At 37.3% G+C, this 106,733-nt stretch overlaps 8 protein-coding genes and 2 pseudogenes across 8 annotated transcripts; 3 read left to right on the top strand and 7 right to left on the bottom strand.

The window, feature by feature from the left end:
* The first annotated feature begins 1,197 nt into the window (after positions 1–1,197).
* On the top strand, positions 1,198–4,063 carry LOC110684215. The gene is made up of 4 exons (XM_021860631.1): positions 1,198–1,697; positions 1,791–1,929; positions 2,395–2,528; positions 2,671–4,063. Exons 1-4 carry the CDS (start codon positions 1,504–1,506, stop codon positions 3,692–3,694), a joined length of 1,491 nt encoding a protein of 496 aa, XP_021716323.1. The 5' UTR covers positions 1,198–1,503; the 3' UTR covers positions 3,695–4,063.
* A 1,768-nt stretch (positions 4,064–5,831) lies between these two features.
* LOC110684216 (CBL-interacting serine/threonine-protein kinase 11-like) lies at positions 5,832–8,206 on the bottom strand. Its single transcript, XM_021860632.1, has one exon. The coding sequence runs from the start codon at positions 7,862–7,864 to the stop codon at positions 6,416–6,418; it is 1,449 nt and encodes a 482-aa protein (XP_021716324.1). The 5' UTR covers positions 7,865–8,206; the 3' UTR covers positions 5,832–6,415.
* Positions 8,207–17,089: 8,883 nt separating this feature from the next.
* LOC110684217 (EPIDERMAL PATTERNING FACTOR-like protein 2) lies at positions 17,090–19,465 on the bottom strand. Its single transcript, XM_021860633.1, has 3 exons — positions 18,943–19,465; positions 18,653–18,711; positions 17,090–17,696 (listed from the first exon to the last, which is right to left on the bottom strand). The coding sequence occupies exons 1-3, from the start codon at positions 19,031–19,033 to the stop codon at positions 17,469–17,471; spliced, it is 378 nt and encodes a 125-aa protein (XP_021716325.1). The 5' UTR covers positions 19,034–19,465; the 3' UTR covers positions 17,090–17,468.
* Positions 19,466–27,548: 8,083 nt separating this feature from the next.
* Positions 27,549–29,320, top strand: LOC110684218 (transcription repressor OFP1-like). Its single transcript, XM_021860634.1, has one exon. It carries the CDS (start codon positions 27,988–27,990, stop codon positions 29,062–29,064), a length of 1,077 nt encoding a protein of 358 aa, XP_021716326.1. The 5' UTR covers positions 27,549–27,987; the 3' UTR covers positions 29,065–29,320.
* A 7,065-nt stretch (positions 29,321–36,385) lies between these two features.
* Positions 36,386–37,003, top strand: LOC110684476. The gene has a single exon (XM_021860933.1). It carries the CDS (start codon positions 36,386–36,388, stop codon positions 37,001–37,003), a length of 618 nt encoding a protein of 205 aa, XP_021716625.1.
* Positions 37,004–44,464: 7,461 nt separating this feature from the next.
* Positions 44,465–47,817, bottom strand: LOC110684219 (annotated as a pseudogene).
* Positions 47,818–48,576: 759 nt separating this feature from the next.
* Positions 48,577–53,506, bottom strand: LOC110684221 (UDP-xylose transporter 3-like). The gene is made up of 8 exons (XM_021860635.1): positions 53,369–53,506; positions 52,974–53,259; positions 51,405–51,589; positions 51,053–51,120; positions 50,201–50,333; positions 49,910–50,071; positions 49,548–49,820; positions 48,577–49,001 (listed from the first exon to the last, which is right to left on the bottom strand). Exons 2-8 carry the CDS (start codon positions 53,101–53,103, stop codon positions 48,885–48,887), a joined length of 1,068 nt encoding a protein of 355 aa, XP_021716327.1. The 5' UTR covers positions 53,104–53,259; positions 53,369–53,506; the 3' UTR covers positions 48,577–48,884.
* A 12,062-nt stretch (positions 53,507–65,568) lies between these two features.
* Positions 65,569–83,038, bottom strand: LOC110684222 (nardilysin-like). Its single transcript, XM_021860636.1, has 19 exons — positions 82,548–83,038; positions 82,348–82,423; positions 82,198–82,244; positions 81,038–81,150; positions 78,695–78,768; positions 78,488–78,583; positions 78,265–78,384; positions 76,618–76,851; positions 76,094–76,242; positions 75,815–75,971; positions 74,933–75,085; positions 74,373–74,752; positions 71,560–71,709; positions 71,222–71,404; positions 69,537–69,740; positions 69,347–69,453; positions 69,031–69,184; positions 66,461–66,582; positions 65,569–66,257 (listed from the first exon to the last, which is right to left on the bottom strand). The coding sequence occupies exons 1-19, from the start codon at positions 82,869–82,871 to the stop codon at positions 66,014–66,016; spliced, it is 3,087 nt and encodes a 1,028-aa protein (XP_021716328.1). The 5' UTR covers positions 82,872–83,038; the 3' UTR covers positions 65,569–66,013.
* Positions 83,039–86,033: 2,995 nt separating this feature from the next.
* Positions 86,034–89,035, bottom strand: LOC110684224 (transcription factor RF2b-like). Its single transcript, XM_021860637.1, has 4 exons — positions 88,404–89,035; positions 87,305–87,437; positions 87,038–87,122; positions 86,034–86,784 (listed from the first exon to the last, which is right to left on the bottom strand). The coding sequence occupies exons 1-4, from the start codon at positions 88,913–88,915 to the stop codon at positions 86,414–86,416; spliced, it is 1,101 nt and encodes a 366-aa protein (XP_021716329.1). The 5' UTR covers positions 88,916–89,035; the 3' UTR covers positions 86,034–86,413.
* A 960-nt stretch (positions 89,036–89,995) lies between these two features.
* On the bottom strand, positions 89,996–100,286 carry LOC110684223 (annotated as a pseudogene).
* Positions 100,287–106,733: the final 6,447 nt, after the last annotated feature.

Genomic DNA, 106,733 nt, shown 5'->3' on the forward strand with positions numbered 1-106,733 from the left:
GAGCTTTAGCTGTCCTAAGCTGTGATGAACTGGTGCTTATTTAGTTGCATTTGCGTTCTTAACTTGTTTGTTCAAGGAACCGATTTTACCCATAGATTCACATCAGATAGGTATAAAATGTTGTTTGAACTGTTTAATGGAAAATGTATACTTGAGAATCCTTTTGCAGGTTGATTGCTTATGACCTTATTACATGTATTTGGTGCTTGAAATGGGCATTGAAGATAGTCAAAGAGCAGAGAAACATTAATTGATGAATATTAGCAAAAGCCATGCGCATGGAAATTGAAGTTTGCTTAATTGCTTCAAATCAATTGTTAGAATATTTATGATTGAAATTGAAGTTTGCTTCAAATCAATTGTTAGTATATGAATGTCTTATCTCCAAATCTCGATATTTTGGATGTGAAAGAAGAAATTCAAAACAGAAATATTGTGTAGTTTCACAAGCTGTTACAAATTGCAAATGAATACCAAGTATTTCAAAATTGCACATATAAAATCCTAGTCTCTTATCTATTTTGACTACTTCTAGTACAGTATTTATTATTTATACTGTCCTCCTTACATTTTTAGTGATATTTAACAAAATAGTAAATCACATTTCATACTTTGTACTCGTATTATAGAGTGAAGTTTCATATTACTTGGGGGAAAATTACAGTGAGTCCGAAATTGGTTGAGTCCAAAATTACAGTGTAGAACATAACAATATTCGACTCACTACTCATGTATCCAAATTCACCCTAAACCTTCAAAATAAGGGTGCTTATTATTGAGATTTAAGTGATAAATTTATGTGCTAGTGTGGTAGTATAGGTTCAGCTAAACAAAATAATCCAGATAATCTACAAACTACTTAAAAACAATAAAAATGATTATTTGCCTTAAAAAAAAAAAAAAAGAAGGTTATAAACTTATAATAAGTGCAACACACCTAAAAACATGAGTGAAACAGGTTTGCTTAAACAGAGAAACATCATCATTATTACATTATACGAAGTATATGTTTATGCTATTCAACTCTACAGATTGAAGCTCTTTCAATCTATAGATTGAAGATTTCCCTAATATTTTGAATCAAAATTGTTTGATTTTTTTTTTTATTTATTAATTAACATAAAACTAATGAAGTATCCTTCAAAAAAAAATAAAATTCCTCAACAAAAAAAAAAAAAAAAAGTTTCAAAAAAATAATATATACTTCGTACTTGGTAGAATGTATAAATACTTGACTCGTGTAACCCAATTGCCTCACCCCCGTCGTGGGTAATGGGTATGTGTCACGAGCCCATTACCCTTGAAATGGCCAAATAGTGAAATACATTATCTAATTATTTATGGTAATTATTTTTTAAAAAACCAGTATTTTTCTGGAAAAATTAGTCCCAACGGTCAAAAAACTCCAAAGTAAGTAAAAAAAAAAAAAAATTGCACATCTGAGAGAAAGAGAAAGAGAAAGAGAAAGAGAAAGAGAAAGAGTAAGAGTAAGAGAGATCAGAGATGAGGCGGAGAAGAACAGGGAAAAAAGTAACACAGGAACAGGCAATTAAATGGCGTCGTGCGCAGAAAAAATCCCAGCCACCAATAATGAACAAGGAGAAGTGTGAAGATGCTCAAAATGGAACTTCTAAGTTTTTTGGATGCTATCTCTTAACTTCTCTCTCTCCTCGTTTCAAGGGTCATTCTTATATTGGGTATTCTTTTTGTAGCTTTTGATCTTCGATTTCAATAATCTTGTATATTTATTCGATTGGAAAAAAAATTTGATTTTTATTGTTAATTAATAGGTTTACAGTGAACCCAAAACGACGAATTAGGCAACATAATGGGGAAATTACTAGCGGAGCTTTCAGAACGAAGAAGAAACGACCTTGGGAAATGGTTCTTTGTATTCATGGTTTTCCAACTAATGTTGCTGCTCTTCAGGTTTTCCCCTTTTTTAATTTATTGATCATCAATGTTGAAGGTGGAATCTTTTGTAAATCATTTTTATTACATAAAGGAGAATTCTTGATTTGAATTGGGATATGATTTGTTTGATTTATTACAAGAAAGCATTTTGATTTTGATCTTTCATTGAACTGGGGGTATAATTGATGATTATCTTTGATCGAATTGGGGAATTTGATTCGTGTGGTCCATTGCAAGATTACATTTTGATTATTTGAATTGGGGATACAATTAGTCTGATTTATTGCAAGATTGCAATTTGATTATGATTTTATACAATTATGATTGTTTTTTTCTTTTCTTCTGCCATATTTGGAGATATTTGCATTTTCAGCACATTTTCTTGATTTAATTCACAAGATTTTATGATCAAATCTCTAGTCTTGTTGCTAAAATTTTTGAAATTTATAGTTGTAGATTGAGTGTTGAATGGTTTTGCAGTTTGAATGGGCATGGCAGCATCCTAAAGAGTCATTAGCAGTACGAGAAGCGGCTGCGGGATTTAAAACCCTTGGAGGACTTGCCAACAAAATCAAACTTGCACTCACTATGCTTACTCTCCACTCTTGGCAAAGGTATAACATAAGCATATCTCTTCTCTTAGGTTTTTTGATTTTGTGCAATGAATCCAATGATCTATCTGACTTGTTTTTTGATTAAGTATCATTGTGCTGAGACTGAAGTGTTTGTATAATTCTTCTTATGTTGTATGTTCAGTCTGAACCTCACAGTTAGTTTCTTCTCTACAACATACATGAAGCATGCTGCTGGGTGTCCAAGCTTGCCTCACCAAATGAAACTTCATTTTTGTTCCATGGATGAGCTTCCTTGCTATGGGGACAGTGACCAAACGTACGGTTGTGATGATGATGATAATGACTTTGACTCAAATGATGGTGAAGTTTCGCCCAGCTGTTCTGATGACAGAATAGAATCTTCAGCTGATGTTTCAATGGAGATGATACCTTCTTCAATTCATGCTCAAAGCTGTACCTCACAAAATTCAAGTGATTCTATCTTAGCTAGGGAAAGCATAGGCATTGTTGATTCATTGGAGAGTGAGTCATCATTGATGAGTGCGCCGGAGGAAAAGCCATTGCATCAATTACCTGTTGATGTTAGTGCTACTCTGAACACTTCGAATGACCAGTTACAACCTTGGGAAGAGACATGGATTGATGATGATAGAACTTCTTTCCCTGATTTAGGGGAGCACATAGAACCATTTGGGGGTGTATACACTTCTGAGAATGAGTTGTTTTCCATTCTAGAGGAAAATCAATCTTCTTGTGACTTGCCTGCTGATGCTCCTTTCCCCACTGGGAACGATTTTGACGAGTGCTCAAGACATGGAAAAGAGTTTTGGCCCAAGGAGTTGAGAGGTTCTTCCCCTGTAATAGAGGAGCATACATCATTTGAGCAAGCCGGTCCTTCAAATTCAGACCCTCCTTCAATGGTAGATTTTGTTGCAGTTACGGAAGATGTTACCAAGAAAGACGAAATAACATGTATAGTAATTGATGATATCACTGAGCAGCAATGCCAAACAATGAGAGTTCAGTCTCCTAATAGAATTGCTAATACTGTTCGGCCATTTTCTAATGAGGGGATTGAGGTTATAGAACTCTGTACGCCTTCACCTGACATTAGAATCACTAGAGGCAGCAAGAAGAGAAGAGCAGTCAGTGAATTTCCTTCATTCATTGATTTGACTGGATCACCTTCTTTCATCCAACTGTAGAATATTGGAATGCTGTTACTGGATACATTTTAATTTACTGGTGGGAATTCCTCATTGTCAAAGTCGTCATTGCTTGTTCTACATCAACATACAGCCTTAGTGACCTATAAGAGTTGAAAGTCGTGTCCTCAGGTAATTGAAGACTTCCTTGATCTTCCTTTACATCATGATATACAGAAATATATTCCTCAACCATCTCATCAATAATGGTATCATTATACATTATCTCCTCTATATGATGTGTTCCATTTTAAGTGGCTTCGTCCTAGCTTGTAATGGTGTTGGATTAATTATTGTATCAAAGAATAATCGTGTTTATTAATGCAAAAAAAAAAAAAAAATCAATAATGAGATTTTTTAATTATTATTACAATCAGTCTTTTTTTTTTTTAATAGTGGAATTTTTTGTTTTGTTTTGTTATATCATTGTGTTTGTACTATTACAAACACTAATTACAACCATTTAGGTAATTCGTCAAGACATTAACTTGAAATTGCTGTCAAAAACTATTTAAACCAATTTAGATCAATAATATACAAAGTTGTGTTGTGCTTGTCAATGTGGTAGTTTTAGAAGCTTAAGGGTACCGTGCTTGTGGTAAAGATATATGTACGAAGTAAAAGCTGAAGGAGGCTTGAGGTACTGATATAAGAAGCTTAGGAGGGGCCTATGGAAAGGGCTGTTGATCTGTTATACAAGTAACTACTAACTCCTGGGGCTGTCTGTGGTTGGCTTTAAATAACAGATTATATCACAAAGGATAGGGTCCTCAGGTAGAATATCATTTCTTTCCCTGTGTGTGTTAGTTTATGATGTTGATATTGTTGAAAGGATCGCACTCCAGATGATTTCTCTGGAGTGACGTGAACGATTTGGGACGTACACCATGACTAGAGAGATACGGAAGCATATACTAGGGTTACAGCAGTATGAAATATTAGCAGAGGATTTACATTCCATATCAGCTTGAAAACTTATTTCTGTTTAGCTGTTAGGGTGAGAATACATTAATACATCTTTTTTTATGCAAGTGAGTTTGCAGCAGCATCGTGAGTCAGTGAGTGAGTCCAGAAATCACCCCCAGAAATAGATATTCCAAAGGAAGACAGAATATTTACTTAGTTTCAGGCTTCAGGCCCAAGCAGTCGATTAAACTGGTCTAATCTCTATACACCGCAACACTAGCATGACCTTTTAACTAAACTGACTGAACTCCCTCAGTACAGCAGACTCAAACCCTTTAGCTTCATACTTGTTAAAATTCCTGTCTCAACACAGCAGAGTTCAACCCTTAGGTCGGCTTAGGTCACTCGAAACACCATTATTAAACATCATTTGGTATACTACATGATGGAATGTTAGATGTAACAATATTGCATGATTTTGTTGCCTGTATCATTTGCAGGCTATTGAAGTACCTAAGTTAAGCATGTTCTAACTTTCCATTTTTTGCTGCATCATCAATCATCATCATCATTATTTTATAATGATTAGCTTTAAAATCATGGAGTTGATTGATTGTAAGGCCTGAACAATTGGGAATGATTTGACATCTATCCATGTAAATAAACAAATCTTGTCCTGATAAAACTTTGGAGATCAAGGTTGGCGTCACGAAATTTCCACAAAATATCTTCTATTGAATTAGACCACCCAACACCCACAGTATCATGAGCAACTGACCCTCTTATATTCTTCCAAGTGCTTGCCATGATATGTACAGCTGCGGCCCACCCCACCACTCATTTCCGATTCCTCCCACTAAAAAACAGCCTAGTAATCGACTAATTTGTCCGTTTACGAGGACATAAAAGTAAATTCGTATGATTTTAAATACGCCCAATAGTATACCTTAACAAGTATCTTATATGCACCATATTGTTGTCTGTAACAAATGTGCACGGATTTTTTTTTCCGGTGTTTAGAGAGCCACAAGGACTGGGTGAAATTTGATCTCAGGATCTCTTTGGAGGTCTAAACACTTGAGCTACTCCTCACTCTCAATGTGCACAGATTTATAAATTCTATTTTCGGGGTGTGTGGCTTATTATGTGCCCTTTGATAAGTAAGGTTGATTACAACAATCTCAGAGTACTTGCACCAATTAGTTAGAGAAAACAGAAATATGAACACATATGACTTACCCAACTGAGATTTCATTAAAATTTCATAAACTATACAATGGATTGATTAGTAGTATGTACTATACAATTTACAAATGAACTGAATCCCTTTTTTTTTTTTTTTTTTTTTTTTTTTTTTTTTTTTTTTGTCAATGAAAAACAGTACCTCAACATGCTTACTCTTCCGGGCAATCAGGAAAAATCCCGGGTATGACTACCTCCTCTCTGAATACATGGATTATTATTACAGCATATAGTAGATTACACTACTAATGAAATTTGTTTCAGACATAAACAATCGAACCAGTCGATGATTATGCTAAAACTCACAAACTATAATACAAACAGAGAAAAAACATCAGCAAAAGAACCTCAAACAATCCATCTATATGACAGATTTTCAGACACTCCACAAAATGCACAAACAACAACTTCCATTCTCGGATTCAATAGCATACCGGCTTTCCTTCCCTTAGAACCCCTAAGCCCACCCAGCTTGCAGCTGCCGCGAAAACTAAACCTGATTATATAGTGTTAATTTCCCAAAAGCAAGCAAAATGTATTAGTAGCAATATAGTATCATTATTAGAGTGTCATTCACTCATCAGTAGACACAACAGCAGGAGTAGCTTCTACTTCATCATTCGTCGTATCAACTTCTTCAGCAGGTTGTGATTTAGGGTCATATATTAACCCTGAAAGTTTAGGCATCAACTTCTTCTTCCAAATTTTATTGTAGGATGCAGATTCTCCCCCTTTTATTTTCACTTCAACAACTACCAGCTCTTCAGTCAGCTGGTTAATCTCCACCCTAGCTATAAAATCGCCTTTTGGACCTTCCAAGTCCACCACACAATCCTTCCTCCTGCGGCACTTGACATTCAGCTCACCCGCAGCTTCTTCAATTGTAGCAATGATCTTATCAACTGTCATATCCGATAAGAACTTCTCACCATCCACAAACGGATTGTAAGACTCGTTAAACAACCCCGACAAATCAAGCCCTGATGAGAATGCAATCAAATCAAATGCATTCAATGGAATACTACTACTACTAGTACTCGCACTCACGCTAGCACTAGTACTAGTACTACTACTCGTACTCGCACCCGATTCCACCACCTGCTGATGCTGCTGCTGTTGTTGTTCAGCAAAAAACTTCATGCTGTCATCCAAATCATCACTATAACAGTCATGATAAAACTGAAACTCAAACTCGGGACCTTTATCTTTAAACAAACCACCCTTCTTAAACCAAGGATCATGTATTATTTCATCAATAGTAATCCGAGTTTTCGGGTTGGTTTCAAGGAGACGACCCAACAAACGCTTAAGATCATTCGACATCCATTTCGGACACCGAAATTCCCCTTTATAAATCTTCTTATACATCGCCATTAAATTAGGATCATTGAACGGCAAATACCCAGCTGTAAGAACATACAATATTATCCCACATGACCACACATCAACCGTCGCACCATTATACCCTTTCTTCGACAAAATCTCCGGTGCTACATAAGCGGGTGTACCACACAGCGTATGCAACAACCCATCTTCGGGTCGGATCTGATCTTTGACCGCACTTAACCCGAAATCCGTAACTTTAAGACTTCCATTTTCATCCACTAACAAATTCTCGGGTTTAAGATCTCGATGGTAAATCCCTCTAAAATGACAGTATCCAACAGCTGAGATTAGCTGTTGGAAATACTTTCTGCTGAGGTCTTCGCTAAAGCGGCCTTTCGCCACTTTAGCGAAGAGCTCCCCACCTTTAGCGAACTCTATCACAAAATAAATTTTAGACTTGCAGGCTAGAACCTCGTACAAACGTACGATGTTCGGGTGCCGAAGACGAGCCATGATCGTTATTTCCCTTTTAATGTTTGACATTAGATTCGTCCCTACAACCTTCTTCTTGTTAATGACTTTGATCGCCACGCTTTGGCCGGTTTGAATGTTCCTCCCGTAGTATACTTTGGCGAAGGCGCCACATCCTAGCAGCCTCCCTACCTCGTATTTTCCAAATAGCGCGCCTTTTTCCATTGATAATTTTTTTTTCACTGATTATATGTTGTATTGTTACTCGAACATATTATTTATTATGTTCGAGCTTGATCTCTGGTTTTTTTTTTTCGGAATTAAAAAAAAAAACCAGAGATGAAGGAAAAGAAAAAGGAAGAAGAGAAAATGATGATGTTTAAAAAGAGAGAAAAAGAAGACAAAGAAAATGGTTTTGAAATTTCGAATGGTTCTTTTGAGCTGGCGGGTTGATAATTAGTTGGAGTTTGAGATTATAAGGCTGTCTTATAATTTACGTGTCTTATTATTTCCTTGTATATATTTGCAACAATGGTGGAAATTAATAACAGCCTTTTTAATGCTGGCCTAGAAGCTTCTAATTCATTTTTATAGAAACAAAAATTATTAATTTATCGTAATTATTTACGTCAATAATTAAAGTATATTATTATTATTGCTTAAAGGGTCAAGATGTTAGGTTAATCTGAACCGTTGAAGTGGACAATGGGATAGTTGATTTGTATTTCTGACCATTGATTTCAAGGTTTGGTACAAGTTATTGGGACCAAGTAGACGGTGATTTTATTTTTAAATAATAATGAAAATGAATAGCTGTAGAACCATTACGGGTCCTCCACGTGTTCGTCTAGCTCATATGTAAGTGGGGACAGATCATCAAGTAACACGGTTTAGTTTTTGTTTCAGTTTGATTTGTATGGCTTCATTAATGTTTCAAGGATACATTCCATAAGGACGGCAGTCAAACAGATTTTATTAGGCAACGTGCTGATCGCGTCCACTCTCTTCGTCTTTTAAAGATTTACTGTAACACTTGAGACGGTTTACAAAAATTGATTCATTTTTATTCTATTACTATACATACTATATGTAGCATGATTTTTACACCACTTCTTATTTCTTTCTTGATCTCTTAAAATTGCTAAATTATCATATTAGGAAGTGTTGATAAGTATTAGGTGACTCGTACTTCGTAGCTTTGTCCGCCCGATCGGGCGGACATTGCCCGGTCTGACCGGGCGGTGGGGGTTGGATACGTTGAAGCATTCGTATGGAGTTTTCTTCTCGCGCCCGATCGGGCAGACCTTGCCCGGTCTGACCGGGCGGAGAAGGAAAAATGCGGAGACGCGGATTTTACGATTTAAAGTTATCTTTTATGTTATCTTTTTGCCCAAGTATCTTTTATTTTAGGGATTAATATAAAACCTCCCTAATATTAGTATAAGGGTTAAGAGAGAGAGAGTGAGAGCCGTTCTTGAGAAATACAAGAATCATCTTTGTAATCTTTGCAGTTTATAGTGAAATCATTCGATCTCGGTGCCCGTGGACGTAGCTATCACATCGATAGTGAACCACGTAAATTCTTGGTGTTGTTCTTATTGTTTGCATTGAATTTCTTTATTGTTTTCTTGTTTGTTTTCGACCTTTGCTTCCGCTGTCGCACAACAATTGGTATCAGAGCTCAGGTTCAATCCTTGGAGAGTTTCTTGAAGATAACAATGGCAGGAGATTCAACAATAAGAATTGAGAAGTTTACCGGGAAAAATAGTTTCGGGCTATGGCAAATTAAGATGAAGGCTCTGTTAAAACAACAGCAGATATGGCGTCCGTTGGCTCCAAAGAGTACTACTTCGGAGTCAGAAGATGGACCGACTGACCCGCAGTTAGAAGTTATGGAAGAGAAGGCACACTCTACCATATTACTTAGTCTTGATGATCAAATCATCACGGAGGTGGCTGATCAGGAAACGGCGGCTGGATTGTGGCTGAAGCTGGAGTCATTGTATATGACTAAGTCGTTGACCAACAAATTATTACTGAAACAGCGGTTGTTTAGCCTCCGGATGCAGTCAGGTACTTCCTTACGGGAACATCTAGAAAAACTTAACTCTATTTTGCTTGATTTACGTAATTTAGATGTTAAAATTGATGATGAGGATGCTGCGTTGATTTTACTTGTATCTCTACCGTCTAGCTTTGAGAATTTTGTAGAGTCTTTTGTTGTTGGTAAGGATTCTATAACCTTAGAAGAAGTGAAGGCAGCACTTCATACTAGGGAACTCAGAATGAAAGCTACGAGTGATAATGGGGATAATGGTAGTGGGTTGTTTGTTAAGTCCGGAAAGTCTAAAAAGAATAAGGGGTTTAACAAGGGGAACAATGCTGGGTCGGGTGCTGGAAACGGCAAGGATGGATCTAGTAAAACTACTACTAAAACATGTTATTACTGTAAAGAACCGGGTCACTTTAGGAATAATTGTCCGGTGAGGAAAAACAAGTCCCAGGCTGCTGTAGTTGAAGAGAAACCGAATGAGAGCTATAATTCAGAGGAAGATTTAGCATTAGTCAGTTCTGCTAGGTCTGATGATTTATCTGATAACTGGGTTCTAGATTCGGGGTGTTCGTTCCATATGTGTCCACGTCGAGATTGGTTTGATACATATGAACCTCGCAATGGGGGTATGGTTATAGTCGGTAACAATGCTCCATGTAAGGTCACAGGTATTGGTTCCATGAGGTTGAGGACTGTTGATGGGCGGAGGTTAACTTTGACTAATGTACGGCATGTTCCTGCTTTAGGAAAGAATCTGATTTCATTGGGTACCCTGGATGACTTGGGGTACAATGGTGTGTTTTCAGATGGGGAGTTGTGTATTTTCAGAGGTTCTGAGTTGGTACTTAAGGGTATCAAAAGGAACACCCTCTATGTTTTTGAGGGTGTTACACTGCCTAGTTCTGCGGTTTGCGCATCTGTATCTCACCAGGAGATGACTAAGATTTGGCACATGAGGCTTGGTCATATGGGGGAGAAGGGGATGCAGCTATTGTCCAAGAGGGGTCTTCTATCCGGGGTCAAGGTTGCCAACCTTGAATTTTGTGAGCATTGTGTGTTTGGTAAGAAACACAGGTCAAAGTTCAGCAAGGGTGCTCACATTACTGATGCAGTGCTCGATTACATCCATTCAGATTGCTGGGGTCCATCTAGAGTTGAAGGTATGGGAGGTTACCACTATTTTGTGTCATTTGTTGATGACAAGTCCCGATACACATGGCTTAGGTTGCTTAAGTCAAAGGATGAGGCCTTCAAAGTTTTCAAGCAATGGAAAGCTTTGGTGGAAAATCGACAAGGAAGGAAGATCAAGAAGCTACGAACGGACAATGGGCTAGAGTTTTGCAAAGACGAGTTTAATCAGTTCTGTGCAGATGAGGGTATAGGTCGGCATCATACTGTCAGGAAGACACCACAGCAGAACGGTGTAGCAGAACGGGTTAATCAGACACTGCTAGAGAGAGTTCGATGCATGCTCTCTAATGCAGGGCTTGGGAGGAGGTACTGGAGTGAAGCTGTGTTAACAGCTTGTTATGTCATTAATAGGGGTCCTCATTCTGGAATTGATTCCAAAATTCCGTTTGAGATCTGGAGTGGTAAGTTGCCTAATTTTTCGAATTTGAAGATTTTTGGTTGTGTTGCTTATTATCATGTTATTGAGGGTAAGCTGGATCCACGAGCCAAGAAGGGGTGTTTTGTTGGGTACGGGGATGGTGTGAAGGGGTTTAGAATTTTTTCACCTTCGGAGGGTCGGGTCATTCTTAGTAGGGATGTTACTTTCGATGAAAACACCATGTATTCAATTAAAAATGCAGAGATTTCAGATTTGAGAAGGGAAGGAGACAATTTATTACAGACAGATGGGGTACTTGAGGTACATCAGTCTACCATTGCTGATTTACCTCGGGTACAATATATTGATGATGATGCTGATGTTCCAGTGCCGGGTACTCCTGAACCTGAGATTACTCCTACTCATTCTAACTCTGGGGATGAGGTGGAGCAATCTAATCAGGGGTCATCTAGTCAACCTGACACCATTCTTGAGATGCCTAAACGAGTTATCAAGAAGCCTGTTAGATTGATTGAAGAGATGGAGGGAAGAAATTGCTGTGTTGATGCGATGACAGGTTATGCATTGAGTGTAGCTGATGATGTAGAGTCATTTGAACCTGCCACATATAAACAAGCAATTAGTTGTAGTGAGTCTGCGCAATGGCTTGCCGCAATGGGTGAAGAGATGCAGTCTCTTTACAAGAACAGAGTGTGGGAACTGGTAAAGGTACCGGAAGGGAGGAAGCTTGTGGGTTGTAAATGGATTTACAAGAAGAAAGAAGGGTTGTCGGAAACTGAGCAAATACGTTTTAAGGCTAGGCTAGTTGCTAAGGGGTTCAGTCAGGTAGAAGGGGTTGATTTTGTTGAGATATTCTCACCTGTGGTTCGACATACTTCTATCCGTGTGTTATTGTCAATTGTAGCACATTTTGATCTTGAGCTGGAGCAGTTGGATGTTAAAACGGCTTTCCTTCATGGCGATTTGGAGGAGGAGATTCTGATGAAGCAGCCCGAAGGATTCGAAGTTCCTGGAAAGGAACACTATGCCTGCAGATTGCTAAAGTCATTGTATGGACTTAAGCAATCCCCCCGACAGTGGTACAAAAGGTTTGATTCTTTTATGGTTTCACAAGGTTTTGACAGGAATTCATATGATTGCTGTGTGTATCATAGTAAGCTGGATAATGGTTCCATGATTTATCTTTTGTTATATGTTGATGACATGTTGGTTGCCACAAAGAATAAATCTGATATTGCTAGATTAAAGGAGATGCTTAACTCGGAGTTTGACATGAAAGACTTGGGTGCAGCTAGGAAGATTTTGGGTATGGAGATCTACAGGGATCGGGCTAGAGGTAAGCTTTTCTTGACTCAGAAAAGCTACATTGAAAAGATTTTGTCTCGTTTTGGGATGGAAAAATCGAAGCCTATAAGTACGCCAACTACTGTTAGTTGTAAGTTGTCTTTGTCTATGTCACCTCAATCAGAGGAGGAGTTGTCTTATATGTCTAGAGTTCCATATGCAAACGCGGTTGGTTGTTTGATGTATGCTATGGTCTGTACTAGGCCGGATATTGCGCATGCTGTTAGTGTTGTAAGCAGGTTTATGGCTCGACCTGGGAGGGAACACTGGCAAGGGGTGAAAAGGATTTTTCGCTACCTGAGAGGGACAACTGATATTGGTCTTGTGTACGGGAATGGTAGGGAATGCTTGGTCACTGGGTACAGTGATTCTGATTATGCAGCTGATGTGGATACCAGGAGGTCTGTGACTGGTTATGTGTTCACTTTGGGTGGTTCTGTGGTTAGTTGGAAGTCTACATTGCAGTCATCAGTTACGTTGTCAACTACTGAAGCTGAGTATATGGCTTTAACTTCTGCAGCTAAGGAGTCTATTTGGCTCAAAGGCCTAGTAGGTGAACTGGGTATTGCACAGGATTTTGCTACAGTGTATTGTGATAGTCTAAGTGCGATTTGCTTAGCTAAAGATCAAGTACACCATGATCGGACGAAGCACATTGATGTCAGGTATCATTTCTTGCGTACTGACAAGAGGATTAAGGTGAAGAAGATTGGGACTGCTGACAACCCGGCTGATTTCTTCACTAAGCCTGTTCCGTTTAGCAAGTTTAAACATTGCTTAGACTTGCTAAATATTGATTACTACGTGATGTAGTAGGCCCTGAGGGGCGAAGTTGGGGAGCTCCTGGTGTAGGTGTGTTGGCCTTAAGGTGGAGCTTGCCCGGGGCTTGTGATGCAGGTGGAGCATTATGAGTTGTTATACTTGGAGACGAGTATGTGATGGGTCTTGGTTGAAGACTTATCGGGATGTATGGCTTATGCATGAGTCTTGCATCGGGTTTGGCTTGAGATGTTTTTCCACTATGTCTTGATGGGGTCGTTTGCTGACTACGAGTTCTCGTCAAGGTGGAGATTGTTGATAAGTATTAGGTGACTCGTACTTCGTAGCTTTGTCCGCCCGATCGGGCGGACATTGCCCGGTCTGACCGGGCGGTGGGGGTTGGATACGTTGAAGCATTCGTATGGAGTTTTCTTCTCGCGCCCGATCGGGCAGACCTTGCCCGGTCTGACCGGGCGGAGAAGGAAAAATGCGGAGACGCGGATTTTACGATTTAAAGTTATCTTTTATGTTATCTTTTTGCCCAAGTATCTTTTATTTTAGGGATTAATATAAAACCTCCCTAATATTAGTATAAGGGTTAAGAGAGAGAGAGTGAGAGCCGTTCTTGAGAAATACAAGAATCATCTTTGTAATCTTTGCAGTTTATAGTGAAATCATTCGATCTCGGTGCCCGTGGACGTAGCTATCACATCGATAGTGAACCACGTAAATTCTTGGTGTTGTTCTTATTGTTTGCATTGAATTTCTTTATTGTTTTCTTGTTTGTTTTCGACCTTTGCTTCCGCTGTCGCACAACAGGAAGATTTATAATACGGAAAAAAAAGTTGTATGAAAATAAAGTGAAAATTAAAAATGAATTGACTTCAAAAGATGAGGGAGTACGTATGTATATTCAAATTGAACTTGTCGTAGCTAAAAATCTAAATTGATATGTTAATTTAAACCATAATTGACTGGTTATGTGATTTCTTTTAGTAGAATAAGGTTTATGAAAATGAAAGTGGTGCATGTATCAAGGTAAGACTTGTTTTAAACTTTGTTTTTGATGATGTATATGATAATTACCTAAGGTACACTTTTATGTGATTATTGTGGTTTTCTGCATGACATGTAAAGGATAGATTTTGTGTATAGTATTATGAAAGTGCTAATTAAAAAACATAGGAATACTACTAGGGAGTATATATTACATAAACTTATACATCTAACGTTTATTATCTTAGGACTAATCTAGTTGAAACTTTAATATTTGAAACAATTTTTAAATATGGGAGTAAACTTGTTAGTTTTAGGGCATGTGGATTAAAACTAATGAATACTAGAATGATAAAAGTCAAATTAAAGAAATAAAATTAAATATATAGAAGGATAAGATACGGTCATACAAATGGTGCAATTGTAAGGGATTACATTAAAAGTACTCTGGATTTTTCTACGGACACTTGTTTGATTGCCTATCATTTGCCTTTACGCAAGTGGGAATTACATGACAAGCTTTATTATGGATGCAAAAGATTGAAAGAAGACCAAGGAACGCCACAAAAGGGACAAATGCAAGATGGGGGTACTACCGTAGTATGAGGTTGACGGCTAGTTAAGACTTAAGCCATTGACGAGTAGTGTGCATGCACTACATAAATATGTACATTTAGATTTCTGAAAGCAGCCATCAATCTTGCCTGGCTTAACTTTTGTTGTCACTTGTTTTGCTAAAAATCTAGTTGATTTCCAACGAGTTTAAATGTATGATTGAGTCCCATCCTACCTAATCTATTAGGTTTAAGACTTAAGTTGTGTTCTATATTAAATTCAGATTGTATTTTTTCCTTTATTCGAAATGGATCAAGTTGATACCAAATTAAGACTTATTAGTTATCAATTAGTATTCTTTGATTTGAATTTACGCTAATTCTATTCTTCTATACATAAAGGCTACTGGCCTAGTGTAATAGAGATAGTACACTAAACAATCCCCTCTCTGACCTCTTTCCTTAAAATATCACATCTGTTTTAGATTGCTTCAGTATACTACGGAGTAACTCATTTTCAAAACTAAATTTATTAAATGAATTAAATTAATGCAACAAAAGTGAATTTTTTTTTTTTTTTTCATATTTAAGTAATCTATATTAATTTTGCAATTCAAATACCTTCTTTCGTGTAGAGTTTTTACATATATCAGATAATTATAATCAAAATTTAATTCCTCAAAACAAAAATATTATTATCAAAATATAATGATACGAAGTACGGAGTATTTATTTAAGTGTCCATGTACGTACACTTGCTACGATTAAATTGTGGGAGTATCATTGGCACATTGTTATGCCTACTTGTATTTTTTAAGGGCAGGTGGTTTTAGGTTAGTATGACGTATGTATAGTAAGGATCTAATATGGTCGGCGCCGGTAACCTTAACCATGGTGGTAAAACTTTAATACAAGTATTTGTTAGTTGACCGGTTGCTTAACTTATAGATTAGAATTAGTCGGCTGTGTAAGCCAGCTTTCTATATATACATAATATACTATATACATTGTATATGTCATCACAAAACAGTTTATGTTTAGATTTAGTTAAAATACATAAAACAAAAACATGTTATATTTAATATAATCTCTTCCACCGTCGTTTCATTTCTACCCTAGTCCTAATTAATTATTTATTTGTTTCACTTAGAATTTTCTTTCATAGTATTATTAGTAATAATATAGAATATAGTTTGACAAGTTCCAATAATAATATAAAGGGAGTATTAAGGTTGTGGCCACAACTTTAGCCAAGAATAATGGAATGACTAGCATTAGGGATTCTCTCAGAAAAAGTCTAAAGATGCTTGATTGTGAAGAATAATCACATTATTCCTTTGATCCTCTTCCATTCATTGAATCTATTCATTAGTTTATACTTTGGAATTTTGGTGGACGACTCATGACTTTGCTATAATGTGATTCAAATGAGCTCCATATATAGCCATCTACTAAAGTACAAAGGGAAATCTGGCATAGGGTTCATCACGGGTATATTAAAAGGTCCAAGTTCATATAGATGGAGTCGGATGTTTGCGAGACTTGATCTTTGCTTTTAGTTTCTATCCTTTAAGACTAAATCAACTAATTTAATTGACATCTACAAATACAAATTCGGATTGATATATTATATATGTTTGACTTGCAAATACGGCAACTTAGCTTAATACTTAATTATGAAAGTATTTATTTATTGATTGCGTAGCGCATAAATATGTGCTGGAATTTGAGTATACATGAGATATACCGGATAATGTTGACAGACCATCAGTCATCTATTTAAGAAATAAGGAAAATGGTATGCACTACTCTTAAGACTTAAGCAGTGGAAACACAAAGCATTAGACCAACTAAATATATAAATATAAATCAAATTATAAATATATAATACCTCCGTTTCATATTATTTGCAACGATTAGACATTTTTCCTCTCTACTTTATGTCAAATCGTTGCAAATAATATGTAACGGAGGTAGTACTATGTACGAAGTATGATTCTAATGTCTAGTCCTTTGGTCCAAAAATAATGTGAAGTATTGTTACCAAATCCTAACGAAAGCCTCACTCAGTTCAATATTATTGTCTATATAAACGCCTTTGTGACCTTTAGTGGTCGAATCTAGTGACACTTAACTTCGAGATGAACTTGAGGCATCCAGAACATTGCATAATATAAGCTATTACAACACTAAAATGCATGGTCATCTTTTGATTTTCAAAGTATAAACAAGCTTGTATAAGGTGGTAGAAATATTATACCAAGTATTTAGTATTTACAATCAATAGACCATTTGCTACTTTATTTACAATAACAACAACTAATAATGGCGAGTAAGGCGAACTTATTAGGTAATCAATCACCATGTATAACCAATAATGAAGTAGACGGGATTTCGACGGTGTCACATGTTGTTCATGTTCTAAGTAATTAGCGAGAAACAGGCCTAAAGGAAGCATGCAATGATGCAAGAAAAGGAGGTGTACTGTGGTATAAATGGATGATTAGGAAGCCAAGATGTGATATTAGTATGAAGATTGAGTATTTATTTTGTTTAAGGGGTGTACAACCTGTTACCACATTTACACTTCCATGCTTCAGGGTAATATTCAGCAGTAACGGGTGTCCCTGGAGGCACCGGAACGTGAACTGGTCTGCATGGTCTGCACTTGCCACACTTGGATGCGCAGCGCGGCGGGGATGACCCTATCCCTCTTAGAATCCTCCTTGCTACATTATTGCTTTCATCTTTGCTGCTTGTTGCACCATTATTTATAATCTTCTGCAATTTTCATATTGTTTTAGATATTGTTATAATAACTTTGTTAGTCTTTCAGCTATGAATAACGCCTTGACCTAAAAGTAGAAATATTAAACATTTAATAACACGAGAAAAATAGGCTACATCCTACATGCCTACACGTACAAGTGTACAACATGAGTACATGACATACATGTCACGTGGATCAATGAGACGGCATTGCAACCAACAATATAGGCCAAGAAATGGGAGAGACTATATATATGCAGAGGATGCAATACACATGTGCACCGACGATTGAAGCGCGGCAAGAGGAAATTACAAGACTAGTCTTAAACAAAAGACAAGAGAGACTAATAGTAATAAGCAACATTTTATAGTTTTGTCAGATAAAATTCTGGTTGAAAATTGATAGTTTCCAAACACAAGTACTGGATATAGCCAAGACAAGTTCACGGGGGTGCATGTTTAGCTTAGCCTCTACTTTTTTCTTGACTACAATCATAACATGTAAAGCTCCGCTGTATACGCTGCCATATAATATAATATTTAAGGACGAGCTAAATAGAAATATGATCTATAATTTAGGACAAAATCTAACACGGACTACAAGTGATGTTTGAAAATTAGAATAACCGTAACGTAACAGGACTCAAATAAATGCATCAGTTAGCCTAATTATCTCAGCCTTAAAAATGAAAAGTGGGGTGAGGGGTGAGTAGTGAGTAGTACAATAATAGATGATGGCCTGGGTATTATAATTGAAACCTGAAATGGGGGTGACAGAGAGAATCTCGTCAGGATAATGACACTAGTCAGAATCACCACCATATCCTTTCACTTAATTATAATTTACTAAAAGATTATTTAGGAATTAACTTAATTATATTGTTTCAAATTAATTAAGGAGTAACATATAATTATAGTTCTCTAACATGCACAAAAAGTGTAAGCTTTAGGAGGTTATTTATGTTTACCTGAACTTGCTGCAAGTCATGATTTCTACAGTTGAGCATGTACAGCTGCATATCCCTAGCTGATTAACAAGCACATCATATAAGTAAATCAATTCATTAATCATCATAGATATTAATAGAAAGAATTATTATAGCAAAAGAATATAAATTAGGTGATCATAAGATGATGATATGAAGAATTTGAATTGGCAAGCCAAATAAGTGAAACAATAAATAAAAATTTTTAATCAAACAAATCATCTAAGGATTACATGAAATAGGTGAATTAAGTTACCTAAGTAGTAACTTACAAGTGGAGGGGGAGGTCAAGAGTGCGAAGATGGAGACGGCGAATAGTAAGAGAATAGAAACACGGTGGTAACACCCAGGATCTCTCATCATACTCTTAAGCCTGCACGCTAATTAGTCCTAAAGACTATGTATATATTCCCCTTAGCTTAAAAAATCTTTGATAAATCGCGGTATCCTTAGCTAATAACGTAGTACTCTCAATAACACACACATATGATGAAAAATATGTGTGTGTCAATATATAATGTATACGCTCAGGGCAGGGAAGAATAATAGTTGAGGTAGGTGGTGGCAATAAATGAGTGGTAGTATGAAGAAAGCAAAGGAATAGAGAAAAATAGTGGAATTGGAGGCAATGATAAAAAGGGGAAACAGCAGCAAATGAAATGAATAAAAAAGGATAGTTATTGATTGGGGTAATATATTGAAATAGTGCTACTACAAAGTAGAGTAGAGTGGGACTGTAAGAGTAGGAATGGGAGTGTTGGAGGTAGACTTATCAAATAGAGTGGGATGTTAATTGTGTATAGTAGTCGGATCCTCTGATTTACCAACTTTGGTGCTCTATTATGCAGCTTTTTCTTCACTCTGTATGTTGTCTTACTACATTCCCTAGTTAGCCCGCCACTTTGATGGTTTTACAATATTAGTTTATTATTTGGGAAATAATTGTATGTAATTTGACGGGAAAGAGTTTTGAATTATTTTACGTGTCGGGTACAAATATGAATATGTATATGGTTCCGTATTAAAGGGATTAAGTTATATATGAGCCTTCATTTTATAACCGGATATCAGACTTAATGGTTCAATTGAGTTTTATTGGTGACATGATCTTAGTTAAAACTTTGGTTCACACTAGAGTTATACATTAATGATATAAATTAATGATTGATTATGAATCTTATATTTTCAATTGTAGAAGATTATATACTTTAGCTTTGTTATAATGAACCTTGATGTAATGTGTCATTTATTCTTTTAATAATTATTGTTCTTCGTATTACTTTTGCTTATGTCATTAAAATTGTGTTTTTTTTCGCAAAATACTCATATAAGAGTTGAAATCGTTGATAATACTGAAAGAAAATTGATGAAGACTAACGTACAATAGAATATGAATGGTGGTTGGCTTATGAAAACAAATACTACGTATTTGTACGCTTTGTTTGCTGTCCACAATAGGCAAAGCTCAATTCATGGACTTCGAAATTTCAACTTAAATTTGAGTAGTTTGGTCCATTATGCGTCCTACTGCTAGTATGCTGTATGCTTACCCTTTAAAAAATTTCAAGCATTTAGGGCATGACGTGGCTGACAAAATATTGGGTATACACGGGTGATTGGTTAAAAAAAATCTCGGGGTTATAAGTGTTAGTCATTCTCTTAAATACAGTAGAAGGTAACACGATCATCAAATTCATATGACATATATACCGATTAGCTGATATATGCATTAGCATCCGACAATTAGTGTGTGAACATTAAATTGTACGAAGTGAACTTTATCAGCCAAATTCGTAATATGCAATTCATGTAATTTTCTGTTGGATAACTCAAGTGGTTTTGACTTTTGAAATGTGATTTGGTTTGTCCTTCCTATTGGGATCATAATAATGAGAATTGTGTAATAAAGTAGCGGCTTGATATGTACTGTAGTTGGTAATTGACAAAGTAAATTAAAAACTAAAAAAAGTAAAAACAAGAAATTATTTAAAAATTATGTCTTCAAATCACCACCCATGAAGTCCCCCATGCATGCTAAACAATATCATTTTCCATCTAGAGTATTGCTCAAAGGATCTTCCCCCCACCCACAAAGGTAATTTACAAATGGTCCTAAAGGGGGACAAAAAAGCATTGAATATCTAATGTGTACTATGATGTAAGATTGCTCAATATACTACTCCGTAATCAAATTAACCAGTATGAATTTAAACTAATCTAGTACTCTCTCTGTCTCTAAATATAGTTTTCGTTTGACTTTTTACGATCTTTAATACATGTCTTAAAAGTTCTATATGGAAACTATATTTAGGGACGAAGAGATTATAATTAAATACTATACGATGTGTCCATTGGTTGGAAGTTAGAGACAAGGTTACATATGCTAACAATGACAATGGTCCGATATAACTTTGTAATATTGCGCCGTAAAATTACTTTTTTAAAAGAAAATTAAAAACAGTACTAAAAATTATGTGAAAAGTTAATAGTGTTGTTAAAATGTTGTCCGTACACCTTATATTATTCAATGTTTTATTTTTCTAAACAATAATATGAACATTTGTAATTAAATTTCCAAAGAATTTAAGTAAACGTATAGTTAGGTTGGTGGGTAGCAAGGAAGCAAAAAAGGTCCCAAGAAGAAGATCTGAGATGGTAAGACCAGACACATACATTTGTATTTAAGGGCAAAGTGCAATTAATAAACAACCTGATCTTAGTTTGGATTCATTCGTTTGCCTTTTGTGGCTTTAGGCATCATCAAAGGCGCTTCTTTTTCAACTCGTAAGCGTGTGATTTTCCGATTGAGACGTCGATTTCGACGTATCATCACCCCCTCTTTCCTTCGTCACCGTCGTCGTCGTCCTTCCTCTTATACCAAGAGCCCCTACACAGATCATACTTGTCCCCGTGCACAATTCATTCAACATCAATGCATGTTAATCAAATAGCTAATTATACGACTCGTCCCGTAATTTTCTTCACACATGAGTGGATATGGACGTTACAATTTATTAATGCAAGTTGAATAACAAAAAACAATTATAATTTATTAATAAAGGGACGTTATTAAGTTCAAAATAATAGATATGAATATGTGATGGGTAGAAAAGGTTAAAGACACTATTCTTTAAGATAAGTGTGAAGAACATTTGGAGACCTTTTTCTTAAAAAAATTAAAAAATTGATGACCTTTTCCTTAGCATTTGAAGAAATATGTATTAAAAATACAAAAAGAATTTGAAGAAATAGAAAATCTAGGTATGACATACAAAGTTTATACTTGTATTATTTAATCGTAACACTAGTTAATATAAATATATATTTTTTTTCGTACTTTCACTGTGTAGATAATCTTGATATAGAGAGAGGGTTTTTGTAGTGATCTAGTAAGAACTCTTCAAAAGAGATGACTTGCATTATTCTTAAATGTGATCTAATCAAAGGATTACGACTAGTTTGATATATAATTGGAATATTAGCATTTGTACATTTTTGTTGATTGAATTTAATTTGTACCAATTTTTATTGAATTTCAAGTATTAGCAACCGTACATTTCCACCAACTAAAAAAATTTATGGTATATATACTAAATACAAAACGTTGTACGCAAAAGAAAGAAAAGAATGCAAAGAAAAACCAAAAACCAAATTTGGAGGATGAAAAAAGAAGGGGTGCTAGCCTATCCTTACATTGATTTACGACAACGCAACACAATGCATTAACAAGTTGTGAAATCAATGTCAATCTTTCGAATTTATATGGTTATAAAAGTAGTTACATTATTTCATTTTCATGAATGTATATAATACACCCGTTATTGGTGGTCGAAGGTGAGGCTTGCTCCCACTAAAGCCTAAAATATAAGGGTTGTCCGGTCATGGTCTAGGCTGATCCTAAAATGATACCCCAATAAAAGAAAGTATAGATGAAAATTGATAGTTAGGCCCACATTATAAAGAATGGCCCACACATTACACTAAATAAATGGACCATGGGTTTGGTTGTTCTTACTAACACGGGCTTACATTACAAATGCATGTGCAAATCAGCCTTACTTCTCTGTTCTTGACTTCACTACCCTACAAAAACTGTCAAATCCTGCATAATTTTACTCTCCCTTTCTTTCTAATTTACTAGTGCAACTGACAATTTTATTGTCAATTTCCTTTTGTTTTCTGTGCGATGGTAGAAATGTCAACCGTTTTAATTTTAGCTAATCTTGGTTTATTCCTCTTAATGTTCTCTACCCTTTTATCAAATATTGAAATAGATAATTTCAACAAACCTATGCCCTAAGCTCAATAAGTTTATTTTCAGTTCAGTTCAATTCAGTTCAGTTCAGTTCAGCTCAGTTCAGCTCCTTATTTCTTTCTCTTATAAAATATTCAGTTCTGTTCAGTTCAATTCAGTTCAGCTCAATTCAATTCAGTTCAGCTGATTTCAGTCTATTAGAACAGACCCTTATTTTTTCATTGAATGCGAGATAATAATCGGTCTATGGACTAAATCTTTAAAAAGAGAAATCGTCAATGGACTTGACCTTAATTATGGTGTTATTTTACTCTCTATAGGTAATCATACTTTTGCATAATAATTTGGAAACATTTTTTTTAACAAGAATTTAGAAAACATTATTATCCTAGCATAATAATATTGGAAACATCATAGTCCCTAATAGGACAAAAGACAACCATAATAATGTCAAAACTCAAAAAGGGTGCTTGTTTTCCACAAATCACTAAAATTTTACAATAATTCGTCTAGCTCAGCTTGTTTTTATCACTCCCTTTCGTTTGAGAATGATGTTTCTGTTTCGTAAATCGATGCAAGTTTTATTCATCTTTGACCGCAAATATCTTTAAACTCACAGTAGCAAAAATTATAAAAGTTAGATATTGATAATCTACTCACCAAGACGAATCAAACTTTATCTCAAATAACTATATTTGTTCTTATAGATTAAGAGAAATTTAGAAGATTCTTAAAAAAAAAAAAAGAAAAAGAGAAAAAAGAGTAACTTGTTTTAATTAAAGATTTTGCCGAACATTAATTATTTTTACATTATTTATTTTGATAGATTTACTAGTGTTTTAACTTGATCCAAACACTAACTGCTATGAGTGCTATCAAATAGGGTCCAAGGAGAACACTTGCTAAATTCGGCAAAAAAATATTATGCTCGGCTAAATATAAGCAAAGTCAGCAAAATTCGATGGCCCAAGTATACAACATGCTTAAAAGTTTTATTTTTAGAAGCCCAACTGCAGCAACGGTAACCCAAGAGGAGTAAAAAAGGCCCAGAAGTTCCAGCTGATTCTTTGCTTGTTCTACTTTAAGTTATTATCTCTCTCCTCCTTTCTCTTTCCAAAATCCTAGCCTCCATTGTTGAATTTTAAAGGGGACTTCTATCGATTTTAATTGGTGGAAAGCCCCAATCCTTGTTTCTTTATTGTTTTTTTAGGTTTATAATAATGTTTCCTTCTTTTGGGAGGAACTTTTCTCCCTCGAAAGAAAGAGTTTCCGATCTCTTTCGAAAGACAAGGGTTTTTCGACCTCCTTCAAAAGACAAGGTTTATCTCCTCTTTTTGAGGGAGAAATTTCTTAGTTTTGAATCTATGGTAGTAGATCTAATGGATTGTCGTGAAATTATTTCGTTGGTGAAAAAATTATCAAGTTTTCGAATACGAACAAATGAATCAAAAGGAAAATATCCTCACGGCTACAACGGATCGTTAGATTGTCTCTCCAACAAGGCTGTAATTTTCAGCGATATAAGCGGGAGATGCTCCGCAGTGCAAGATCTACTCGATGATCGTAGTTTTTATGAAGGAAAATTCTATTTGATTCAATATCTTATGTATTTGTTAACGTCGAACCTCTATTGTAGATGTCGTATGACTTTTAATTAATGAAATATTTTTGCTTCAAAAAAAAAAAAAAGTTATCATAGTCCACAATTCCACATGCATTCGAGATTAATACAAGTACAAAGTATATCATAGACCACACCACAATGCCTTTTTTTTTTTCCACACCCAATTCACCCTTTGAGCTAATCCAAATTCGAGGATTAGTTATGGGTGCTTAGGTTCCAATCCCCTTCCATTTTTTGTTGCGGAGGATTGAACAGGGGTCCTCTCTACCAAATACAGTCCCAATCACCACTGCACCAATAATCAGTTGGTACCACAATGCCTATTTCATTTCTTACATCTAATTTACCACTACAAAAGATTTTCTAAACAAACCATATAACTACTATATCAAACACATTTTTGGGACTTTACAGATAGGATTGCTATGGTTCTAAATCAAATTTTAGGACTCTGGAAATCACCCACCATATCCACTATTATAATGGAGAAATTTTCCAAAATTGGTCAATTGACGATCATAAACCATCAATTATTTGAAAAATTTCCAATAATTTTAGGATCTTAAAAAAAAATTATTTGGTGCTTCCCATAGACATCGGAAGGCCATTTGAGTGGTCGAAACTATTCACCTCTTAACTCTTAATTTAACCAATTATCTACACGACTATACATAATTGACTAGAGACCTTATTTGGTTCCAAACACTATTATATGAGTTCAAATGCACACCTTACCATTACAGGCCGTTACATGAGTTTTCAACACTTGGACTTGAAATATATAAAATGAATTTAAGTTCATGTATTATAGCCTTAAAATTTAGCATTGGGAGAATATTTTCGGACTCGACAAAGTTAGGCATCAAGGTGCTTCCTAAGGTCCCCAAAGACCCTTAGGAGACCTACTTGGTGGCCGAAATCATCAAACGCATGCCTAAGTTCACCCCTTTTAATCATGTCTTTAAGATGCATTGACATTGGCCTTGTCTTGCACAAATGCTAATACTGGTAAAACTATAATGATTATGAAAGGGAAATGAGAGTTTCAAAAGAGGTTGGAGTGTGAAGATTGTTGCTAGTTTTTCATTTTTCTTACTCCAAAAGTTAAGAACTTAGTGTACTATTCTTTCTTTCATTCCATTATAGCTTGAAGTTTGATACTAATTAAGTTGATGTAAGCATTACAATTTCACAATTTAAAAGTTGTTAAAATGTAGTATTATAGATGAGCCGATGTAATTACAAATATTTTGAATCGCTAATTTATAAACTTTTTTTTTCAATAAATAACCGTCATAATAAATAATCAATTGTTTATTCGTGTGTAATGTGACACCATGTCATTGTCAAGTTGAACATTTACGTTACAAAATTAATGAAAGAAAATGATATTAACATATACTTGTATGTACTTTATATAGAAACTCATAATCGGTAATTATATAGTTTTATTTTATATGTATCTCTCTCAAAGTCCATTTGCAAATTTTGCCATGCCTTGTTTCGTAACTAATCTTTTATGTATAGTTTCCCTCTTTTTTTGGTTCTTCATGTTTTGTTGCATTGGAAACTCGTGCGTCAAACATCAACATCAAAGAGTCGCCCAATAAATAAAGATACTCCTATATCAACAACCAAAAAATAAAAAGAAATTAAAAGGCTATGCTTTCACAAATTTTCAGTCCAAGATTGTTTCTGTGAAGATTAAATTCCTTCATTTCCTAAGGCCCACAAGAATATGCTTTGGATGCCTTTGCAAATTGCATTTTCGACAAATCAATATTGTTTGAACTCAAAATCTTCAAAAGAATTTGATGAGAATTTGTCATCAAATTCTTTTATGCTCTGATTGGAGTGTGGGGGAAAGAAGTAGAATTTTATAATTAAGTTCATGGTATTTTTCCCAAATTTCAACTTAAGTTATAGTATAATTGGTCTGGTTTTTTGTCGACAATTCATGCATCTTTATTATTTACTAGACTTGTCTCATTTTGTACGTAATGTTTTATGTTTGTTATGGTACGGCTAGCCTTTTTTTTTTTTTTTTTTTTTTTTTTGGTATATTTAGGTGATTCAAGTAATTTTCTATGGATAATTAAACCTATATTCTCCTGCTCTTACAATGAAAATAACATCATTTTATAATTATTTTGCAACACTTTTTTTTTTTTTTTTTAAATAAATCATTTTATGATCCACTTGAATCAATAAAATTATTAAAGTATAAAATAAACTATTTGCACATTATAGTATATCGAAGAGGATAAGGAATATGAACTATATATGCTTAAGTGAAAGTTTATTTATTCTCATCATGGTGTTGAAAGATATGCTAAGTGCATATATGTCCGTGAGAGCTAGATATCTATAATTAATTTCCTCTTTTAAGGGGAAAATGGACAGATTTAATAATAAAAAATGTCATCAATGAGATATGAGATGATACATCATTCAATATTACACTCAGGAAATCAGGAATGTTGTAGCCAATTTTGCATTCAAAATATACAATTACTAATTTTTTAATTGCTGTTGGATTTAGACTAAGAATACTCTATTTTATGTTCAAGATAAGAAGTAGCTACACTTGAAAATCATAAGGTGTAGGATAGTTGAAATATGTTAAGAATTTAACAATATACTCTTCAAATTAAATCGTTTTATACGCCATTGTAAAGTTGTAAAAACACGTACAGATAGAATAGTTGATACATATGATGTTGATTGTTGAATGATAAGTACATGATAGCTACTTAAACAATGAGATACTAACCATATACCAAAGTTAGGAATTGATTCGAGAATCATAATCAAGATTAACATCATCATTAATCATCCACTTATACACATCCAAGCACGAATTCCCCAACACAAAGGGTACCACTCTATAGAACACAATCATATTAACAACATTAATCAATACAATTGTCCTTTATAATACAAGACTAACCACTAATTTACAAGAATAGTCTAGAATAAACAGTATCATTCAAGCAAGTCATCCTAAGTTTAGGCGATTTGTCCCTTAATTTACAGTCTGTAGTGGGAGCATAGGATTATAGTGGGCAAAAAAAAAACTAATGATTCTCCATACTTTTTATATCCTTCGTGCTGCTGGCTTTCATCATATAATAAAATCTCCATTTCCTTTTCTTCTGTTATAAGATGACTTTTTCTTTTACTAGACATACTTTTAATTTAATGCATGCTTTCTTTACCAAGCTTTATTTAGTGGACCCTTTTTTTATGTAACATTTTTTTTTCTTCTAAGGGGTAATGTAACACTTTTATAGCATATAGTTTCATCATATATAGGCAATATATATTAGGAAACATTGTAAAGATGAAGTAAGAATTCATAATAATACAGAGGAGAAACACTAAGAAATAATCACAAAAGAAAGAATTAGAGAAGAATTTAGGAGTTATTTTTGTAAGATGGGTAAGTATAGATTTAGATTATCTGATATGATGCCGAATGCTTGGTTCTACAAGCTTAAGGACATGGGGAAGGGAAGATCAACAAAGTCGAATACTCATGCTTCGAAAAGTATCAAGCAATCCTCTGTTACAGACACTCAAACTAGTGTAACAAGCACAAGCATCACTAAATTTCGGCACCAAAATAGCTCTTATGCATGTTATACTATCCCTGCAGGTACTGCAGAACCCCTGAACAGGTTTACTGATCCCATGTATAGTTCACCCAGGAACTATAGTCGAGTCTCGGATGCTCGTTCTACTACAAGTCCCTGCAGAAAGTCGTCTAATAATGCTCGTAGAAGAAGCAGAAGAACAACAATTTACAAGCAGAAGAATGAAAATGGTTGTACTGCTGATCAGCCTTTATATTATTCTCTTTCGTCTAGTGAGCTTGGCTCTCCTGAAGTCGTTATTTCTGTGCCTAATGATCATGGCAGGAAAAGCGCTAGTGTTGATTTTGGGCCCGAGTTATTGATGTTTGATGAAGTAGGTTCTTGGAGCTCATCATCGTTGCGATCATCATGCAGCTGCTGCTGCAGGATTAGTTCCTCTACTGCAGATATCATCATCGACTTGAATCATCAAGCTCATGAAGAATCATCCTTCAGTAGAAAGTTTCAGAAGTTGAACGAGTTCGATGCAGCATCAGAGCTTGAGCTGCGCCCTATATTGACAAAACCTCAAGATGAACCAAACTTTGACATGATTGACATCAGAGGATTAAGCACTGTCATCAGGAAATCTGCAGGAAAAGAGAAGCCTGTCACTGATAAAAACAATAAGTATGTCAAAGAGGTAAAATCGCGAAGGTCAAGTCTATCAGATAGCTTTGCTATTGTTAAGTCGTCGTTAGACCCTCAAAGAGATTTCAAGGAGTCTATGATGGAGATGATCCAAGAAAACAACATAAGAGAGTTTAAAGATTTAGAAGACCTTTTAGCCTGTTATCTTTCACTGAACTGTAAAGAGTATCATCCTGTTATTGTTAAGGCTTTCGAGCATATCTGGCTCAAAATATTCTGCTCTTCATAATAAGGCCTATCTATTAAAAAATTGTCCTAGTTGTAATCCTGTAGTTTTTGAAAGATTCTCATGTACATAATGCTAAATAATCAAAACTGTAAATTTCTGTTTAAGGGTCTCAGCATCTTTTAAGCCTTTCCTACATAATTTATCGCTGTTTTCTATTGTTTCAGAAAGAATTTTTTACATGACCAATCAGACGACATTCACTCGTACATAAGTCAATTCAACATAGATTCAGACTTTCAGAGCATACATGATTCTCTACTTAATGAAAGAACAAATACTAGTGATGATCTTATTGTCTTATGTTTGACAAGAATACTAAAAGGTCATGCTCTTGTCTTTTATGAATGACTGTACTTTTGTTCTTGCTTGTATACTCAGTCTAAAATAGTGATGTCTATCTTCGCTTCATTAATCTGTTAGCATAATGATATCCTTTGAACTAAAGGTAGCTTAGCCACAATAATTATATGAATACCTTTACTTTTAATTCTTAAATGAAATAAGTTACAAGTTCATTATTTATGTCTATCATGTTTATAAAACTATACTACTAACTAATTGAAGTTACTATATAGCAGTTGCCCTCTATATCAGTGGCGCAACCCTCTCACAATCCGAGAATATATGGGGATAATAAGTGCAAAGATTATTTCATTTCAATACACTTAAGCTTCTATGATTGGGATAAAAGGCAATTTCGAGCTAAATAAATACACTTAAGAACTTTCCTTTATCAAATGAATATGAATCAGAAACTTTTAGGATTTTCAGAGAAGTTGTAGATGCACAACAGGTATGCAGGCCATATATGCTGCTAAAGCTTGAGTTATGCCAATGGGCCAACAGCCCAACAGAGCGTAAAGTAATAATTTGGAATTGCATTTGCTTTCCTAAAGTTGGGGCCTAGTAATATATCATGAAAACTTTTCAGGAAATTATAATTAATAGAACTCATATCTCAATCAGGAAACTAAATCACTTAACAAACTACGAAGTATAATACTAGTTATGCACCCTAATCGTTTGAGTTGCTCTGCTTGCTGTACTCTATTTTGTTCCGTTGAAATTTGCTCTGCCCTGTTCTTGTTTGCTTTGCACTGTAGTGTTTGGAAACCCTGCTCTGCTCTGCCTTGCTCTGTCCTGCTCTTCTTTGCCATAAACTCAAAAGAACAGAATAGAGCTGTCAAAAGTTGACCCGACCTGAAATACCGACTCAAACCCGATTATTAAACGACCCATCCGAATCCGTAAAAATGGTGACCCAAATTCGACCTGAAACCAAACCTAGATCCGAGTTGACCCGAGTATGTGAGACCTGAAACTGAACATCAACTGACTTGGAGATGACCCGACCAGAATGTAACCCGTAAATTATTGACCTCAACCGAACCTGATTTGAAACGAAATTGACCCAAACCCGTTTTAACCCGTCAAAACCCAAATTTAACCTGACTTGTTACTAATCTAACCTGAATTCAACCCGATCCATTCCTAACCCGACCCGACGCGAATTTAACCCAACTTGTTACAAACTCGACCCGAAATCAACCCAACTTGTTATTATTGACCAAACCCAAATTTAACCCGACATATTATTGACCCGACCCGAATTTTACCAGACCTATTACTAACCCGACCCAAAAATTCAATCCGATCTGTTACTAACCCGACTCGAAATCTACACAACTTGTTATTGACCCGACATAAATTCAACCCAAATTGTTCCTGACCCGATTTCAAATCACCTTAAATGCAATTTAGACCACCTTATTATTGTTGATCAAAACATTTTGTCTAGGGAGACCAAGTCGGTCAAGGGCAGCAAAAGAAAGGAGCATCATCCTCAAATTTAAGAGTTAAATATAGTATATATTTGTTGTACGGTCAAAGGAGATAATTTGGCATCATTTTTTGTTTTCAGTTTCCCGTTTTTTTTAAAAACCAAAAACAGAAAACAAGATAAGGTGTTTTCACTTTTCTGCTATTAATTTTCAAAATTATCATGATTTTAATAAATTTAAATATTTTTTTATTCATTATGGAACATATATCATATAATTTTAAAAAACCAAAAAACAGAAAACCACAACAATGCCAAACGAATCTTGAAGTTGATGAAACCCCCCAACAAAATAGTGCTTAATGGTTAAGATGACTTTTTTGTAACAAAATAAAGTAAAAAAAGACGAGTTTAAACAAGAACAATGACTCTAAACACTACACTAAGAGGAAAAGTCAAGGGGTAAGTTGGAAATTATGCGGTCCTGTGCCTGATTCACGACTCAAGTGTGTAAAGTCTTGTGTTGCAGGTTGTGTTCATTCTTATCTATCAGGTAAAGCAGAGGCACCCCTTGTTCTAGTGCTCTCACTCCGGAGATGTGTATTTCTTCTTCTCATATTCTTGTAGCTAAATGTTGCTATTTGATTACAGATGATTGTTTTGGTATGAACTCATGATGAATAATATTAGCCTAACTAAGGCCGGGTTAATTTGTCCAAGCCAGAGGCTAGCCTCATGCTACTGCACTACTCTGTTACAGACACTCAAACTAGTGTAACAACTAAATTTCGGCACCCAAATACCTCTTATGTCTATAATCCTACCTCTGCAGGTATTGCAGAACCCCTGATCAGGTTTATTGATACCATGTTTAGTTCAATCCAGGAACTATAGCCCAGTCTCCGATGCTCGTTCTACTATAAGTCCCTGCAGAAGTTGTCTCATGCTCATAGAAGAAGCAAAAAATGATAATTTACGAGCAGAAAAATGAAAATTGTTGCACTGCTGATCAGAAGAAAGAACTTTTATGTGACAAATCAGATGACATTCATTCGTACATAGGTCAATCCAACATAGATCGATTCAGTATAGAAGCTTGTTATCATATTGCTAGTACACCAGTAGAGTACATTGTTTTTCAGAGAAGCTGTATAAAAACAACGGGTATACAGGCCATGCTGCTAAAGCTTAAGATATGCAGTCCAACAGACAGCTTAAAAGTAATAATTTGGTATTGCAGGAAATTATTAAAATGCACTTGTATAGTTAGATCTATATTAGGGAACTGATCACTTAAATAAACACAAAAACTATTTTGTACTTAATACTTATGTTATCCCTTCAATGTGCTCTTAGGCCGGGAGTATTAGGAGGTTTTTATCCCTCGGAAAGCTGCTTTCTTAGTAATTTCCTTTTCGCATTCTTTTGCAACATCTTAATATCATTAATAATCTCAGGTTCATTAAAAACACATAATGCAGGCTAAGATATTTGCTATTGACAGGTACTACTTGGCAGTGAATGGAATGAAAAGATAAGAGGCATAACAACTCTGCTTGTATTGTTACATGAGGACAAAGTTGTGGTATCAACTTCAAACCAAATTAGTCAATGTCCACTTCCACCAAATCAAGGCCTCTCGTTTTCATGATGTTAAGTTACTACTACTGTTATTTAAACAGATAGGGTGATAAAAACAATATCATTTTGAATATATAATTAGAATACCAGGTGTTTCGGATGAAAACAATGGGGCCTTGCCGAAGGCCCACTGAAGTGGCTGAAAACTGGTTCGGTTCAATTGATGCTGGGCCGAAGGTTTCCTGCACAACTAAAACACGTAAACTGGCCTCGGGGGTGGATCCGAAGAAGACCCCTCCGATGCCGAAGTCAAACAGTGTTTAAAGAGAGAAAGCTATGCAAGAGATTTAGTGCTTGAGGCTTTTGTGTCTATCATAAATGAATGAATTGAAGGCTTATATACCTTTGCATATGAGGAGAGGAGAGTAATTGGGCCCTTAAATAGTCATGGGCTGACCATGGCAATTCGGACCAAAGGACTCTTGGCTGACTTGGCTTGATTGGAGGCTCGGGCCTTGACCTTGGAATATTGGATCATTTAATGACCAGGCCCAATGAGATAATTGGACCCAAATAAATGACTAGGCCCAATTAGATAAATTGGACCCAAACAACTTGCCCCCAGACCCGATTTGGAAGGATGACGGGTCAGGTTTGAATCCAATAAGAAATGGAGGGAAGTAAATGATTTAATTAAACCAAAAGATTTAAATTTTTAAGCAGTTATTAATTAAATAACTGTAATTTGGATAATTAATAGGAAGTGGAGTGGATATTGGGCGATTAATCAAGAGAGAGAGTGTTTAACGGTTAATTAAGGAGGCATTTAAGAGAAATTTGAACTTTCCGACCTTTGGAATTCTCATTCCTGGAATTATAAGGTCTGATTCGCATTTGCGCCTCATTCCTTCACCAACTTACACTCGAATTCTCACATAAACCCACCTTCGCTTCGAATTTCTAGCGCACCATTCTCGAATCCGAGTTCGATACTCAAATCCGTCGCTTCCACTAATTTAACCGGCGCATTCCGGCCAATTTGAAGGTAATTTTCTTCGAGTTTTTTCGATTTTCTTGCCTTTTTTAAGGAAATTCTTCTTCTCCCTTCTTTCCTTCTTTGAATTTGGTTATGGCTCGAGAAAGGAGGCGTCAACCAGGTCGACGGGGTCAGGTTAGGGATCCCCGTGACCGCGCCGACGTTTGGAATGGGGAACGAGCTGGTGAAGACCCAGAAAGGGGGATTCCGGCAGTTCCTTTAAACGCCGCGCCGCCTCAGCAGGACGCCGAGGCCGGCGAGGCGGAGCAACCTGAGCAGAGAGAACGGGCTGGGCAGGCCGAAGATTTGCCCCCTATGCTCTGGGACCTGCTTCCTGGGAATGCTGAATGGCAGGACGCCGAGGCCCAGGACGCCATGGTGAGAAATACCCCATACTCGTGGTGGGTTCGGCACGCCGAAACCTACCGGTTCGCCGAGCAAATTGAGTTGCCCTACGGCATTTTTGAGGAGGATGGGCACTGGTGCCGAATGCCCTCGCCAACTGACAGGATTCACCGTCCCCCTCCTGGGTATATAGGGGTGTACACTCGGCAATTGCAATACGGGCTTCGGTTTCCTGTGGATCCCTTCGTCAGGGACATTTTAATAAAGTACAGGATCTCCCTGTGCCAATTAACACCCGTTAGCATTCGGCGGGTGATGACTTATCTCTGGGTGTGTCGGTTTTTTGCTGTTGAGCCGAATTTGCACTGCTTCCGAAAGATGCATCAGCTAGTGCAAAACCTTCAGAGCACATACGGCCAACATGGGTCTTCAGGCTGGTGGCGAATAGAGAGTCGCCCCCATTATCTGACTATGTGGCCGAACGACTCCTCGGACAAAGATTGGAGAGGTCAATGAGTCTGGGTGAGAGTTCCCGCTGATCCCGAGCATCCCTATTTTTTCGGGGCTCCCCGATACCTCTCCAGGCCTGATCCGAACATGCAGGATTTGGGCCCTGAGGACCCTGATGCCGCTCGTCATCCCAGCTACGAGCAAATGAGCTTCTTCGGGAATCAGAATAACCCTGGGGGAGTTGGCCGAATGAGATTTATCCCGGCCAGATGGCTTCCAGATAACCATTACGTCTTCCAAGAGAAGATGTTGGCAGTTGTCGGCCTCAGCCGAAAGTACAGGGATGGTAAGTATGTTCGGCTGGGGCCGAGGACTTTGACTTGTTTAATTTTCTGCTTATCTTTGATGCTTATTCCCGTAGTCTAACCTTCGTCTGTTCTTTTCAGAGCTGAGCGAAGCTACTTTGGGGGTTGACTATAACCGGCTTGGGGTGAACGATGAACGAGTCATTTTAGACCGGGCTCCAGCGATCACAGCTCCGAAGGACCGTCCGCTGCATCTGCACGAAACGGGCCTTCAGATCGAAGCTGCCGCCGAATAAACCAAGCAGAAGCCTTGGTGGGAGAAGCGAGATCCCCTTCGGCCTTTATTACCTGAGGAAGCACAGGCTGCTCAGACTGCAGCTGACGTGTCCCGAGCAATCGACTCCTTGGAAGGAGGTGTTGGGACATCTGGTACTGCTGAGAGGGATATCCCTGCATCTGGAGCTCAGCCGAGGGTTCCAGTAAGTTCATGACTTGCTCGTTTCTCTTTTTTTTTTTTTTTTTTTTTTTTTACTCACACTTTGCTGCCCCCCCTTTCTGCAGTCTGAGGAAGGGAGCGAAAGAAGAGAAGGAAAGGCGTCTGCTCGTTCTGAGGATCCATCTTCGTCAGAATCTGAAGAAATGGACGAGCAGCCCTTAGCAAAGAGGAGGAGGAGGTTAGCCGTGCTGGGGCCTCGTCAGTTTCAGACGAGGATGAGGCCTACCGGGGGCATCCTCATACGGGAGCCTGATGAAGGTAGACGCTCGCCGAGGGCTCCCCCTCCGCCGGAAGCTCCGCGTCCTCAAACCCCCCCTCCGCCTCCCGAAACTCAAGAGATGGAGGTGGACCAAAGAACTCCTGATCCGAAGGGGGGGGGTTCAGGGATGCCCCGCTGAAGATTCTGAGAAGCCGATTGCTGAAGGCTTCTCAGATGATATTGATAGGGAGGTTGACGTTTGTCTTCGTCAACCTGATCAGGGGGAGGAAGCAGAGGAGGTCGTCGTCGCTGACCTTGGTGGAGACCAACTGGGCTCCGCCGGAGGAGAAGGTCATGCTGAGCCTGAGAAGATTCAGGAGGTTCCCTCTTCTTCCTTCCCCTCATTCCAGACGCTGAACTCTGGAGATTTGGGTTTCTCGGCCCCCCGCATCACAGTCCCAGAACCTGTTTGGGAACAAATTTGGGGCCAGAACCGTGAAGGGGCTGCAGGTTACTTCGGCGACCTATCTAGCATGTCCGAAGTGGACCGAGAAAGGGTGTGGTCGCTGAAGGCCACGGCTGGGATGGAAGAATCCAGCCGAAGGGTCCCTGACCCTGCAAGAGACAACCAACGTTTGCTGATGAAGGTACTTAACCTTTTAGTTGCTTTGCTTTGCTTTCATTCAGCTCTTCTCCTCCTTTCTGGATCTTTCCTTTTTTATTATTTTATTTATTTTAACTGATGTGCCCCTGCAAACAGGTTGTGCACAATCAGACTCTTACTGTAGAGTTGATTGACACCCTCCAAGACAAGATGGAGCATGCTTAGGAGGATGCAAAGATTGCCCGGGAGGAGGCGAAGCTTGCTGAGCTGAAATAGCAGGTTGCTGAAGAGAAGCAGCAGCAGAGCGAAGAGTATGAAAAGAGGGCTGCTGAAGCCATTCAAACCTTCTACTCAGCTATGGAGAAGGAAGTTTTTCCCCCGCTGATGGAAGGGGAGAAATTCCTTCAGGAGCAAATGGGAGTGGACATCTCCAAATTTAAAGCTGCCATCGAGAGCCGAATTCAAGAAGGAGCTGCTGCACAAGCTGAAGTGCAGCAGAAGCTGGAAGCTCTTGAAGCCAGCAGGATGGCTGCTGAAGAGGCTCTACAAGCTAGGGATGTTCACCTTTCTGCTGCCCAAGCTGCTGCTAAGAGCCAGGACCAGAAGCTGAAGGAGTTGGAGGATCAGCTGAAGGTGAAGGGAGATGAGCTGACCCAGGCCAAGGCCGAGGCTTCCAACGTCCAGCTGGAGCTTAATGAGCAGAAGACTTCTTCCTCCAAACTCTCAGAAGAGTTAGAAAAATCTAAAAAGGATTTGGAGGAAAGTCAAAAGAGATTGGCTGACGCTGAAGCCTTGCTCCAAGTCCGACTTTACACCCAAGAAGAGTACGAGATGGGCTACATAAATGGGTTTAAGGTGGCTCGGAGGTTGGCTCTCCATACTGAGCCTTTGCTGGATTGGTCTAAGTGTGCGCTTTGGGCTCAGGACCCCGAGGATCCGCACATGCTGTATGCCACTCCTGCTGAGCATGAGATCCTTCAGGCTGAACAAGCCGAGGAGGAAGCTGAGCGGCAGGAGTTGGAGGTTGAACAGCGAGCCGCTGAAGCTCAGGCAAGGGCCCAACCTGCCTCCTCTGCTACTGGAGCCGAGACTGCCCCAGGGCTAGACCCAGCTGACCAGCCTGATCCTTCGGCTGAAGCATAGGAAATCGGGCAGTCGTCTTCAGAGTCTTGCGGATCAACATGTGCTTAACTTCAGACTCGCCGCTTTCTGAATCTCTTTTTGCCTCATCTTTTTGCTTCAGCTTGCCTTGATGTACAAACAGTTTATTTTTGTTTAAGTACGTATTTCGGCAGCTGTTATTTTCCGCTTGTGGGCGGCAGTCGATATAGTCTTTTAATTTATTTGAACTTTGTAGCTCGCTTTCTGAGCATTACTTTCATTAATCTGATGCTTTTTCTTCGATTGCTTTGTCTTATTTTGAATGCTTTACTGTTTCTGAGCTTGAGAAATTTTCGCAAAAATTTGCTAAGTACAAAGCTTTCATCTTGAAGAATTCTGCAGAAGATAAACTTGCGCTGATAGTACCTCTTGCCCCCCTAGAAATCCGAAGGCTCAAGTCTTTGGATTGCTGAGTTGGGTTTTGTTTCTCTAACTTTCAGACGAAGCTGAATAAAAAATTTCTCTATCTTTTAAAAATGGATATCCGAAACACAGGGCCAACTGAAGGCAATGCTTCGGATAATGGCTTTCTGGGATACAAGACTCAGTTAAGGCAATATCCCAGACTTGCCCATGGACTCTTGTCTTTAGAGAACAAGTCTTACTGAAGTTTGACTTCAGCTGAAAGACCAGAGTTCTTTAAAAAGACGAGTTTGTCAACAATCTGAAACCCAGTTACCCGGAGGCGAAAGTTTCAGACGAGGCTGAATAAAAATTTTCAACAATTGCTGTTGTCCTTGATTTTCTGTCTATCTTTTAAAAATGGATATCCGAAACACAGGGCCAACTGAAGGCAATGCTTCGGATAATGGCTTTCTGGGATACAAGGCTCAGTTAAGGCAATATCCCAGACTTGTCCATGGAATCTTGTCTTTAGAGAACAAGTCTTACTGAAGTTTGACTTCAGCTGAAAGACCAGAGTTCTTTAAAAAGACGAGTTTGTCAGCAATCTGAAACCTAGTTACCCGGAGGCGAAGGTTTCAGACGAGGCTGAATAAAAACCCTTAAAGAGTAGATAGAATAAAGAAAACTTGAAAGAACAAGAAGTTGCAAATACTTATATAAATGGTGGCTCCAAGGCCTTTCATTAATGATTCAAAATGTACTTACAAAGATTGTTCTGCCCCGAAAGGTTTACACATGATATTTCTTAAGTACATCAGCATTCCAGTGATTTTTCAACTCGGTATGTCCCTGGCTGAAGCTCATCACAGATTCCCATGCAGCTGAGAGTTTCCCATGGATTCGGCCTTTCTAAGCTGCAGCAGCATTCCGGAGGACAAGGTCTCCAATTTTGAGAGGCCTTGCATGGACCCTTCGGTTGTAAAATTTGCTGATTCTCTGCTTATAAGCAGTTATTCTGACTCGGACTGAGTCTCTCACTTCATCAAGAAAATCGAGGGATTCTCTCATTAGGTCCTCATTCTCATCCGAGAAGTGGTGCACTCGTAAACTCTCAGAGCCGATTTCCACGGGAAGTACGGCTTCGGCACCATACACCAACTCAAAAGGTGAATAGCCCGTTGCCTCTTTTTCAGTAGTCCGAAGCGACCAGATGGTTCCTGGAAGTTCCTCTATCCACTTGGACTTTTGATCTTCAACCCTTTTCTTCAAAGCATTGAGGATTTGTTATTTGCAGCTTCGGCTTGGCCATTATTTTGTGGATGACACACTGCTGAATATGCCAATTTGATGCTGAATTGATCTGTGTATTGCCTTAGCGGCAGATTATCAAATTGTCTCCCATGATCAAAGACAAGGACCTTCGGAATACCGAAGCGAGTAATAATGTTATGCCAGATAAATTTCCTGACAGTTTGCTTTGTGATATTCGAAGCTGCTTCAGCCTCAATCCATTTGCTGAAATAGACGATGCCGACTATTAACCATCTTTTTTGGTAAGGCGCATCTGGAAATGGGCCCAGTATATCCAGTCCCCATTGGGCAAATGGGAGTGGATTAAGGATCGGATGAAGGTCTCTAGCTGGCTGATGGATAACTGGTGCGAATTTTTGACATTTTTCACATTTCCGGACCAGCTCCTTAGCATCTGAGATCATGGTGGGCCAGTAATATCCGGCCCTCAATGCCTTGTGGGCTAAGGTCCTTCCCCGATGTGGTTCCCACAGATGCCGAGGTGAATCTCCCAAAGAATGTAATCTGCATATGTTGGTCCCACGCATTTCAGCAATGGGGCTGAGAAGGACTTTTTTCAGAAGCTCCCCTCTGAAGACAATGAACCTTGAGCTGGTTCTCTTCAGCTTGGAGGCCAAAATTCTATCTTCGGGAATTTCTCCCCGAAGCTTGAAAGCTAGGATGGGATCCATCCAGCTGGGCTCTGGGTCAGCGCAACACACTTCAAGTGCTTCATCGACACTTCTTTCTCGACGCACTTCCACATATACAGATCTGTTCAGCTCAGTGAGAGTTGAACTGGCAAGTTTGGAGAGTGCATCGGCTTGAGTATTTTGACCCCTTGGGATCAGCTGAACCTCAAAAGTTCTCAGCTTTGCAATAACTGATTTGATCCTGGCAAGATAGGCTATCATGGAGGGCTCTTTGGCCTCGTAGCTGCCACTGATCTGATATGCAACTAGTTGAGAGTCTGTTTTCAGGCAGACATGCTCGGCTTCCAGGGAGATGCACAATTCTTGGCCAGCGATTGCTGCCTCGTATTCAGCTTCGTTGTTCGAAACCTTTAAAGAAAATTTTAGTGCATACTCAAAGGATTTTCCTTCGGGAGAGGTTATCACTACCTCTGCCCCCGAACCATTTACGGTGGAGGATCCATCCGTAAACACGGTCCAGATTTTATTTTTATCGTCTAGCGTCTCTTGGTACGAGCATTCGGCCAAGAATTCCGCTAGAGCTTGAGCCTTGATGGCTGCCCTCGGCTGGTAGCTGATGCTGAATTCGGTAAGCTCGAAAGCCCACTTGGCCAGCCTACCAGATTTTTCAACTTTGCCGAGAACTTTTTCCAGCGGCTGATCAGTTAAGACCACTATCTGATGGCAATCAAAATAGGGTCTCAGCTTCCGAGCAGCTACCACTACTGCAAAGGCGACTTTCTCGAGTAGAGGGTAGCGAGTCTCGGCATCCGTCAGAGTATGACTGACGAAGTAGATTGGTTGCTGAATTTTGTTTTCTTCCTTCGGCAGCACTGCACTGATGGTGGCTGGGCTAACAGCCACGTACAGATACAAAGTTTCTCCCTCTGCTGGGCTAGCCAGCGTTGGGAGTTGAGCCAGATGCTCCCGAAGCTGCTTGAAGGCTTCTTTTTGCTCTTCTTCCCAAACGAGCTCTTTTGTTTTCGGAAGTTTCAGAGCTTTGAAGAAAGGTAACCCCTTATCTGAAGCTCTGGAAATGAACCTCGAGAGGGTTTCCATTCTTCCGGTGAGCTGCTGAACATCCCGCTTTGTTTTCGGCTCAGGAAGATCGAGCGCTGCTTTGAATTTGGAGGGATTGGCATCAATCCCCCTCTTGCTGACCATGAACCCAAGGAATTTCCCTGACTTCACGCCGAAGACACCCTTCTTCGGATTCAGCTTCATTTGGTGCTTTCTTAAGGTGGCGAAGGTTTCAGCCAAGTCCTTAACATGGTCCTCAGATTTTTTGCTTTTGACGATTGAATCGTCAACATAGACTTCCATGTTTCGGCCCTTTTGATCGGCGAAAACTTGATCCACCAGCCTTTGATAGGTTGCCCCCGCATTTTTCAATCCGAAGGGCATCATTTTATAATTGTACACCCCGGCGTTCGTAACGAATGCCATCTTTGCTCGATCGTCAGGATGCATGAAGATCTGATGATACCCCGAGAATGCGTCCATGAAACTAAGCAAGGCATGGCCACTTGTCGAGTCAACTAACTAATCGATCCTCGGCAAGGGATAGAAATCCTTTGGACAAGCCTTATTTAGGTCCGTGAAGTCAACGCACATTCTCCAGGTACCATTGGCCTTCTGAACCATCACCACATTTGCCAGCCATTCTGGATATTGACAAGGCTCGATGAAGCCTGCCTCCAACAACTTTTTGACCTCGGCTGCGATGTCTTGGTTCTTATTTGCGGAGTAATTCCGCTTCTTTTGCTTAATTGGCCGACACGTTGGGTCAACGTTAAGCTTATGGGAGATGAGGTTTGGACTTATCCCGGGCATATCAGCTGCCGAGAAAGCAAACACATCTCTGTTGTCCCGAAGGAGTTGAATAAGTTCACAACGGGTGTTCGGATCAAAGTCCATCCCGATTGTTACACATTTCTCAGCGTCTCCTTCGGCCAACTCGACCGTTTCAGTCTGCTGGTCCATGTCCATTGCTGATGGACTGGACTCTTCACAATCTGGTCTGATGTCTATGTCAGCAGGCGTCCCAGACTTTTTCTTCTTCGGCTGGCTCTCTGAGTCTTTCGGCTCAGATGAAGAGCCAGCCCTTTCTTTTTCTGGCCCTTTTTCTCTAGGCACAGAACCTTGGGCCGAAGCACTTAAACCTTTCGGCTTTTTTGTGCTTGGCTCTCTTTCTTTTTCTTTCTCCTCCTCATCCTCATCGTCGTTATCTGGGCGACTAGTGGATGGCTTGAGGTAGTTGCACCTTCGGGCGTCCTTTTGGCTGCCCTGGATCCTTTCGGGGAAGCCGGCGTCTAAGACGTAAATCATCAGCTGATGATAGGTTGAGACGACCCCTTGGATCTCGTGAATTATGGGTCTCCCCAAAATCACGTTGTACACTGAAGGAGCGTCAATGACCAAAAATTCAGTCATGACATTCCTAGCTGCCTCATCGCAGCCGATGGTGACAGGAAGCGTCACCTTCCCATCTGGATAAGTTGAAGCCCCGTTGAACCCGGATACCGGGTAGGGTACCGGCGTAAGGTGCTTGGGCTTCAGCTTAATTTGATTGTAGGCCTTTCGGAACAGAATGTTTGCTCCGCTGCCGCCATCAACAAGAACCTTGCTGACGTCGTGGTTGGCCACCGTGGCGATGATCACCAGCGGGTCCTCATGAGGGAATGTTACCCCCCGGCAGTCGGCGGCTGTGAACGTCATGTTCGGCACCGGTGACTGAGGAGGCTGAATATCAGCGTTGTTCACCTGGTGGGTCAGAGCCCTAAGGTGCCGCTTGTGTTCCCTCCTAGAGCATATATTCCCGAGATAACATTGATTGGAGAGAATTTTCCCTCCGCACTCTTGCTGTTCTTCCGGGGGAAGTTGAGGTCCTGCCGAGAGTCCTTTGCTGACTTTTCCGCCTCTTTTTTCTCGCGGTGATCCGCGATGTATTTTTTCAAGTTTCCCTTCTGGACCATGTCCTCGATCTGGTCCTTCAGCTGGATACATTCCTCGGTGTTATGTCCCGGTGATTCATGGAACTCGCACCACTGGTTTTTATTTTTTCGTTGATACCACTCTGGGAGCGGTCTCGACTTTCTGTAACTCTGCTCCTCCTTCGTCACACTGTAAATTTTGGCGCGTGGAAGAGAGAGTGGAGTGTAGGATTCATATCTGCCTGTGTATGGGGCAGATTTTTCCTTCTTCGGCTCGTTGGCCGAAGATTGTTCCGAGGCCTTCGCCTTCCCCTTTGTCTTCTGGCCTTGGCCTTCAGACGAGGGTGTTTTTTTTTGCTTCCCTCCCCCAGATTGAGGTTGGGTTTTTGTTTTGTTCCACTCTTCAGCTCGGATGAACTTATCCGAAGCATTCAGCGCCTCCTCCAAGGTCTTGGGTGAATTCATGACCATGAAGTCGGAGAACTGCCCTGCTCTGAGGCCGTGCTGAAGGGCAAAAACTGCTAGCCCTTGGTCCAGTTGAGAAATGCTGGACGACTCGTTGCTGAAACGGGTCAAATAGTATCGGAGGCTTTCAACCTCCCCTTGCTGCAAACCCATGAGTTTTGCAGTAGTCTTCTCTCGGCGATTTACCGTGGAAAACTTTCTCCTAAATTTGGAGGACAGATCGTCCCACCCAGCGATTGAGCCTTGTTTCAGTCCTTTGGAGATCCACGCTTGCGCGACCCCCTTGAGAGTGGTTGGAAAATATTTGCACCAAGTCGCTTTGGACCTGGGGCAAAGATGCATATGAGCCTCATACGAGGCAATGTGGTCCTTCGGATACGAAGTTCCATCATATGTGATGTGCGACGGTAGTTTAACCATGGGCACGTGCTCTTCCAGTATCCATTGCTCGAATGGGGAACTGGTGGGTAGCATAACGGCCTTGCATTTGTTCCTGGCCGAAGGGACCGCGCTCCGCCCTCTTAGAGAGGTAGGAGTGGTTTTCGTCCCTGGCTGGGAAGTCTGGGCCTCGGCTACAGGGAACGAGAGGCGGCTGTGCACGCTCGGCTCCCTGCCGCCGAGTCGGTCGAGTACGCTTCGGCGAACAGTCTCAGGTTGCTCTCGGCGAGCAGATTCTCGCCGAGAAGCTGAGCTACTGCTCTTATGCGTTTCTGGCCGAGAGGTTGAGGATCCTCTGAAAAATTGAGGGTTCTTTTTCCTCTCTCTTTCAGTTCTCCAGGTATCCTCTTCCCACTTTTCCAGTTCCTGGAAGGAGGGAGGTTTCTCCCAGTCGCGGTCTAGCTTCCTCCGCTGATGCCGGGTATGCGGAGGAGTTCGATCGCGAGGTGGAGGCATATTTTGTGCCCTCATTGCCTCCATGAGCACGGCCAGCGCTCTCGCCACCTCCTCCGAGTTGGGCCCCGTCAAAGGGGTCCTCGGCTGAGTGTGGGAATGAGAGCGGATGGTCGATGGTTGGCTTTGGGGCACTGAATGAGTCCTATGATCGGACTGACCTCTGTTAGACCGAGAGGGACTCGGCCTATGATGAGAGTTGTGAATTACGGGAGAAAGGGAATCCTCCCTGTATGATCCTCCCCCGAACTGGCACCCTTGGGAGAGTTCCGGTCCGATGAGGGTGATGGTGTAGGAGTTTTAGGCCTTTCGCCTGCTCCTTGACGGAGGCTTTTGCTCTTGCGGTTCTTAGCCATTGCTACTAAGATGATTGCAAGATGATTTTGATCAAAGATTTGGCTTAAAGATTTTTGAAAGTCTTCCCCACAGACGGCGCCAAATTGTTTCGGATGAAAACAATGGGGCCTTGCCGAAGGCCCACTGAAGTAGCTGAAGACTGGTTCGGTCCAATTGATGTTGGGCCGAAGGTTTCCTGCACAACTAAAACACGTAAACTGGCCTCGGGGGTGGATCCGAGGAAGACCCCTCCGATGCCGAAGTCAAACAGTGTTTAGAGAGAGAAAGCTATGCAAGAGATTTAGTGCTTGAGGCTTTTGTGTCTATCATAAATGAATGAATTGAAGGCTTATATACCTTTGCATATGAGGAGAGGAGAGTAATTGGGCCCTTAAATAGTCATGGGCTGACCATGGCAATTCGGACCAAAGGACTCTTGGCTGACTTGGCTTGATTGGAGGCTCGGGCCTTGATCTTGGAATATTGGATCATTTAATGACCAGGCCCAATGAGATAATTGGACCCAAATAAATGACTAGGCCCAATTAGATAAACTGAACCCAAACACCAGGTAACTAAAATTTTATGACAGATTAATACACATACAGAGCGTAAACATGCCAATGGGGCATGACTAAAGAATTCTGATAATTTAATCCTCTTCCTACGATTACTCTTTAAGAGCTTCATCAGGTCTAATTTTTCCTTGCCTTTTATCATCTCTGGTAGTCTGAGCTGAATTAGCGGTATCCTTTAGCCTTCTCCCCTGACTAGTTGAGATATCAAATGGGGATTGGAACCCAATGTTCTCCACAGCCCCAACTGTCTTAGATAATCTCTTTTTCATTACCTCTTCTAACAATGACCGATGAAGTCTTTGGCTCTGCACATCTATAAGTGAGCGATTTCTAGTCAACCGGTGTTTGTCCTTTGAACTTTTGCTCTTACAGCCTGTAAAACCTTCTACATCAGCAACTGAACTGCAACTCAAGTTAGTGGTCTTATCAGAACGTGTTGAGCTGTAAGAGCTGCATTCATCAGGGAAATCCTCTGCAAAATTCGATTGAACAACTTTAGCATTTCAAAAGATAACATCATAGAAAATAAACAATAAACAGATAGCTAATCATTCCATGTGAGTTTGATTTAACTTAAATTGGTGCTAAAGACAGTTTAGAAATGATTAATAGTTGAAATTCAACTAATTTGGTCTAATCATACATGTACTTAAAGAAGTAAAATCCAAAACCTTGGAAGCAGTCATTACCAAGAAATAACTGGCCACTCCCATGAGAAGAAATCACCCCTGAAGCTGAAGCTACGGAAGATGAGCATGAAGAAGAATTATACAAACCAAGAACCCCATCATAGTTGTCTTCTTGGTAATCGTAAGGTTGGGATCTAGATGACACCGGTCTCTTCCACTGTGGCATCAAAACAGAAATTTCAGCCTCAATCATTTCTGCTATTTCTTTTGGGTCCCAATCAGTGATTTCCAACTCCTGCACCATCTCCATTGCAACCTCTTCTGGAGTATCACTTACTATGTCAAATGGGAAGAATATGTTCCGTGCAGGACCTGCAAGATAACACAGACATTTTTTAGAGCCATTAATTTTATTGAATGCCATATCGATCAAGAACATGACAGAGTTAGACAGATTTGCATAATGCATGATAGAATGTGTACATACCATGTCCATCTGAAAATTGCACCTTGAGAAAGATGATACCATCTTCGGGTTTAAGTGTCCCAGTAATTGTCATATTAGTCCTTGGTAGACTATCAACCAGCTTCAACTTTCCAAGATTGGAGGAGTTATTAAGAATTTGATTTTCGCTTCCTATAACTTTAGTGAGCAATAAATCACCATCAACTGATGAAAGAAACGGGTCTAGAAGTAAGTCACTTGCAGATAATCTCTTGGTTTTGGGGGCTAAACATTTTTTAACAAATTGTTGTGCTTCCTTGTCTTGAATCAGATTTATTGCTGTTGGTAATTTACCCTGATTATCAAAAAAAAAATCACCAAATAACTATACAACTTCAATGGTATGCATGTTTATTAGTCACCAGCCATTGATCAAATCACAACTTTACCAATGTGACTTTCTTGTATATATGTGCAGGATTGACACATTCACTATATGGATATTCCAGAGTTAACATCTCGAGTAAGCACATGCCAAACGAGTATACATCAACCAACTCGTTGTAATCCTCTTCATACAGTTCAGGTGCCATAAATTCAGGTGTACCTGCAATATATGACCCAAACAGAAACACACAGCAAGTTACCCTCAACAATATCAATTTCAACCTAAGATCGGTTAGAGGCTCCAAATTGGCTGTGGTGAAGGTGTGAAGCTAGCCGGTCTCATATAAGTTTTTCTGTACCTATAATAGTATGGGCAGATTTGGAACCACTGAGGAGTGCTGCCAATCCGAGATCACCAATCTTGACTTGGCCAACATGACCATTAACAAAGATGTTATCGCACTTAAGGTCTCTATGAATGACTGGAGGATCATGCTGTGCAAGTAAACAAGGCCCTGTAAGATTTGGCGAGACCACCTCTTAATAGCTTGGATGTTTACCCTCTTATATTTTTCCCTGTACCTGAAATAATGGTGATTCAGAAACTTTTAGCTACTCACTCGAATTAATTTTATAAAGCCCCTGCAGTAGAGAAAGACTTGTAAGAGAGCTTACTGTCTTAGAGTGCCAGAAGTGAAGAGTTCTGTAATAAAATTGAAGGTCCTGTTCTTGGTGTCAATCCAAGAAGTATAGAAACGGATGATAATATCATGATTAAGGGTGCTAAGCAGATGGACTTCCGAGTAAAGGCGTTCCAACTGTTCTGGAGAACGCAATACATCCTTAATCTTTGCTTGGTTCCATGCCACTTCTATACCCAACACTTCATCTATTGCTTTATATACTGTTTTCACCGCGCCTTTTCCCAAAACTTCATTCAACTACCATAACAAATCAAAGTCATGAGATCAACCCTATGCAATATATCTATCACAAAAATTTCATCCAACCACCCAAAAAACATGATTTATTCTTGCCTAGTTTGTATGTAAACTGTAAACAGTTAAGCCTTTATGAAGCTACCAATACAACAACATATATTCTTAAAAATTATGAAAAAAAAGGATTACTTTAAACTAACAATAAAAAGGAAAACAAAATTCAAATGATTTTCTCTTAAAATCATGTCCTGCCAGAATAAGGGTCTAAACCATTCCCCAGCAAGATCAAGTTACAGTCGTCAAAATTAGAGAAAAAGGTGTTACTTTATAATTATTATAATAAAAGGGCAAGCCAAGTTCACATGATCATAAAGCTACAATCCCACGACCAGGCGGAACAGGGATAAGGTTGCGTACATATAGACCTCTAACACGAACACACGAAAAAAAATAAAAGAAAGAAAAATCAAGATAAAGAAAGTTGAAATCAATTACCCGAGCATAACGACCAGTAGGATCAGTCTCTGCATAGTCAGCTGAATCATCTGTACCTGCTTTTGTTCTTCCTCCTCTAACCAACGCCATTCTTTTGCTATTGCTATTCATGGTCAACCTTCATCAGTTCATCAGCAACAAATAGAGCTTTAAAAAAATATATGGTTTTTTCCTTGACTTGGCAATTATCTTGTTTGTATTACGCAATTAATTTTGCTAAATGGGTGTAAGAACTGATCAATCATAATATCAATAGTATTACGCTGTTTAACGCAATTGGTTTGAAGGTTCAGAGTTCAAAGCAAGAGTTTCAGTTTAAGTCTTCGAGTCTTTCTTTTCCTCTAACTTAGGATGGTATCTGTCTTTATTCAATTCATTCATCGTCATTTGTCTTTTGGCATATACGAAAGCTGCATAGGACGATGATGTAAACCTGAGAGGCCAATGATGTAGACAAAATATAGTGATTGAAACTTAAGACAAACAAATGTTCCATAAGGATAATGTTGTAGACAAGATATCGCGATTGAAACTTAAGACAAATCAATAGAAGCCAAATGTTTAACGGCCACGTGTCAGTAGGTCAAATTAAAAGAAAAAAAAGGGGGAAGGGACAGTGAATGATCGAGCTCAGACGGCACTTGAATTCCATCCAATTAATCATCAGGATTTAGTGGCGGACCCCAAAGTCCACCTACAAGTTTTGTCTTCTTCATCACTCGAAGAATATCATTATTTTCAAATTACAGGACTCGAACCCAGGTATTTAGTCCAAATTAGCGAGGTATACCATTTCAAGATACCACTGGTCCCTGGCCTTTATTGTTGACTAAAGTTTCCATTATTAGTTAGTACCTCTTCCAGTTGAGGATTTAGTAGGAAATGAGATTATTTCTAGAAGAATAACTTAGATTCTACCCATTATTTTGCTAAAATCGTGAAATTTTACTGGGTTTTTTTACTCCGTCCTACTCATTATCCTCAGCACGTACTCGGCTAGAGAAAATCACCATTTCCTCATGGATGTGCTAGAGGATGAGAGGATTCTCTTTCAGATGCCATTTTATGATAAATTAGAGCTCGCATCTCCATTGTGGAATTCCCTGAAAAACAATGGACCGAAGAGACTTAACAGTAACCCACATTGTAATGAAGAATGGAAGATCATGGAAAATCTACAGAATAGCATCTCGCTGTCAATGAACTACAATTACCCAAAAAATACCTATATATATTCCATTGTTCTCAAATTTAATCAATGTGCTAATAGCCAAAACTGCCTACATGAACAGAGAAGTTTTCTTAACTACACCTCAAAGTTAAACTGAGATAACATGCTAAACTGTGCACTGCAGTGACTTTCTTTCAGCGACATCTTCATCACTGGAATCCATCAGCCTGTATATTTTGAACTTTCAACTGAGACTATATAATCTTCAAGCATCCACGTCCTTTTTTGAATTCCAAACAGGCTCTTTTGCCACAACACCATCAGCCAAGATTGAAGCTCCATTTTCCGCAACTATCAATGGATCTGTATCATTTTCATTACCCTGCAAAAGTTACAAGTGTTAAAATTTCATTATGTGGCCAAACTTTTGATAATTATGATTTGCATTTTTTATCCCAACAATCCATCCAAACCCTCCTATTCTCAAGTTATTAATTGAGGTTCCAGCCCCAACTGCCAAAGACGACACTTTGAATACTTCTGTGAAAACATCTCTAAGCTACATGTTGTCATGCGTTGCTCACTCATTGGAAAGCATCTGAAAAAAGGCTTACTTAAGACTTAAGAGCCACTGCACCTGAAGATAAATACCTACCAAGTACCAATCTTTTGGTACCTGACATCAATTACCTCTTTTATGTGAGCCTGTGTTTTTCTAGAAACAGTAATTACTAAACTAGGCCACTAGATTTATCTTTCCACTGTACAAGCTAGTGCACAGGAGGTCAATCAGCACAGGAGGTCAATCAATAACCCTATTTATGCCCATTATGCTTGATGCCTCCCAAAATTTCATACACACACACAGATTACCCAATTTCCAAAATTGAAGTCATAAATAAATGAAACTTAAAGTGTTAAAAGAAACCTGAGAATGCTGCGCTGATGCATCTGGAGCTTTCTGCTGGCCCTCCGCTGAACAATAATAAGAGTACAGAATCATTCCTACCACGGCAACAAGTATACCAAGGATATTACGCCAACTGAATGGATCACGAAGTAGTACATAGCCAAATGTCAAAACTAAGCATGTCTTCAAATGTCCAAGGACCTGATAAGTAACTGCTGATGTTTTCCCTATTACAAGAAATGTGCTGAAATTTACGGAGATGGAAATCAGGCAGGATAAGACAATGAAGACCTGGATCGAAAGAAAATTATATTAGTTGCACAATCATTTTATACAAAGAAAAGTGTAAAAAGATCTTTAGCACACAAACAAGTTCTTACCGAAACTGTTGGGGTGTAATTGAATGCAAAAACATTTTTGTTAGTCAGAAGACCATCAAGAAATGGGCCAAAAATGATCAAGGTTATTGCTTGGTATGGGCATGACTGATACAAGAGCTGAGTTGAGGAGACCTTGAACTTCTTTTGAATGGAGTTTGTCATCTGAGAGGTTGATTAAGATATCAAACAACAAAAAGCTTTTCTTTCATAATTTTCAAGATTGAAATACTTTTATCCATTTGTTACAGAAAACAACAGAAGGTAAGTTTCAAAAAGTTCATTAGAGGATACAATTTGAGCGACACAGGTTGTCAGAATGGCAAGCAGTGACAACACAGAACCCAGAAGATTGAGCTGCAGGTCAGTTATGGTTGCAATGCCAACTCCCAGGAGAAGTATGCCAAGAGAAAACTGGATACTCCGACTGCAATCCATGATGAAAGTATAGATGATGTTAGAACAAAAGCTCATTTAATTAGCAAAAGACTGGATACAAGATACTTTACACCATGAGAAGAGATTCAACCAATGGCAAGGCTTCATTTGACCCAAATTTAGTTAAGTTTCAACTTTTCTTAACATAATCAGAAAAGGCAGAAAATATGGAAGCCAGAGGCTCATAAAGTGAACACAACACCAACTCAGCATATCACATTAAAAGACGAGTTTATACTAAAAAAATTCCTTGAAATTATTCATGATTATTAACAGAAAAACTTTTTAAAATGAACTTAATAATGTTGTCCTTCCCAATAATTATTCATGATGATCAAGGAACTAAAGAGGAATACTACAGAGAAAAGAGAGGAGATTGGTTATTTGACAGTAATGCACACATTGTAAAGACTCATGAAAGGCTTATAATCAATACAAAGATTCAATCATACAATAACCAATAAAGCTATCTGGAAAGGTGAAACACCATTCAATAGAACAATTTTTAATACACACAACCAAAGAATAGACATAGTTGGGTTCTTACTAGAAGAATTTCACAAGGCAATATTCAAGTACAGATTAAGATATACCCTTCTCCCTCTCAGGTTAATGTTACAATTTGACATTGGCACACTATTCTGAAGTATAAGTGGACACAGAGAAAAACTTAGCATGCAAGAGCACTTGGCAAAGGTTAACCCTGACCTGAATTTCTTTAAAAAGAACAGAGTTTCCAAAAGGACAGTGCATGGAATGATGGCCAATTTTGTCATCTGCAGTTTACAAAAAGATGAAGTTAAAAATTATGTCCACTAAATTCGAAGAGGAAAACAAATAATAAAAAATAAAAATTTATAAATGGAAAGGGGATATCAATGCACTTTAAAGCACTATGTATGTCAAAAGGCAATCAACAACTTTAAAAAAAAATTTGAGACAACTAGGGACCAAAGACTTAATTGTAACTTACGTAAATTCAGACCAGCTGAGTAACTTCTATGTTGATAATAGGAAAAATAGCTACATGCTGAAAGAGATAATGCTTCAAAAGATGTACCTGGTAGAAACCAACAGAATTAAATCCCAAGCTAAGATTCAGGAGTCCAATAGATATTCCATTAAGTATGCCAAATCCCATCACAGCTCTTGGATCAAATGGTTTATGTTCAAACATTTTCAGCCATAGTGCAACATGAAGCGAGCAAAATGTAACTAGAAGGTGCCAACTGGTCAAAGTAGTAGCTGCAAATCCCAATAAGTGATTCAATACAACATCAGAAAACAAGGCTGGATAAATTAATGTGAGGAATATTACATAAAAGGCCTATTACTTATCAGTTATCACTGAAGAAATAAGCATGAAAGCATTCCTATTCAGCCACAAAATCTATTATGCATCCCTCCTGATCATGTTACTCTATCTTCCCATACACTCGAATCACTACCCCACTTTTTTTTTAGTATGGTTTCTTTATGCATTGTGTAGCTTTCTCCCTTTAGTACTTCTCATCAAAAAACTTCAATAGGAAATCAACAGATTAATTGCCATCTTGTATAGTTTCTGTACCCTGTATTCTTTCAATTAAGTGCAATTTCTAACCCAATGACACTCCCCCTTCCTGACCAAATCAGTTTTTTTCACAGACTGATTGCAAAACCATTGAACTGAGATGAGTTTTCCAGGAAGCACTAATATGTAGCTCTTCAGTCATACTGTCTTCATCAAGGATGCTAGATCTGTTCAAGGGAATGAGCAAACCAAAGGCCAAAATCAACGACATGGATTTTAGGTACTATATTAGCCACAGAGAATCTATGTTAAAATAAGTCTAGAGCTTGACTCATCTTGCTCCCTCCTCTTCCTTTAAACTCTTCTTTTCTTCCATAATCTCACTTCACCAAACAATGAGCAGCTGGAAACTAAATCCAATAGATAGTGATGCATGGATCATAATAAGATTAATAACCCATGAAAGGCCAACCAAGGCACTAAACCTTTATAGCTTTTTGTTTCTACTTCGTCTGTAACCGCAGCCCCTATCTAAGGTAGGACTCATTTCAATGCAAAATATGCACTGAAAACGTTCTTCTTCTACAAGCAAATTCTTACATGAGACAGAAACATGGCAACAATCGATCAATTAAAGTCGCCCATATCTATTATCTAACCATACACCCGTGTTATACAAGAATTGCTGCAAAGTTGTACCATAATCCATAATCAACAAAGTTCAAATAAATTTAGCGCATCCCTTTACTGAAATGACAAAACATCGACAAGGTCAAGCGTGCTAAATATCACCATCTATACCATAATTCCCCATCTCTATCCCAAGTCCAATACCAAAGTGGTCCACATTCAAAGCAATTCTATTTTAAATTTCGCAATTTCAACTTCATAACATTAAATAATGTACTTGGCAACAATATAAGCAAACTGCAGCCCAACACAAATTAAAAAAGAAAGAATTCTACCAAAAAAAAAAAAAAAAAACCCACGAATGTCACCCTTAATCCCTTGAAAACACATCAGCAAATTAAACCAGCATATATTGATCATATAAAATTTCTATCCTACACTTACATTAACATCACAATATAACACAATAAGAATGTGGGGACTAACCAAAAGTGAAGCCAAGAGTACTAATAAGAGCCTTGTTACAGATAACAATGGAAACTGAAGAAATCACTGATAAACATAATGCTCCAATTGTTCCAAGCTGAAACCGCTGGTTCTCAGATTTCTCACCCATCTTTCAAAATTCCCACAATGATATAATATTCAATCTTTGAAAAATCCCTCAAAAATGCATGCTTTCTTTGGTAAAAATAAATTGAATTGAAATGAGGGCAATCAGCTTCGAGGGGAGCTCAATCTGTAAATTGATCAAATGGGTTTAACCCTAGATCTGTGAATCAAATAAAAAAAATGAAAAATATTAAATATTTTTGCAGAGAAATCGGAAAGGTGGGGTGAAATTTATTGGGGTTGAGGAAGGAGAGAGAAAGAGATTGTACCCGTTGAACATTGGGATCACTGAATAGCAAGAGAATCGGGATATTACGGTGGAATTATGTGAAGCAGAGAATGGTGTGCAGTGTAATAACAGTGAATCAAATAATCAATGCGTGTATGTGTGTCAACATTTATTGTTTTCTCATTTCAAACTCACCATATGTCCATAACATTGCCAATAAGGGTGGATTCGGAATTTGATATTGAATCAAGTCTAAAACTTCTCATAAACGACCGGGTTCTTAAAATACCGCCAACATTATTTATCATCACCACCAACAATTCCAATGCTACTAGCATTTTCTATAAAAACAACGTATTACAAGCTATCAACAACAATTCCAATGCTACTAGCATTTTTTATAAAAACAACGTATTACAAGCTGTTAAATAATGTTAGTTATAAAACTATAACGATTAATTTGCTCAAGGTTTTAGAAAACTAGCTAGATTTGTCAATTTACTCTAGATTACTTAATTTTAAAAAATTACGATATCACCCTTTTTCATTTTGACAAAATATATTTGGAGTACGGAGTATTAAAAAGAGAGAATAAATATGAGATTTTTTTTTTCTAATGTGCAAAAACATTGAGTATAGGCTTTGGTTGTTGTCGTACTTTTATTTTTTATGAATTTTTAATTTCTAAAGCTAAATGATTTATTGTGTTGCATCTATGTGTGCAAAATTCATTCACATAATAGTACTCCGTATAATACACTGTCTAGTACTCTCAAACAATTCATATACGACTATGGGTAGTAAGAAAAAGATTGGTTGGGAGTGATTGCACACTTGCACTAACCAAGAGACATACAAAACAACACTATGACCAAAAGCATAGAGAAAATTGTAGCCTTTCTTATATCAAAAGTTGTAATTTTTTGTTGAATAGAAAGTAAAGAATTAGGAGTTTAAGATTTAGAAGGAAGACATTAATTTGCTAGCTACTTATAGTGAAACTTTTTTTTTTTTTCCTTTTCTTTTCTTGGAAGATCATATCAAAAATTATATTCGATATAAACAAAGAATCTTCCTTGATCTTTATTATACAAGAGAAGGATTTCTTTTATTATTGAGATATATAGAATCCTCCTTGATCTTTATTATACACACAAGACAAGGATTTCTTTTATTATTGAGATGGGATACATCTCTTAATGTGTATCCAAGAGAGTTTAATTGTACCAATTATACCATCTATATTAGTATGTATTACTATATTCATAATACATTCAAACAAATAAATAAATCAAACTTAAATTCTAAAGAGAGAGTGAATCATTATCAATAATCGTTAGGAAGAAGTACGAGTGTATAACAACACGCGTTGTTATCATATGGTAGCCTTCAATTTTGGAATTTTTTGACTTTTTTCCACCCGCAAATAAAAATTGTCGAAATGTTTACCATGATCCTTAACATCCTCCGGGAGTCCAATTGGCTGGGTAGAACCATCCAATTTGTCTTTAAACGGCAAAGTAACCAGTTTACAACTTGCACCGATTTCATTATCTCAAGTCTACCATGAACATTTATGATAAAGTAAAATGCTCATATATGATTCCAAACGGCATTATATGACCCCGAGATGTATACCCTAAAATCTCAAGGATTTTCGACACCGTGACTCGAAACCTTCAAAATTTCTCAAAAAACGTGGATATCAGCCTTAAATTTTGGAGTTTTGTTGACTTTTTTTTCGCATGCATGTAAATAAAAATTACTGAAATGTTTACCATGGTCCCTAATATCCTCCAGGAGTCCAATCGGGTGATTGGAACTATCCAATTTGCCTTTAAACAACCAATTTACTAGTTTACATCTTGCACCGATTTCATTAACTCAAGCTTAACACGAAAATTTATGACAACATATAATGATTATATATGGTTCCAAACGGCATTATATGACCCCGAAATTTGTCCCCTAAAATTTCAAGCCTTTTCGACACCGGGCCCTGAAACCTCCAAAATTTCTTAAAAATTGTGGATATTAGCCTTCAATTTTGGAATTTTTCAATTTTTTTCGCCCGTTAATAAAAATTGTTGAAATGTTTACCATGGTCCCTAATATCCTCTGAGAGTCCAATTGGATGGGTGGAACCATCCAATTTACCATTAAACGGCCAATTTACTAGTTTACATCTTGCACCGTTTTCATTAACTCAAGCTTACCACGAACATTTATGACAACTTATAATGATCATATATGGTTCCAAAAGGCATTATATGACCCCAAAATTTATCTCCTAAAATCTCAAGCCTTTTCGACACCGGACCCCGAAACCTCCAAAAATTCTCAAAAACCGTGGATATTAGCCTTCAATTTTGGGATTTTTTGACTTTTTTCGCATGTAAATAAAAATTACCGAAATGTTTACCATGTTCCCTAATACCCTCCGGGAGTCCAATTGGGTGGGTGGAACCGTCCAATTTGCCTTTAAACGACCAAATTGCCGGTTTTTAACTTGCACCGGTTTCATTAACTCAAGCCTACCATGAACATTTATGACAAAGTATAATGATCATATATGATTCCAAATGGCATTATATATCCCCGAGATGTATCCCCTAAAATCTCAAAAAATTTCGATACCGTGACTCGAAACCTCCAAAATTTCTCAAAAAGCGTGGATATTAGCCTTAAATTTTGGAATTTTTTTGACTTTTTTTCGCATTTAAATAAAAATTACCGAAATGTTTACCATGTTCCCTAATACCCTCCGGGAGTCCAATAAGGTGGGTGGAACCATCCAATTTTCCTTTAAATGGCAAATTTACCGGTTTACAACTTGCACCGATTTCATCAACTCAAGCCTACCACAAAACATTTATGAAAACATATAAAGATCATTTATGGTTTAAAACAGTATTATTTGACCCCGGGATGTATCCCCTAAAATCTCTAAGTTTTTTTACACCGGGCCCCGAAACCTCAAAAATTTCTCAAAAAGCGTGGATATTAGCCTTAAATTTTGGAATTTTTTTGGCTTTTTTCGCATGTAAATAAAAAACTACCAAAATGTTTACCATGTTCCCTAACACCCTTCGGGAGTCCAATAAGGTGGATGGAACAATCCAATTTGCCTTTAAATGACGAATTTACAGGTTTACAACTTGCATCGATTTCATTAACTCAAGCCTACCACAAACATTTATGAAAACATATAATGATCATTTATGGTTTAAAACAGTATTATATGACCCCAAGATGTATCCCCTAAAATCTCAAAGCTTTTAGACAACAGGCCCCAAAACCTCAAAAATTACTCAAACAGCGTGGATATTAGCCTTCAATTTTGGAAATTTTTTACTTTTTTTGCTTGAAAATAAAAATTGCCGAAATGTTTACCATTATACCCTTTGATAGTCCAATTGGGTGGGTGGAACCATCCAATTTGCCATTGAACGGTCAATTAACTAGTTTACATCTTGCACCGATTTCATTAACTCAAACTTACCACGAACATTTATGACAACATATAATGATCATATATGATTCCAAACGACATTATATGACCCCCAAATTTATCTCCTAAAATCTCAAGTCTTTTCGACACCGGACCACGAAACCTCCAAAATTTCTCAAAAACTGTTGATATTAGCCTTCAATTTTGGAATTTTTTGATTTTTTTTCACCTGAATATAAAAATTGCCGAAATGTTTACCATGGTCTCTTATACCCTCCGGTAATCCAATTGGGTGGGTGGAACCATCTAATTTACCTATAAACGGCCAAATTACAGGTTTATAACTTACAACGATTTCATTAATTCAAGCCTATCACGAACATTTATGACAAAGTAAATGATCATATATGATTCCAAACGGCATTATATGACCCCGAGAAGTATCCCCTAAAATATCAAGGATTTTCAACATCGTGACTCGAAACCTCCAAAATTTCTCAAAAAGCGTGGATAATTAGCATTAAATTTCGAATTTTTTCGACTTTTTTTCACATGTAAATAAAAATTACCGAAATATTTACCATGTTCCCTAATACCATCCAGGAGTCCAATTAGGTGGGTGGAACCATTCAATTTGCCTTTAAATGACGAATTTACCGGTTTACTACTTGCACCGATTTCATTAACTCAAGCCTACCACAAACATTTATGAAACCATATAATGATCATTTATGGTTTGAAACATTATTATATGACCCTGAGATGTATCCCCTAAAATCTAAAAACTTTTTGACACCAGGCTCCGAAACCTCAAAAATTTCTCAAACAACGTGGATATTAAGCCTTCAAATTTGGAATTTTTTGGCTTTTTTCGCATGAAAATAAAAATTGGTGAAATGTTTAAAAGGTCCCTTGTACCCTTCGGTAGTCTAATTGGGTGGGTGGAACCATCCAATTTGCCTTTAAACGGCCAAATTACTGATTTATAACTTACACCGATTTCATTAACTCAAGCCTACCACGAACATTTATGATAATAAATAATGATCATATATGGCTCCAAACGACATTATATGTCTCTGAGATGTATTCCGTAAAATCTCAAATCTTTTCGACACCGGGTCCCGAAACCTCAAAAAAAAATCTCAAAAAGCGTTGATATTAGCCTTCAATTTTGTAATTTTTTGACTTTTTTCGCCCATAAATAAAAATTGGTGAAATTTTTACCATGATCCCTGATACCCTCCGGGAGTCACAGTGAGTGGGTGGAACCATCCAATTTGCCTTTTAACGACCAATTTACCGGTTTACAACTTGCAGTGTTTTCTTTAATTCAAGCCTACCACAAACATTTCTGACAACATATAATGGTCATTTATGGTTTCAAACGGCATTATGTGACCCCGAGATGTATTCCGTAAAATCTCAAATCTTTTCGACACTAGGTCCTGAAACCTAAAAATTTCTCAAAAAGCGTGGATATTAAGCCTTCAATTTTGGAATTTTTTGACTTTTTTTCACCTGGATATAAAAATTGTTGAAATGTCTACCATGGTCCGTAATACCCTCCTGAAGTCCAATTGGGTGGGTGGAATCATCCAATTTACTTTTAAACGGCTAATTTACAAATTTACAACTTGCACCGATTTCATTAACTCAAGCCTACTACGAACATTTATGACAATATATAATGATCATATATGGTTTCAAACGCCATTATATGACCCCGAGATTTATTTCTTAGAATTTAAAGAATTTTCGTCACGGAGCCCTGAAACCTTCAAAATTTCGCAAAATGCATGGATTAGTCTTTAATTTTGGAATTTTTTTTTTGGCTTTTTTCACTTGGAAATAACAATTGCCGAAATGTTTACCATTGTCCTTAATACCCTTCAGGAATTCAATTGGGAAGGTATAAATATCCAATTTGCCTTCAAACGATCAATTTAAAAGTTTACAACTTCATCGATTTTATTAATTCAAGTCTACCACGAACATTTATGACAACATATAATGATCATATATGGTTCAAACGACATTATATAACCTTGATATGTATCTCCTAAAATATCAAGACATTCGACACCAGGCCCCGAAACCTTCTAAATTTCTCAAAAAAACGTGGATATTAGCCTTAGCTTCGATTTTGGAATTTTTTTTACTTTTTTCGCATGTAAATAAAAATTGGAGAAATGTTTACCATGATCCCTAATACCCGACGGGAATTCAATTTGGTTGGTGGAATCATCCAACTTTCCATTAAACGGCTAATTTACCGGTTTCCAACTTGCACCGATTTCATTAACTCAAGCCTTCCACGAAGATTTATGACAACATATAATAATCATATATGGTTTAAAACGGAATTTTATGACCCCAAGATGTATTACCAAAAAACGATTTTCGACACAGGTCCCCGAAACCTTAAAATTTCTCAAACATCGTGGATATTAGCCTTCAATTTTGGAATTTTTTGAATTTTTTTCGCCTGAATATAAAAATTGCCGAAATGTTTAACATGGTCTCTTATACCCTCTGGTAGTCCAATTGGGTGGGTGGAACCATCCAATTTGCCTTTTGACAGGGTAAAGTCGTATCTCCTAATCAAAAATAATTCCTAAGTCCTCTAACTAAAGTAGATAGGGAAGTAGGGTCGATCTCTAGAGGGAAACAAGTCTTTTTATTCCTAATTAACTAAAATAATCTAGATTATGAAGTAACCAATATTTATATTTGAATAAGAAACTAAACTACTAAGATTGAGAATAGGGAGAAAATAATATATAAAAGGATCTAGGGCATAGGTTCACCAATAAATAATACTCCAGGGTAAAACATAGTAATCAATCATTGACATTGCATAAATAACATGATTAACAAGCTCTCGCAATTTATTAAACAACATAGATCTAACAGGCTCTCGCAATTTACTAGATCTAAGTCCTTATTGAAAAAAAGCCTTTAATATCAAATTAACATCTGCTCGATTCATCAATTCAATATTGCTATACTTTTACAAGCCGTAATTGTAAAGCGTTAAAACAATTCAATAAGAAATTATCATGCAATACCAATAATCAATAATATTCAATCATCAATGAATCAATTAACCAGATTGTAAAGGGCTTTCTCTACGTATTACAATCACAGAATTAATCTACCGGTATTAAATCTCATCTCTCGAATCTTGACTTAACCATTTATAAATTAATCTGCCTATTGAAACTAGACCTAAACATCAATTCTCATCTGTCGAATCTCGAATCAATATTGTCAAACTCATGCATAAAAGATCAGGCCTAATCTAGTCACAGAGCATTAAATCAATCAATAGGAAATTAATCTAGCATTGATAATTAACAACAATAAATTACCCCTTCATATTATTCATGGATCCCCATAAACCCTAGAAATAAGACTACTCACACATAATAGAAACAAAACTAATAAAAGCAATAAAGCAAGATATGATTAAAGGAATAAAGTAAACAACTAAGATTAAGAGAAGAGAAATAGTTACCAAACTAATCTGTATTAATGGAAGTATTAAGAACAAGAGTTGAGAGAAAAGTTAAGAGAGAGAAAAATCCTAAATAGAGAGAGAAAGTCTGAGAAAGAAGATAATCAAAATTCCGTACAAAACTCGTATATAAACGTTTCCTAAAACAAAAATTAAAACTAACTAATCAGGTCCTATAGAAACACGCGCCCGATCGGGGCCGCCTTTTTCTTCGCGTTTCTTCTCCGCAGCATCGCCCAATCGTGCTAGACGCTCGCACGATCGGGCGCGCTATAAGCACGCACAGCACCAACGTCGCGCCGTGCCCGATCGTGCAACCTCTTGCCCGATCAGGCCCTTGCTCCACTTTGAGGCTCGGACTTCGATTGGGCTTGATTTCTCGGCCCAATCCGGATTTCCTCTTCGGGTCTAGAATACTCGGTCCCTCGGGATCCCAATTACCGAGCCCTTAATCACCGGCTCGATGACTCTAACCGGCCTTGGGCTTCAAAGATGGTCGTATTTCTCCAATGCTCGTGATTGCTCCAAAATAACTCGGGAAAATACTCCAAAAGCATAAATCCCTGCAAAAGTCAACCAAATCTACGAAAACACTAGAAAACACCAATTAGTAATAAAAATGGCTCTAAAGAGCCAAAAACACTACTAATTACGACCAAGGGACGGGGGTAAAATGCTATATAAAATAGACACATCACCTTTAAACGTCCAAATTACCGGTGTATAACTTGCACCGATTTCATTAATTCAAGCCTTCCTTCAATTTTGGAATTTTTCGACTTTCCCCCTGTTAAAAAAATTGATTAAATGTTTACCATGGTCCCCAATACCCTCCGGAAGTCCAATTGGGTGGGTGGAACCATCCAATTTGCCTTTAAACGGTCAATTTACTAGTTTACATCTTGCACTGATTTCATTAACTCAAGCCTAAAACAAACATTTATGGCAACATATAATAATCATATATGGTTCCAAACGGAATTATATGACCCTAAAATTTATCGCCTAAAATCTCAAGTCTTTTTCGACACCGGGCCCTGAAACCTCCTAAATTTCTCAAAAACCGTGGATATTAGCCTTCAATTATGGAATTTTTTGACTTTTTTCGCCAGTAAATAAAAATCGTCGAAATGTTTACCATGGTAGCTAACACCCTCCGGGAGTCCAATTAGCTGGGTTGAACCATCCAATTTACCTTTAAACGACAAATTTACCGGTTTACAACTTGCACCAATTTTGTTATCTCAAGCCTAACATGAATATTTATGACAAAGTATAATGATCATATATGATTTCAAACGACATTATATGACCCCGAGATGTATTCCGTAAAGTCTCAAATCTTTTCGACACCGGGTCCCGAAACCACAAAAAATTCTCAAAAAGCGTGGATATTAGCCTTCAATTTTGGAATTTTTTGACTTTTTTTCGCCTGAAAATAAAAATTGCTGAAATGTCTACCATGGTCCATAATACCCTCCGGGAATCCAATTGGGTGGGTGGAATCATCCAATTTGCCATTAAACGCCAATTTACCAATTTACAACTTGCACCGATTTCATTAACTCAAGCTAGCTTACCACGAAAATTTATGACAATATATAATGATCATATATGGTTTCAAACGCTATTATATGATCCCGAGATGTATCTCTAAAAATCTAAACGATTTTCAACACCTGGCCTCGAAACTTCCAAAATTTCTCAAAAAGCGTGGATAGCCTTCAATTTTGGAATTTTTATTCTTTTTTTTGCCTGTAAATAAATATTGCCGAAATGTTTACCATGGTCTCTAATACCCTCCACGAATCCAATTCGGTGGGTGGAACCATCCAATTTGCTTTTAAACGACCAATATATCGGTTTATAACTTGCATGGATTTCATTAACTCAAGCTTATTACGAGCATTTATGACAACAAATAATGGTTACATATGGTTCCAAATGACATTATATGACCTCGGGATGTATACTCTAGAATTTCAAGACTTTTAGACACCGGGTCAAAAAGGTGGATATTAGCCTTCAATTTTTGAATTTTTTGACTTTTTTTCGCCTAAAGATAAAAATTATCGAAATTTTTATTTATCATGGTCCCTAATACCCATCGGGAGTCCAATTGGGTGGATGGAAACATTTAATTTTCCTTTAAACGGCCAATTTACCGATTTACAACATGCACCGATTTCATTAACTCAAGTCTACCACGAACATTTATGACAACATGTAATGATTATATATGATTCCAAGCGGCATTATATGACGCCGAGATGTATCTCTTAAATTTTCGAGGCTTTTCGACACCGGGCCTCGAAACCTTAAAAATTTCTTAAAAATCGTCTGAAAATAAAAATTGCCGAAATGTTTACCATGGTCACTAATAACCTCCGGGAGTCCAATTGGGTGGGTGGAACCATCTAATTTTCCTTTAAACGGCCAATTTACCGATTTACAACTTGCACCGATTTCTTTAACTCAAGCCTACCACGAAAATTTATGACTACATATAATGATCATATACGGTTCCAAACGTCATTATATGACCCCGAGACGTATTTCTTAAAATCTCAAGGTTTTTTGACACCGTGCCCCGAACCCTCCAAAATTTCTCAAAAAGCGTGGATATAACCTTCAGTTATGAAATTTTTTTGACTTTTTTTTTTCCGGAAATAAAAATTGCCGAAATGTTACCATGATCCCTAATAATGTTCGGGAGTCTCATTGGGTGGGCGGAACCATTTAATTTGCCTTTAAACGACCAATTAACCTATTTACAACTTTCACCGATTTCATTAACTCAAGTCACCACGAACATTTATGACAACAAATAATAATCATATATGGTTTCAAACGGCATGATATGACTCCGAGATGTATCCCTTAATTTTAAGACTTTTTGACATTGGGCCCTGAAACCTCCAAAATTTCTAAAAAAGCGTGGAGATTAGTCTTCAATTTTGGAATTTTTTGACTTTCATTCGCCCGGAAATAAAAATTGTCGAAATGTCTACCGTGGTCTCTAATATCCTCACGCAGTCCAATTGGGTGTGTAGAACAATCCAATTTGCCTTCAAACGACCAATTTACCGATTTACAACTTGCACCAATTTCATTAATTCAAGCCTACCACGAACATTTATGACAACAAATAATGGTCCTATATGGTTCCAAACGACATTATATGACCCCCAGATGTATCCCATATAATTTCAAGACTTTTCAACATCGGGCCCTGAAACCTCCAAAATTTCTCAAAAAGCGTGGATATAGCCTTCAATTTTGAAATTTTTTGATTTTTTTTTCGCTCGAAAATAAAAATTGCCGAAATGTTTACCATGGTGTCTAATACCCTCCGGGAGTCCAATTGGGTGTGTGGAACCATCCAATTTACCTTTAAACGGTCAATTTATCGATTTACAACTTATAACGATTTACTGGTTTACAACGGCCATTTTAACTAACTTGCACCAAACCCGACTTGAACCGAAATTGATCTAAACCCGTTTTAACCCGTCAAAACCCGAATTTAACCCGAATTGTTACTAACTAGACCTGAATTCAACCTGACCGGTTCCTAGCTCGACTCAAATTTAACCCAACCTGTTACAAACCCGACCCTAAATCAACCGGACTTGTTATTGACTTGACCAAAATTAAACTCGACTTGTTATTGACCCGAAGCAAATTTTATAAGACATATTACTTACCCAAACCAAAAATTCAACCTGATCTGTTACTAACCCGACTTGTTATTGACCCAAACTAAATTAAACCTAAATTGTTCCTGACCCGTTTCAAATCACCTTAAAAAGCAATTTAGACCACCTTATTATTGTAGATCAAAGCATGTTGTCTAGGGAGACCAAGTCGGTCCAGGAAAAGAAAGGAGCATCATCCTCAAATTTAAGAGTTAAATATAGTATATATTTGTTGTATGGTTAAAGGAGTTAATTATCTTCCTAAATTATAGACTATATTTCCCTAGTATATTGTCATATATATTATAGTCAAAGGAAATAATTAGCTTGATAAAAATGATAATAATCTATTTATAGTTAGTTGAACCCAAATATGACCTGCCTTGGAAATTACCTGACCTGATTGTAACCTGCAAATTATTGACTTGAACATAACCTGACTTGAATCCGAGAATGACCTGTCTTGGAAATGATCCAACCTGATTATAACCCGCAAATTATTGACTTGAACCGAACCCGACTTGAACCCGAGAATGACTCGACTTGAAAATGACCCGACCTGATTATAATCCGCAAATTATTGACTTGAACCGAACCCGAACCCGAGAATGACTCGACCTGATTCTAACTCGCAAATTATTTGCTTGAACTAAACCTGACTCCCAACCCGAGAATTACCCTAATCTGTTTTAACCCGTGAAAACCCGAATTAAACTCGACCTATTGTTCTCCCGACCCGAATGTAACCCGATCTGTTATTAACCCGACCTAAACCCGATAAGAAGTATGACCTGACGTGACCGACTCAAGCATGACCTAATTCAAACTCGACCCGCATAGGTTATGGAATAATCGGAATTGACCCGACCCACTCTTACCCGACCCGTTCACCCGACTTGACAGCTCTAGTTACGTAGTATTAACTATAATGAAAACTATAACCATTAATTTGACAAGTTTTATAGAAAACTAGCTAGATTTGTCAATACTCTTACCTAATTAAAAAATTTCATTTTTGAAAAAATATACTACGTATATATTAAATATATATATATATATAATGAGAATAAATATGAATGTGCAAAAACATCAGACTTTAATACAAAATTCTTTGTTCCCTCCCCCGTCTATGGTTGGGATAGGTTATTATTTATCAATAATGCAAATTAACAACATCCGCCAACAATGGCTGCAAGGATGGGGATTTTGCTGGCAAGGAGAATGGAGTATAGAAAGGTAGAGCTGGAGTGCGATGCTATCAATGTAGCCACAGCTATTAGCAAACATAGAAAGGGAAGAGCCCCAATTGATCTCATGTGAAGAGAGGTGGCAATTGTGTTGGGGGAAGCTGTGTATGTTGAATCCATACCACAAGCTTCAATCGCCTTGGCGGAGGTTGATTTTTCTTGAGCTTATATTATTTGCTCTTCTTTCCTTCCTTCCAAAAAAAAAAAAAAAAAAAAAAAAAAACTTCAATTTCTTTTATAGTTGCAAAACACCTCTTGCCTTGATATTTGAGGAAGCAAACAACCAAATTTTTCTAAAATAAAAATTATATCAATAAGGAAAAATTGTTGAAGTTTTATGGTTCAAATTTTTTAGATTAACCAATGATAACATAGCATATTTAACAAATGTGTTGTACACCTCCATTAACACCTCAAAATTTTGTATTACTCCCATCAAAAACAAAGTCCTAACTCTGCGTCTTAAGTCTGTCCGAAGTTTTCAAGCAAAACAGTACTCTGAAATACTGTATAGTTCACAGTACAAGAACCATTTTTTTTTTTCTGGATGGTCAGGACCCTCTGCATGGCTATGCAAAGCAGTGAAAGGAAAGATGGAGCGCATTGTCGAGGCCCCTGCTTCTGAGCCCAATTTTACCCTTACATTCCTGTGCACATTCACTACCATACACAAGACCTCGATTTCAACCTCATCTTTCAGCACCTGACTGAAAGCTAATAGTGGGACTCCCAGTCAACAAATGCTTTATCATGTTTGATGCCAGTTTGTTCAACAAATACTTGCATAGAACTTGGAAGATGTTTTGAATGCAGCAAAGTCGTCAATGACTTCCACAGATCTGCCCTGTGCTTCAGCCTCTTTTAAGTCTGTGTAGCAACCCCAAACTCGGATAGCAAGCCTCCGGCACTTGGGGGATCCCTTCCGGAAATATTTACTAAACCAGTCAATTAAGTCACTTTTATTAATATTCCTCACGATTTCTGCCACCTTTTCTGAAAAATCGAACATATACCTGAAGATCGACCATTTTGCATGTCAATTAACAATTTAAAAAGGTGAATACAGAGTTCTGTAAACTGTGGAAGGAAATTGAATCTTAGAGCATTCGCTCCCATAGCTGATAATAGCTCAGAGCATGTTCAAGGTATGAATACCACTGCCTCGTTCCACGAAGAAAACATCAACAAAAATCAGCATAAATTTGAAATGGTATACCTCTTATCTACAATTTGATTCCATAACCGGCTAGTCTCACATGACAATGATGAATCTTTCTCTAGTAATTTTGCAATTAACCCGCTTTTATAGCTCTCAAAGGATCCATCATCAAGTCCTTCCTGCAATACAACCAAGGCAACCGAAAAAAAATGATATTAGAATAACAGAATGCCCAGATAATCATTATCACAATTCAGTGAGTTGCCATGTTGACAAAATTCTCAATGCAGAAACATGTCAGCACAGTTGCAGATAATCCAAGCGGTTTAATTCATATGTTGAAGAAAACGTCAAACCTAAGCATGCTTTGGATTATGGCTTATTTTACCCAAAATGAAAACCCGATCAGTAAAAAACCACCAGACCAAGCTCGATTATAACCTGACCAACCACCTTTAAATGTTTATGTAACGAGTGTATGCCAGGCATAGGGATACGCCAGGCATAGGGATACTGGTAATAAAGGTAAGTCACAGTAATTCTGTTGAAAATGGGAGATGGCAGGGAACATTTGAGAGATGAGTAGAAAAGCTGTGATTTTTACAAGGAAATGAAGAGGCGAGAAGAGGCATTATGAAAATGAAATGTTTATTCCTTGTCTGGAGAAAATCTAAGCCTCTCAATGCTTAGAGCTTATGTAATCAACCTTCATCAGTTAGATATTAAAAATCCCTCTTTCCTTCGTTGTTGTAATTCATATTCCTTTACCGTTGTACTTCGCTACACTTTGTTTGGATAGAAGGAAATGGAAGGAAAAGAAGGGAAGAGAAAGGTAGGAGGACAAACTCTCTTGTTTGGGTAAATAATTGAGGGAAAGGAAGGGGAAGGAGAGGGAGGGATCCATTTTCCCTCTCTATTTACTAAGCATAATCCCTCCAAAATTGGAGAGATTTGGAGACAAAATAGAGCTCACCTCCCCCCTCCCTTTTCTTTTCCACCCTTCCTCCTCCTTCCCTACCCTTCCTTTCCTTCCTTATTTTCTATCTAAACAATGCGTAGATATTAAAAATCCCTCTCTCCTTTATTGGATAACAATAGTGAAGGGAAAGAAAGGGGCAGAAAAAAGAGGGAAGGGGTGGAGGTGAGGTGAGGAGAGGAGATGGAGAAGGTGACCTTCCATGCTCCTTCCAAATCTCTCCAACAACGGACGGATTTGGTTTATTATTAAAGAGGAGGGAAAATGGATCCTTCAATTCCCTCCCCTTCCCTCTTTGCATTAAATATCCAAACAAAGCATGATCCATTCCTCCTTTTCTCTTCTCTTCCTTTTCCTCCATTTTCTCTATCCAAGCATAGAGATAGTTCCTATGCTTTCTATAATTTGTAATATCAATTTATCAGTCTACAACCTCCACACACCATTTTAATAAAACAACTTCATCAGAAAATCAATTACCATTCCGAAACAGAAATAGGTCGAGCATATGGTTAAAAGGAAAGATCAATATATATATATATATATATATATATATATATATATATATATATATATATATATATATATATATATATAGGGGAAGGCTCTCGTGAGAATTTTTCTTATATGAGAATTTTTCTTATGTGAGAACACTCTTTATGTTCTAAATTTTTACTCGTATGTTCTAAATTTTAAATCTGATGCTCTAAACTTTTTTTTAGGTGTTCTAAATTAAATCAAATGTTCTAATTTATTACTCACATGTTCTAAACCATAAATTAGTTAAGCTTGATGTCATAAATTTTAAATAACTTGTTCCAAACTTTTAACTTTTATGTTCTAAATTTTAAAACGAGTGTTCTAAGATTTTTAATTATATGTTCCAAATTTTCTAAGATTTTTTAATTATATGTTCCAGATTTTAAAGCGTATGTTCTATTTTTTTTACTCGTATGTTCTAAATTCTTTACTCACACTTTCTATATTCAATATCAGTTTGTTCTAAATTTTTATTCACATGTTCATAATCTTAAATCAAGTGTTCTAAATGTTACTCATATGTTTAAAATTTCATAAAGCAAATTTTATAAATTTTTAATCACTTGTTCTAATTCTTAAATCAGATGTTCTAACATATTACTCACACAAATGTTCTAAATTATTACTTATATGTTTAAAATTTTAATTTGAGTCACATGTTCTAAATTTTTACTCGTATGTTCTAAATTTTTACCCACATGTTCTAAATTTTAAATCAGTTCTCATATAAGTATGAATTCTCACATATGGACCTATTCTCACCGGATCCCTCCCCTATATATATATATATATATATATATATATATATATATATATATATATATTCAAAAAAAAGAGTAGCACAAGTCAGGATAGTTTCGAAGCTCTAACTTTGTCATCTACAGAACAATTTCGAAAAATCAAAGAAGCAAAACAGGGGGAAAGGGAAATGAAGGGTGACTTCTGGGATAAGGTAAAGGGTATGCAGTATAATAAGCGAATTGAGCTAAGTACTAAAACCCAAATTTTGCAAAATATTATGTCCTAATTCTGCTTTAACTCATCTCATTGGCAATCTACAGATTTTGTCATGGCATAAACATAGCTGAGAAGCCTGAAAAAGCTTTCTTACCAGCATGTCCTTCACGCCATCGATGAAGTTATCAATCCTGCCTTGCAAATATAAGGGATTATACTCTGAAGATTGAATGCAGAAGCAAAAACCAAAGACACGATATGTAGTCCGTGGGCTGCATTCAACAACATAACCAAGCTGCTCCTTTGTCCTATATCCCAATCAAAACAAGGCAAATAAAAGGAGAAGTCAAATGACATGACATAGACGGTAACAAGAACTAAACCAAGCCAGGAATGCACCTCAAAGCAGATATACTACGACAATAAATACTTGCAGAAATGCCTAATATCACTTAAGCATGATAACCTACCTTAGCTGATTAAAAAATGGCTCTTGCACAATCTCATCAAACAAATCAGAGAAGCCTTTCTGCTTAAGTGAATCCACAGCCTTTTCTGGCTCAATTTGGTAATAAAGCTGCAGCACATACCCACAAGATAGCATGAGAAAGCCTACAATATATATATAGACTGTAATACGTACTGCCAAGTCTAACATACCTCAATCACAGAGTTTACTTCCAGCTTATTTTTTACACGGACATCTCTAGCAAGGTTTGCTGCCGAAGGAAGACACAAAACTTGTTCTTTATGCCTCATCTCCACAGGAATCGCGGGTACCGAAAAGTAGCTTTTAATTATCTTTGACACATTGATGGCTTCTTCTTCTAGTAAATTACCATGACAGAGACCCTCAAAATATAACTGCAGAAAAAATAATAATGGCCAGGTGGCCAAATTATTACTCCCATAGGACCCAAACTTAAAGGTTAAAGAATGTTGCTTGCTAATGCAAAAATTGTCTGCAAATTTCAGATCCTAAACCTGAAAGATCATAAGGCTATGTTTATTTCACCTTATTTTTTACTTATTTCAGATTAGATAAGAAAAATAAGATCAGATCAGATCACTTCAGAAAAATAAGTTTTGACATACTTAATCATTTTATGTGCGGTTTTCTTATTGCTAATATCTATGATTCTGTGACGAAAAAAATTATAAAAATTACATATTAATAGAATACACATTATTACAAATCTAACCAGACCCCACTTGATATAATTTCTCCTTATAGATTAGCAGACATATAAGGTCAAAGTTGAGTCTGACAGTCACATCAGATTAGAAAAAATAAGATCAGATCAGAAAAGAAAAGTTCAGATAAGCAAAAATAAGGTAAACTAAACAGGCCCATATCTATGAGAATATCAGAAGTGTTTACAGATAAAAAAATATATAAAAAAAAAACAGCAATGAAAATACAAGTACACAAAAATAGTTTTAGCCTTTCCTTATATTCATATGCATAAACTACAGAACTTTCTTTCTTGGTCTTACATACCGTCTAGAGTTTGAAATTGAGATGTATATATAAAAAATAAAAAAAAAATAAAAATAAAAAAAAAAAGCTTATTTGTCTGATATTAGTTCACCACCTCATATGTCCTTTGTAAAATTCTCTTTGGTATGAGCTAGTTTTAGTTTCAAGCCACATGAAAAGCTTTGGAGAAAAGAGAGCAGAAGTCTTGAGTGGTCTATACAGTTATAGGTTCATAGAAGCAATCAAAACACTGGATCTTTCACCAAAAAGCTTATGAATGTCAAATACTACCTCTGTTTCATATTATTTGCAACGATTTGACATAAAGCAGAGAAGAAAAATGTCTAATCGTTGCAAATAATATGAAATAGAGGAAGTACATTTTTAGGGGACATCTACGCAGCAGGCTGCAGTTCACAATACTTAATTATTTTTTTGTCAAATTTCGTAGCACTAAATCAAGCATAATAGTACAAGAGATTTAGAGAATTATAGTCCACGCTTTAAGTCCTCTAATCCTCCTTTGGTACATAAACAACATTCTTACAGCCCTATCAATGTCTTGCCAGTATATTTTCTACCTAAACTAATCCTTTTCATGCCTTGTAGAAGAATATAACAGATTTTCTTTTGCTTCAGGAAATAAAGGGTTATAGAAAAATAAAGAAATTTTGCAATTTACCCCTTCACTTTTTCTCTTGTACCACTCTATGCAGAATATAGTGCCTAAAGTAAGTTAGTCGTTAACCTTATTTTTCATCTCAGTTAACATTCAATTTTGCACAACTTTAGACATAAACATCTTCTGATATAAATTAGAGGGCAATAATAATAAAATAATTGCCGGACATTCACAATTTCATACCTGAGAAAGAAGCTCTGGAATGAAAGCCTGCAACTCAGAAAGGGACAAATCAGCTAAGCACTGTAGCTTCTCATCCACCTCCCAAAAAGTTTTGCATAGGATTTGCAATCTCAGATATGATGCATGGTTTAAAGGCTTCATATTTGTGTTCCTGAAATTCCTCGCCATATTCTCTTTAATGACCTACAAAATTCCAGGTATACATCGTAATTAATTAAGTGTTAATATGCCAGCTCCCAATTCCGTCAAAAAAGAGTACTTCAATCTGCATTGACTTTTTCTCTTTTCTTTATTTAGGGAGGGGTTTAACTGTAGGGTAAATGAACCAGAGATCTCACCTTAAATCGATCCTCTTTCGGTGAAAAAGATTTTGCTACAGCCAATATCTTTGAAAGTAAAAGCGGAACTTTTTCACTGAAACCGTAAACCTTTAGCTCAAGTTGATCGCCGTAAACAGATATTGAAGTTTCTAATTTGGCTATGCTAGCCTACATACAAAGAAAACGTGTTTGTATTAAATACAGAAGGACTGAAATCATAATTCTCAACAATTCAAGACAGCCATCAAGTAAAGAGTTAAAACCCTGACATCAACAAAAATATATGACATTATGCATCAAGTCTCACAAAATCAGATCAGAAGTATACATTTAGATTAATGCACCCTCCTGTAATAAACTGAAATTACTCGGTGTAATAACAGTACAACGAAAGAGAAAAATCAGAAATTTGATTAAACAAATTAATGGTTTTACAACGATAGTAGTAGGTTTAGCCTACAAAGCTCCAATAGTGACTTTAGGTCACAACTCTCCTAAGAAACTACTCCAAAATTCTGCCTACCTTCTTGTTTCTACCCTCCCTCTATTTATACTAAAGCTACTGAGTACTGACCAAACCTAATAATAATACTAGACTTCCCAAATTACCCCTCCTAAAGCCAATCTATTACAACACCGGCCCCATAAAGTTCCACCTTGTCCTCAAGGTGGTTTATAATCGGCACCTGAATCCCGGCCCCGGCAACACCGATCCTTAATCCAACTCTTGAATGGGCCAAAACTGAGAGCAGGCTGCATGGAGGATTGTTGTTCATTGCTGTAAGATAGTACTCTCTTCACGAGCCTTAGCGTAGTAGCAGAAAAACGCAGCATAAGATAGGAGAGAATTGACCTCCGGAACCTTAGCGTAGTAGCAGAAATATGGCAATCATAACATTGAGCTATAAGTTCATTTGGTTGACCAAATCATAACCATTGAATATCTAACAAGAAAATACATGAAAATTTGTGGAAAGGCTGAATTTGAGCACCTTGCATTAGCTAAACAGCCTGAGCATAGATAAACACAGCCAGGACTCATCCATATCTGAGCAACATCTGCATGTATATTGGATAAAAGATAGCCAATGACTAGGTGCATCTAAAGGATGTTCCCTAGCTCAAACCAATCTTGGTGGGGCTTGCGGCCTAGATTGATTAAAAATACCAAACACATTATGACTCCAGAAATTTTTACATTATTTAGAGTAAGAACGCTATCAATTCTCTGTGCCAATAATTTCTACTGCCTCGCACTTTCTCTCTCAAAAAACTTCAAACACTTCACTTCCTTGAGCATAAAAGGTAAAACAATCTTGAACAACCATAAGGGGCAGCTCACACCCTTTACAGTGTGCAACTTATCTGTCTGCCTATAAGCCTCATCCACCAGTGTCGTACAAGTATCTGATCACCTCAAGGTAATATCTCTCAAAATTTTCTTTATCTAATTTCTACATTAGCACTTGAAATCTTCATAATATCTGCCCACATCAAGGACAAAGTAGGGTATGCTGGAATTTTGGAAAGCTTGCCAGGACAAAGTTAAGTGGAGTTCAACAAGAAGAGAGGTAAAGAACGTCAAAAAAATTCACTCTTTGGCACACATTTAGGTTCTCCTATTTATAATTCTGTAATATATAAGATTCAAGCATGTTCTCTTGGAACGGAGGATCTCCCATATATGACTTTCAAGATTCTATTCCAACAAGAACAAGAATGCTGCTTCCACATAATATTGTCTGATAGTCAGAGAACCCACAATAGGTGTGGCTCTCCGCTCTGGGCTGACTGATAAAATTGGTTCCTTAATAGGCCTTCTTAGCTCACTGATAAGATTAAATACTAACATCACAGTATTATCGACCAACATCACCCACAATAAGCAGTCAATATCTATTTGCTAACTTACTCTAAGCAGTCTTGAGACTCTTGACTCGTCAATTTTCATAAACAAAATTATTAAAAAAAACTAGTCCATTTCTACTTTTTGCCATTTTTGAAAGAATTGCAACTTCCTTGACAAAACTTTCATCAAAAAGTCTCTCTTCTCAGCCTGAAGGTTCCCAACCTCAATGAAAGATAATATACAATATCACATATTGCTTAATACATATAAAAAAATATTCAAAAATACTCATTGTGTCATATAATAGAGAGGTAAAAATAAACTTCAAGCTTCAACATTGTAGACTACTTCTAAAAAGTTAAAACTACAAAATCTCAGACGACAGCAAGGAAACCAGTACATTAAAAAACAAAAGAACACAAAGCAATCAGAGCTCCCATAAAGAAAAATAGGGATGGATCCTTTGTAACAGAGAGTAAATAAACAAATACAATTGATGATGATGAAATTTCCATATACAGATATTTAGAGACATATTACTCAGAGATTCTTATGCATAGGCGCATAGCAATAAACCCCCCCCCCCCCCGGGCCCCGGCAACAACAAGAAAGCCTTAGTCCCAAAATGATTTGGGGTCGGTTAACATGAATCATCATAAGGAACCGTCCGACAAAAAAATGAGATAACAAGATAACCAATCGAAAAAGTTTGAAAAAAAAGTGAGTAAAGTGAGAAAAAGAAAGAACATTCAAGTAAAATTTAAGAGACTTTTAAGAGAGTACCAAGAATTAACTTTTAACAAGTTTCAAAAGAGTAGTAAAAACGAGATAAATAAATAATATAAGCTCTTATAATTTTTCCTTGACGTAAGAAAACTTGAACACCACAATCCAGGAAAGTGGGTTTCAAAAAATCCAGGAAAGTGAAATTTATTCATACAGAAATAACATTACGGAACTTCACTAGTACAATAAGACTAACCTGATAAATAATTTCATTCAGCTCATCTTTCAGAAGAAGAACAAACAATTCGGTCAAGAGACAGCTTCGCACACTTGCATAAGCACCCTTCAAATTGATACGGAAATATGTATTTGCTCGTGGAAGTTTAAAGGTCTTATCAAGCTTGAACCAGAGTTTCATTGATACTTCATCAAGTATACATCTTGGATAAGATCCACCAACAAAATCTTCAGACACACTATCAGCATGCACAGGGAAGTCAACTGGAATGAAATCATTCTTTGCAGGCAGATGCAAAGATCCATCTATTGCTGGAGGGTCCCTCCACAAATCCATCATAGATGGAGCAATATCTTCTTCAGTATATCTTGCTCCAAACCATGGCTCACACAAGACATCTACATCCAAGAAAATAAAAAATGAAGAGTTAAACGACTTAAACCAAGCATTTCATTCAATTTTCATTATAAAAATCAAACAATAAAACTTTAAAACATGAGCAGAAAAATATCCCAGAAGAGCAACAGTACAAATAATGAATGCGCTCATCTGTCCTTAAAGGAAGGATGTCTATATACCTCCAGATTTGCCAAAGGACTTGGATAATATGTCAACCCTCATATTGTTTGGGACGAAGAAATTAAGAATGAATTTTATCTTTTCAGCATCCCAATCTTCAAATGCATATTCACCATAGATAACATGCTCCGGTGGATATACAAGCAAGTTTGCTGCAATAAAAATAAAAAATAAAAAAAGATGGCATACATGAAGATTTAAATTGCCCACTTGCTCATGAACTTATTAAAGAAGACATATAGTTATTAGTCACATAAAACAACAGCACTCGGCACAGTAAGAATCTAGGTAGGTCAGGACGTAAGCAAAGTTAACAGACTCTAGGAATGTCAAGCAAGTTAAGTTTACTGCAAATAGTTCAATGATAAATTGGTTGCTTCCAAGAAAACGACAACAGTGGAAACCATGACCATAACAGATACACATACTGATACCCGCAATTGCAATGTTCACAACTTTATTTTTATTTTGCGGTAAATGTGCCTTTGGATCAAGAAACTGATAAAATACCACATATGTGATCACTTCATAGTTCTTCAAGAAGTGAGCCTCGTATAACACGTGACAAATGGACCTGTACATAATGGTACACTACTAAAGTAAACAGATAAATATCATCTATAAAACGCCAGGGGAGTACATTCCAACTTAGCTAAACCAAAATTTTCAAAAAATAAAATAAAATTGTCGGAATGCTCGAAACAAAATGTCTATGATTTATGGATAGAGACATAAAGGTGTAGGCCTCAAATATGGATTCAAATGTTGAGACAGTAAATTCTTAAGTTGGAGGATTAAAGGAAAGACTGACACCTTCAAAAACATTTACAATACAAAATCAAACATAAATAGCAATTAGAAAATAAAACCAGTAGCAAAACCTGCAAGTTCAGCAGCATAATCATCTTGAGGCTGTTCCTCAGCAAATCTAAATTCCATATTTCCAATATCCTGGAGTTCCTTAAATATCCAATCTTCAGGAGGAGCTTGGCGCAGTAGTTTGAGGTATTGATACACAAATCCAATAATCTCATAGATCTGCTAATTTGATATTGCCATGCAAAGTAAGGAGAAAAAGGGGAAACATCATAAAATGGCAAGACCAATGATGCAGAACATAACAAAGACAAAGGTTAAAACTTGCAAAGAAAAAACAGAACCTTATCCAATCCAGAGTCAGTAAGGTATATAGACATGCCAAATATATAGGCTAGAGAAGATCGTTGCATTCCATCATCTCCTACACCAGCTGATATGGATGTTATCCATCCTTTACTCTTCAAAAAGAAATGCAAGCTTCCACTACCCTCTGTTACAAAATAAGACATATATAACTGAATCCCATGTCTAATAAATATATCGATTAAACAAGTCATTTATAATCTTCATCTGCAACTAGAAAACAAGGAAAGAAAGGGGAACAGGCATATATCCTAGAAAGACAGTTGGAAAATTTGCCAAAAACAACAAAAAAGCAACAAAGAGCTGAAAAGAGTGGATGTAATCTTGATTTAAAAGATCTATAAAACGTTATACCAGCATATTTCTTTTAACAAATATATCAACACAAATCTCAACTTTCACAAGCTGAGTAATTTAAGCTCAGAGACTTGTTCAACCAAAAAAATCAAACCATTTTCTTATCACAATAATCAGTCAAAAGTATAACACATCAAAATCTTACCATGTCCTATTAGATGAGCCAAGTAATCTTCAGACTTCTTCAGATAGTCTTTGCGTAGACATGGCAGTTTCCATGATAACTCAAGGATGTGAACATCTTTAACAGCCTCCAGTCTGTATAGCTTGCCAGCATTCCAGATAGGACCTTCATGATTAATCTCCAGTCCAGAAAAAGGGCCTTTCTTCACGTCACTAAACAATTCAAGGACCCAACTCTGCAGTACATCAAGCGACTCTGCAACATTGTAAAGAAACATAGTTAATTAAAAAGAGAGAAAGAGAGAGAGAGAATACACCCATATATCCTTAATTTCTTGCTACAACACCCACGGAGTATGAATTATCTGCCTATTATCCCTTATCAAGGGTTTAAAAAAGAAGGCAGTGCTAATACACACAGCATAGTCCACCAATCACCAAGTCACACAAAACCTGGTTTAGAAAGAAATCACCTTAAAAGGGTAGTGAAGTACTAAAAGATAAAGTTCAGCATTGTACAGAAAGACAAGACTGAAAGATTAGATGACCCCACGGCACAAATTAAAAAAAAAAAAAAAAAAAACCTCTTCTCCACACATCAATTCTCCAAGAAGCACACTTAATTACCAGATCCCAAAGAAAATGCCCAAGACTACCCCTAAATTCTCTATTAGGTAAGCAGAAGACTGTTGAGTAACACCCTACGCAAGAGAAGCACTCTTCAAGGATAGAGAACTCAAGACTAATCCTTATAAGGGCATAAGGCTATAGCAGTATATACCCCTAATATTTAAAGCCTATATATAACCTCAAAATTCTACAAGATAAAGACTAGACAGCCATAACCAAGTTGGAGGTAAACAATTAATTCCAAGTTGAAGATGTACATTGATATACTTGAATGGATGTTCCCTTATAATTACAGACGAGATTGGACAGCGGGTTCTAGCGTACGACTCGGAGAGGTCACGCGTAAACCCGATGCGCCCCGCAAATGGACTGGAAGGCCATTGGAGGGGGAGGGCTTTAGCCCGTCGTTAAGCCAGTACGTAGGAGAGGGTATTCCAATTTTTCAATAACAAATTTTTTTTATTCTCTCAATATTAAATAAGGACAATCCATGAGGTAACCTTATTGTATTGCACAAAGGACATGTCAAGAGTTGGAATTGCACCATGTATCATTTAATGATTTTGTAATTTTAAAATAATTATGCACCAAAATGGTTGCAAATTTTGAAAGAACCACAATTGTTTTATTACAACCTTTCCTCTTTTGTTCTACATTTTAAAATAATGCGATCATGATACATAAACTATTCGTGAAGGTTGACAACCTAAGAATATTAACAGTGGCGATAAGTCCATTTTGCCTTCTCCTTCCATTAAAAGGGACAAAAGGACTACAGAACACATCAGATGAAAAAATTAGGGGTCAATTAAGTACCATAAACCAAAATCAAAGACCTCTGGTGACGGTCTGAAAAATATAAATCTTTGATGTACCTGTAATTTTCTCCTCAATAACTGTATACTGCACTAAACACTACAGTACAGCTGACAACCAGCAGCACTGTTTCTCTATTTTTCCTAACACTAACTCAGTTTTATTACAGCTTTTACAGGAGATCTAAACATAATTTACATGAGAGAAAAGGCAAAGGCTTTACCTCCACCAATGATGACTAATTTCATAATTTCGCCACAGTAGTTATCTTCATACATCTTCATAATCCTTTGTCGCAAATCAATCCCTTTTTCCATGGCATCATACAAACTCTTCTTGTTCCCTGTTCTCAAATAAAAAATAAATAAATAAATAAAACCTATGTCAACTAAAAAGAAAGGAACACAGACAAGGAAGACAAAGGCAAGGGAGAATAAAAAACTAACCCCAGAAGAACCTGTTAAAAGGATGACCCGGCACAGAAGTATGGCACTGGAGTTGTTGAAGACGACAAGTATCACTTTGCAAAGCTTGGTTAAACTCTAAATAAAAAATACAAGAAAGAATATAGTGATAGCAGCACAGAGAATGAATATAGAAGAAAGATAAGAAACTCTGCAATATCTTGAAATGATGGCAAATCTCTAATTTACCTGAATCAACTGCCAGTACCTCTCGCTCCATGGCTTCATTTTTCACTAATGGTGAGATGTAGAACTGGGAAAATCTAGAATACAAAAGAAGAGTTACTGCAAGAATCAAATAGCTAATTAAAAAACAGGACCCACATGAAAGCAGAAATAACATACTGCAAACATTATCAGTTTCTTTCAAATAATAATATCCCAGAGCCAAGCAGTTTTTTTTTTTTTTTTTTTTTTTGAAAACTCCAGAGGCTAGCAGTTAACAACTTGTAAAACATATAAAGAGCTGAATCTTTTTCTTAAGTAATAGAGAAACTCTATGTTGCTCACTTAGACATAATGGGAGTTACAGTATAGGCAAGTAGACACATATATAGGTTAAAAATTTCAGACGTGGGGACACTGTTCTAATATCCCCGTGGCTTTTAAACATAATCCAAAACTAAAGGCCTGTTTGTTATCGCCTTTGGTTTCTAGTTTCCAGTTATGGAAACCCAAAAAAAGTAGTTTCCACATTTTTGTTGTCGGTTTTCAAAATTTAGATGATTAGTATACATGTATAAGTAGGACTAATAATAAGTTAAAAATACAATTTATATTATATGACTCTAACAATGTAAAAACCCAAAAACTGGAAACTAGAAATGATACTAAACGGGCCTCAAAAGACTTGCTACATATGTTTTTCACACATAGATAGACTTGTCTGCTAATTCTAATTAACAATAAAATTCTTATCTCAATCGCATTTGTGAGCATATATTGCAAAACTGCCACTTCTATTTCCCTCTCAATTTACAAGTTTCCATTATGGATATGTTGTTGATGGAAAATGTCGAACTGATAATGAAAGGGTAATGTACGAGGTCCAATACCAAGTTAAAGTCACAAAGGCATGTAAGACATAATAAAGAGTTGAAGTGGGTCACTATATGAACCGTGAAAGGAGGATGAAATCAATCAAACAAATAACGCTAGAAAAAAAATAATAATAAAGTCAATCAATGAACAAAATCAACCAATGTCTTACTTTCCTCTGCTCTTACCATTTTTTTTATCTTTGCCACAATGATGCTAAGTCTTTTATTCAAATATTTCTGTCGGCAACTTGACTGTCTATATGGGCATGAAAGAAGATCAAGTTTGGAGAGGAAAAAAACAAAACTGATCCTTTGTACACGTGTATAATTTGTATATGTCCCAAACATTTATCGCAAAAATAACATTTGTAGGTTGAGCTTTACACTTATATTCTAAAAGTCATATTTTTATGGCTCTACCAAACCACCTCTACATTAGTTACTAAATGAGGTGCAATTCAATGTACAATAGGAAAATTGTCACTTTGTGTTAGCAGTAAAAGGAATAAAGTTCTACAACCCTAATTTCTTGTGTAGGAATCAACTAGGTACTAATACCAGTATACACAGACACCCTCATAGTGACCCCAAAGTGTCTCTTGTTAGACAATTGGATACCAACACATCTTGAATACAAAAATAAATAATTGCAAGTTTATTTGCTCTCCTAAAATTGCCCCCTTTTGTACAAAATCAAACATGCAGACATACTTGCATTCCTATCCATATGCATAGAATACAAAGGAGTAAACCCTCTTTGATACCATCAAATAAAATTCTGCTCATTTATAATAAGGCACCAAGGTGTCTCAAAGTGTCCCTAATGGCCTAAACCCTAATAAGCAGTCAGATAAATAAGCACAGCTAGACCTTTTTTCCATACTTAGGCCCTGTTCTACTTATTTCAGGGTTAATAAATTCAGATAAGTCAAATAAGGGTTAATAAGTTCAGATAAGATAAGTTCTTGAAAAATAATTTTAGAAAAGTTGTGATAAGCGTTAATCAAGGTTGCCCAATTTTATTTTATTACTAAAATACTCCCTATGTCCCCGAAAGAACGACTCATTTGGCCTAATTTTAGTCCCAAAAAGAATGACCCATTAGCATTAAAATACCCACCAATTTACAACAATATTTGTGCAAAATTAGCTTCCCCATATAAAATCTTTTTATTTAACTTTATAAATACCCGCAAAATTAACCCAAAAGGGTTGTTCTTTCGGGGACGGAGGGATTAAGCTCTAACAAAGGCTAATAAGTTCAGATAAGATCAGATAACTTCTCAGTTCAGATAAGTGAATAGAACGCACCCTTAATCTTCACCATACTTGCATACAATAAATTGAGCAATGCAAGCATGCATAATAAGTCAAATAATCAAACGGCATTTATTTATTGAATATTAAACCCATAACATTCAGAGGCAGTGTGAATTATAATTAGCTGACTTAAAGCAACAATGAGGAATATAAGAGAGCAAAGGGTTCTAACCTTCTCAAGGCATCTTTGAGAAACTCTCGCTTGACATCAAAATGATAGCAAGTATGCTCTGCCTCTGTGTACGCATTTGATGAACCCCCGTGCTTGGACAAGTAACTATCATACTAAGGCAGGAAAAGTCAATGCAAAGGCAGCAAGATTTTAAACACAAGAGAAGATTTGTTTGCTTAATAAAAAAATAGGAAAAGCACTCCAGTAGAGCATAACTTTAAACATATATGTATATCATGAGGCAACAATGTGATTGTCCATCCGGAAATGATGACACAAAAAATTGCACGGATATACACAAAATCATTGTATTTTAAGTTTTTTATCAACCATTTAACTAGCATATACTAAGCTGAAATGAGAAGTTTTGGAATCCTAATATAGCACGAAACATACCCACAATCCCCATGTCCCTTGTTCCTAAAAACACCCATCATTCTATCTATTTCCAATACACCATTTCAAGGTGTAATGCCAAGTTGTGAAGGCAGCGATAATGCCTAGTTAGGAACTAGGAAGACAACAATAATGCCAAGTTGGGAAGGCAACGTAGCTGGTCAGCAAGTTCTCATTCATGAAGTCTACTGTCAGCAACCATGCGCTGCAGACATCAACGAGACTGCAAAGATATTATTGATGTTGATTAGGAACTCCAAAGTTCAAACTCCCCTATGATTTTTTTCAGTGACCAGTTGAAAATCAGATTCAGTGGTTTCTACATAAAAGTAAAAATGTCCATTGCCGAAACCTGACAAGTGGAACACAAAGAAAGTTTCGGGAAGGACAGAAGGAGGGTGAATGAGTTCAGTAAATCACTTAAGCTTAATTGGTCAAATAAATTGATTTTGTAATTTTGAAGTCTTACTACTATAATACTACGCACTTTTAATGGACTGAGAAAACGTATCTTCCATACAATCTAAACACAGACCTCCCCAATCTTTCCTCCAACGAAATTACTATTGGATGGTTGCTAATGATATACCAGCAGAAACTAGTAAGCTATTAGAAGATGATCGAACAAGTAAGTCACTAAACTATAGTGCCTTAAACAACAAGCACAAGGCATAAATCAGCAACAGAATTACAAACTATCGACAACGCCAGTACAAGTCGTAAAACCAAAAACTTTAAGCAACAACACACATGGCCTTGCATACCTCATTTTCATCCGGAAACTCAGTACTACCCATGAACAGCATGTGCTCTATGAACCAAAAAAATATATAAATAAACCAACCAACCAACCAATCAAAATCAACAGGAAAACCATAAAAATGATACCAATATTTTATAGGAGTAGTTCATACCTAAAAAATGAGCAAGACCCTGTGCTTCATAAGGATCAGAGAAGCTCCCCATCCCAACACAAACTGCTGCAGCAGCCTGCAACATCAATTTCCACTAATTAAACAATCCCCATTTAACAAATTCAAAACCCAATTCAACCCACATTCAACAAATTAAAAAACCCAAATTAAAATCCAATTCAATTCAATCAAATTAAAACCTTCTTAGTTTGAGAAGCAGCTTTCTTCCCCTTTTCCTTCCTACTCCCATCATCATCCTCATCCTCATCCTCATCCTCTTCTTCATCGTCTTCCTCATCATCTTCCTCATCGTCGTCGTAATCTTCGTCATCATCCTCCTCCTCGTCGTCATCATCGTCATCCTCCTCAGAACCATCAACATCAGGAGTAGAATAAATCTCAGGATCATGAACAAGCAAAGCACAAAGACCATTATGAAGCTGAAGGTATCTGTATAAACGCCTGTCATTGGGCGACTTCTTAACAAGATTGTCCGACGAGAATGTCACACCTCCGACCGTCATTTCGTCGGCGATAGATTCGGAAATGGAGGTTGAGATGTTCTCGCACACTGTGGTTCGCCGCCGCTAGACAGGAATATGTTTTCTTCAAATAGAGGGTTCCTAATTTCCACTGCGGCGTACCCTTATTTCATGGAATAATTTTTTTTCCTCGTGTTAATTAGAAAGATCTTGCATTTCTGGGTAACTAACGTCCTGAAGCGTTGGATATTATTACTATGTTTTGATTGATGTATTATTGATATCTGATTGGCTGATTTTATTGAGCCATTTTCCTAAATAATGTTGGGAAATTATCTAATTCCCAAATTACACATACTTTTTTAAATTCTCACCGTACCGTCCACGTCAGCTAAGAAAAACAAACCGGTTTTTTTTTTTCTCGATCCAGCAACAAACCGCTATTTCAAGTAGCGGTGTTATGAGGAAATCCGCTACTTTAAGTAGCGATTTTAATTTTGTAAACCGCTACTTGAAGTAGCGGTTTTCCTCATAACACCGCTACTTCAAATAGCGGTTTATTAGAAAACCGCTACTTCAAGTAGCGGTTTGTTCTGTAAGTTTATTTTTAAAAACAAAATATCTGTAAATAAGTAAACCGCTATTTGAAGTAGCGGCTTTTAGTAGCACACCGCTACTTGAAGTAGCGGTTTTCTAATAAACCGTTTTTTAAAAAAAAAATCCCACTGAACTGGTGACGTGGATGGTATGGTGGGAATTAAAAAAAAAAAGAGTAGATGTAATTTGGGAATTAGATAATTTCCCAACATTATTTAGGGAAAGGGATCTGATCTAGATTAGGTCGGTTACTCGGTTACATTTAACTTAATAAAAAATTATAAAAGACTATGTAGTTCAACCACACTATTTTTTGGTTTTTTTTTTTTTAAAAAAAAAAAAATCACTCTATAAAGTAATTTTTTTTTTTGAAGGAAATCAAATTTAATTAGTTATAGAAAATATGACTCATGATCAACTTAGGGTCTGTTCTCTTCAGCTTATTTTCAGTTTTGTTCAATTAAGCTCCGATAAGTTCAGTTTAGTTCAGTTTTTAATTTCCTTTTCTCATAAACTATTCAGTTCAGCTCCAATAAGTCCAGTTCAGTTCAATAAATCAGAATAGACCTTTAATACAATCACGAATTACACAACCTGTAACAATGATAAATAAATAAAAGTAAGTAAATAAAATAGACATTTTCAAAAGTATAAAAGAAATTAGTTAAGGAGTTGTGAAGTTCTAAATTAATTAGTTTATACATTTAAAAAAATATGAGTATTGTTTTATTTATAAGATATGCATGTGTAGGTCCATTAGAGGTGATCATACATCACCATGTCTTACTAGCATGATCTAACCCATGTAATCTAATCTCTTGTATTATGTACTAGTGTACTACTATATTCGTAAAATAATTGATTAAATAACTAAATGTTAAAATGTAAAGAGAGAGTAGATCATATTAATAAATATGAGAAAAAAAAAGAGTTTATTATTAAAGGTTATGGTACTATACGAAACCAAAATGACACCCTCAATGCATCACCATAAGAAAAATGATGCCTTATGTATTACCACATAAGGAATTATCAGTTTTGCACCAAAAAAAACATAAGAAATTATCATTGGATCATACAATTTCCTTTGCAACTATCATAGCTACATGGGCTTGCTGGTTCGCAAAGGGACTCCAGCAAAGCAACCCTAGAATTATCGATACCTTTTGTTTCTGAGCATAGTAGCTCCAATTCAAATGCTTTTGCCATTTTCTATAAATAACAAATTATAAGGGCTTAAACCGTTAAAGAATGTTAATTTTAATAATAAAAAAAAAAATATAACCATTAATTTGTTAAACTTTTTCGAAAACTAGCTAGATTTGCCAATTTACTCTTACTAAATAATAAAAAAAAAAACCTCAATATTACCCTTTTTAGTTTTGATTAAATAAATAGGAGAATAAAAATGAAAATAGTTTTGACTTAAAAAAAAAACTTATAGTATAGGCTAGTTGTCATACTTTTGTTTTACATGATTTTTTTAATTTTTTAACGCTAAATAATTAATAGTATTATATTTCTCAGAGCAAAACTCATGCACAATAACACACACTTGTACATCAATTTATATACGAGTAGTAAAAAAGAAAGATTGGTTGCACTCACCAAGAGACATACAAAATAACACTAAGAGAAAATTATAGTCTTTCCCATTATAAAGATTGGTGCTTGCATAGTCAAACCGGCTTGAAAAGGAGATGAAAGTGGGTGGGAGGAAGAAAAAAACAAGATGTAGAAGAAGGGGAAGGTTGGAAGAAGATGAAGATGTACAGGAAGAAGGTGGGAGGAAGAAGATGATGAATAGCAATTAACACCATTAACTCCAAAAATTCTATCAATGTTGCCACAATGACCCACAATGATCGGATCAGGTCTGACGAGGTCAGGTCGGGTAAATTTTTAAAGTTGAGTCATGCTAAATTATTATGTTCATGTAAGTTTTAATTTGAATCGAATATTTTCAGGTCGGGTGTGTTTTTTACACCTCTAATTTTAATAATATTTTTATTTCAAATTGACACTAGCACATGAGTTGATTTAATGAGAAAATCCAATTTTCCTAATCTCATAAATTCCCCATGTGAGAATAAATTTCCTCATTACTTCTCAGTTCTCCCATGAGTGTAAATGCTCTCACATGTACACATATCATTGCTCTCTTAACAACTAAACAAACCTTTCCAAGATCCAATTGAGGGCCTAAGTACTTTTGAAAAACATAGTCCCTAAACCTAAAGGTTCTGATCGCAAATTTTTTTATTTATTTTTTTATTATTTTTTTTTCGCCTTTTTGATTTTAGAGAAATAATTTTAATGTTAAATTGATTTTGCTACTTTGTTGTTTAAAAAGGACAATGCTATTAACTTTGTTAAGATGCTCCTCTTGCCTCCACCAAAAAATTCAAAAGGCCAATGATGATGCTTCAATAGTAGCAGCCATGCAGCTTAGGTGCCATTGGCATGCTGAAGTGCTAACAATAAATAGCGCGAGTCATCATAGGAAATAAAAGAAATCTTGATCCCAACAGAACATTGGGTCCTAGCCTAACAACCAGGATTGCCCACCTTTCAAATTAGCTTCATCATTAACAAGTGTAACAAAGCTACAATAAAAAAAATTGATTGAGAAGAATAATACAGGTTTTGAGTACACAAAAAAGTTACTAGAAAAAAAAAAAAAAATACAGAAGCCTTTCTTGGCATGCCGAATGACCTTTCAGTCGCACATGCTACAACATTGCACAGCAGAACTAAAAAAATCGGGAGGAAGATGAAGCAACTCAGTAACCTACAACGATCCCCTCTTTGGGGATCATCCTTGAGACCAATTTAAATAGACGTGATCCCAGAGAAAAGGATACGAATAGAATAAATAATGGAACAAATCAATAGTACCTTATCTAATTGAATGATGTCAGTTTATAGACAATCTACCAAACACACACTTTCTGAAGAAGTCAGCTAGTCAGCAACTTGAGCGCACGTCAAAATGTTGTGCTACTTTCACTGGCAGACATCGAGGCACCTTCAGATTTCACAGCGGGTGTTCCTCTGCTGCCAATGTCAAGCCCTTGTAATCTTCCCAGGGGATCATTCGGCATAAATTCTGAAGGGTTTTGGGAATTGGATGAATGCATATGGTGCATGTTATTATTATTTCCCTGAGATTGATGAAATGATGGCATTTGCATACTATGTTGGCCTTGAGAGACATGTTGCTGAGGTAGCGAGTAAAAGGGAGAAGGATTGTATTGCATGCTAGGCATCCCTAAGTTAAATGATTCTGAAGGACCCATCATTTCGCCTGTGGCCATTCTAAGCCTCTCCACTTCCTGCTTTAATGCTTCATTGAGTGCTGAAAAAATAAACAGACAAGTGCAGATTTTAAAGATCTATACCCCAACAAAATTCAAAAAAAAGAGACCTGTCAAGCCAAGTTCAATATATTTAGTGATATTGTTTTTGACTTGAAACAAGGAAATCAAGATATTTTGATAGTTGAAAACTTAAATTTGTATATTGGCAGCTAAATTCCGAACTAAATCAACTGTTCAAACCTAAATTTTGATCCCATCCATGTTTAATGTTGTACAGGGCATGAGACTCACCATCTCGCAACTGAGCTTGTTGTTCCATGGCTTGTAACCGAAGCTTAAGTTCTGTGTTTTCAGATGTCAAACCAGTTGTGTCCCTCTAAACAATAAATTCATAAAAGAAACGTAAGCACAACAAGTTCACACAAGAGAATCCTTAAAGTACCTTTAATTTCCAGATCCTAAAACCTTGTACTCCGTAATCTAAATGAAAGAACAAGTGGATCTAAATTTAAGAGCGGATCTTTTAAGTTACTGATGGTGTGAGATCAGCAAAAATACCTGATACAGGGTGAGTTGTGCAGAAAGGGTGGTTGCTTCAGTTTGAAGAGTCTGTACTTTACGCTCCAACTCCAATATGTATCGAGCTTTCCTCTCTTTAGAACGTGCAGCAGACTGCCGATTTGCCAAAATCCTGCAGCAACAAGTAAACCACTGTGAGGAACAAGTACACTAAATAAGGAAAGCAACATAATAACCACCAATTAAGGGCCCTAATTTTCCAAAAGTAATATGATTATAAAGTAAACATACTCTAAAGTGAGCATATTGCAATGATTGGATATATGAAACACCAGCAACAAAAAAAGCCACAACAACCAGTTAAATTCCCATGAAACACTGAAGTCTCATCCCATTACTTTGCAATACAATGTAACAGTGTTCACTCCAAAACCATTGATAATAATGACACTAAAAAGCCAATCTACCAATCGGAAAAGTAAATAAGATACGAAGCATGCCACGAACATACAAATGGCCATGATAAAGATCTTGCTCTCTTCAACTCACTCTTACTTCTCTCAACTGGTTTTCACAAGTTTAAAAACTAAGGTCCCGTTCACTTCACCTTATTTTACCTATTAAAACTAATTTCCGATGATCTGTACTGGAATTATACTCAAAACAAATTTCTATAAATCAACGACAATGTAAAAGGTAATCAAAAACAGATTTCTATAAATCAAAGACAATGTAACAAGCTGAAACTGGTATGATTTTCATCACGAATCCAATAATACTTGGTATATAAAACACAAAGCTTTTGTACAATTAATAAATCAGATATATAAAATGCAATAAACCCACATTACATAATTCTCATTACACAAGATCTAGAATGACCCAAAAAAGATGAAAATCAGTCAACATCAAAGGCAAAATGAAAGAATGATGCAATCCTTTTCTCTTTTATACTATAATTGGGTATATAAGCAAGTTAAACTAGTAAAGTCTACATCATAATTACTCAAAAAAAAAAAAAAAAAAAAGTTTTCATGATAATGATCTAGTACTACACTATTCTACTACAAATCAAATTCACAATTTCATAAAAATAAAAAGTAAATAAAATTTAAAAGAGGGAGGGAAAAATGGAAACCTTTTAGCACGCTTAGGGTCAATGGTCCAAAGCTCAGCAAGTTTATCAGGAGGCATAGCTTTCTTAGCATCCATGATTTCACCGAAGCTAGCAGATGACGTGGCATTGACGGAGTTACTATACCGATGACGAGGACGATTGTTGTTGTTGTTATCGGCGGCGTCAACGGCGAGGGCAAGGCCGGTGGTGGCAATGGCGGGATTGGGTTGGAAGTCGTCGGAAGGATGAGAAGCAGATCCGGAAGCGGAACCGAGCTTGTCGACGTCAATGTAGGTGGTGAAGAGGTCGTCCTCGGATCCGATCTCTTCGGTGGAGGATCCGGTGAAGGGATCCGAGGAGAGATCCATGTCGTCGGTTATTCGGAAACTGAGCTCGGAGTGAGCGCGGCGATGGTGGGGACCTCTGAAAGGATTGGGGTTGGAATTGGGAATGCCATTGGAAATGGAGGAAAGAGGTTTGGCATTAATGTCGGGATTAGGAATGGAGGTTGATGGATCTGGTTTCATTGCCATGGAAATTGGATAGAGAGTTAGGAGAGAGATTTTTTCAAGAGAGAGAAAAGGACGGACACACAAACGCGCAGACTTAATTACCACTAATATTACACCAAAATATATTTATTGCTCTCTATTCATTCCTTCATTTTCTTTGTCTATATTTACGCCGTTTGCCACATTTTGTTTGCGTCTGACCACATCATGTAATAATCTCTTACGGAGTAGAGTACTGTATAAAAAACAAGTAGCCCTCATAAGTTATAATATTGACCGAGTAATTCTTATAATACTCATTGAGTAATTTTATACGGGTAATACTGAAGTAGCTGCTTTAACATAGGCTAATGAAGTGACTAATCCCATGATTTCTGATTGTGGGTTAAGGGGTTAGTAATATTTTAGGATTTTTTTTTAACTGTGGTATAGTAATTAATGCAAGTTACAAGAAAGAGAGTTGATAGTTGTAGTGAAGGTAAAACTAGAACAAGATGTTGGTTGGATGGATAAGTGATTAAGTCCACCGGCCACGCATTATGATTATGAAGTGATCATTGATGTACAAGGGTCGCCATCTCTCATCCATAAGTTTTGGATTTTGCATGTACTTGTTCTATATGATCGGTTTTAGTTGTAACACGACATTTGATTAAAATTGTGAAATTTAAATTAGAAGAAATTGATATTAATAACAAAATAAACATAAAAAAAAGTTCACGAGTGAAGTCTCTTTTTTTCTTGTAAAGTACTTTGTATGGTATATAATACCAGTAGATGTATTGTCTGACCAAGAATATTATGGCCTTGTGAATTTTTTTCGCTTCACTAACAAAATTACCTCTTGATCATTAAGCATTAAACAGTCACTAAAGAAAATTTCTTTTTTTTTTTTTTTTGATTCTTTTGTTAAAACCACCAATTGAAACAGATCATAAAATTCTTAGAGCTTATCATCAAATTTCTTTGTAAAATGCTACATGAGACAAAGGAAATTGCAGGAGTTGCATATTACTATATTAGTATAATTGACGAAAATTATAAGTTTTTGCTAAATCATGATTTATGATTGTTCCTTACAATTGAGAAACACTTGAGACATTCTGCATCAGCATCCCTATATAATACAGTACAATGTTTGGAACACAGAATGACAGATACTACACAGAGAGGTCAAAGATGGCTCATAAAACTTGCAGTATTGACCTCTTTGATCTCTTCCAAATTTCCAACTCATGCCAAAAAAAAAAAAGACTCAAACGCTATGACTTAACTAACTCTTTAGGCAACTGTAGTTCAAGTTGTTGAAATAAAGACTCAACTAAAAAAACTAAAGGTGTACGCCGCTTGTAAGAACCAGAAGCTGATGAATGTACAAACCAAATGTTGAGTCAGGGCTGAAGCAGAAGTAGCTAACTGAGGACTGAGTAGATAAGATTGCTTCACTAATCTAAAGCATGCTACTTGGAAGAACCCACACCATCTGCCTTGCATTGCTCCTGCTCCTTCGCAACTGACAGGTGATGTTCCTCCTTAGTTGACAAACATTTGTCAACATAATCACAGGTTTTTAGCAGCAAACAAGAATCAGTGTCCATCGGCTGCTTGCCCAGAAGATTTGCAAGCCCATTTGGCTCTATGTACATATCAGGAGCACTAGCTGCTTGAGCAAGAGCCATAATGCCCGCACTTGGTTGAGCATCTGCTGTTGAATCTTCCTCGCGGATAGGGTGGCAATTCAGATCTATGTGACCCTTGCTACTGTTCTCGCCTTCATCTAGCTGCATTCTTTCTTGACTTTTTTCCTGACTAACTTCATTCTCCAAATTATCTTTATTCAGCATTACATCATTTGCAGCAGCTTTCTTTGGAAGTTGAGGTCCTGTAACTTGCAGTTCATTGCTCTTTTGTTGTGCCATTTCAGCCTCACGTTCACATTGGCGCTTCTTCTTGCGCATCATTAGTGTTTTAAATCGGCGTTTCACAGTCAAGCAGACATTGCATACACATGAAGGCTTGTGCTTGCCTTTTCCACTTGGGGGTTGAATGCACACAATGCAAGTACATCCGGGACGGTGTCGAGGATGCCTTGTAGTGGCTCCAGCTGATGGCTCGTCATTGTCCCCTAGGGTGGCAGCAGTAGCCAGAGCATCCAGGCCAGAAGGCTCACATCTTTGCTCAGGGCTTTCTGCAGCTTTTCGCTTCCTGGACTCTGAAAAAAAGGAAAGAAAAGTGTCACATACTGTCACTCAGTTGACCTGGCACCCTGCTTTTAACCACGAGGTATGGAGCAGTAAGAATTTATTGGATGACTTATAAGAAAATAATAGTCACATGGCAAAGTTCTTGTGTGTAGCATAAGACATAAATGTCCACTAATCCTCAGAAGTTTTATCTATCAGGCAATCTTTCAAAGTCCACAGACACTGCATATACTGGTGTCCTATACCCTCACCCAAGTGAGCAAGCCGCCAACTGATTAGCAATGTTTTTCGGTTTTAGAAGGCTGAACGAAGGCAACCCAATGAAATTAGGTAATGCAGAGTATTCAAACAAGTTTAAACTCCCATTCCATCCAAGATAGGGAAACCATGCAAACCCTTCCCTCCCCACTCCCTCTCACACTAAGTGTGCATGTGTGAATACATCTGTGTACATGTATGATGTGTGCTTCTTATTCAACCCGGAGGCTTATTTAGCAAATGTCTTTGCAAATCTTTCAGTAATGCCACCTTATCCATAGGATCTTTACACAGGGTGATTGGAAAGGCATATCAAGGTGAAATAAGGAATAATCTGAAAATAGAAAGAAATTCTCTGACAAACCTTTACTTCCTTTGATAAGATTATCAAGTTCTTTTGGATATGTCTCTTCTGGTGATGTACACAAAGCCCTAAGAGCAAATAAAAATAAATGAGAGTAAACACACTGTTTCATCAATATTCCATCAAATCTAATGATAAACTGAATACAATGTATGTCATAAACCTGGTAGAGTCCCAGAAATTCTCTGAGCATGTCCATCTTGATGGCAGGTAAGTCTCTGTGGGCAGCTTCCTCCACTTTGAACAATTATCACATTGAGCCCATTGCTCTTGCGCCCTGAATAAATAAGACTTTAATAATTCTGAACCAAAGGAGATTGTGTATCTTCAATAACTCAACAAGTATAAAAAATGAATGATATTTATGTTATGAAGCAGAGCATTAATCCTTGACCCTTAATGGCCATTATATTGAGAGCCGGGGGGGGGGGGGGGAGTAAGGTGGACAATCTCAGGAATAATAACAAACAAAATAAGGAAAATGAGTTTCACACTTGAGAATGCTTTGGTTTAAGTAAAGAAGACATCAACATAAGCAAATAAGTCATGAGGCATGTGTTTTTGGTAGCATCCAAAATTCTAGAGTAAGAAAAGATAAGCACACTAAAAAGTATTCTCTATGAGAGTTCTGCAATACAGCACATACTGTCATATATTCATATTTATGAATATAAATGGCTTGCTCAATTTCCTGCGCTTTTAATTTCTGCGAAGTAACAAATTGTTTTTGCATATCAGATTGAGGGTCAGTTGGAAACTAACTCTCTTGTAAGTCTTATCATAGGGAAAGGCTGCATACATCCCATCTTCCTACCCCACATAGCATCGAAGCTCCTTTATTGGCATTGGGGTGATGTAGATGATGTGTAACACAAATTAAATCATATTGCAATTTTTTTATATTTCAGTCTAAAAGAAGATAAAATATTGGGTCTCAGAGAGCACCCGGGAGGGCAGCATAACAGTATCACAAATGGACATACAGAAATTATTGTCAGAATTTTTTAATTAAAAAATCAGAATAATACTCACCCCGAACGTCGAGTGGCAAATAATGTCTTCTTTCCAAAAACAGGGGGCTCCTAAGTCACACAAATTATAATGATAATCACAATCATGCATCTATAAATAAATAAATAAAAAAAAATGAATCAGCATGTAACCCTGAATTATAAGGTAATGTACAATGGCCCATGCTTATTATTGGGACAAAGACAGGAATATTATGCTAATTTTTCTATATTACAAAAGTACTTGGTGTAAAAACTAAAGGAATTTGGGCACATTTTGCATGATCTGATAACCCCCCCCCCCCCCTTCTCTTCTTTTTTCTACTCCAAGAAAAAAAGGAGGGAAAAAAAATTAACAAAGAAAATGCATATGCCCAGGGTTTTTATAAGAAGATACTATAAATTTAGTATGCTGAATATTCCAGAGTAACAAAAGCGGGGGATAGAGTCTAAAGAGGACAAGCTTCTTCTCTGTTACACGACAAGTATAATGATGAGACAAAGACAAATAGAATAACCTAATATACTCGTATCAACTTACACTATATTCTTCAAATTCAAAATCGTCAACTATGATGACGCTTGGGTTGGCATTTGGTGGTGGACGAAGCAGGTCCTGTGCCTGGTCCCATGTAACTCTAATCTCCATAGCTTCCTCATTATTTATTAGCAACCTCTTGTTTTTGGAACCAATGTTTCGCATTTTTTTTCTTGTCAGATGGTTTAGGTTGCTCCAACACATCCTCTTTCACCTTGCTCTTCAGCTTCTCACTCTTGCCCCAAGAAGTGTTCCCACTCACCAAATTTGACTGTTCAGGCAATACATTTGGTTGATTATCTTTGGCACCACCCATCGATTGCAGGCCACTACGGTCATTTCTAGCAGACAGGCTGTCAGCCACATCAGGGTAGCAACTTTCTCCAGGAGCAACACCATTAGGATTTGCTGATGATGTTTGGGTATCCTGGTATTTGAACAAAGTATAAGCTGACACCATGATTACACAGCACAATTTTTTTTTTGACCGAATTCAGAATGAAATACCTGTACTTCAAGAGTGTTTGATGCTTTACGATATCCAATGACAAGTTTGCCTCCAGGATCAATCCTGCTAAATGTAACTACACAGAAGAAGTCAAAATTAGAGTTAGATAGTTATCTGGCTTAAGACAAACCACAAAGCTCAAGGAAATAGAATACTCAAATTCCATGAATACCCATAGTAATTCACAAAGCACTAAATGAACTTCTCATTTTCAGACCAGCATGGAATAATAAAAATGTTTCAAAATGCTAAGAAACAAAAGGCTAAGATGTAATCAAGGAATCACTCTAACAAATCATAATCCCTCCGTTTTAACAGCACTTGCCCTCTGATGGTCAAAATTAATCAACTTTGACAAATAACGTGTGTTTGAAACTATAAGGTCTTTAACAGTTTGCCAGTTTTATAAATACAGAAATAGAATAATTGATGGTCGGACTGGGGATTTGTGGAAGACAGGTATTGAAGTTGTTCAAAAACGAAGGGAGTTTTAAGATTCACTGTACTACCGACTACTTTCATAAAACAAATAAGCTTATCCTTTCTCTTTCCCCCTCCTCTTTCCATCTCACTAATAGAATAAATAACACTACCCTCAAAAAGTGGTGATTAAGTGTGAGAAATCATGCCTGCTCTGATTTTGATAACATTTAATTAGTTTGTTACTTAGAAGTTAGAAAGCTTCAATAGGTTGCTTGGCTAAAAGTCAAATAAAGTTGGCCCTTCCCCCATTTTCTTTCCATGGATGAAAACCTTTAGTACCCTTCATTCTAGCTCTCTCCTTCTACTACTCTTAATTAACTTTGAAAGGCCAGTGACATCCTATGTACCCTTACTTTTCCTCCTCCCTCAAGCGGTCAAGCCCCCGTCTACTTCTCTATCTCTCTTTCCTCGAGGCTACCATTTCCACCCCCATCAGCCTTCTCTGCATCCTACAATCCACATGCAAGGCGGTACCCATGGTCGAATAATCATTTGGATGAGGATTGATATCGAAGTAAGATTTGCCTACTTCACATAGAATATAAGTCAAAACTTCAACTTAAGAAAAAATCTTACTATTCAAAGGGCAACATAAACAACGGTCAATTGATTTATTTGGATTTAGGAAGACAAAATTGAAAGGGTCAGGGAAGAGGAAGCAAGGGGAGTGGACAGTAAGAGACTAAGAGGGGTAATATGGATAAAAGAATGGAAACAAAAGGGGAATGAGAAATCCAGCAGTGGAATGGGTGAGCAAAGGCTGAAACTGCATGAGTCTGTACAGTTTCACACCTGGTTTTCTCCGCGTTTTTGGTTGAGCCTATTTCATTATGAAAAACTATTAAACCTCATACACAAGGAATGGGTTTGGAGTATTCTAAACCATTTTTTTTATGCATGTTTTATGAAAACAATGGAGTTGAAACCTATGAAACAGAATAAGAGGTATCACTTAAGAATGGTTCTGAGTTCGATCGAGGATTAATGTGTAAGAGGAAGGCTTCCAAGAGTTACAGTAAAGCTTCGATTCTCACCTTTCAATAACTTAATGCTGGCTAAGTAAATTTGAACACTATCCAGCATAGGCGAAGTAAATTTGAACACTATCCAGCATATCCAAATGCTACTTTTCTTCTACTTTGGGGTATCAAATCCTCCAACTTCCAATCTGGGTTTCAAACTTATGCAATTCTCTTTCAATCTTTTAAGCCACTATTAGTACATGGTATGATCATCGGATCACCATCCAACTAGACTATGTTAAAACCATTAAAAAAAGATGGGTTGATTTTATGCCCCAAGCAACTCACAATCCGTCCGAGTATCTAACACATTTCCTCAATCTCCTACACTGTTAAAAAGCTTTTACTCAAAGACTAGAACAATGACAATTGTCCTTGCAACTAAATTTTAGCATTCAAGCTTGATTTGACTTTATGAAAACAGGAACATGAGAAAACATGGAGAAGCACAAAGTCATCCCTCAAACGATTAATTAAAAGAAAAGATTTAAACACAAAAATTTATATACAGCCTAAATACTCCATTTAGCAAAGTGATAGAGATTGAAGCAACAGGTAGGCTCAAGACATACCAGTATCACCGGCTTGTAATTGCATAGACTGTATGCAAGGGGTTACTCCTTCCAAAACATACATCCTACTATTATTGTTAGGCCAAAATCTAAACTGAAATGTCCACTCATTCCCCTTTATGTCCTGAATTTTCAAGGGCAGACCTTCTGATTGATTAATGGTAGGGAAATATGCCTGGATAAAGAAAGAACTTTAAACCAAGAAACTCTCTGCATAAATTTAGCTAAGTAATAAATCTAACCATACTGTAAATTACAGAATATGATGGGAAGCTTACTTCAGCACAAGCTTTGGGAAGAACCAAGCGGCCAATTCGACTAGCATCACTAGCACTCAGAATCTTCTCAAAAAGCGGAACTATTGTAGTTTTCAAGCTAAAAGATGATGCAGTTAAGATAAGCAACATACACACAATAGGTGAATATTGAAGAATAAGCCTAAAATAATCCTCCCTCCGTCCCTTATCTACATGCCTATTTGGGTTTTTTCATGAATATTAAGTTGTAGATTTCTTAAAACTAATGATTGGGAGTACAAATATGAATGTGGAGTTATAGAGATAGAGAAAAAGAAAAGGTAGTTGGTAATTATTGAAGATAGGGAGAGAGAAAGTGTTGGAAAATGATGTCAAAAGTACAAAACATTAAAGAAAAATGATGACCACTAATAAAAAAGAGTGTAATATTGTCAAAAAATACACTCTTTAAATAGAAATAGGCATGTAGTTTTGGTTACCCCGAAATGGAATACGAGCATGTAGACAAGGGACGAAAGGAGTATAACAAAAAAAAAAAAGAAATAAAGTCAAAGAAAAAGCAACCCATTGCATTGTAGAATGCAGGCAATTGACCAAAAACACTTTAAAGCACAGATTGAACAACAAAATATGATGGATACTCTCCAGATAGCTTCTGCAACTCTTGGTCTGTAATTCTAGGCCAGTAACGCGGAAGCAATTGGTTCCTCAGACGGCCTTCAGCAGGTGGTCTTGCCACTCGCATAGGAGAAAACGAGCTTTTATTTGCATCAGAAACTTTAGCAAGGTTGTTCTTTGGAGGCTTGGGCAATATTTGTCGAGGCCTTTGCCCTGACTGAAAGAGAGATGATCTGCTATTATCTCCTTCTTCAACTCCACCAGAAAAAGTAAGGCCAAAATTTGAGGTTTCTGAAGGCGAACGCAAGCTTATATTCAGTGATGGCATTTGTGATTCTTGCACATCCTTGGCCCCTGTGTTTGCTTTATCTTCATTTGGTGGAGCACAAAGGGTTGGTCCAGTAAGTGAGTGAGAAAATTTTGAAAAACCCAAGCCAGCAACTCCAATTGAGGAATTCTTGGCCTCTGGTTTGATTTGCCCAAAAGGTCCATTTGTGAGAGCAGGGGGAGATTGAGGCAAAAATCTAGGAATATTAGTATCGATGATGTTGCCCAAACTAAAAAGATTCCCATTACTAATGGCATTAGTTTCTGGCTTATTGTTCTGCAGATCATTAGCATTACTGTACTTCTCTGAAGATTGAGCTTCACCAGAGAACTTATCTTTCCTGATCTGCATAACATAGAAGAACAAATTTTCATTTAGTCACTCATATAAATAATAATAGCATTCGATTAAAATTCAGAATATACATGATCTAGGATCTGATATATATCGAACATTTGCTACTTGCAACGAATATGAAGTGCAGACAATTTATTAAATCTTTTTAAAACAGTCCATTATATTAATTTTTTTAAAAAAAAAGGGGGGGGGTGTGGAGTTTCACTCCAATAACCTGCTGAAAGTTACCAAAAATCAATTGATGATTAAAAAGTGACAAGAGCCCAACCAACCATCTCACCAGGGAAAAAAACGGACGGGGAAAAAGGCTTCAGAACTTATGGCTAGAAAACCAGCATCTGAACTCAGTCCAGGAACCCATGCATTCGATTGCTCGTTTCCATATGATTAATTAACATACAGCTGATACAGGCTTGCAGAATTTAATGGGATAAAAAAAAAAACAAAAAGAACCAAATTTGCTAGTTACTGTCCTTACTGACAGCAAAAACTTGGCCAAATCATTAAAGAAATTAATCTAATTTTGTTTTGATTGTGCATTGACCTTCTACTAAAATACTTAAATATCCGAAATAATTTCTTTTTCACAATAACATTGTAGGCACATGACTGAGATGTTGACAGCGTCATTTTACTAGAACAATATACAGTTCGCATCAGAAACAACTTTTGGTACTTATTCTATCAGGCACAATATTGATCAATAATCACATTGGATTATCTGAATCTTCGGTTAGGATTTAAGTGATCTTACCGGAGGACAACAAGCACTCTCAGCACAGCTAATACACCATATACCTCCAAAATCTTGAATCTCAATCAGTGATGCTGAAGCACTGCAACCACAGTGGAGTCGCTGTAGCGAGAAATCCAAACAGAGCCATATCAATATATTGCAGCAAGAAAGCCTAAGGCAAAACAATGGACAACCAGATAATACCTTGTTGCACAAACTACATTCTCTCCAACCAGTTTCCTCTGGATGGAATGTATCACAGTAGACTGATTTCTCGTAGGAAGATCTACACATCAAGTATTAACAGTCAAAATTGTGACTGTGTGAGTACAGAATCAAATTTTTTTACTGTACTCCATATCATGTTATGCACGTCAAGATGAAAAAAAACAAGACAAGGTTTACCCTAGAGCACCAAGACATACCAAGTATGACATAGTCAACAGTTCGGCATACAAATCAAATCATATTTTCAGGCCAATCCCCAAGAGAAATATCATAACATAAGCAAACACTTAAAAAAAGGAAGTTAGTCTGCATGTGAATTGGAACTAAAGCAATCAAAACAAAAGTCCAAGCCTGTATGAGAAACTTTTGACAACTGAAGCCGCGTATAGCTTAACTAACGAACCTAAACAATCTGATGAGTTCAAATTTTCATGCAACAATGGTAAGTAATATTGACCAGATATGTTAACAAAAAGACACGGAGTAATAGCGACAACACTAATCATACAGTATACAAATGCAGAAATTTTAGATACACATCCCTTTTCTGCTAAAAAAATTTACCAATCATCTATTAGGGGCAATTGAAAAGCAGCAAAGGTTTTACCAAACTCTTAACATTTTTGTTGCGCTCAATTAAAATTTTCAAGTACGAAAGAGTTCTTCTTACGTATATAAAGGAATAAACTTTCCAAAGCATGGCTTATCTTCCTCTTTCCCTACTCACCTTACTACTTTGGCACAAACATGTGCTTAATTCCATCATTCCACTCATTTATAAAGTCACTTCCACTCCTTATTTACTACTATTAACATAACTTCAACAAAACTAAAATCCTCAATCAGCAGTTCATCACATCACAGCAGCAACCATCCAATTTCTACACTAATGAACATTGTCAGTTACTACAATCAACAATACATTCTGAATGTATAAGACAAAACCCGAAATTGGGATAATGCCAAACACTCAACAAGATAAACCCAAAACTTTCCAAACGTAAATCAACAAGCAAAATTCAAATTGTTCAAAACCAAAATGCAAAGGACAGCAGCAGCCATTTATCCAGAATCCGAATTACAAAGTAATAACACGACACGACACAAACCGAACACGAACACAAACACGAAATTAACACGAAAGCATGAATTGAATTAGTTGAAAACAATACAAATCAATGCAAAAAAACGGCAGTAATTAAAGAATTAAACAAATTAAAGATTAGCAAAATGGAGTTACCCGCAGTTGAAACACAGATCGGCAATTTCACCAGATTTCAATTCCCAGCCTTTCTTCCATTGGACTGTAGAATTCGCCCCACAAGACGTGTTCATGCAAATTCTTGACCCCATTAAATTTTAAAACCCCAAAAAAGCTACCAAAACTCCACCCCAATTAATCTGCAATATTAAAGATTAAAACTTTAGATTGATAACAACTTTACACTACTAAATCTCATGCAAATAAAACCCAAAGAAAACCCAGATAAATTTAATTGAACCCACTAACTTAAATCATCGCAAAACTCGAAATAATAACCATGTCAACGTTAAAAACAGAAGAATTGAAGAAATTAATCAACTTTACCGTACAAATCGGAGTAACTCTTCACAGTGACATTTAAGTAGAGTCAAAGTTGAGCAATCATAATCACCCAATTCAAAAAATTAAAAAAAATTATTATAATAATTTGACGAGATTAAACTAAATCTGGGTCGTCAAATTACAAAAATCATAAAAATAAAGATCTAATAATCATTTTTTCATGAATTTAGGAGAGAGAGAATTCAAAGAATTACCCAAGAAATGAAAGCGAGTAACAGCAAAGAGGGTAAGGGAGACGAACTATAGAAGAGAGAGAAAGCGTGGTGTGCATGCAAATTGCTAACAAACGAGAAAAATATTTAATCTATATATTTATATTATTTATTATTATTACTTTGTATTATATGGTAATAAAAATAATTGAGATACAATTATATTATAATAAAGTTTGATTTGATGAAATTATGAGAGAATCAAAATTCCCATTTATAACAAAAGCAAGAAATTAAGATTACAACCTCAGGAAATTTGCATGCACGACATACACACATACCGTTTTAAAAATTTTACATTGGAGTAATTTTGAGAGGAGAGAGAAAGATATGACTTTTGTAAGACTTCTTCATTTGCTACTTGAGTCCACGATCCAAAAAAAAACATACAAGTACATAATAGAAGTAGTGGGTGGCTATATTTGGCACCTAAAAGCCAAACCTAATTGTCTTGTTTTTGTTTGGGTTGTGTTTTCATTTAAGGTTGTTTCAAGCTTTGAACTAGTCAAATTGTTGTTTGGATTGAGTTAATTGCAAAGCATCATATAGATTAGAAATAATCACATGCATGTCAAATACGAGTAGAGATGAAATTTATAAATAACAAAAAAAAAAAAAAAAAACCGAGTTTTGATGTAGATCTAACAAAAATAATGAAAAATAGAGACTAATCTTATTGTAGTTACTGTTGTACCAGCGCTCAACTACTGCAAAAGAAAAAGGAATTGATGTGAAATGTTTCGAATGATTTGAGATAATACACTGTATAATCACAAGATTGTAGGAGATGTGTGTTTTGCAGAGAGTGTACTCTTGCTTTTATAGCCTTATTTGCTGTAACTATCTTTATTTTTTTTGTAATTCTATAAAAACATGATTCCTGAATATACGCCATATCATGCAATGATTTTTACACTTGTATTGTTTCCTATTATTTTAGTATTTCTATAGAATGTAATATTTTGAAAAATATAATTATGACATGTGACGACGGAGTAACCAAGATAAAGATATGTAATGTACATCTGTATCTATCTGTAAACATGAGACAGTTGTATCTTTATGCATGCATAGTTGTATTTTTTTGTGTCTTTAAATGTCTGGTGCGTGAGGGCGAAGTAAACAAGAGTTGATCATCTGATCGATCATAGACTTTTGTACCAATATTATGTATACATACATGAGATATTTGTATCATTACATGCATGCATATATTTGTATCAATTTGTATCTTTGATTCAAATGCTTAATGTGTGAATTGAAGGTGGACTAGACAAGAGTTAATCAATAAATTGATAGACTAAGCTACACACTTGTGCCAATTTGTATATACATGTCTATATGCAAGCATATTTGCATCCTTCTGTATCATTAAATGTGTGTGAATACAGATATAAACAAGCTAAGATCACAATTGATTATTTGAATACATACTTCCCTTGTATATATACACGAGACAACTATACCTTTACATGCATGCGTATTTGTATCATTCTGTTTTTTTAAATGTTTAGCGCGTGAAAGCATTGTAAACAAGATTAGGTTTCCGCATACACACTTGTACCAATATGCAATGTAGACATGAAACAATTGTTTCCCATACATGCATTCATGATTTTATATATCTTTAATCTTTAAATATTAGATGTGTGATAACAAAGTAAATAAAATAATATTTGATAACCTGGCCTGAATACATACTAGCTTGTGGCAACTTAGCTTGTACACATGACATAATTGTATCTTTATTAATCTTTATGCATGCATGCTTTTATTTTTTAATTTTCTTTTTAAATGTCTGGCACATAAAAACAGGTGTAAATTAACCAAGATTTGTATCTAAATATATACGTACACACTTGTATCGATTTGTAAACATGAAACAATTGTTTCTTTATACATGCATATATATCAGAAATATTGTATCGGAATGTGAAAGCGGAATAAAAATATTTGATTATTTGAATTACATACGTGTGCACATTGCATGCATGCATATGAGAGATAATTGTATCTCTATGCATTTTATTATCTATGCATTTTATCATCTAATTCTTTGTTATCTTTGTAAAATAATGTCTAGGAAAGGTAGAAGCAAGATTTGGAATCTAAAATACACACTTATACTAAATCTGTATACATAATGTTCTCAATCTATACATGTCTAAAGTGTGAAGCCGTGAAGGTTAAGTGATCAATATTTGATTATTTGAAGTACATATTGTGTCAACTTGCAATATATGTGAAGGCAAAGTAAATGAGAATTGATTCTATGAATACTTAAATATGCATCGCGTAATAAATACAATAATAAGACTACATGAATAGAGTGTAACCAACTAACGTGTAACCTTGAGTATAAGATTCATTATCGTTTGACAACATTATTTTTATTGGCCTGGTCATCTATATTTAAAGATAGTGATCGAGTATTGATGAGCTAATAACGAAATTATATGATAAAAATTTTCTTTTATTCTATAATCACACTCTAAAGTAGGAAACCAACATCAGTTTTAATCTCTAAAATTTTGCCTTAAGAGTCGACTTTTGAAATCTTTCCTCACTAAGGGCTTGTTTCTGTTCAGCTTATTTTCAATTCAATTCAGTTCAGCTCTTAATTTCCTTCTCTCATAAATTATTCAGTTCAATTACAATAAGTTCAGTTTAGTTCAGTCAATTAGAATAGACCCCTAATACCTATGTTCTTTAGTGATTATTTAAATTTGTTGTTATTTTTGTAAAATTAAGGTTAGTCACTTAAATAAGCAATCAGGTTTAGCAACACCACCCCCCCCCCCCCCCCCTAAAAAAAGAAGAAGATCATTTCTCTATATGTAGCTAAGCAGATCAATTCCATGACTTCCAACCAACCTACACTTGCAAGTAGGAAGTTTGGGATGACTAGTCTTTATTTGATACTTTGATATAAGATTAAGCAAGGCACACAACAATTACCCTACAAAGAATACGTACCTAAAGATCATGAGCATTTTCTTTTGTGCATTTTTTAGTTTCCACATTTAAGATATTCTTAGAAATAATTAAAGATGATGTAAGAGGGAAGAACTTGCTTATGAATGTATGAGTTCCCCCTTTTATATTTATTATACTCTTTATTCCTTATTTTTTGTTTTGCAAAACAGAGAAATTACATACATATATAAATATATAATTATTAATTAGTTTAGTAGATGTTTGGGTCCAATTTAGTCCAATTGGGCCTGGTCACTGAATGATCCAATTAAAAGCCCAAGGTTAAGGTTCAACTCTCCAAATGTGCTAAAGTCAAAAATCAACATCCTCAAAGCCATGTCAAGGTCAGTCAACGGCCCAATCAGCTTGGCCCAGCCCAACTGACTTCCGGGCCCAATCCGCCTCCTTCATTAGCCAAGGTATAAAAGCCAACAATTTGGTCAATTCTTGGTAAGACAATAAAGCCTCAAGCAACTAAACTCTTGCACAGCTTTCTCTCTCTAATATACTGACTTAAGCATCGGAGGGGCCTTCCTCGGCGTCCCCCCCGAGGCTAGTTTACGTGTATTTGTTGTGCAGGAAACCCTCGGCTCCTGCGTCGTTCGGACCGAGACCAAGTTCCCTCAAGATAAAAGGATCTTCCGAGATTCGATTGTTTTCATCCGAAACAATTTGGCGCCGTCTGTGGGGAACGCTACTAAATTTCGCGTCAGTCATCAAACACTCCGGCAGTCGCCATGACTAAGAGTGGAAAGAGTTCCAAGAAGGCTAAGAAGGGAGGAGGCCAGATTACGGTGAGGGAACGCCAGCCGGTTTATCCCTCCCCGGAGCAAGCCTCTTCCGAATCGGAGGCCCCCATTTCTCCGGAAAGGGAAGCCTCAAGAGGTCCTAGCCTCCAGGAGGAGAACACCTCGCACCACACTCGGCAGCCGGGGCCATCCCCGAGACCGAGTGGCTCAGGTGCGAGGAACTCCCCGCCGCGCCATAGCGTGCAATCCAGGTCACATCCGCGGGAGACTCCTCCCTCCGGACCCTCCACCGAGGAAGTGGCCAGAGCAGTGGCCATCTGCATGGAGTTCCTTAAAGCTCAAGGGGCTCCAATCCAGATGCCTGATGATCACCAGCCGAGAAACCTGAAAAGGAGGATCGGTCAGGATGATGGTGGACAAGTTCCACCACATAGAGAGCTCGGCCAGAGGTGGCGAGGGGACACCCGAAACTCCAGTAAGGAGAGGAGGAGGAACCCTCAACCCTCTGACCACTCCGAAGCTCAGAATTCCATGGGGCCCTCCAAGGACCCGGAATTCGCCCGCCAAAGCGTTCACGAACGCTTGGGTTCGAGGGAGGTGAGTGTGCATAGCCGCCTCACCTTCCCAGAGGATACCGGACCCCACCCAACCTTGTCTCAGCCGGGGACGAAAACCACTTCCACCTCTGAGAGAGGAGGGAGCGAGGTCCCTGAGGCTGGGTACAAGGGGAAGGCGGTCATGGTTCCATCGAACTCGCCCTTCCAGAAGTGGATTCTGGAAGAGCATGTGCCAACGGTCAAAATCCCGGCACATATTACTTACGATGGTACCTCAGATCCTAAGGATCACATTGCCTCTTACGAGGGGCACATGTATCTGAACCCGAGGTCTGAGGCTACCTGGTGTAAATACTTTCCTACGACCCTCAAAGGTGTTGCCCAATCCTGGATCACCAAAGGGCTCAAGGAAGGCTCCATAACCGGTTGGAACGACCTCTCCAACAAGTTCAAGAGCAAATTCTCTACGGCCAACCGCCGAGAGAAGACCACTGCAGAGCTAATGAGTCTGCAGCAGGCGGAGGACGAGAGCCTCCGCGACTATCTGACTCGCTTCAGCAACGAGTCATCCGGAATCACAAGCCTGGATCAAGGCCTGGCCGTGTTCGCGCTACGGAACGGCCTCCAAGCTGGAAAGTTCCTGGACTTCATGGTCATGCATCCCCCGCAGACCCTGGAGGAAGCCTTGGAAGCATCGGATAGGTTCATCCGAGCCGAGGAGTGGAACAGATCCAGGTCTCAGTCTCGTCCGAGAATTGAGAAGCCGAAAGGGCAGCAGCCCGAAGTCTCGGCGCAGAGGAAAGGGAAGGCTAAGGCCTCAGAACCGTCCTCTGCTGCCGAGCCGAAGAAGGAAAGACACTTTCCCTACACGGGAAGGTACGATTCATACACTCCACTCTCCCTTCCCCGTGCTAAGATTTTCAGCACGACGAAGGACGAGGGGAGATTCAAAAAACCTCGTCCGTTGCCTCCCTGGCATCAGACGAGGGGAAAGGACCAGTGGTGCGAGTTCCATGACTCACCCGGACATCGCACCGAGGACTGCGTCCAGCTGAAGGACCAGATTGAGGATCTGGTCCGCAAGGGGTACCTGAGCCAATACCTCGCGGACAGGCGCGAGGAGAAAAAAGCTGAAAAAGATTCTCGGCAGGACCTCAACTTCGCTCGGAAGAAGGATAAGGGACCTCAGGGCAAGGAGTCCCTCGACATCCTAGTTATTTCCGGGGGAATCTCGCGAGGCACAGCCAAACGCCAACTGAGGGGTCTAACCCATCAGATTCATCAGGCTGAGCTTCGGCAGTCCCAGTCACCGGCGCCGAACATCCTGTTCACAGCCGAAGACTGTGAGGGGGTGGTATACCCCCACGATGACCCACTAGTAATCATTCTGGGCATCGCCAACCGCAACGTCTGGCGGACCCTCGTCGACGGCGGTAGCGGGGCGAACATCCTCTTCCGAGGAGCGTTCGACCAGCTGAGGATGGGAGCCGAGCACCTGGCCCCCGCACCCTACCCGGTGTCTGGATTCAACGGCTCTTCATCGTATCCTGACGGGAAGATTACACTTCCTGTCACCATCGGCGAAGGCCGAGCAGCTAGGAATATCATGGCCGAATTTTTGGTCGTAGATGCTCCATCTGCATACAACGTGATCATGGGGAGACCCCTCATTCACGGCATTCAAGGAGTCGTCTCCACGTATCATCAAATCATGATATACGTTTCAGACGAGGGACGCTCCGAGAAAATAAAGGGCAGTCAAAAAGAAGCCCGCCGATGCAATCACCTCAAGCCATCCACGTCTCGCCGAGGCGACCGTGGCGATGGGGAGGAAAAGCACCGGGACCGAAACGCCAAAAAGCCGAGAGGCTCAGACGTTTCGGCTAATGAAGCCCCAGACAACGAGAAATCTGATGGGGGCCAAAAGGCTGACTCCGCCTCAGAGCCGAACGACTCTGATGGCCAGCCGCGGTCAGGAAAGTCTGCTAATATTGATAGCAGGCCGGAATTCGAGGAATCCAACTCTAAGAGCATGGAGACGGATGACCTGACCGAGTCAATAGAACTGACCGTAGGAGATCCGAACAGATGTGTTAGCATCGGGTCGTCACTGGAGCCAAACACCCGTGCGGCACTCGTCCAACTCCTACGGGCCAGTGGAGACGTGTTCGCCTTCTCAGCCGCAGAAATGCCCGGGATTGATCCGGACTTCGTCTCCCATAGGCTTAATGTCGACCCCTCCAGTCGACCCATTAA

The sequence above is a fragment of the Chenopodium quinoa genome, unplaced genomic scaffold (assembly GCF_001683475.1).
Source record: "Chenopodium quinoa cultivar QQ74 unplaced genomic scaffold, ASM168347v1, whole genome shotgun sequence".
NCBI lineage: Eukaryota > Viridiplantae > Streptophyta > Magnoliopsida > Caryophyllales > Amaranthaceae > Chenopodium > Chenopodium quinoa.

Coding starts and splice junctions, on each gene's coding strand:
- LOC110684218 (XM_021860634.1), top strand. CDS start 27,988: ATGGGTAAGTATAGATTTAGATTATCTGATATGATGCCGAATGCTTGG.
- LOC110684476 (XM_021860933.1), top strand. CDS start 36,386: ATGGCTGCTGAAGAGGCTCTACAAGCTAGGGATGTTCACCTTTCTGCT.
- LOC110684224 (XM_021860637.1), bottom strand. CDS start 88,915: ATGGCAATGAAACCAGATCCATCAACCTCCATTCCTAATCCCGACATT. Junction 87,438..88,403: donor GACCCTAAGCGTGCTAAAAG/GTTTCCATTTTT, acceptor TTGTTGCTGCAG/GATTTTGGCAAATCGGCAGT. Junction 87,123..87,304: donor CACAACTCACCCTGTATCAG/GTATTTTTGCTG, acceptor TTTATTGTTTAG/AGGGACACAACTGGTTTGAC.
- LOC110684215 (XM_021860631.1), top strand. CDS start 1,504: ATGAGGCGGAGAAGAACAGGGAAAAAAGTAACACAGGAACAGGCAATT. Junction 1,698..1,790: donor AAGGGTCATTCTTATATTGG/GTATTCTTTTTG, acceptor GTTAATTAATAG/GTTTACAGTGAACCCAAAAC. Junction 2,529..2,670: donor ACTCTCCACTCTTGGCAAAG/GTATAACATAAG, acceptor TTGTATGTTCAG/TCTGAACCTCACAGTTAGTT.
- LOC110684221 (XM_021860635.1), bottom strand. CDS start 53,103: ATGGGTGAGAAATCTGAGAACCAGCGGTTTCAGCTTGGAACAATTGGA. Junction 51,121..51,404: donor ATTCTGTTGGTTTCTACCAG/GTACATCTTTTG, acceptor TGTAAACTGCAG/ATGACAAAATTGGCCATCAT. Junction 49,002..49,547: donor CATCAGCGCAGCATTCTCAG/GTTTCTTTTAAC, acceptor TAACTTTTGCAG/GGTAATGAAAATGATACAGA.
- LOC110684217 (XM_021860633.1), bottom strand. CDS start 19,033: ATGATGAGAGATCCTGGGTGTTACCACCGTGTTTCTATTCTCTTACTA. Junction 18,712..18,942: donor CTTGACCTCCCCCTCCACTT/GTAAGTTACTAC, acceptor CTTGTTAATCAG/CTAGGGATATGCAGCTGTAC. Junction 17,697..18,652: donor ATGACTTGCAGCAAGTTCAG/GTAAACATAAAT, acceptor TGAAAATTGCAG/AAGATTATAAATAATGGTGC.
- LOC110684216 (XM_021860632.1), bottom strand. CDS start 7,864: ATGGAAAAAGGCGCGCTATTTGGAAAATACGAGGTAGGGAGGCTGCTA.
- LOC110684222 (XM_021860636.1), bottom strand. CDS start 82,871: ATGACGGTCGGAGGTGTGACATTCTCGTCGGACAATCTTGTTAAGAAG. Junction 82,245..82,347: donor GGGTCTTGCTCATTTTTTAG/GTATGAACTACT, acceptor TTTGGTTCATAG/AGCACATGCTGTTCATGGGT. Junction 69,741..71,221: donor TTCCAGAGCTTCTTTCTCAG/GTATGAAATTGT, acceptor TTTTTTCTGCAG/TTATATTTTGAGGGTCTCTG.